At 41.3% G+C, this 131,027-nt stretch overlaps 2 protein-coding genes and 1 pseudogene across 4 annotated transcripts; 2 read left to right on the top strand and 1 right to left on the bottom strand.

Annotated features, from left to right (window-relative positions):
* Positions 1–9,524: 9,524 nt before the first annotated feature.
* On the top strand, positions 9,525–84,403 carry sh3bp5b (SH3-domain binding protein 5b (BTK-associated)). 2 transcript variants are annotated; one of them, XM_078539385.1, is made up of 10 exons: positions 9,525–9,586; positions 9,919–9,997; positions 39,081–39,143; positions 51,426–51,554; positions 63,926–64,090; positions 68,972–69,102; positions 69,543–69,585; positions 71,706–71,925; positions 81,622–81,873; positions 83,016–84,403. In XM_078539385.1, exons 2-10 carry the CDS (start codon positions 9,926–9,928, stop codon positions 83,189–83,191), a joined length of 1,251 nt encoding a protein of 416 aa, XP_078395511.1. In that variant the 5' UTR covers positions 9,525–9,586; positions 9,919–9,925; the 3' UTR covers positions 83,192–84,403. The 2 variants fall into 2 exon arrangements, with proteins under 2 accessions (XP_078395511.1, XP_078395512.1); XM_078539386.1 differs by lacking the exon at positions 9,919–9,997.
* A 3,540-nt stretch (positions 84,404–87,943) lies between these two features.
* capn7 (calpain 7) lies at positions 87,944–128,653 on the bottom strand. The gene is made up of 21 exons (XM_078539384.1): positions 128,427–128,653; positions 125,565–125,673; positions 125,166–125,329; positions 124,962–125,029; positions 120,057–120,260; positions 119,493–119,579; positions 117,638–117,764; positions 116,915–117,000; positions 116,126–116,219; positions 114,518–114,664; positions 112,159–112,265; positions 111,943–112,063; positions 109,798–109,942; positions 109,219–109,318; positions 106,879–107,014; positions 101,026–101,101; positions 96,386–96,531; positions 95,015–95,077; positions 92,994–93,124; positions 90,171–90,254; positions 87,944–88,822 (listed from the first exon to the last, which is right to left on the bottom strand). Exons 1-21 carry the CDS (start codon positions 128,526–128,528, stop codon positions 88,678–88,680), a joined length of 2,442 nt encoding a protein of 813 aa, XP_078395510.1. The 5' UTR covers positions 128,529–128,653; the 3' UTR covers positions 87,944–88,677.
* Positions 97,366–98,855, top strand: LOC144679093 (H/ACA ribonucleoprotein complex subunit 2-like protein pseudogene; annotated as a pseudogene). Its single transcript, XR_013576244.1, has one exon. The product of XR_013576244.1 is annotated as an H/ACA ribonucleoprotein complex subunit 2-like protein pseudogene (transcript).
* Positions 128,654–131,027: the final 2,374 nt, after the last annotated feature.

Here is a 131,027-nt window from a genome sequence, read left to right as displayed (position 1 = left end):
TGTTATCCTTTATTGGAAGGGGAATTGAATACAAAAGTAGGGAGGTTATGCTTCAGTTACAGGGCATTGGTGAGACCGCACTTGAACTATTGTGTACAACTTTGGTCTCCTTATTTAAGGAAGGATCTAAATGCGTTGGAAGCAGTTTAGATTGGGCCGGTTGTCTTATGAGGAAAGGTTGGACAGGCTAGGCTTGTAGCCACTGAAGTTTAGAAGAGTAAGAGGCAACTTGATTGAAATATATAAGATCCTGAGGGGTCTTGACAGGGTCAATGTGGAGAGGATGTTTCCTTTTGTGGGAGAATCTAGGGGCCCCTGTTTAAAAATAAGGGGTTGCCCATTTAGGACAGAGATGAGGGGAAACTTTTTCTCTCAGAAGGTTGTGAGTCTTTGGAACTCTCTTCCTCAAAAGAAGGTGGAAGTAGAGTCTTTGAATATTTTTAAGGCAGAGGTAGATAGATTTTTGATAAGCAAGGGGTGAAAGGCCATCTGGGGTAGATGGGAATGTGGATTTGAGGCTACAATCAGATCAGCCATGATGTTATTGAATGGTGGAGCAGACTTGAAGGGCCAAGTGGCCTACTCCTGCTCCTAACTTTTATGTTTGTAAATAGGAGCTAAGGTAAAGAGTTAATGAATTATTTGGTGCCTTTAATAAACATTCTTGACAGGAAACTCAACACAGTGTTCTGACATTCACCTTCCTGCCACCCCCAAACTATCAGAAGAACTCAAACAAGAACTTCTTGTTTTGTACCTTACTCTCAATGTCTTATTCATTTCCAAGGTTTAGCCTAAATTTAGCCTACAGTTATGAGTTTAATAGCATTTGTCAAATGCACTTGGAATACCTTTAGGAATCCAGGTTCATTACAAGATCAACAATTCCTAACATAATAAAAAGTCCCAAGGTGCTTCACATGGGCATTATAAAGCAACACAATGCTACTTCATGGGGCTTTTCACTCTCTTGAGCTGTTTACAGTGGCTACATGATTCTATATGTTGTTCCCTTGTATCTTTAAATATAAGTCAAGGCTCAACAGTAGCACTCTTGCATCTTAGTCAGAAGATTATGGGTTCAAGCTACACTGGAGATTTAAGTACATAATCCAGACTGAATCAAGAGTACTGGGGTGTGCTATCTTTCTAACTAAGGAGATGTTAAACTGAAGCTCCATCTGCCCTCTAATGTAGACATAAAAGTTCCAATGACACTGTTCAAGGAAGAGGGGGGAATTCTCCCTAGTGTCCTGGCCAATATTTATCCCTCAGTCAATGTCACTTAGAAACAATTTATCTAGTCATTATTACATGTCATTATTACATTGTTCTTTATGGAGCCTTGCTATATTCAGATGCTATATTTTCATACATTGCAGCAGTGACTACACTTGAAAAAGTATCATTGACTGTAAGGCATTATACAAATCAAGTCTTTTCTTTCCTTTTTTAAAAATGCAATATGCTTCAATACACAGTGCAATAGAAGAGATGAATCATTTAAGGATGGATTCGATCATGCCAATGTTGTGGGGCTTCTAGTACCATTCCAGATTTTATCTGTATGATAACAAAAACAGAATTACCTGGAAAAACTCAGCAGGTCTGGCAGCATCGGCGGAGAAGAAAAGAGTTGACGTTTCGAGTCCTCATGACCCTTCAACAGAACTGAGTAATGTTAGGAGAGGGGTGAAATATAAGCTGGTTTAAGGTTGTGGGGGTGGGGGGGGGGAGAGAGAAGTTGGGGAGGTGGTGGTTGTAGGGACAAGCAAGCAGTGATAGGAGCAGATAATCTAAAGATGTCACAGACAAAGGAACAAAAAGGTGTTGAAGGTGGTGATATTATCTAAACGAATGTGCTAATTTTTTTGTTTTTATTATCAGTATGATGCCAGTTCATGGGTATTTCCGCATGACTGTTTTAGAAGAAAGATTCACTTTCCTGATTTTGAATGTCCTGAGGCATGCAGATGACCTGTTGCCAGTGCTACTCTGGAGATTTGTAAGAACAGAATGAACTGATCGATCTACTGATTGCCATTCGTCCTCTCCCTCTGAGTGGAGAGTTATTTAACCTTTGCTTTATCCGGCCCTCAGCTAGCTTAAAAGAATACAGAAACTAATTGTAATCAGTGATACTGAAGCACTGAATTGGCACATCAATACACTAAGGCACCTGGAAAGAATTTTGTTAAAAACATAATTTTGACACAGCCTAAAAAACTGATCCGATATGTGGATGATTCGGGACAAAGCATTTTAGTTGTCCTTGTGTTTCAGTATTTTCAGCAATCAAATATACTTTGCATTAATATGCTTATCAGGCATATAAATGCATCAATGCATTTGACTACCAATTATTCTATACAGGAGATTGAGGCACCCTCAAACCCAATCCAACTTTACACCTGATTCCTGCACATGAACACTCCAGGTCAGCAAATTTAATGTTTTTGCTGCTGCAGTATACAGTATGCGGGATCCATGAGAGAACAATTCTAACTCAAGCGATTGCACAGGATGCACTGCTGCAACTTGCCAAGGTTTCTTCAACAGCACCTCCAAAACAACAACCTCCAGCACCTAGAAGGACAATGGCAGTAGGTGCATGGGCACACCATCACTTCAAAATTCCCTTCTGAGTCACATACTATGCAAATTTGGATAATCATTGGTCCCTCATTGGCACTGGGGCACAATGCTGGCAGTCATGTTGAACACATAAAACACTGGTTTGGCCTGAACTGGAATATGTGTTCAGTTCTGGCAATACACTTTAGGAAGGATGTGAAAGCTATAAAAAGATGCAGAAAAGATTTATGAGAATAGTTTCAGGGACTAGGGACTTTAGCTATGTGGATAAATGGGAAAAGCTGTGGAACTTGTCTTTGGAGAAGAGGATGTTGAGAAGAGATTTAATAGAGATGTTTAAAATCATGAGAGGTCTAGATGGAGTAGATAAATAGAGAGAAAATGTTTTCAATGGCAGAATGGTCAAGAACTAGAGGACCCAGATTTAAGGTGATTGGTAAAAGACCCAAAGACGACATGAGAAAACAGCGAGTGGTCACGATCTGGAATCGCTGAATGAAAGAATGGTGGAGGCAGAATAATTATGACTTTCAAAGGTGATTGGATAAGCTCCTAAAGGAAAAAAATTGCTGGGCTAAGTGGAAAGGGTAGGGGAGCCCGACTAATGAATGGCTCATGAAGAGGGCCGGCATAAGCTTGATTGGCCAAAAGGCCTCCTTCTGTGCTGTACCATTTTATGAACTATGAACTTATGATTCTATGAAGTCCCTACCTTCACCACATGGACTGCAGTTTTACAAGAAGGCCACTGCTACCTTTTCAAACATCTTCAGCTGCTTCATCAATGATCTTTCTTCCATCATAAGGTCAGAAGTGGGGATGTCCACTGATGATTGTACAATATTCAGCACCATTTGTGACTCCTCAGATACTGAAGCAGTCCATGTCCAAATGCAGCAAGATGTGGACAATATCCAGGCTTGGACTGACAAGTGGCAAGTACAATTTGTGCCACACCAGTGTTTTATAAGGGTTCAGCATGACTTCCAGTATTGTGCCCCAGCCCCAATGAAGGACAACTAGGGGTGGCTAATAAATGCTGCCCTTGCCAGAGGTAGTTATTTTTTTTTTTAAATGGCACTTTGAAATTCTGTTTCATCTGCTCAGTTTTTATTATTTTCTTTTAAGTTTCTTGGCCTAGTCAATTTCCCATTGAGATACAATGAAAGGATTGGCACAATGAACAAAATGACATGAGGTATTTATATATAAAAAACAATTTTTTTTCTGCATTGCCAGAATCCATGTGCCAGGCAAATGAGTACAGAATTGTTGGAGCTGCAACTATCCGGGCAAGTGGAGAGCACTCTATCACACTTCTGACTTGTGTCTTGTAAGAGAGGCTTTGGGTGGTTAGGAGATAAGCCACTTGCCGCAGAATTCTCTTCCCCGATCTGCTCAAGTAGCCATGGCATTGATATGGAAAGTCCAATTCAGTTCTGTTCAATGGCAACCCCAGGAATGTTTACAGAAATGAAACTGTTCCCTGATGTTTGCATGGTATCTGACTTCATTCATAACCCCTCAGAAAATAACGCAGTCCATATACACATGCAACAAAATCTAGACAACATTCAGTATTGGGTTGGTAAGTGGCTGCTAATAGCCCTTTACTTTTTTTTATTCATTCATGGGATGTGGGAATCATTGGCTGGGCCAGCATTTATTGCCCATCCTTAATAGCCCTTGAGAAGGTGGCGGTGAGCTGCCTTCTTGAACTGCTGCAGTCCATGTGGCGTAGGTACACTCACAGTGCTGCTAGGGAGGGAGTTCCAGGATTTTGACCCAGCGACAGTGATGGAACGGTGAAGTATTTCCAAGTCAGGAAGGTGAGTGGCTTGGAGGGGAACTTGCAGGTTGTGGTGTTCCCATGCATCTGCTGTCCTTGTCCTTCTAGATGGTAGAGGTCATGGGTTTGGAAGGTGCTGTCTAAGGAGCCTTGGTGAGTTCCTGCAGTGCATTATGTAGATAGTACACACTGCTCTCACTGTGCGTCAGTGGTGGAGGGAGTGAATGTTCGTGGATGGGGTGCCAATCAAGTGAGCTGCTTTGTCCTGAATGGTGTTGAGCTTCTTGAGTGTTGTTGGAGCTGCACTCATCCAGGCAAGTGGAGAGCATTCCATCACACTCCTGACTTGTGCCTTGTAGATGTTGCACAGGCTTTGAGGGGTCAGGAGGTGAGTTACTCACCGTAGGATTCCTAGCTTCTGATATGCTCTTGTAGCCATAGTGTTTATATGGCTAGTCCAGTTCAATTTCTGGTCAATTGTAACACCCAGGATGTTGATAGTGGGAGATTCAACAATGTTAAGGCCATTGAATGTCGAGGGGTTGGATTCTCTCTTGTTGGAGATGGTAATTATTTGGCACCTGTGTGGTGCAAATGTTACTTGCCACTTGTCAGCCCAAGCCTGGATATTGTCCACGTCTTGCTGCATTTGGACATGGACTGCTTCAGTATCTGAGGAGTCACGAATGGCGCTGAACATTGTGTAATCATTAGCGAACATCCCCACTTCTGACCTTATGATGGAAGAAAGGTCATTGATGAAGCAGCTGAAGATGGTTGGTCCTAGGACCCTGAGGAACTCCTGCAGTGCTGTCCTGGAGCTGAGATGATTGACCTCCAACAACCACAACCATCTTTCTTTGTGCTCAGTATGATTCTGGACAGCAGAGAGTTTTCCCCCTGATTCCCATTGACTCCTGTTTTGCTGGGGCTCCTAGATACCATACTTGGTAAAATGCAGCCTTGATGTCAAGGGCAATCACTCTCACCTCACCTCTGGAATTCAGCTCTTTTGTCCATGTTTTAACCAAAGCTGTAATGAGGTCAAGAACTGCGTGATGTTAGCGGAATCCAAACTGAACGTCAGTGAGTAGGTTATTGCTAAGTAAGTGCCACTTTTTGATAGAACTGTTGCTGAGCCCTTCCATCACTTTACTGATGATCAAAAGTAGACCAATGGGGTGATAATTGGCCAGGTTGGATTTGTCCTGCTTTTTGTGTACAGGATATACCTGGGCAATTTTCCATATTGCCGGGTGGATGTTGTAGCTGTACTAGAAAGGCTTGGCTAGGGGCACGGCCCGTTCTGGGGCACAAATCTTCAGTACTATTGCCGGAATATAGTCGGGGCCCAGAGCCTTTACAGTATCCAGTGCCATCAGCCATTTCTTGATATCACATGGAGTGAATCAAATTAGTTGAAGACTGGCGTCTGTTATGTTGGGGATCTCCGGAGGAGGCTGAAATGGATCATCCACTCAGCACTTCTGGCTGAAGATTGTTGCAAATGCTTCAGCCTTATCTTTTGCACTGATGTGCTGGGCTCCCCCATCATTGAGGATGGGGATATTTGTGCAGCCTCCTCTTCCAGTGAGTTGTTTAATTGTCCACCACCATTCACGACTGGATGTGGCAGGACTGCAGAGCTTACATTTGATCCGTTGGTTGTGGGACTTGTCACTTGCTGCTTGCGCTCTTTGGCACGCAAGTAGTCCTGTGTCGTAGCTTCACCAGGTTGACACCACATTTTAGGAATGCCTGATGCTGCTCCTCGCATGCCCTTCTGCACTCTTCATTGAACTGGGGCTCATCCCCTGGCTTGATGGTAATGGTAGAGTGGGGGATATGCCGGACCATGAGGTTACAGATTGTGGTTGAGTACAATTCTGCTGCTGCTGATGGCCCACAGCGCCTCATGGATGCCCAGTTTTCAGCTGCTAGATCTGTTCAAAATCTATCCCATTTAGCATGGTGGTAGTGCCACGCAACACGATAGAGGGTATCCTCAATGTGAAGACATGATTTAATCGTCACAAGAACTGTGCAGTGGTCACTCCTACTAATACTGTCATGGACAGATGCATTTGTGACAGGCAGATTGGTGAAGATGAGGTCAAGTATGTTTTTCCCTCTTTTTGTTCCTTCACCACCTGCGCATACCCAGTCTAGCAGCTATGTCCTTTAGGACTGAGCCAACTTGGTCTGTGGTGGTGCTACAGAGCCACTCTTGGTGATGGACATTGAAGACCCTGCCTAGAGTACATTCTGACATTCTGCGCCCTTGTGCTTCCTCCCTTCCTCCAACTGGTGTTCCACATAGAGGAGTGCTGATTCATCAGCTGAGCGGGGCGGAGAGGGTGGGGGGGGTGGGTGGGGTGCTGCAGATGGGGGGCGGGTGCTCTATGTGGTAATCAGCAGGAGATTTCCTCGCCCATGTTTGACCTGATGTCATGACATTTCATGCGGGTCCAGAGTTGATGTTGAGGACTCCAAGTGCAAGTCCCTCCTGACTGTATGCCACTGTACTGCCACCTTTGCTGGTTCTGTCCTGCCAGTGGGACTGGACATACCCAGGGATGGTGATGGTGATGTCTGGGACATTATCGAGTAAGGTATGATTCCTTGAATATGATTATGTCATGCTGTTGCTTGACTAGTCAGTGGGACAGCTCTCCCAATTTAGGCACAAACCTCCAGATGTTAATAAGTTTGCTATTGTGGTTTCCATTGCCTAAGTCGATGTTGAGTGGTCTGTAGGGTTTCATTCAACTTGTTGGCCATTTCAGAGGGCATTTAAGAATCAACCACATTGCTGTGCACCTAGAGTCACATGTAGGCCACACCAGCAGATTTCCCACCCTAAAGGGTATTAATGAATCAGATGATTCCAGACAATCAACAATAGTCATCATTAGAATTTTAATTCCAAATTTTTATTGAATTCAAACTCCACCATCTGCCATGGTGGGATTCAAACCCAGATGCCCAGAGCATTACCCTGGGTCTCTGGATTACTAGTCCAGTGACAATACCACTATGTCAACTCAGACTATGTTTCTCTCCTTTCAAAGTTACTACAATTCTCGTCCCTTGCAAAGCTCACACTGAATCCCATTACTGCTCCACATACACCCAAATGTTAACCTTCTCTGCCTCTATGGTCCTCAGTAACACAATTGCCATTTGACTCTGCCATCTCTCCCATCATTCATCACTGGATCCATTCAGTCTGATTTCTGTCCCACCCACAACACCAAGAGATTCCTGGACATTTTTTTATTGTGGACTATTGTCGTTTGCCTCTACCTTACACCAGTAGTCAAGAGAAACAACTGACTCCTCAGTCTAGGCTGCTTTTGAAGTCAGGTCACACAGCTAAATTGACCTGCTAACGAACTATGCTACTGAGTCCCTCTGTTTTTATTCAAATTTCATAAAGTTTTATTGTTAACTGAATAGAATAATAAATCAAGTGCACCAGGTATTTCTCTCACTGCCAGTGAGATTTACCAATATTTTGACAGGTTAAATCTGCTGAAGTAGAATTAAGATGAGACAGTGAACCACTCTCCTTTAAGATGTTCCTTAAAACCCACCTCTTTGACTAAACCTTTGCCTATCTGTCTCAATATCCCCTGATGTGAGCTCCTGTGACCTTGGGATATTTTATTATTTTAAAGAGGCCATATAAATGCAAATTGCTGTTGTTGAATGTGATGGAAGCTAATGAACTGAGGAAAAGATTTGGTCAAAGTACTTTGAAATTGTTTATTGCCAGTTTTTCAGTACCTTGTATTGATTAATGGTGACATTTTCCACACACATCATAAAATCTTGACTTTCTGCAATTTTGCGCGTGTAATTTTCATGTGTAATTTTCAGCATGTATAATTTTAATATTGACAACTTAAGAGGATTTCCACAAAGGTTTAAAGGAAGCTGAAACTAAAAATCAGTCTGTAGACATCTCCACTGGCAATTTCACTCCCATTGTATAATGTACAGTAATCTGTAAACTCCACTACAAACCATGTTACTATTGAAGTTCAGATAATGACTTGAATGTTGTCACCACAAGCAACAGACTTTGAGCTGACTGTGCACTTTGAACTCTTCTTCAGACATTCTGTTCTGTGCATTGGTGAGGCATTCTGACCTGCCACAGTAAGATTTTTTTTTTAAAAAATCCTACATTTTCATTAATATAATGAATCCACGGAGGAACTGATACAGTGAATACTAATTGCTTTTCTACTTCAGCACTGTGTTTCATCGCAGCCTGGAATGATGAGACTACTCTCCCTGCAAAATAGAGCTCAATGGAGTCTGCTTCATTTCAAGCAGCTCTCAAAGGGCACGGATCCAACTTGCATTTACATAGCACCTTTCATGATCGCAGGCTACCCCAAACTGCTTCACAGCCAATGAAATACTTTTGAAATGCAATGTGATAATGACCGGATAAAATGTTTTTCTTTCGTAATGTTGTTTGAGGGATAAATATTGGCCAGGACAAAATTCTCTAAATAGTGCCAGGCAATCTTTAATATCCACCTGATTTAACATCCCATCCAAAAGACGGCACACTCCCTCAGTGGTGTCAGCCTGGAATTTATGCTCGAGTATCTGGAATGGAATTTGCTCCCACAACCTTCTGACTCAGTGTTACCAAGGCTTGAGAGCGAGAGCCAGCTGTCCCGCATCAATACCTGACCTAGCAAGATCGATCCTTACACCGGGTTGCAAAAGCAGAGAAATATTCCGTTCCCCGGCACGCAAAACTCTCCTCTGAATCAGCACAGTTTGTAATACATTAAGGAAACGAGTAGTGGCAGCCATGATCGGTGATGCAATCTCAGCCCGTTATTTCTAAAGCAAATAAGGGACTTTTTTTTAATATTAAAAAATACGCCCTAGATTAAAAAAAAAAGGATGCTATTTGTAAAAGGTTGGACACGAATTGGTGGCTGCATCCCTCCAAACAGTTGCAGCAAGTGAGTTTGAGAGGAAGGGGGTGGATTTTAATGGTTTATCACGCTTGTGTCTCGCTGTAACAAAGCGATCGTAACAAGAGCGGAGCCAGAGGAAGGGGCGGAGCAGCAGCGCAGTGAGGAATTCAAGTGACAGGAATAGCAGCAGTTTAACCTCCCTATTGTGTGAGAGCGGAACCTCCTTTAATATCTCCCAGTAATGTGCAGATAGGTATATTTAGAATTATTTTTCCTCCTCCGAGTCATTGTTGAGGACTCTTGAACGTTGGGGCTGAAACCGACAGGGCCATTTTAAAATGTTGAATGATTGCAGAGGTTTCAATGTCTGAGTTTTGCTCCTTCGTTAGCTGGAGCCTGTTGTAGTTGAAGAATGAATTCCAGATGTTTCGGGAGGAGAGAGCGGCGTTGAGTCCGAGTCGGTCTTAATTGACAATCGGGCCAATCCTTTTGACTTTGACTCTTTTTCTCTCTCTTTCTTTCCATTTCGGTCCACGGTGGATTTAAAAAATATATATATATTTCTGTCAAATATAAATAATTAAGCAGCAAAATGGACGGGTTGTCGAAAAAGAATGAGAAGTTAGAAGTGCCAGAGGAGGAAGAAGTCGATCCCAGAATTCAGGTAATTATTTTGCAAAATGTTTGTTTAAATATTCGGTTTTGTGACTTGCAGCCCCATGGATAGGTTTCATTGTAACGCTTTACTGCATAACTGAAAAAAAATATTAATTACCAAGTTGGATAGGAATCAGTGTTAGATTCTGTTTATGTAAATTACAGAAGACATGTATTATAATCTACAGTAAGGCAGCCGTACAGTAATCCACAGTATAATATATGCAGTATTACAATAACCCTGGTATAATTATCCAGTATCAGAAATAGGGGTTTGACTCTGTCAAGGAGATTTAACAGTTTTCCAGGAATTGAACCCTCTCTATTTTATCCAAGGCGAAAGGGTGTCCTTTTCTTGCAGAAAAATATGTGGGATTTAAATGCTATTTTATTCATAAATATCTCAAATACACTGTCACATTTAAATAATTTAACAGCCTGTGGTGTGCGTAACTGGTATGAGCTGTGCCATTGCTAACTGCAGTTTTGAAATAGTCTGGCCCTCTTTCTGACACCACCCCACCACCTTCCCCCTCTCAGTAATTAAATTTGAACTTATTTTTATGTTCTATTAGCTATTCACCTATCAAATTGTATAAGATCTTTCTACAGAACCACACTGCAGCAAAGAAATTTGGCGATGCAATGCCATGGCATATAATTTTGCTTTGTTCTGGGCTGACCGTGGAGTATAGTAACTCTAGTCAAAATTATCAGTAATTGTGGGCAGGACAGCCACTGCTTCCTGGGCCTAATTGCACAATTGTCGATCTTTAAAAACTTCTTTTTTTTTTGTAAACAACATGCATTTTGCAATTTGGGTAGGCCTTCTGTCATTTATCAGTGGTGCTGTGCTTTCAAGGTTTGAAGTTTTCCTGGTAACTTTGCTCAGTGCTCTCCATTCAGAGCCCAAAGTTGTCCTGATTTCCAAATCCGAAATGAAAAAGCTGCTGTTAGTGATAGTAAGCATGAAGCTGTCAGATTATCTTTTTAAAAACTCATCTGCCTTCCCTTTAGGGAAGGAAACTTGCTCTTCCTTACCTGATCTGCTCTGTAATGTGACTCCGGTGTCACACGAAGATGGCTACCTCTTAATTTCTCTCTGAGGTGGCCTAGCAAGCTCGATTGTATCACCACCTTAGGGGTGAGCACTAAATACCAGCTTTGCTAATCCATTTCCTGCAAATGAATTAAAAATACTGTAACTTCTCATTCTGGTGAGTCTCCTTCCCATTGGTTTAACATCCTTCCTGTCATGGGCTGCCCAAGATACTTTGTTATCTTCCAAATGCAGCCTAACAAAGGTCAAGTACTAGTTCAACATTTCCTCTGAGGATTTGGTTTATTTTGTTTGGTGGCAGTGCAAGATAATGTCTTTAGGAATAATTTCTGCAACTGCACACCATGGCCCACACTCCATTTCAAAGTCTTAGAGTTTCCCTACTATTCTTTCCTCCAAAAGACAGTACTTCACGTTTTACAAATAACGGTAATTGACTCCCACCTCTCACCTCCCACCCTGCTACATTAACTGCAGTCAATTCTAATTTATGGTTATAATTTGTTAACCACCTTGCCTCAGTTTAGTATTAACTGTCTAGTCACTATAGGAGTATGCTAATCAAACAGTGATCTTGTTGCTTGCTGTTCCCATTGGGTTCATTATATTCTTCAATAAAAGAAAGAACCTGCATTTATATACAACCTCTCATGACCTCAGGACCTTCCAAAGTACTTCAAGCCGGTTAAATACTTTTGAAGTATAGCCACTTTTGTAATGTAGGAAATTTGCACATAGCAAGGTCCCACAAACAGCAATGAGATAATGACCAGATAATCTGTTTAGTGATGTTATTTGAGGGATAAATATTGGTCAGGCCACCAGAAAGAGTGTGGAACAATAACAAACTGACCGGGAACACTAGAGCAAAAGTCTACGGAGCCTGCATCCTCAGCACAGAGATGTGGGGCTTGTCTTATGAGGAGAGATTGAGCAGTTTAGGCCTATACTCGCTACAGTTTAGAAGGATGAGAGGAGATCTAATTGAGCTATATAAGATGCTAAAGGGGATGTTTCCCCTTGTGGGGCATTCTAGAATGAGAGGCCATAGTTTTAGGCTAAGGGGTGGTAGATTTAAATCACAGACGAGGAGGAATTACTTTTCTCAAAGGGTCGTGAATCTGTGGAATTCACTACCTCAGAATGCAGTGGATGCCGGGACGCTGAATAAATTTAAGGAGGAGATAGAGAGATTTTTAATTAGTAACGAATTGAAAGGTTATGGGGAGAGGGCGGGAAATTGGAGTTGAGGCCAAAATGAGATCAACCATGATCGTAATGAATGGCGGGGCAGGCTTGAGGGGCTGAATTGCCAACTCCTGCTCCTAGTTCTTATGTTCTTATGTACAATAATGAAACGTGGACAACATCTGTTAGACAGGAGAAAAGGCTGAATGGTTTCCATCTATGTTGTCTCAGGTGTATCCTCAGCACCTCTTGGCAGGCCAAGGTCATCAACTTGTAGATACTGGAGTGTGCTAATTTCACCACCATACACTCATTGCTAAACCAACGACATCTGCGCTGGTTCAGCCATGTTCATTGGGGGATGACGTCTGTATACCCAAAGACCTTCTTTACGGTGAACTAGCCACTGGCTCACAACCTACTGATGTCCATATCTCCGCTACAAGGACACTTGCAAGCGAGATATGAAAATGGCAGCCATTGACGCAAGCAACTGGGAGAATGTTGCCAATGACTGTGACCTCTGGAGGCTGACTGGAGGGGCATTGGAAGAGGCGAGGTGAAATGGAAAGCTTAGCTGACTGAGGAGAGAGCCCAGGAAAAACAAGAGGTCAGGAAATCCTGCACCTTCTCAGCCCACTGTCTTCATCTGCAGCAGGGACAGCCTTGCTGGAGTGGGGCTCCTGAGCCACAGGAGGCAATGTTTAACACTGAATCGACGACCACGGCGTAAGCCATCCTCTTGTGAGATGGAGGGCTGTCAAAACATCTGTTTTATTGAAGTTAGTTGAAGGATAAATATTGGCCAGGACACCAGAGAGAACTCTCTGATTTTCTTTGAAATAGTGTCATGGGATCCTTTTCATCCCTCTGAGGGGACAAGCAAATCCTCAGTTTAACATCTCACCCAAAAGACGACACCTCTTTCTGTTTAGCACTCACTTGTTACTGTACTGGAGTGTCAATTTAGATTTTGTCCTTGAGTCTCAGGAACGGGACTTCAACCTTCTGACTCAAGAGGCAAGAGTGCTATCAAGTGAGCCAGGGCTGACATGTAAATGGATTAATGGGGATTCAAAATAAATAATGACATTAGGGGAAAAATCCAGCTTCCAAGGCATCATAAGCAGTGAGACTATTGGGGGGTAGACGATGCTCAGATAGATGGAGATGGCATTATTACTTGTTTACAAGATATTCTCCATGATATTTAAAAGATTAACTTAAATCACTGCTACGTTACCAATTTTCTTTTTTAAAAAAAGCACAATTGAAAGAAGTTTTTTAAAAAATTGTGACCCCCTCAAATGCATGCAATTAAATTAACATTTTCCTTTCAGAATATGTAGGTACTATTTCAAAAAGTATAAATGCAGTTTAATGCTTGATATTTTCTTGACAGAGTTAAGTGCTTTTTAATTATGGAATGTGTTGCCTTTTTGTGCAGATGCTGAGTGGTGGGATTACATAACATACTGCAAACAAGACATTATAAATTTTGGTTGGGAACATAGGAATAGGAGTAGGCCAGATAGCCCTTTGAGTCTGTTATGCCGCCATTCAATTAGATCATGGTTGATCTACAGCCATGATCTCAACTCAACTCCCTAGGCCCGCCTTTTCCCATATCCCTAAATTACTTTGGTAAACAAAAGCAATCGATCTGAGATTTAAAATTAACAAGTGACTCAGCATCAACTACCATTTACTGAAGAGAGTTCCAAACTTTCACCGTCCTTTGCATGTAGAAATGTTTCCTAACTTCACTCCTGAAAGGCCGGGCTCAGAATCAAAGGCTACACCCTCCTAGTCTTAGATTCCTCAATCAGTGGAAATAGTTCCTCTCTACCTACCCCATCTATTCCCCTTAATGTCTTGAAAACTTTGATCAAATTGCTTACTAACCCTTTAAATTGCAAGGAATACAATCCTAGTTTGTGTAATTTCTCTTCATTATTTAACTCCTGAAATCCAGGAATCATTCTGGCAAATCTATGCTGCTTTGTCCCCAAGGCCAATGTATGTGCTTCCTAAAGCAGGGTGCTCAGAACTGAACACCATACTCCACGTGGGGTCTATCTAGCACTTTACATAGCTGTAGCATGACTACTAATCCCTTGTATTCTAACACTCCTAGATATAAAGGCCAGCATTCCATTAGCCTTTTTGTATCTGTGCATGACATTAGCATCTTAAAAAATCTGAACATTTTCAAAGTCTTACTGGATAATTATAGACTCTCTAGTATTTTTTAGGCAACAGATTTTAGGCTAACTGGTCTATCAATCCCTGGTTTCCCCCTCTCTCCTTTCCTTTCTTAAAGAGTAGAATGACATGCAAAATTTTCCAATTTAGCAATGGTTGCTGAATCAAGAGAGCCTTGGAAGGTCCATTCAAAGCCTGAGATGAAAGCCTTCTGGTCCTTGGGATTTGTCACTCTTTAGTGCACCTTCATTAGTGTTAATTTGCTTATGTTAATATTGCTGAGTCCACATCTCTGATTCAATACTAATTTCCTTGGGACATTCGGCATGTTATTCTCTTCCCCTACTATAAATACAGATGCAAAGTAATCATTTAACATGTCCACAGTTTCCTTGTTTTCATTTATAATATCTCCATTATCAGTTTTTAAGGAGCTCTCATTGCTCCTGACCACTCTCATTGTTTTCCCCTATATAATTGTAGATTTTTAAAAATATTGATTTGTTCCTCATCAGCTATAGAGTTAATGTTGGGTATTTTTAAATATGGATTTGTGTAAGGTGACTGCTGTGGTCGTGTATGAGGAGCAAGGTTGGGGTTATCTTTTTGATTTTTGAATGAGGTTAACATTTGTACCATATGCGGAATTGAATCCAGAGAACCATACAGCATAGAAAGCCAATTGGTCCATTGTACTTGTCCCAGCTCTTTGAGCTCTCCAATTAGTCCCAGCCCCCTGCTCTTTCACATAAATGTAGGAACAGGAGTAAGTCATTCAGCCCCTTAAGCCCCATTTAAATCATGAATGGCTCGCATCTTAACTCTATATGTCCACCTTAATTCTGTAATCGTTAAATGCGTTCATTGAACAAAAATCTATCAATCTTGTGTTTTGAAATTTTCTAATGACCCTCTCAGCATCCACAGCGTTTTTGGGGGAGGAGAGAGTTTTCAGCATTGCCTGAATTGTTCAGTTAGAAACTGGACTAAATAGAATTGAGTGACAAGGTCCTTTTTCAAACTTAAATTTTGATATTTAAAACAAGCAAAGGTGAACAGATGGTGCTGACTCTAAAAGGCTGCCCCGTTTTATACTAAAACTGGATACAGTGTAGATCATCATAGGGTTGTTGCAGAGGTGATACCGCAGGACCCACCCGGAAAAAAATGCTGCCACCTTTCCATAACTCTTAATACCCTTGCCTAACAAAAATCGATCAATTTCAGTTTTAAAATTTTCAATTAACTGAGCCTCAACGTACTTTTTGGGCAGTTTTCCAGATTTCCATTACCCTTTGGATAAAGGAGTGCTTTTTGACATTGCCCATGAATGGCCTAGCTCCAATTTCAATGTTATACTTCCTTGTGCTGGATTCGCCACCAGAGAAAATAATTTCCCTTCATCCACCCTAAGCTGGTTAATTCAGTTGGGTAGATAGCTAGTGTGTTGTTCAGCCAACAGCGTGGGTTCAGCCAACAGCGTGGGTTCAATTCCCGTTCTAGCTGAGGTAGACTTGGAACCTGCCTCCTTGCTCTGCCCCTGAAAGCGGAGGGCAATGACAAACCACCACTGACAAAAACTCTGAAGAAAACAGTTCAGAATGAAACATCAGACAATGAGCCAAGGACCTGCCTTCAGGAAGAGCACACATGGAATAGAACCCTATCAAATCCTTTAATCATCTCGAACACCTCCATTAGATCATCCATTAATCTTCAGTAGGCAAAGGCCTAGTCCAAGCCACCTGTCTTCATAATCTAACCCTTTTAGCCCTGGCATTCTGATGAATCACTGCTTCATCTCAATTACGCTGTACATCCTTCCTAAAGTTTGGTGTCCAGAACTCGACAAAACACTCCAGCTAAAGCGATAAACAGAGATGATATCAGGTCATCAAACTGAAACATTAACTCTATTTCTCTATCCACAGATGCTGTCTGAGTATTTCCAGAATTGTCTGTTTTTACTTCAGTTTCCAGCATCTGCTGTATTTAGCTCCAGATGAGGCCTAACTTAGTTTATAAAGCTGAGGAAGCAGAATCACAGAATTGTTATGGTACAGAAGGAGGCCATTTGGCCCATTGTGTCTGCACTGACTCTCCAAGTGAGCATTGTGACTCAGTGCCATTCTCCTGCCTTTTCCCCGTAACTCTGCACATTGTTTCTATTTAAGCAATCACCTAATGCCCTCTTGAATGCCTCGATCAAACCTGCCTCCACCACAATTCCAGGCAGTGCATTCCAGACCCGATCCACTCATTGAGTGAAGAAGTTTTTTCTCACAACACATATGCTTTTTTTGTAAATTACTTTAAACCTGTGTCCCCTCATTCTCGATCATTTAATGAACGGGAACAGCTTCTCCCTACCTACTCTGTCCAGCCCTCTCATTATTTTGAACACCTCTATCTCCTCTTTGCCTTCTCCTCTCCAAGAAGAACAGTCCCAACTTCTCCAATCTATCTTCATAACTGAAGTTTCTCATCCATGGAACCATTTTTGTAAACCTCTTCTGCACTCTCTGCAATGCGTTCACATCCTTCCTAAAGTGTGGTGCCCAGAACTGTACACAATACCCCAGCTGAGGTCTCATTAGTGTCCTACACAAGTTCAGCATAACCTCCTTGCTCTTGTACTCTATGCCCCTATTAATAAAGCCTAGGATATTGTATAACTGCTGTCTCCACCTGTCCTGCCACCTTTAATGACTTATGTACATATACAGTCAGGTCCCTCTGCTCTTGCACTCCCTTGAGAGTTGCACCCCTTATTTGATATTGTCTCTCTATGTTCCCCCTCCCAAAATGAATCACCCCACACCTCTCAGCATTGAACTTCATCTGCCACCTATCTGCCCACTCCACCAACTTGTCTATGTCCTTTTGAAGTTCTACACTGTCCTCCTCACAATTTGCAATGTTTCCAAGTTTTGTATCATCTGCAAACTTTGAAATTGTCTCTGCACACAAAGACCTAGATCATTAATATATATCAGGAGAAGCAAGGGTCCCAATACCGATCCCTGGGGAACTGTACTCCAAACCGTCCTTCAGCCCGAAAAATATCCATTAACCATTATTCGCCGTTTCCTATTACTCAGGCAATTTTGTATCTATGTTGCTATCTTAACGTCCAACCTGCTGCAGTTCATATTGTGTGGATCTTTCAGTGCCTATCTGTATAATCCGAAAGTAGGTCCTTTCTCATGGAAGTACTCAGAATTATCCAGAGGCATGTTTTAATAACTTTCATTGTATTCTGACCAAAATCTGGTAAAGATGTAATTGAAAAAATTCATCAATGTGTCTTATCTTAACCTCACACTGAGTATTCCATTCCCTTTAACTACTACTCCATTTGTTTAGTGTGGTGATTTTAATTCCAAGGTAAATTGTCCTTGATCTTCAGTCACTGGACTTTTGCCTGTGCTGTTGAGAGGGATGAGTAAGTTGATTGCTCCAAAACTCTGCCAACGGTCCAACCACTAAAAAGTCTAAGAAACCACTTGGGCTGGGTTAGCCTGTGCTATTTTTGCTTTCCTTCCAGAAAATGCCACAGCTGCCATTTATTTTCCAATTGTTCTGCAGGGTGATGTTGCCAACCCACTTTCCCGATTCTTAAGGATTGTTTGGACAACTGAGTAGATTTCAGTGCCACTTCAGGGGCCTTCAAGAGTCAGTTGCATTACCATTCTGCACTATATGTATGTAGATCCACCTGGCAAGGAGTGGCAGTTACTCTACCTCGAAGGATGTTAGTGAAGCAGTTGAGTATTTAGAACAACCCAGAAGCTTTCATTGACCTTTTTGTTTTGGAGCTAGCTGATTTTTTTCTTTCAATTCATTCAGAGGATATGGGCATCACTGGCTAGGCCAGCATGTATTGCCCATCCCTACCTGCCCTTCAAAAGATGGTGGTGAGCTGCCTTCTTGAACCTCTGCAGTCAATATGGTGTAGGTACACCCACAATGCTGTTGGGAGGGGAGTTCCAGGATTTTAACCCAGACAGTGAAGGAATGATGATATATTTCCAAGTCAGAATAGTGAGTGGCTTGGAGGGGAACTTCCACGTGTTGGTGTTCCCACGTGTCTGCTGCCCTTGTCTTTCTAGATGGTGGTGGTCGTGGGTTTGGAAGATGCTGTCTGATGAGGTTTGATGAGTTCCTGCAGTGCACCTTGTAGACGGTACACGCTGCTGCTACTGTGCGTCGGTGGTGGAGGGAGTGAATGTTTGTGGCTGGGGTGCCAATCAAGTGGACTACTTTGTCCTGGATGGTGTCAAGCTTCTTGAGTGTTGTTGGAGCTACACTCATCCAAAGTGGAGAGTATTTCATCACACTCCTGGCTTGTGCTTTGTAGATGGTGGACAGGCTTTGGGAAGTCAGGAGGTGAGTTACTCGCCACAGGATTCCTGGCCTCTGACCTGCTCTTGTAGCCACAGTATTTATATGGCTTATCCAGTTCAGTTGCTGGTCAATGGTAACCCTCAGGATGTTGATCGTGGGGGATTCAGCGGTGATAATGCCATTGAATGTCAAGGGGTGATGACCATAGGAAGGAGCTTCATTTGTTCCCTCACATTGTCTTTGTTCTCCCTAATTGCTATTTGGTGTAAATCTGCTGGTGCTACTACATTGAGTCAGGCAGTTGTTTTTGTAAGCTGCCAAGATAAGGAAGGGTTATGTGCTGTACGCAATGCACTCTACAGACTGAATTTTATTCCCATCTCTGTGATGCTGTAGCCGATTAAATTTAACACAAGTTGTTGGTCTCTCACCTAGACCTGATCGAGTGCTTTAAAGCCTTAAACACTGAAAGATGACAGACAAGTGTAGAATCCCCTCTCTCAGGCTGGCATCTTTGGTTATATGGTTGATCAGAATGATCTTGTTTCTTCTTGAGTCGTGAGAGCCTTACCTTTGTTTTAACATTTGTGAAGTTTGAAATACAGTGCTAATTGCTTTAAAATCTAGTGTAATCTAAATTGCTAAGTTATTTTAAGAATACCCATATTAAATGTGGTGTATTAAAAACAATAAGTTTAGTAAAAGTCATTCACTCTGCATTTTATATATGTTAAGTCACTGTTTATCACTGTTTACATCTTCTGTATTTATAGACTCTATTTTTAAACAATATTTTGGCAGCATGTCATGTTTTCTGTGAGATTGCAGGAATGACGTTCCAATCACGAGTGTTATGGTTGGAGTGCATGTCCACAGGCCCCTGAAGGTGGCAGGACAGGTGGATAAGGTGGTAAAGAAAACATATGGAATGCTTTCCTTTATTGGACCAAGTATAGAATACAAAAGCAGGGATGTAATGTTGGAACTGTATAAAACATTGGTTAGGCCACAGCTGGAATTTTGTGTACAGTTCTGGTCACCACATTACAGGGAGGACATAATTGCTCTGGAGACAGTACAGAGAGATTTACCAGAATGTTGTTAGGGCTTGAAAATTGCAGCTATGAAGAAATATTGAATAGGCTAGGGTTGTTTTCCTAAATGATGTGTACAAAATTGAGGGGCCTAGATAGGGTAGACTGGAAAAATCTGTTTCTCTAGCTAAGGTGTCAAGTACCAGGGAGCATTTAAAAGATACATGGGTCTGCATCTGAAGTGCTGTAACCTGCAAGGCTATGAACCAGGTGCTGGAAAGTGGGGTAAAAATGAGTGGCTAGTTTCTTTTTTTCCCTCTTTTTTTTGGCTGGGTTGAATGGATTGAAAGCCGTAACTTTTCTATGGTTCTATCACCTCTTCTTTCAATTTCTCCCATTTTACTTGGTACCGCCACAATGCTGGTTGACCACCCTTCTTCATTTTCTCCTTGTTAGTCATCCATTCCATTTCCAATTCACTGTGTTTAAGTCTCTTGCCACCGCATCTTTCCATCTGGTCTCAGGCCTGCCTCTTCTCCTTCTTCACGGCAGTCCCATCTACATCACTCGCCTCACTAAATTCCCTCTCTCTGCAAAATGCAAACATGCCATTTCAATCTCTTGTTGGTTACTTTCTTCGACTCTCCCACAATCTTCACTGACCTCCTGATGTACCGGTTCCCAATATTGTCCTTTCTCATCACTCCACACATGCATCTCAGTATCTGCACCTCATTAGTATCCAGTCATTTGTCCTCTCTTCTTGCTATTGCCCAAGTTTCTGCATTATAACAAGGTTGGTCTCACAACTGCCTTGTAGTTTCTTCCTTTCAGTTTCAGTGATACACTGCACTTCTTCCAATCACTCCAACCAGAGATAATCTGTCATTCATTTTTATCCTTCCATCTTCTGCCACCACCAACCATGGGTACTTGAGGCTACTCACTTTCTCCAAGTCTTCACCCGCTTTTGCTCTGATCCTCTTCCCTAGGCTCAAACTGACAGTCTATATATTAAGTCTTTTGCGTCTACAGATCTTCATGCCCCTGTCATTCAGTGCTTTTCTCCTGATACTCAGGTCATGTAAACATCATCCCCACCACTTAGCTCAATGTCATCTGCAAACATCATTGACCATGGCCCCTTCCTGTCTCGCTTGCTCAGAACACCCATAGCAATCAGGAAGAGGAAGGGACTCAGTGCTGATCCTTGGTGCAATCCAATTTTGGCTTTGAAGCCCTTTCTCTTTTTGTGCTACCCGCCTTACCCAACTACAGTTGTCTGGCACTCCTTGTCCATGTCCTGTTATAGTATAATTGTACGTACTTGTCAAGGAATTGATAAATTATAGCACATCTCCTGACTTCTTCCTGAGACACCCTGGTCATAGGTCTTTTCTAGCTCGATGAATGAATACAATCTTCATGTTGCATTGGCCATCCTGATATTTCTCCATCACTGGTCTCAAAACGAAAATGTCATCAGTGTTGCTTCTTCTGGGCATGAGTCCAAACCGACCATCATAGGTTTATGTTATTTCTCTCAGTCTCTGGCCCATGACTCTCTCCCTTATCTTGAAGGTATGTGATAGGAGTTTAATTCCTCGGCAGTTTTTGCAATCTTAAATGTCTCCCTTGCCTTTGAATATTGATACCAAAGTGCTTCGCCTCTACTCCCTTGAGATTTTCTCTCATCATAACACAACTGAGTAGCTCGTTCAGGAACTGGGCAGATCCATATATTCACCTGGACAGATCCATACAGGTACAGTGTCTCAAAACCAGCCATCTCGGGACCATGTCTCTGTCGGATTTTGGATCGTGCTGGTTTTCAGGTCGGCTGGTTCGGTTCGGGTCGTGTCCGGCGGATGGGGCTGAGCCGGGTCTGGTGGGGTCAAGGGTTGCTCTGACCACTTGGAGCGTGGGGAAGGACTGGTGTGCAAAGCCAGTAACTAGTCTGACACACCACTGTGCCAATGTAGCAGCTAGCTGAACAAGCCGGTAACTTATTTTACTCATTTAATGAGAAAAATTCATGCATGGCTGCTTATAAAAATGTCCGGGTTTCAGACATCTCCAGTTTTCAGATAACCAGCTTTGAGATACTGTACCTGTATCTCTGCTGGTATCTTAGCCATGCTATCGCTTTGCCATTTGGATTTCCTCCAGATTGATGCTCGCTGTCATTCCTTGGTTTGCAGCTTTCTCTTCTGTCTTTATTCTTGGGCTTCCTTCGTTCATAAGCCAGTTGAAGCATAGGACCCACCTCTTCATCCTCTTTCATTAAGGTTACGCCTTGATTGTACGTATATTCCTCACATCCTTTGTTAACCTATCTCTAGCAGCTGCTATTCTCGAGGTATCTTTTTGTCCCTCATTACTATCCAGACTTCTTTATATTTCTTCCAAGGCCAGGGACCTTTCTTTAGCAGTCACTTACTTTGCATGCTATTTTGTACTGTGCTTTATCTTTGAGCCCTGACTGTTCCACTTCTTTAACAGTTTCTTCTTTTTTTACTGCACTTTCTGTGCTACCGAGTTCTCCGCTACCAAGTTTCTTTTCCAGACTTTCTCCTCCCTGCTAATCTTTCACACACTTCGTCAGTTTTCCTAACCAAGACTGCCGCCAAATTCCATCAGTCGTCATGGTGTCTGTCATAACTTCTTCTATTTTTCTTGGCTGTCTCTCCATTTTCTCTCTGAATTCCCTCTTCACTTGTGGGTCTTTGAGCTCCCACCACCTGATCCTCTTGTCTGCTGCTGTTTTGTTTTCTTTTCAATCAGCTCTGCCACCAGCATCCATGTTGGGTGGTCAGCACCTTGCTTCAGAAGACTTTGCAATTTCTATGCTTCCTTTGCATGTTTTTTTCTAATCATGATGTGGTCTATTTGTGTTTCTCTACCACCACTGTTGTAGGTTATAAGGTGGTTTCTGCGATTTAAAAAAAAAATCATATTTCTTTTCGCTCCCAGGTTTAATATTACGAATTGGTATGACACGGCAAACTCCGGGATCATGGCTCCTTCTTTATTTGTTTCTCCAAAACCAAGTCCGCCATGGATAAATTAGTATCCCACTCTTTCTCCCCCCACGTGTCCATTTAGGTCACCTGCCACAACTAGCCTGTCACTGCCTGGTATTTGAATTGTATTGTCCATCTGTTCCCAGAGTTCTTCCTTCCTCTCTGGTCCACACCTGCTGTGTGGCGTATGACAACTCACTTATGTTCCACATTTCGCCCACTGATTTCTAGCTTTACTGTGATTCTGTCACTAATTACACAACTGTACAAATTAAGAGCAAGAGCAGGCCATTCGGCTCGTCGAATCTGCTCTACCGTTCAATAAGATCATGGCTGATCTGATTGTGGCCTCAGCTCCAAGTTCCGGCTACCCCTGATAACCTCTCACTCCCTTGTTAGTCAAGAATCTATCTAACTCTGCCTTAAAAATATTCAGTGACCCTGCCTCCACTGATCTATGGGGAAGAGAGGTCCAAAGATTTGCGACCCTGCGAGAGAAACAATTCTGGAAGATTTGAAGAACTGGAAGATTCTGCCCAATGCCAGCACCTTGTCCTTCATTTCCTCGCTTGGAACTATTCCATGTTCTTCTCTCAACCTGTCCAAGGTAATGAAGTACCAATTTCTCTGGCTTTGTTGCTCTTCCACTTTGTTTCCTGGGGACCCATAATTTTTAACCCTTTTCTCTCCATCAGTTCGGTTACTTCACCACTTCTCCCTGCCAGGCTATGACTTAGTATTTTGAGTTTGATCATCTTTTCACCTCTCCTCTGGGCTTTCTTCTTCAGCCATCCTTGTCGATTGGATGGTAACCCTCGCCCATTCGCCACATGGATTGGGCAGGGACCCTGGGGGTCGCTTGACATTTGCATTCACATGAATCATCATTTAGATTTGGTGGGTGGTTTTACAGCCAGATGCCCTTCCTGCCGCTAGCCCTCTCCATTTATCTAGGCTTGGAGTCGGCGGCGATACATGCACCAGTGGCTGGGTTGAGTAATGGATGGTAGAAACATTGCCTACACCTTAGAAAAGAAAAAACTGAAAGGGGCAGAAGAGCAAAGGAATCCAGGGATACAGATGAACATGTCACGAAAAGCAACATTGTATGTTGGCAAAGCGAGTGAAATGCTAACAAAGTACTGAGATTTTATTCTAGGATTATAAAATTCAAAATTAATGCGTTTATGTTAAACTAGTATTGGACTCTGATCAGGGCACGTTTGGAGTACTCCATACTATAAAAAGATATGGAAGCACTGGAGAAGGTGCAAAAAAAGATGTGCAAGAATGGTAGAAGAACTAACATTTGACTGCCATCAAAAAAGATTGAACAAATTGGGGTTCCTTCTTCAGAAAAGAGACAGAGAGAAGGTCTTATAGAGGTCTTTAAAGTAATGAATTATGAGAATGGATGTTACGTCTTCTAATATTTTTGGGGAATATTGTGTTATTCTGGAAAGGTGTGTGTGTTTTAATAAGCTGGCAAAGGTTGCTAGAGACAGGCTGTCTGAGGGGTTTAAAACATGAAAAGGATAGAGGTGTTAGGTTTGAGGTACAAGTGAATAGGTTAGCTTTAACATTTGTGTTTTTAGATAAGTTGAGAGTTTGAATATCAGGGAAGTCAGAGGTAACAAGAAACATGTTTGTATCTTGTAGGAGTTCCATAGGTAATTAGAAGAGGGGGTGTTATATTTTATTGGCCAGAAAGCAAAGACAAAATGGAGACATGAAAGATTTTATATTTAGAAGGATTTGAGTTTCAAAGAGATGTGAGAACAGTGGAACCTGAGATGAAAGGGGAAAAAGCTATTTTAGAGTAGTTCTGAGATGTAGCTATTAACTGGAGCTGAGCTGGGGGCAGTTAGCTGTTGGCTGTATGAGAAAGATCTCCTGGAAACAGCTTTAGGCTGGGAGAAGATGCAGTTTGAATCTGCCATCCAGTCAATTCAGAAAAGTCTTGGGCTGCAACAAGCTGTCTGTCCTAAAGCCTTGGATTTCCACAGCAGAGTGGAAGAGAGCTAGAGGTCGTGTGGTATGCCTCTATTAAAGCTACAGCAGTTTGCCTTGGGTAATATTACTGGATTTTATAGTTAAACACCTATAAGGGAGTGTTGCCTGGAAGTTGTTTACTTGTGGGTCTGACCAAGAAGGGAGTCTTTTTGGGGGAATGTTTTGTAAGACTAACTTTAATTGTGCAACTGTAACCTTGTGTACTTAAGTTTTCTTGTTAATAAAATTTTTACTTTTAATTTTTAAAATCCCAAAAGTATTACTGGATTTCTTGCTGCTGTGATCAGTCAGCCTTCTTCCCATTTTCAGAATACAGAAAAAAGGCTGTGGCTCGTAAGTCAAGTTTTCCCCTGGGATTTGGTTTGTGCAGCAATTAACATCGGCTGTGGTCATAACAGAATGGATTGGAGAGCGTGGATGTTAAGAGAATGTTTCCAGCTCTGGGAGAATCCTAAACTAGGAGTGATAAATAAATATAGTTACCAATAAATCCAATAAAGTGAAATGTCTCTACTCAACGTGATTGGGATGTGGAACATGCTACCGCAGGAAATGCTTGAGGCAAATCGCTTAGATGCTTTCAAAAGGAGACTAGATGAGCACATGAGAGAAAAGGGAATATAAAGATATCCTGAAGGATAAAATATAGTAGATGGAATGAGAGACTTGTGTGGAGTATAAACATCAAACTAATTGGCAGAATGGTCTGTTTCTGTTTCTGTGCTTTACGTTCTATGTAATTCATCACAGGTTTGTGCTTATTTTTGTTCTCTTCTCCTTCCTCCCCACAAACCCTATTGTTCACCTCATGCGGTGTTCTTGTCAGCTCAGTACCTTTTGTGTTCAGTTAGTGGCCTATAGTTTTTAATAAGACCCTGCTATGTTACGGATTTGTTAGATTGTTCCTGCACTGCTGATGTATCTGTTGCGGCATTGCAAATGACTGCAAATTAATCATCAAAACCCACTGCACAGACTTGAGCACAGAATCTAGACTGGAACTTCATTGCACTACTGCACGGTTGAAGATGCTGTCTTTTTGGTTGAGATGTTAGACCAAGCCCTTGTCTGACTTTTTGGGTGGTTGTAAAAGATTCCATGCACTATTTGAAGAAAGGCAGAGGAGTTCTCAGAGTCTTGGCCAATATTTATCCCTCGACCAACACTGCAAAAACAGATTATCTGATCATTTATCTCAATGCTGTTTGTGGGGCCTGGCTGTTTGCAAATTGTCTTCTCTGCATTAACCTTGACTATCCTTTTGTCTGTAAAGCAACAATATGCTGAAATTGCAAAAGGTCCTATATAAATGCAGGTTATTTTTAAATTTTCAAAATGCTGAAGCAAAATAATATAACTGCATTTGAAAGTTCAGGGGTAGAGTTTTGGCCTTTGGGTCAGGACCCTGGTATTAGACTCAAATGGGGGTCAGAACCCTGCACTGTATGGGAAACAGCCATCCAGCAGCCAATTATCCCTGAATTAACCAATTAATGGCCAGAGGCCAGGCTTGCTGTAAGGACAGCAGACAGGCTCTCGAAGCTGGAGGGAGCTGCTGTTTTCAGGTAAGAGGAAGAGGGTGCCTCAAACTCGAGGCACCCTCTCAGCCACTTTTAAAACTTTTAAATTAAAGCATGGTCACAGCAGCCAGTTCATCATTGTGGCCGGGCACATCCGTGGCCAGGCAGGTCGGGAGGGCCTCAAAGCCTGCCCGGAGTATTGGCCTCCTGGCTTGCCACTGGTAGGCCACCTCCCGCAGGCAGTTGGCCTCGTCCTAGGGGGCCTGTCTCTATAAATGACCAATTATTTGTAATTAATTTACTTTAACTAGCAACCTGCTGCGTGTGGGTGGGCAGTCCTTCCGCTGCTGATCCTGCCTCCGGGAAAATAGCCAGTGTGCTGGTTGGCAGCATGAATTTTTGTGCCCGTCTGCCAAAATTCTGCCTCTCTTGCTAAGATTATTATCCATCCAGTTAGCATTTATTATCAGAACTCTAGAAAGAATGTAATGAGCAGAAGGCACAGACGCTGTATACCAAAACACCATCTGACTTGATTAATCAGGACCAATAACTAATTATCATCTGATTTTTATGTGAACCTTGTCAAATGTAGCAAAACCTGGTTCCATATGAGAGAAAGTAGCTGTTAGTCAATATTTTCCTGTTTTCACTTCTTTAAAGGTTTGTGATTGAGCAAAGTTAGGCTGAGGAAAATTATTCATGGGCTTTATAAAGAAATTGCAGAATGTAATTCCAAACTTTATTTATTATCTCTTATTTGTGAAAAGACTTGGTTAGCTCATGTGTTTTGAAGTATATTTCTGCTGATAAATTTTAATTCCAGTCCCCAATGAGTCTTCTAGACCTCCTTGTTTTTAATTTAATAAAATCTCCTCTTTGTCTCATTACCACCTGGTTGCTGCTGCAGTTTGGCGAATGCTGCAGTATTGAGATTGTGATACCAAACGCTACTGGTGTGGGTATCCCAGTTACAAAATACCATTAATAGATTACTGCACGGTGAGTAAAGGGCAGTTTGTAGACTTTTAGTGCAAAGTTCAGTGTGCTCCAATTTTGTTCAGTTATCCTGTACAGTAAAAACACGAACCCTCCCTTGTAATTGTGGAACCAGAACATTTCATATTGTTGCACAGAGTACAGCAGGGATTGATCTTGTTTCAGTCATGCTGTATAAATCTTGATGTGTTCTGCATTTGATTTGCTATCTCTAAAAGAAAATGGTGCACATTTCCAAAAGGAAATTAAATAGTTTAATTATTTATCAACCTCTGTTTCTACAGTGGAGGGATTGTTACCCCAAAGATTGCATGGCTGGGATTTACCAGTTTATTTAATTACCTAGGCTGAGACATTTATTGTCTCAAATCTTTGCAAAATGCAAAGATATTGAGCTAAGCTGGTTGAACGATTAAACAGTCTAATTAAATAGGACAAATCTAACTCTATTGTCTTTGGTGGAAAGGATGCCTTTCTTCTAGTGGAAAAGCATGAAAGCACATTCACAGATATGCAGATCTCATTCCGTTTGCTTCTTGTTCCTTTGGTATTCCGATTTGGAAGCCATAGGGATGGACACCGCCTTTAGGAAGAATGTGACGGCTTTAGAGACGGTCCAGAACAGATTTAGGTGAATGGTTCCAGGGATGAGGCTCTGTAATTATGAAGGTAGATTGAAAAAGCTGGGGTTATTCTCCTTAGAGAAGAGAAAGCTGAGAGGCAATATAATAGAGGTGTTCAAAATCATAAGGGGTTTTGACAGAGCGGATAGAGAGAAGCTGTTCCTTTTGGCAGAGGGGTCAAAGAACCAGAGGATACAGATTTAAGGTGGTCAGCCAAAGAACCAAAGTGTGAGAAAACCTTTTTTTTAATGCAGTGAGTGGTTAGGATCTGGAATGCACTATCTGAGAGTATGGTGTCAGCAAATTCAATTGTGCCTTTCAAAAGGGATTGGATAAGGATAGAAGATTAAAAAAAATGCAGGGTTATGGAAAAAGGATTGGGGGTGCAGGTGGGAGTGCTTTGATTGTTCTTGCAGAGTGCCAGTATGGACACAACAAGCCAAACAGCCATTGCCTGTGCTTGTAACCATTGAAGATATTCTCTGAATTTATATCACATGAGCCAGTGCACCTTATGAGCAAGAATGTCAAAATTACAGAACGTGCGCTTTCTATTTCAGTTCTACCAAACTGAAATGTCTGGTTGTACTGAAAAAACCGTGAGAATTGGAGGCGAAATCTTGAACAGGAACCAGCTGAAGATTGTCTCCTATTTCTTACTTCTGTTTTAATGTTGCAAAGTCAGTTATAACTTTGCACTTGCATAGGATAGGGAAGAGTTCTGTAATGTGAATAAATGGGACAGACTACATAGGGGAGTTTTACCACCTCCTTCCCTACAATGGGCGAAAGAGGATCAGGGGTGGGGTTAAATCACTAATTATGTGACACCCAATTGTAGCGGCCATGAATGTGCCAACTTTGGGTTTAATTGTGATAGATTTGGCCATTCTGAGTAATCTGCTCTGGAGAGTCGGGTCAGTGATTTATGAATGAAGGTCCATCCTTCAGATTTTGAAAGCTGTATGAATTTAATCGTTACAGACTTGCTTTTCCAGGACACAGGAAATCCAACATCTAAAGGGAGGCAAGAGCTGAATAATTCAGCAGTTAAATGATTTTAGAGCAGATCTGGTGGGTCTGAAGGAACAGGAGTGCTTCCAATAGCAAATCTGCGCAATCTGATCTCCCTCCTACTGCCTGCACCCCCATGTGATCTTCCCATACCCCTGCACTCTGCCGACCCCCACCAACATGCCCAATCTCCCCCCACCCCCTCCCCACCCTCTCACCATACTCCAAGCCACCCACAACTACGTCCCACCCAGATCTTGTCCAGCCTTATTCTAATTGGTTGCTGAGTGGGAAACAGATTTAAAGAAAATATTACTTCCACGTTCCTGACATTTCCAGGTTTTTTCCGGCCACAAACACACTCCCTTGCCCTCCCTGTAAAAAGCGGGGCCCATGTGGTAATCACAAGGCATACAAAGTTTAACAGACTATGGTTTCAGTATTAACCACCAACTGATGGTTGCCGTAACCACCAAGCAAGGTTCCTTCCTTTTTTTTTTTCTTTACAAGTTTGAAACTTCTGGTCCTCTGGTTTGATTTGCAGCTTAAGCAGAAACAGAACTTGAAATTCCGTTGCAGCAGGTTGGCTTTCACAGCACAATGGGACAGAGATTGTATCTACCCCATTACAATAGGATCGAGGGGCCAGTGAAAAAGACAAGGCTGAAGCATCTTCAGCCAGGAATTCCGAGTGGATGATCCATCTCGCTCTCCTCCTTAGATCCTTAGCATCACAGTTGCCAGTCTTCAGGCAATTCAATTCACTTCATGTGATATCAAGAAACAGATGACATTGCAAAGGCCCCTATAATATCTTGGCTGTGGTGTTGAAGGTTTGTGGTCCAGAGCCAGCAGCACCCCTAACCGGAGCTGTTCCAGTACAACTACAACATAGATGCTACAGCATCTATCCGACAATGTGGAAAATTGACCAGGTACGTCCTGTTTGCAAAAAGCAGGCCAAATCTAATTTGGCCAATTAGTGTCCCGTTAGTCTACTCTTAATCATCAGCAAATTGATGGAAGGTGGTGTCGACAGTGCTATCAAGCAACACCTACTCAGCAACAACCTGCTCACCGCTGCTCAGTTTAGGTTCCACCAGAACCATTACAGCTTTGGTCCAAACATCAACAAAGGGTTAAATTCCAGAGATGTGGTGAGATTGACTGCCCTTAACCTTAAAGCAGCATTTGACCAGTGTGGCATCAATGAGCCCAAGCAAATTGAAGTTAATGGGAATCGGGGGAACTCTCTCTCTCTACTGGTTGGAGTCATACTTGGCATGACCAAAGATGCTTATGGTTGTTGGAGGCCAGTCATCTCAACCTCAGGGCTTCGCTGCCGGAGTTCCTCAGCATAGTGTCCTAGGCCCAACCATCTTCAGTTGCTTCATCAATGACCTTCCCCTCCCCATCATAACGTAAGTGAGGATTTTTGACTGTTTGGGGCTGAACATTATATTTGTACCTCCTCAGATAATGAAATAGTCCATGCTCACATACAAGAACACCTAGAAATAATTAGGCTTGGGCTGGTGGGTGGCAAGTAACATTCATGCCACAGAAGTGCCTAGCAATGACCATCATCTAACTGACCAGTTATAGAAATACTGTAGCTACAAGAGCAGGTCAGAGGCTGAGAATTCTGCAGAGAGTAACACAATTCCTGACTGAATGAAGCTTGTCCACCATCTACAAGGCACAAGTCAGGAGGTGATGGAATACTACAGGGGTGCCTGGATGAGTGCAACTACAACAAAACTCAAGCGCGACATCATCCAGGACAAAGCACCCTATCCACCACCTTAAAAATTCAGTCCTGCCACCTCAGGGGAACAGTGGCAGCAGTATGTACCATCTACAAGATGCACTGTAGCACTATGGCTCCTTCGACAGCACCTTCCAAGCCTGCGACCTCTCCCATCTTGAAGGATAAGGGAACACCGCCACTTGCAAGTTCTCCTCCAAGCCACACACCGTCCTGACTTGGAACTATCTTGCCGTTCCTGCAATGTTGCTAGATCAAAATCCTGGAATTCCCCTCCTAACAGCACTATGGGTGTACCTGCACCACACTGGCAATGATTCGAGAAGATGGCTCACTACCACTTTCCAAGGGTAATTAGGGATGGGCGATAAATGATGGTCTTGCCAGCAATGCTCACCTCCTTTGAACTAGTTTTTAAAAAAAATGTCTCTCTGCTGAATGTGAGGGTGTGACAGGAAACACTTTTTTCAGTCCAAGCTCAGCTTCCTGTGGACATAGGTTCACAGAGTAAAATGTTCACAATTTGGCATATATTTGGTAGTCATTTGGTAACTGATCACTGCTGGTGTTTACTCAACTCCCTCACAGCCTCTTTAGCTCCTAAGAAGAGTGAGTTTTTTTTTCCCTGAGGTCACAGCTGGTTATTAGAAGATGAGTTGGAGAGTGGTAAATCACGAAAAGAAAGACCTGATGTACACCACAAACCTCGTGTCACAAATTAATCACTTCATCTGTGGCATGACAATTACTACCTGTTTAAAACAAAAGGGTCTTGGGTTCAGGTCCCACTTCAGAGACTTGGGCACATTGCTTAGACTGGCACTTTCAGTGCAGTACTGAAGGGAGGGCATTGTACCTGAGAGTGAAGAAGGGAAAGGAGACATGACTACATAGGAAAAGGGAATAGAAGGACTAATGAGAAATGAAGTTAAGAAGAGTATTGCTGAAAATAAACATTTTTTCAAAAGCTTCAACAAAATGTATTTTTTCAGCAATATTCAGTTCTGTACTACCAAATGACTATAAGTTTGAAAAGAAGAGCAACAGCGGAAATAGGTTGAATGAGCTCGGGTCTGGAGCAGCAACCAGAATACAGTCACGAAATGGACACAAGGAGAGCTCAAGTTGCGTAGGTCTAGTTACATAGAAATTAGAGTACATAAAAACATGATAGTAAATGGGAAAAGGAAATAGATGGTGATAATAGAAAGGAGTCCAGAGCTGAAATTAGAGGACCAGGGGTGGAATAATGATGACTTAGGTAGGATGGAAACAACATGAAGCATCAGTGAACTGTTGTCTGAGTTTTGATACAGGTGACGTCAGTGAAGTCCAGAAGCTGTTCGATGGTGTAGTATTGGCGGATGCACTGATGTGTGGATACAGGAGGTGTATAGAGTCAGTTGCAGGACAGAAAGATGATGATGAAGTTGGAGGATGTCATAAAATCCAAAAGCAGCAGAGGGTTGTTAAAGATCCCATGGCATTGTTTTGAAGAGGAACAGGGGAGGCCTTCCAATAAACTGGCCAATAATTATCCTTCAACCTGCATGTGAAAACAGATGATCGGGCCTTTATTTCATTTCTGTTTGCAGGACCTAGTTATGTACGAATTGGTTGCCGTTTTCCCTACATTGCAAAGGTCAATTGGCTATAAAGTACTTTAGGAGATCATGAGGCCATGAAAGGCATTACATCAATCTTTCTTTCCTTTTATGGAAGCAAAGCTGCAATTATTGTTTCTAAAACTGTATGCTAGTCTGTTGGAAAACTGAGTCCTCTAAAACATCTGCCAGGCAGTTTTATGGGAATATTTGCTGTGTGATTTTAAAATGCACTAGTACTGGTGATAGTATTAAATTTGTGATACTCTCCTTTTCCTTGCAGTTACTAACCCTATTTCCCTAGAATTTTCCCAATCCAGAGGTGGTCTTTCATTCCCTACTTGTAATGTCATGCTCGTGATTTCTTTATAGGGCATAAATGGAACAGGATTCCCAAATCCATCATTCTGTGTTTTGCTTCATATTGCAGCCAGTTTTATATATTAGTATCTGAATTTAGAAGTACAGTATTTGAAACAATGCACTTAATTCAAAGTCACCTAATACAAATTATCCAATAATTCAATGTTTTTTGCACTGGATTCTCACTTTGTGTTATTTACATTGCTTAATTTAAATTCTTTTTATTGCAAACTTGGATGGGGCTACATTTTTCTATTCAATATAGCCATCATTTCGTTAGCAGTACTTTGTATAATCTAAAACTACCCATGGTTGAATTGCAGCAAAAACAACTGTTCGGTTGAAGGAATTTTCATTTTTAAATGAGATTAAGGAAATGATACCTTTGCAGCTCATCTCCTGTAATCACTTCTTTGTTTCAGTGTGGTTTTAGAATTTGTAGTGACCAAAAGAATTCTCCTTCCCCTGTGAGTTACTGAGTAACAATGCCCTGTGGTAAAATATCCTTAGGGTTCAATGAGTTGCAATGGATGGGTGCCCATTGCCACCTCTCCTGATTTTACTTTACCTTCAAAGCAAATAGAGAAGAAAATGAGGAAAGGTATAAGATAGGAACCATCTGGTTGTGTATCTCCCACTTTACAGTGTGGGCAAGTGGGCTGAACCTTCAGCTTTAGGGTTGGAGGAAAGGGTGTAAAATGGGTGATGATGGATTGGTCACTGCATATTCTGCCTCATTCCTGCCTTCCCACCCCTTCCAAGGTTGGAAGTTCCAGTCAAAGTCAAGCTGTGTGCAAAGTAAAACGGGCCACAATTTAATATGGCTGCTGATTTGCTGTGGGCCCATTTTGTACTTCAGCCAAAGACCATTTTTACGCCTAATAACTTTTTTTATTCTTTGCCATGCAATGCTCTAATATTAGATGAGTGATCATGGCATCATTATTGTCAGTTGATTAGTGTCAAACTTTGTTTTGTGTAATGCAAGTCTACTGATTTTTGCAAATTATCCTAAGGATAGTTGCATATTAATTCCAAATGTTCATTTCAGCAGTAGAAAATTCAACTGATCTGTTGTATATTGCACTGAGTAAGACTAGCACATGCTCAGCTGCAGGCAGCCATTATTGAACTAAATATTCACTCCTCCTCAACAGAGAGGGCAGCAGAGAGGGTAATATAATAAAAAGCTTAGAGCTTGCTATATTCTACACTCCTTCCCCATCAGAGACTCAGTGTAGTGTTCTGGGGACGCGGGTTTGAATCCCACCACGGCAGATGGTGAAATTTGAATTCAATAAAAATCTGGAATTAAAAGTCTGATGATGACTACTAAACCATTGCCAAATGTCGTAAAGACTCATCTGGTTCACTAACATCCTTTTAGGGAAGGAAATCTGCTGTCTTTACCTGATCTAGCCTACATGTGACTTCAGACCCATGGCACTGTGGTTGACTCTTAACTGCCCTCTGAGCAAGGGGAATTAGGGATGGCAATAAATGCTGGTCTAGCCAATGATGCCCACACCCCATGAACTAATAAAAAAGCCTTCAAAAACAACTTGTACATTAAAATGTAAAATGGTACATGTACATAAGTTCCCAGAATACAGTATTACTAAACCAACATCAACAATACCTGAAAACTGAACAGGTTAGGTTGCATACTTGTTTTTACTGTAATCACAACCAAAACACACATTCGATACTTTCCAGAGTGATTTACATGTTTTTTTTTTAAAAAAAGGTTTCTTTAACACCAGTATGTGTTTCATAAAATATCATCTTTTGACAGGAAATAACAAAAATAACAACTTAGTCATCCTCCTTCCTACATACTTTCAATTAATGTATCGGGTTTCTTTCTCTTTCTAGCTGGGTATCTCTTTCAATTTGCGTTAGCTTGGCTCTACTCTCTCAACATCTCTGACTGTGTCAGACCTGAACTTTAACTTTGACAACAACTCCGCTTAAAGGTTGGGTCTGTGACTTGATTGATTATCCTTAATCAAAGACCCTAACTCACTTTGCTCTACTGGTGGTATCTGTAGCACTGGAAAACTTCCACATTCTTTGTGACTTTCACTTTGGGCTGTAGGGGAAATTTGGATGGTAGAAAGTTTCTCATGCATTTCCTTTGTTAAATTTCCTCTTTCGAGCAAATTATCCACAGCAGACTAACGGAGTCTCTCTCCAATCTTCGATAGCTATGTGAATGCGCCTAATCTCTTTACAACAACTCCAATCTCGTGCTGCTCCTTATCACCTTTGGTGGTTTTTCACCATGACCTTCTGACCAGCACCAAACTCTTAAGTTTCATGCCTGGTGTATCATGACTCATCTTCACTTTGCCTTGCTTTTCTCTTTCTTTACTGTTGAATTCAGGCTTAAGCAAACTAAATCCTGTTTTTAGGAGCAAGTTGATACACTGGCTCATAAGGTGAGCAATCTTTTGTAGACTGTGATTATTGTTGTGTGGCTGCAGTTGCTGCTGCTCCTACCAGGAGACCTGCAGTCATGGTATGTCATGCTCATCTGTCTTGTGCCAACCTCTCACATCTGCTGTAGCTCGTCTGTAACCACTCTGTGATGTCTGTCATTCACGTTATCCTCTAGAAGAGATCTCTGTGTAGCTTTTCAGTTCTGATCAAATGATCAAAATGCTGACATTTTCTTTTCTAGATGTCACTTTCAATGGCTCATGTACATATACACGAGGTCTCTCTGTTCCTGCACTTCCTTTAGAGTTTCTCCCTTTATTTTATGCCGTCTCTCCATGCTCTTCCTGCCAAAATGAATCACTTCTCTGCATTGAACTTCAACTGCCACTTGTCTGCCCAAACCATCAACATGTCTATGTAATTTTGAAGTTCCTCATCACTGTTGACACCGATTCCAAGCTTCGTACCACCTGCAAATTTTGAAACCATGCCCTGAACACCACAATCTAGGTTATTAATATATATGAGGAAGAGCAAAGGCCCCAAACTCTGACACCTGGAGAACTCCATTACAAACCTTCCTCTAATCTGAAAAACAACCATTAAGTACTACTCTTTGTTTCCTGTCACTCAGCCAATTTCTTATCCAAGTGCCCACTCTCCATTTTGTTCTATGAGCTAGAATTTTGCTCACAAGTCTGACGTGTGGCACTGTATCAAATGCCTTTTGAAAATCCATATACACCACATCAACAGCCCTTATCAACCTTCTTTCTTATCTCCTCAAAAAACTCTGGCAAGTTAGGTAAACATGATTTTCCCTAAATGATTTCCATGCTGACTTTCCTTAGCTATCCTGCACTTGTCTAAGTGACTATTGATTTTCTCCCGAACTATAGTTTCCAGAAGTTTCCCTACCACTGAAGTTAAACTGACTGGTCTGTAGTTGCTGGCTTTATCCTTACACCATTTTTTGAACAAGAGTGTAATATTTGCAATTCTCCAGTCCTCTGGCACCACCCCTGTGTCTAAGGAAGACTGGAAGATTATCACTAGTGCCTCTGCAATCTCCACTCTCACTTCCCTCAGTACCCTTGGATGCAGCTCATCCGGTCCTGGTACCTTATCAATTTTAAGCAAAGGTAGCCTTTCTAAAACCTCCTCCTTCTTGATTGTAAATTCCTGGAGTGTACCAGTTACCTGTTCTCTCACCTCAACTTGGGTAGCATCTTCTTCCTTTGTAAAGGCAGATGCAAATTACTTGTTTAATACCTCCGCTATTTCTCCTGACTCCATGTGCAAGTCCCCTTTTTTATCCCTAATCGTCCCTACTCTTTCTTTTACAACGCTTTTATTATTTATATGCTTATAGAAGACCTTGGGATTCCTCTTTATAGTAGTTGCCTGTCTCGTTTCATGCTCTCTCCTTGCTTTTCTTATTAGCTTTTTCACTTCCCCTCTGGTCCTTCTATATTCAGCCTGACTCTCCATTGTATTTTCTACCTGATGTCTGTCGTATGTGCACTTCTTCCTTTTCATCTTCACCTCTATCTCTCTCATTATCTAGGGCACTCTGGATTTATTTGTCCTACCTCTCCCCTTCAAGGGAATATACTTTGACATTGCCTGCAATACTTTTTCTTTGAAGGTAGCCCATTGTTCAGTCACCATCTTTTCTGCTAACATTTAATTTCAACTCTCATGTTGAATGCATTCTCATCCCATTGAAGCTGGCTTTCCCCCAATTAATTATCCATGCTCTGGATGGTTCCTTGTCCTTTTCCACGGTCAACCTGAACCTCATGATACAATGGTCACTGTCCCCTAAATGCTCTTCCACTGATATTTGATCCACCTGGGCCAACTCATTTCTCAGAACCAGGTCCAACAGTCTTCTGCAAAGACCTCTTCACAATCTTCCTGCAGCACCATTCGATGCTGGTTGATATGGTGATGATAGAGTGTATTTGACTCCATTATTACTCAGAAACATTTCAAATCCTTCTGACGTAAACTGTGGACCGTTATGCAACACCAAAACCTCTGGCAACCCATAAATTGCAAACCAACTTCTCAAGATCTCAATAGTTTTAGCTTTTGTGGTATTGGGCTCAACATTTATCCACTTGCCCTAGCTATCAACAAAAACAAAGTACTCTTTCCTTTCCATTTCAAGGAAGTCGGCATATACTCGTTTCCACTGTTTTCTTGTGTTTGACCATAGAATGAAAGGAACCATGGTTGGATCATTTCTCATTCTGAGACACACTTAACTTTTCACCAACTCTTCAATATCTCTACCTACCCTTAGATACCAAAAATAGTTTCTTGTTACTGCTTTCATATGGACTTACCCTGTCCGCTCTTGAAGAAGTTCCTCTAACAATCTCTCTCCAAACCTTGGTGGAAAAATTACTCAAACCCCATTGGAGACAGCCTTGATCTACACTCAGTTTATTTCTATGTGTGAAATACCCCTGCAATTTCTCATCATCACACTCTTTAGGCCAGCCAGACAAGACATAATGAGCACTTTACTGAGCATGACATCCTTGTGAGTTTCTTCACTAATTTCTCTAAGAGACGCTGGCATGTTATTTGTGTGTATGTAAAGTGATTCACAGGTAGCTTGATGGCTAGAAATGAATCGGTCCTCACGGGAAATCGTGAAAGAACATCTGACTTATGTTAATCAATAACATACTGATGGCTAATTTTATAATTTGGCCCTCTTTGCTCTGTGCTCTCTTAGCACTTCCTGAATGACAGATGTACTCTTATTGAGCCCTACTGTAAATAACTTGGTCCAGTTCAAATGTATCTTTTAAGTCAATTTCTTCTTTGTTCCGTCCCACTACTACTAATGGCAAGTAATAAGATGTATCATCATATTCCACCCTAAAATTAAATTTGCCTAACACTAATATTGTTACTGAAATAACTCGTCAGTTTCACACCAGTTTTGCTTAAGGGAATGTGGCTTAGAGATTTCTTGTACTCTCTTTCCGAGATAACCGACACTGCTGCAGCTGTATCAATGATGAAAGTAAGTTCGACTTACAATTCCAGCGCCCACAGTAGAAATGAATCTTCAGCCCTTATCTTCCACATGCTATTTCTCTTGCTCGCTGAGACTTGACCTTCCCACTTGATAATATTCTGTTTCCATATCTATTGTATGTGCATTCAAGGATTTCCAGACTCCTGAACTAGCTTTAGACCTACCATGAACTCAACCTCATGCATGTCCGCAACTTCAAGCTTTATTGTTTCCTCTACTCCTGCATGCTGCCTGGATATGACTCATGTTCCCGCAGGCATGGCACTTTGATTGGAAAACCAGGGCATTTAAACGTTGGTGGCTGCCATAGCAACAGTAGCATTTAAATTTCTGATTCTGAGATTGTGAACTTGACTGCCATGGCCTGAATATCGCTGAAATCCGGTGGGCCTCCCCTGCTGGCTCGAGAAAAGAGCTGCTTTGTAATTTGCAACCATCTCGTTCTGCCATTTCCATGGCTGTGGCCTCATCACAAGCTGCCTGTGGCCTGGATTTTATTGCTCTTTAGGCCCCTGATAAACGTGCTTTTAAGGTTGATTCCTAGGATTACATTCTCGGAATAGTTTCATTTGGCAGCTGCTTCCTTTCACGGAATGCAACTTTTAATGGAATCCCATTCTCCGTCTTGTCATAAGATGAGTACAGAATCTCATAAATTTCAGAATAATTCATAGTACTCAGGTTTCACAGGCAACATTGGATAAACATTGGGGGTGCTGGAGTTGCAGTGTGATTGCAAAGTGTTTGTAAATGTGGGCAGTTACATTTTTAACTCTCTGACTTTGTCTGTTTCGAACCTTAATCCATCTCCCTATTTATTTTCTAGGGAGAACTTGAGAAGCTGAACCAGTCGACAGATGCTATTAATCGTCAAGAAACTGAACTAGAGGTAAAATTGTTGTTGTTGGGTACCTGTTCTCTGTGCATTGGGACTGGTTTACACTGCGTGTGATTATTTCTTGTAACATTTGAACAACATTACCCTGAGCGTTGCTATTTTTGTAGACTTAGCAGATCACAGTTCATCCAGTGGAATTCCTGATAAAACTGCAGCTGTGTACATTTTTCCCTCGTGTACATTCTACCCTTTAATTTACTTTATAATGTGGTGGCTTTCTCTTTCAGGTTGTGGCTTTTACTTGAGATATTTGTTACCCAGACATTCAGGGCAGCTTTCACAAGATTCATCATCCTGAACAAAGGAATTCTAAAACCTCAAGCCCCAAAACATAAAAATTATGCTTCACTATAATTGTTTTTCCTTTTTGGTTTCCTGCTAACATGCCGTGTTAAAATACCTTTTGATTTAGCTTTATGCATGTGATGATTAAAACTGTTTACCACTGCATTGATGTGGGCTGTGTGAAAAATGATGGGCTGAATTTTCCTGGTGGAATTTTCCAGCAGTCCCACCACTGGGCCTGGAACCACTTTGGCGGGCGGCGGGACCCTGAAGCAATGTTTTGTGGCCACTGGCCAGTTAACAGGCACCCCCTAAAGCTGCCGGTCCAATCAGAGGGCCAGCAGTTCAGCAACCAGCTGAGCCACCACCGACTTGACATGACTTGTTCTGGGAAAGCTGGGGCCAGGCAGGCAGACAGACCCCAGCATTTGGAGGAGAGTTGGAGACGGGTGGAGGTGGGGCGGGGGTGGTGAGGAGATTTTAGGGTGATGGTGTCTTGGGCCCAAGAGCGGCCATTGCTGCCAGGGGGGGACCTGTCTGTGAGCCATTGAGCACCCATTAAGGGAACCCACTGGGAGGCTGCCAGGGTTTACCTGGTGTCTCCCCATGAGGCCGCAAGCCCTCCTGACACGGGCAAAATGCCTGTGGGTGGCAAGTGACCCTTATTTTTACCATTAACTGGTTCAATTCACTGCCTGGTGGGCTGTCATGCCATAGAAGTTCCTGCTGCTGGTCATGAGCCATGGTGAGGGGAAGACATCAGGCTCTTCTCCTGACACCTTCCCCCAGCCATATTGCCAGCCCTTCTGCCTCCCAGCTCATCTCCATTAGGCCAGGAAAATTCAGCCCTGCAAGGAAGTCATAAAATAACTTTAAAAGAAGGATGTTAGATCCCAAATTAGGTTAAATTTATAAAATAACAAATCCCAGCTGAATAACTTTTGAAAGAAAAGACCTTCTATTTGTTTAAAAAAAAATGAGCCCCAGTTATTTTCTGAAAGTTTCTCTTGATCTTAATAATCTGATTTATCTCCTAAGGGGAGTAGCGTCGGATTTATAAGCAGTTGACAATCTAATTATAAAGTTCCTTCGCAACTGTAACTATCCTCTAATTGATCTAAGGATGTGCCTGTTGAGTGTGCGTCATCATGAAGCAGATGTAGCTGGAGGATTAGGTTTCTACAATGCTGTTATTACCGTTTTTATGCTCAAAAGGATGGGATAAATTAGTTCTGCCTTAGCACACCACTTTCCTCAAGGTGGTTCCATAGTTTCTAAAGGGCTAGCAGTTCAAAAACTTCCCTTTCTAATTATACAATAAAACACTGCATGTTATGTGGTTCAAAACTCCTGTTATCATCACTTAGCAGATACTCTTACTCAGCATAAGCAAAGCCACTGAAGATTGAATAGAATTGCTTTGGTTGAGAGTGATAATCTGAGTGTTGACTGGGACCATATTCTTAATCATCTAACTTTGTGGGCAACTGACGCCAAATATGACAAAATCTGATATTGTTACACTTCTGTAAATGAAGCGAAATTGGAAAGCTTCAAGTTGGAACTATTTTTTGGGACACTGGGAAGAACTACCTTACTCTTCTTCAAATATGCAATGGAATCTTTTAAGTTCACCTGAGGGCCTCAATTTAACATCTCATCCCAAAGAACTTGCCCCAGGCAATGCAGCATTATCTGCATTGAAATGTCAGTCTGGGTGCTCAACCCATAACCTTGTGTCTCAAAACAAGAGTTCTACCACTGAGTCAAGGCTAACTCCATGTATTTTTTTGTAAATGAAAGGGATCAAAGACAAACTGCCCTCAATTTGTAAGAGTTATATTGGGAAGCTCTTTATGCGAGACAGTTTCATGGGAGCAGAGTATCTAATTAGGACACGATACTTTGAAGATTAATTATAAAAGTTATTGAGGAAATGTACCACTTGCTTCAGATGCACAGATGGTCATAAATTTAATGCACTTAACAAAAAGCTTTCTAAAAACCCTTCAGAGGCTGGGCATTGGCCTGGGGAAAGGCAGTCAAAGCAACCATCAAAGTAAAATTCACAATTGCTGATGGGGGAATCATTATTACTGCAGATATCATCATTTCCAGTCTGGGAATCTAGAAGAAATACAGAATCTAGAAGAAATGAAGCAAGATTTAAAAATATAAAAAATGTAGTTGACTACCTGGACTTAGAATTCAGAGCCTCATTTGTGGGTTCAAGCCCCATGCCTGCAATTGAGCACATAATCCAAGCTGACCTCTCATTGCAGTACTAAGGGAGTGCTGCATTGTCTGAGATGCTGTTTTTCAAATGACAAGTTAAAGTTAAGTTCCATCTCCCACTCGGGTGCTTGTCAAAGAGAGGAGTGGAGTTGTCCCCAGTGCCTTTGCCAATCTGTACTAACTGCACTAAAACAGATGATCTGGTCATTTATCCCATTGCTACTTGCAGCATCATTCAGTGAGTGAGCAAGTTTGTTCGCCTTTTTCATTTTCAGGGCCTTCTTTAGTCTTTTCACTATATTAGCTACTTGTACGTTTTTTTTTCCCCCTTCTCTAATGTTTTTCCCTTGTTTCTTTGGGAATCTTTTATCAACTGCTTTTACCAGCAGTTTACAGGCCATTCATCACCTTGATTATCTCTCATTTTTCTGTAATCTTACAAAGTAATGTGCTTATCATTGGGTTATATCCTGAACATTAACACCTCGTCCCCTCCAACAAGGGTGCAAAGGAGCCTGCACTAATGGAAGTGTTAATCTCTGATTATTGGAGGCGGGAGCATCTGTAGATGGTTTTTGTTTTAAAGCATCAGTGTATTGGTTTGTGAGACCAGCTACAGTTAACCTTTGCAGAAGGCTCAGAAAAATATACAGACTCGAAACGTTAACTCTATTTCTCTCTCCACAGATGCTGCCCGACCAGCATTTTCTGTTTTTATTAGGGTTAACCTTTGGTTTGTTTACTCAATATTCTGTTACATTCTGCTTTAAAATTTAGCTTCTAAAGAGTTAGGCTGCTGTATACTAAAATCTATACTATGTTTTTGATTTGGAAAATTAGCTTTCTCATAATTATAGTTAAATGGGCTCTGCTTTGTTTCATCAAATAGAAAAAAAATTTCCCAGAGCAGGAACAGCTGATTTGTACTAAGGCCCCACTACTGCAGCTTTATATATTAACTTTGGGATGGATATACTGGTATTGGAGGGGTTGCAGCTAAGATTCAACAGATTGTTATCGGTTCAAATAACAAAGATGGGTTGCATAAACTTGGTTTGGATTCCCTACAGCATACAAAATTAACGAGTAATCTAATAGAGATGTTTAAAACGTTAAAATAATTGCATGGGATGGATATGAAGAAACCAACTGATAGGGGACCAAGAACATAGTCTTAAAATTAGAGCTAGACTGCTTAGAAGGTAAATCAGGGAGCACCTTTTCACACAAAGGATAGTAGAAATCTGGAAGTTTCTCTCCCAAAAGACTGTGTGTATGCTAGGTCCATTGGAGCTCAAGGCTGAGATGTATAGTTTTTCTGTTTGGTAAGGTTATGTCGGGATATAGAGCGACGCTTGGTAAATGGAGTTGAGGTGCCATTAGGGTGGCCTTTCATCTGGTTTTATTCTGGACAGTTCAGTTGTTAGCCGGTTTGGCCACTGTCTGGTACCCGATAGCTTTATGTTCAGTATTTTGTACGTTAGTATACTCCGTGAAAGCATTGGCAGGGGCCTGTGCACAATTCTTTCCCCATCCCAAACCAACTGGGACACGGAAAGCAGACATTGCTATTCATGTGCCCCTACTCCCAATTGTGTCTCACTTACTTGCATTTGGGCGATTTTCATCTCTAACCTCGATACATGATGACGTTGCCCCCACCCCCGCATTGCATCAATGTCTGGTATTAGTGGTCTCTGGCAGTGGCTACCCTAGGTGCAGTTTTGTGATTGAATGGCAGAGCAGCTGTAGGTACTGAATGTTCTACTCCTGTTCCTAAATGACAATTGTATTTTCATTGACAATACCTGTAGCATCTGAAGTTAAGCAGCTGGCCTAACAACAACCTACTGAGGTAGCACTTCCACTGTGAGATTTTCTATTTGCTCTCTGAAAAAGAACCAGTCTTAAAATAGTGTTCTAACTGCAGATGATTATGGGAAGTTAGATAAGGTGATGTGCAAATGAATAGGGCAAATGGTTAGATGTGTGCCAGGTGGATCAAATCCACAAGAGAAATTGATCGCGCTATCACAACAGTTTTGCAATTTGCGTTTATTACGAGATGTGTGCACTGAATTCGGAAGTAATAAGTCTGCCAAGGCCTTTAGAGATTTTTAAAATTAAATTAAAATATTTATTAACAAAATATAAAAGATTTCAAACACATATATAAGACTACAAATTACTTACTACTTTAGTAACTCCTAACATTCCTAATTAACCTGACCCCAGTTACACCCTCTTTAAGGCAGTGGTCCAAAATAGATTTTAGATTTAAAACATACTCAGCAAGTTACCACAATACTCTGGACAGTGGAATTCCAAATGACTTTTCCCCAACTTCAGTTCCGTTGCATAGCAGACACATGCACAAATGCTGGAGGCTTCATTAAGGCTATTTCCCACACTCCTGTTAGATCTTACATGGCTTTCTGACACAACATTTCCTTCTCTTTTATATATGTTTCTCTCTTTTTATTATGTAAATTCTATTGTTCCATATGTGTTTGAAACTGTGTCTTCCTCATAATATAAAAAGTTTCATTGTTGCCACTATATATTGTCAATAACCTTTGGGAAAAATAAACATATTTCTTAGCCTTGCTTATCTGGCTAGTTGTAAGCAAACTAAGATCCTTTTGGAATCCAAATATCCCTTTATTTATCTTAAAATGCAAATTCCCTTCACACCTTACATGCTAAGCCAGGATCCATGTTTATTCATTAGCATATCAAGCACTAGCGTTTTTTGATGATTTAAAGCTTGCAGTCTACTTGACTACAAATGTAATTAAATCACACACAGACCCAATTATACTGACCCCCATAAACCTACTTCATAATAAACCAGGGGCAGAATTTTCTGCTTGTCGGGCGGGCTGGCCCGACCCAATCTCCGGCGGGTGGGGAGCCGATCCTCCCCGGAGAAGCAGGCCGCACTGCCATTTTACATTTTAATTGGCCCGCCCAGCGTGATGTCAGGCGGGAAGCGTTATGCGCTTCCTGTGTGGGTGGGGGGATTCCCTAAAAGCGAGCGTGTTCTCTTTCGCGCATGCGCATGAAAGAGCGCACATCTCCCTGAGGCAAAGTGCTGCCTCAGGGAGATTGCTTCCACTTTGAAAAAGATTAAAAATAGAAAAAAAAAAATTCATGAGATGGGACATGTTCATAATTTACACTATAACTTTAATAAACTTTTAAAAACCCTGCATGAAACCTCATCCCGCCATTGGGTGAGGTTTCATGTTTATTCTATTTGCCGCTGGGGCTCCTGGCCTGCCCGCTAACCTTAAGGTTGGACGGGCAGGTCCTTTAATTGTTTAAATGATCCTGTCCATGGCCGCAATTGGCCATTGACAGGTCGGCGGGCCCGCAGCTGATTTTGCTGCGCCCCCGCCTTCCTGAAAATTTAAATGGGGCGGCATGACGTCGGGGGTTCCGCCCGGCATCATTTTACGTGTCGGCGAGCAGGCCCCGCCCCCTGCTCACCTACGGCAAAATTCTGCCCCAGAAAAATATTATGAAAATGATTATACTTTCATTACACTGAGTTTAAACAGGAAGTGGCCATAGTACACATTCTTTTAAAATTTGCAATGCAAGACACAATACGGATTTTAGACTGTACTTTCCGGAACTTCAAGTCAAAGTTATGAAATTAGCATAAATTTAACTTTAATGATATTGGATGTAGTCCTTTTTTTTGAAAAAAAAGATTTTAAATTTTCTTCAATATCTTCAACAACCATCTACAGTTTTACGATCATTTTTGAGAGCCCATTACTGTTTTGAACAGTTTTTCAACATATACATGCATATAGGGGATTTGCTGGGCTTGCTCTGTGCTTGAAAACTAGGTGTGATGCTACACAGCGTTTACACTTGGCTTTGTAAAAGCAAAACAAAGTGAGAGTCCCTGCTCCAGCAAGACAAATTTGCAACTGTCCAAATTGACTGAGATGGTTTAGTTCATTTGTTGGAGAGACAAACTAGATTCCTGGCATTCTTAAGAGTGCAAGTAAAGGCATTCCTTAATCTCCAGAGGTTCAAGAATGTTTTAGAGAGGCAATCTCAATTATTTCAGTCCGTGAAGCTTGACATCTATATGGGCCAATCTGTGATGGAGCAGGGCCAATAAATTTTCATCATCCCTTAGATGGACTGCTCTGTGGCCAGCAGTTTCTGATAGTTGGCTTGTATGTTGCCGTTAAGACTCAGCTTGTTAATAAATCAAAAGGCAGCCGGGAGCCTGCGCTAAATCTGGCTTCGTGACATTGCGATGTGTAAGTACTGAATGACCGTATGACAGATGTTCAACATTAGCTGGAGGTCACACAGGAAAAATGCCTTTGCTGTTTTGATATTTCAAGGAGAATAGTGGTTTATTACTGTTGGTATATTACCATTAATATCCAGTTTATATTGAATGCTGCTTGTTTACCTGTTCAATCGATAACTTTGCTGTTGGTTTGTGGTCTGATAATGTGCACGTAGACTAGTTACGAGAATAATACCAGAACTGAGAGATTGTAAATATCGTGAAAGACTGAACAGGCTGGGGCATTTTGTTTTTAGAACATGGAAGACTGAGCTGACCTAATAGAGATCTTTAAAATTATGAAGAAGTTTTATAGGGTAGACATAGGAGAAATGTTTTTGCTTGTGGTGGAATCAAAAACTAAGGATCATGAATACAAGACAAGTCACCAGTTAATCAAAAAGATAATTCGGGAGGAACCTCTGCGCCCAGCAAATTTAGAATGTAATACTTGCTACCATGTTGAGTAGTTGAGATAAATGACATTGATGCATTAAATGGAAGATAGATATGTTAATGAGGGAGAGTAATAAAAAGTTATGCTGATAGGGTGTAGAGATCTTGTGGCACAGTGGTAGTGGTAAGGCCAAAAGCTCCAGGTTCAAGTCCCACTTCAGGACTTGATGGCCATGGAAGGTGCGTTCTTAGCATAACCAAACCGCTTGTAAATCCTTCCAATACACCTGATGGCAGGTGGTAAGAGCAGGAGAGTTTCCTGGTCAGTCATACCGCCGAAGTCAACGGCAAACTGCTGCAGTATTTTACCAAGCATAATCATGCACCCATCCCATGGAAACCCATGGTCGTCAACGCCCTCTTAAGGCATGGTATTTGAAGGAGCAGGATGCTGATAGGAATAGATGAAGTAGGATGGGAGAATGGGGAGCACGAACACTGGCATAGACCAGTTAGGACATTTGCTTCTGTGTTGTAAATCTATGCAGTATATATAACACCTTTTGTAATTTTCAACCTTGAAAGTGAAAGCTGTGTTCTAATCTTTTATAAATTAAAAGGCAGCAGCTCCTTCTGTAATCAAAAATAAACAAAGTGACAGAATAGTTATTCTTGAATCTGAGGGTGTTTTATTATTTACTGAACTGGGGCCTTGGAGTTTAATCAGCAGTTTCTCTGGAGTGGTTAGAATGTGGAGCTGTACTCTCACGGGTTCCAAGGTCATGTGGGGTAGTTGAGGTGATTGATGTACTTAAGAGGAATCTTGGCAAACACCAAACTAAATCTGGCTCCATGGTATTGAGGTGCTTTGTAAGAAGTGACCGACCGTGTCAAAAATCACTGTAACCTTGAGAGGTCCCACAGGAAAAGCATCTTTGTTATTTTAATATTTGAAGGAGAATGGTAAAGTTTTCCATCTAGTTTGTACAGAATGCTGTTCTTTAACCTGTTTATTTAGTTGTACAAGGTTAAATAATTTTATGTTGGTTTATAGTTTGTACCTCGGTTTGATAGTTTGCCTTTAAGTAGGTGGATGTCTATATCCACAGAGGCATTTGAAGCAGCATGTGATATATTCCAGTAAACTGCAATACAATGGGGAATGGTACTTTATTCCACCCCTGGATTCATTACCTCCAGACTTGATTATTCCAATGCTCTCCTGGCTATCCTCCCACCTTGCACCCTCCATAAGCCTGAGCTGTTCAAATTTCTGCTGGCTTCATCCTAATTCGCACTGTCCCATTCACGCACCGCCTCTACATTTGCTGAATTACATTAGTTCTGATCTGGCAATGACTCAATTCTAAAATTCTCATCCTAGCTTTCTGATTCCACCCTCCCCCAGCCTCACCCCTCCTTATGTCTATAACCTCCTGCATCTCCGCAACCCTCCGACCTCTACATTCCTCCAATTCTGGCCATTTGAACATCCCAATTTTCATTGCTCCACGCTTGGTGACCATGCTCTCATCTGTCTAGGCCCTAAGATCTGGAATTCTCTCCTGAAATCTCTCCCTTCTTAATCTCTCTCTCCTTCAAAATGCTCCTGAAAGTCTACCTCTTTGAACAAACACTTGGCCATCAGATGTAATACCTCCTTATGCAGCTCAGTGTCAAATTTTCTTTGATAACCTCCCTGGAAAGTGCCTTGGGATGTTTGCCAGTGCCAGAGGTACTATATAAATGCATAATGTTGTTATTGAACATTTACCTCAACGTTGGCCAAATACAGAGATATGGAGTCTGCTTACAGGAATTACCATTTAGCTGCTGATGCTAAATCTAGCGAGTAAAAATTTAATAAGAGGTGACCAGCACATGCACTCTAGCTTCAGTAAATGTCTTTTGGCAGTTTTGTGTGGCATCTTATGCTTGCTTTTGGGCATTGGATATGCTTGTGTCTTAAAGCTGCGTGTTCAATTATCACAATCATAGCAGAGCAACACAATTTTATCATTAAAGTATCGGAGGTTAGGCACCTGGTGTTTGGATTTACTTAAATGGCTAGAATTTGTTGTGCCTTGTTACTTCCCTTTCTTTTCGGCTCTTGAGTATTTGTATGATTTCCAATCTTGGGCGTACAGTACACCCTGTCTCTCCCATCTCTTGCTTAGACTGGGATCAGGTATTGTCATCTGACTCAGCAAGTGGAATCTATAAAGGTGGATTTGCAGAATTGAGTTTCATTCTGCTATACAGGTTCCAAGGCCATTCCATTTCCAAATTTTAAGATTTTAAAGCAGGTTACCGCCTTTATGCTGGCAAGCGGCTGATCCCTTTTGAGAACTGATTTCCATTGTCACTTGACATTCTTGTGAATTGTATCAGGAAATAGCAATTGTTAAACAAAACAAATCCCAAATTCCATCTAGTTTATCTTCTACCATCCAGTACACAACTTATTAAAATGCGTTTGTCCTTGGGATTTAGGTGTTGCTGGCTGGGCCAGCATTTATTGACTATCCCTAATTGCCACACCTTGAACTGCTGCAGTCCATGTGATGTATGTTCACCCACAGTGATGTTAGGAAGGCAGTTCCAGGATTAAGTACAATGATAATGGAGTTGTTGCATCATGGTATTCAATCAATTAGTTTATAACAGACCCAGACAGGAAAAAGGAAAAACCACAGCGGTGGAGAATCCTTTGAACTAAAGGTTCAAACACATTTGTTCCTCCCAATCATATGACCATTCCCACGTGTCGTGTCCCCAATACTGTATCTCAAAATGTTCTTTTCTGAACGAAATGTATTTAAATTGCATTTGAATGCATCAACACAACTGTTCCTGCTGTTTTGCTAGGATGGCTGATCCATAAATTGACCAATCGTTCACTGAAATTCAAGGCTGTGATTTGTGCTTTTCATGGAACTATTAGCATTATAGGACAATCGACAAAACAATGCTGCACATCCTGTAATACCCTGATCTGGTGATGCAGGCATTGTGCACCATTTTATAAACTGGCAGAGTGTGAACCTTTATAATACCAGTAAATGTCTTCAAATAAAATGTAATTTAGTTTATTGAGTCACCTGAAAGCAGAGGCCCTGTTCACATTGCCTGTAGGGCAATGCTTGCTGCTCATTTTTGAGTGGACCCAACCTTTGTGTGCTATTCTAACAAGAACATTAATTTAATCATTTGAATCTTAGCTTTGTTCTCAGGAAACATATTCTATTGAGATATGAATACTGAGGCATTGTGTCTACTTTTGGTTGTTCATCTTGTTCCTATAACTAAATGGCCAATCAGCTGGCCTCACTCGGCATTGGAGATCTCTGGGAGTTAGATGTCTGATGACAGTGGTGTTCATTGATGAATTCCTTCACAGCTGGGTGCTTTGCATATTGCTGTGAATGCAATAATTCATCAATGGACATCATTGTATTTGTCAAAGGATTGTTCTCAGTTGAACACTTACTTCACTGGTCACACATAGCAATGAATATGATTCAATTCTCACTGAAAATTTTGAAGTTAGGCTGATTTTCTGTTGGTACTTAAATATTAGACGGAATTCAGAATTTGGAAAGCACTTTAGTTATCTGTCTCTGTGTTGCAGGTTTTCTCCCTGTCTGCTGTTCTCATTTGGTTCTCTCTCCCTTTTTGTTCTCATCTATTTCTGTGCTCTTTTTAATTGTCAGCCTTGTCTCAGTTGGTAGCATTCTTGTCTCTGAATCAGAAGGTTATGTGTTTAAGGCCCATTCCAGAGACCTGAGCACACAATCCAGGCTGGTACTTCAGTGCAGCACTGCGGGCATGCTGCACTGAAAGAGGCACCGTGACATTAAACTGGGGTCCCGCCTGTCCTCTCAGGTGGACATAAAAGATCCTTTGGCCCCCTTTTGAAGTAGAGGAGCTTTCCCCAGTGTTCTGGCCAATATTTATTCCTTGGCCAACATCACAAAAACATCTTATCTGGTCATTACCTCACCGCTGTTTGTGGAATTTTGTTATGTGCCAATTGGCTGCCGTGTTTCTCCCATTACTACAGTTACTACACTTAAAAAATGCTTGGAACAGCTTTGGGTTATGACTGGTGCTATAAAAATGCAAGTCCTTTTCTTTCAGTATCATTCCTTAATTTTTCTATCCCTCCTTCCATCTTCCCCTGTTTCAAGCAGTTGTCCAACATCAACCATCCAACAATTTGTGGCAGGGAGTTCTACACTCTGACAACTCTAGCGAAACCGATAACATGAATTGACATGAATTTTGATGGTTAACTTTCGTCAATATCTTTCTAACGTCAATAACCTAGGATAAGAGATGGATAAACTCCAATGTGTTACACAATGGGACAGTTCCTTTTATTGACAGTAGCTGTAATTTGTAGAGAGATGTCAGGATGAATTATAGTGAACTAAATTCTCCACCACTTCATATTTCTCCTCACTTATTACAAGCAGCCACCTATATCAGGCAAATTACAGCTTTCCATCACCATAGGAGGTAAACAAAGGTGCCGCATGTAATGTGTTACACAATGCTGACTATTTTGGGCAGTTCAGTAAGTTCTTGCCTCATAAGTAAGTCCTTACTGATTTTAATGGCTGTGCTGATTTTGGGTGAAATCAGGATCCTTCAGTACTTTCAAACAGCTGTTTGCATCTGGTTACCTTACTGATGAGATTCTGGATGTAACTGTTAACCAGTAGGAGAGGCAGTTACTAAGTAAAGATTACCTGATTTTAGCAAACCTGTTGGTGGTTATCTTTTTGGTTTTACCAACCATCATATATGGTGGAAAAATAGTGTTAACGCCATTGCGCCCGCTGTAAATGGGGGTGGGAGCTGTACTCCTGATGTAAATTGAAGTAGGAATTAGGACTGCCCTGTTCTTGTCTCATGTTATTTTTCATTGTTTACTGCAGACTGAAGCTTGTACCTCTCTTTTTAAGTATTAAAACTGTTTGCTGCTGCTGGGTTTTTTTTGTGCTTGACTAGTTCTGTTATTTGTCTTGCAGGAAGCTCGGCAGAAGTTTCGAACTGTTTTAGTTGAAGCTACTGTGAAGCTCGATGAAGCCAGTAAGAAGGTGGGAAAAGCTGTAGATGATTCCAAGCCTTACTGGGAAGCCAGGCGAGTTACACGACTGGTAAGGGGGATGAACTTTTTTAAATTATTTTCCCTATTCAATAAGGGTGTTTCTCCAGAGATACTCTTGGATAGTGAGAAGGAACAATAAATTTGCCTAGTCAGAATAAAGGATTACTTAAGAGTCATTGTGACACTGAAGTAGGCCATTTGGCCCATCCTAGTCCATGCCAACTCCCTGTGGGGCAATCCAGTCAGTCCTATTTACCCTTTCCCCCAATCTCTAAGTTTGATGTAACATCGCACTTCAGACTGTTTAATCCAAAGATCACTTGAAGAAGAACAGCGGAGATTTCCATCGTGTTCTGGCCAATATTTATTCTTCAATAAATATCACTAAGCCAATTTATCTAGTCATTATCTATTTTCTGTTTGTGAGATCCTGCTGTGCGTAAGTTGGCTGCCACGCTTCTGACATTACAACAGTCACTGCATTTGTAAAGCTCTTAATTGGTCGAAAAGCACTTTGTGCATCCTTAGGTTGTGTAATGAGCTATATAAATGCAAGTTCTTTCAAAATCCAAATCTTTCAATCAGAAGTTAAAGTCTGCTTGAAATTCAAATCTCCTGCTGAATAAATTCATACTAGTGCCTTTTGTGTTAATGGCTTCTTCCAGCCTTGAATAGCATAAGGTTGTTAGTTCATTTCTCTTTCAGTTTGCAGGTTTGCCCAATCCCTGCCCAATGTCACCTGCAGGAATCCTGAATCATATTCATGGTTACTTTTCACTTTAATTTGAATAGCAGGCTTCCAGTGCTCTTTCTTCACCTGACCTCACAAAAATCCGTGCCATGGGTTTTTGTTGGTGTTTTACGGGTTCGCTGTGTCATTCTCTTTAAAAGCCATTGGTTCAGGCATTTAATGTTCAGTTGTGTTTTGGGGCCCTACAAATCGCATAGGACCCTATTTATTTTTAAGGCCTTCACTCATTTCCATTGGTGTTGTAAAATGCTTTAGGCTGTCCTGACATCATGAAAGGCGCTTTATAAATACAAGGTTTTAATTTCATAGTTAGCCTTGATTCATGTTTGTAATGCAACAGGAGGTCAGCTAGTATTTTGCATAAATAAAAGATTAAGGCTATCACTCCAGTGCAATATTGAGGGAGTGCTGCACTGTCAGAGGTGCCATCTTTCTGATGAGATGTTCAAGCGAGGTTCCATCTCCCTACTTGAGTGGAGATAAAGGATCCCAAGGCATTATTTTGAAGAGCAGGTGAGTTATCCTCAGTGTCCTGGTCAATATTTATCCCACAATCAACATCACAAAAAACGATTGTCTGGTTGTTATAATGTTGCTGCTTTTCAGGGTTTGCTGTGCGCAAATTGGCTGCTGCATTTCCTACATTACAACAATGAGTACATATCATATTCCATTGGCTGTAAGGCACTTTGAGATACCTGGTGGTCATGAAAAGCACTATATAAATGTAGGTCTTTTTATTAGAGTAGAAAGTGAACTTGGACATCTATATAGTTCTAATCTACAAAATGCCAGCAAGTTACAATTTCATTAACAAATAAATGGAATTGAATCCAAAAAAAAGCATTGTTTGATATTAAGTTATTCTTCTTTGTTCTATTCAAGAAATGCTTTCCAAAAAATTGAGCACAGAATCCCATTTCAATTAGTCACCTAGTTGTGGTATAATTTTTTCTGAAGTTTTTGATTAAAGAGTGACCTATATTCTCCCATTGTTTCCTTTTATAATTTGAAGAATTAAAATGAGGTATCTGGAATGTGGGAGCTGTGACCTGATTTAGCATTTCATTCTAATGCACACTGTGGAGCACTTTGTAAACTCTTTCATTTGAAATCCGGCAGGGCAAGGATGTGTGATGGCGATGTTCGATATTCCAACTATGCTGACAATGAGCATTTTATAAATTCATTCATCATGAGAAGTAAAAAAAAAGTATTATGAAAGCTTGATTGTAGGACAGAAATTGTTTTCTAGAGATTAGTTTTCTAACAAACTCTAATTTTTAGGGGGGGAATAAATACCATATTAAGGAGTTGTCCATTTGTATTACGTAGATGTCCGCATCATCAGAGCGAGGGGAGAAGCGTTCTAGAGGGGCCAAACCAGCCCACAGATTCAGTGAAGCCGCTCTTGGTGCCCTCTTGCGTGCAGTGTATGATTGATGTGACCTGCTCATGCCAACCACTGGCAAGAGTAGAAAGCCCAGCCAGAGTCATGCTGTGTGGGAGGTGGCGGCCGAAGCGGTCAGCAGTGTGGGCGTGGTAAGAAGGACTTGGTCCCGGTGCCACAGAAGGCTCAATGACGACATGAGGTCAGCCAGGGTGGGTAAGGCATCAGAATGAGCTATCTTGGCCCAGTGTGCTACAGGTCTTGCTAGCAAATGCAGGAGGTAATGAGGTTTGCTTGCTCATCAGAGCTAGCATGGTTTCACAAGGACATGTGGTCTGGGACAGCTGCCATTGTGTATTTCAAGCAATTGGTCTAGTTACACTGTAGGTGGTTGGCAGGATCACCTTATGACGCATGAGCATAGGCTATATCCATTTGACTGTGGACATCCTGTGTGAAGGAGATGTAATTCACAGCTCTTTGGAACATTGCATCATGGTGTTCACGGATGCAATAGTGTGCAGCAGGCTGTGTTATCCCACTAAGGTCTCCACAGGTTGCCTAGAATGAGCCTGTGACCTTCAATGTGACAGGCATCAGGTGGTCCCCAATGCAATTGGATGAGATCTCCCCTGCGAACATCTCACAAAGTGATGTTGCAATGGCTCTTGAAAGCCTCAATCTTCTCCTGCACTGAGTCCCTTAGTTGCAGGTAACTAAACTGCTGCCTGTATACTCATGGGGCAGCATAAGATTGTCTCTGCCACCTCCGAGGGTCTCTGAGTTCATTCTGACCCTCAGGGTCTCATGCTTCTGTCTGCTTCCTGTAAAACCACAGCATTCTGAGCCTCCCTGTGTTCCCTTCTTCATCTCACCCTTCTCCTCCTCCCCCCTAATCCTTCTCTACTCCTCACTGGAGATTGTGTCTCCAATGATACCACAATGCCCATCTGTCCCAGAGACTTTACACCCCTGGGTAATGGACAGGAAAAAAATTAATCACAAAAGCCCTCTGAGTCAGAGGAGAGTCCTCCTGATGAAACAATCTCCAAAAGATTCCTCTGCTCATTCACATGAGCAGTCCCTGCAGTCAATGGAGTTGCAAACTGGCGTGATGACTTCAGAAATGACGCGCTATATCATCATGCCCCATATTACACACTGTGAAGTGGCAAATTCAGTCCCTTGTGTGTCACAATACCTACAAACTCCACACCACCCCAAAACAGGTGGTCTCCTGGGAGAGGTGTAAAAACAGATCAAAAACCCAGGCCAATTTGGGGAAATAAATCTAGGAAATTCCTCTCCAACATCCCCAGCAGGTGATCATAACTAGCCTTGGAGAGCACACTGTTCCTCAATTCCTTGCTTACCATTTGTTAGAGGTGATCTCCCCCTATCCAGAAACAGGCCCAGTTCACGATTGAAAGAATTCAGTAAATCAGTATCCACCACATAAGCCATAATTGTTTCCAGTGGTCCACTATTTGTTGAGAAAAGAGCCACCTCCATACATCTAACCTAGATATGGCCTTACACAACTTAGGGCAGAATTTTGCCCTTGGTGGGTGGGCGGGCAGCCGAACTCCGCCGCCGAAACGGGGCCTGCCGCCATTTTGAGTGGGCGGGCCAATTAAGGCCTGCCCAGTGGCCTGCCTGATGGGAAACGCTATGCGCTTCCTGTGCAGGGGTGGGGGGATGGAATCCCCAACTATCAAAGTGCGCTCTTTCGCGCATGCTCGCGAAAGAGCGCACTGCTCCCTGAGTGCTGTCTTGGAGATTACTGACAGGTAAAAAAACTCCAAAAATAAAAAAATACTAAAATTATTAACATGTCCCCCTCATGTGACAATGTCATACGAGCTGGGACATGTTAATAAGAAACACATAAACTTTATGAAACATTTTAAAAACGGACATGAAACCTCATCCCGCCAGTGGATGGAGTTTCATGTATAATCAGGAGCCCGCTGGGGCTCCTGGCCTGCCCGCCAGCCTTAAGGTTGGATGGGCAGGTCTTTAACAATCTTAATTAGCCTGTCAATGGCCCCAATTGGCCATTGACAGGTTGGCGGGTGAACAGCTGATTTCGCTGTCAGCCCGCCTTCCTGGAAATTTAAAGGGACCAGGATGACATCGGGGGTTCCTCCCGACGTCATCCTGTGTCATTTTCCCGTCAGCGAGCGGGCCCCGCCCCCAGATCGCTTACAGGAAAATCCTGGCCTTAAAATTGGACCTCCCTAAACTATTTAATCAGAAGAACTGTCAATTTGAAGGCAATCTATCCCCTTCATTGTCTTATAACCTTAATCAGATCAGCTATAAGCAAAGTGCCTCTAAATTTTTTGGACCGCGCAGTCCCTTTGAATTTAATTTGTGTATATGCACACTCACGGCAAGTTAAAGGGGCTGATGTGTACAGTCTGCACAGGGACTTCCAGGTTGTTGTATGGCTGTGCAGTTTAGAGGGAATATTTCCCTTAAATCTATGCTTCCCCACAGTGCAGGGTCCCAACTTTGATTTGAGTGCAAGAGTATGGCAGTACTGAGTGCTGTGCAGAAGAATGGTATTTAACATTGTGAGTTCAGATATTTGGCTATTTCTTGGGGTGGGGTGGGTTGCTGAACAGCCTCGAATATGGTGGACAGGAAGCATACTCTCATTATGAGCAGCAATTGTGTCACCTGCTGTATTGGGAATGGAGAATGGACAAAAAAATCGTGCAGCTCCCAAAGCCTGTTCAGGGGACTGTGCATACTTAAGGTCCATCACTTCAGGATTGGTTTTCTTGGAGGCAGCCGATGCCAAGAAAACCAGACTTACTTGCGGCCTTACTGGGTGTAAGTTACTACTGTTCGACAAGGTAGTCTTTGTTGTTCAGGCACTTGTGCCCTTCCAGTCGGAGGGTCAATAGAGTGTGACACAGGTTCCTTATCGACTTGTTTTTGTTCTTCCTGTGGTAGCTCTTTCAGGGTGTAAATTGTTCTGAAGGAAATTCTTCGCTGCTCTCAGTTTTGTTTTTAGAATGAAGATTGCAAAGATAGAATATCCAATAGTTTAATTTTAAACCACATAGAGGTAGGATTTCCTCAAGCTTTGTGTAACAAAATGGTGAATCTTTTTATAGCTTTAATTAAGAGAGTTTGAAGGAAACCTTCAATCTGAATACGTTGAGAGGCTAATTTTAATAGTTCCAGCCAAGGTTACAGACAGGTGACTAGGGATTAGCATCCCATTTAACTCCCTGCCCCATTCTCACACTCCATCCCATTTTCTGCTTTATTGAAGGAAAACTAGGCCAGTGTAAAACTGGCAAATAACCTACTGCTGTCTGGTGATAGAATTTCCCCTTTAAGGGCTACTTTTAATGCAACCAACTGGTGGGCAGTTAAATTGGGTGAGTGATGTTACCTGAATCAGTTGTGGCTCAATGATAATTCCCTTGCCTCTGAGGCAAAAGGTTGTGGGCTCAGGTCCCACTCCAAAGACTTGCGTGTATAACCTTAGCTGACACTGGGTGTTCTGAGGGAGTGCTGTCCTGACAAAGGTGTGTCCTTTGGATGAGTGTCATATTCAGTACAAGCAGGATATTGAATATTATGGACTGTAAGATCATGTATCGTGAAAATGGCCACAAAACCTGTTAAGATGGCTGCATTTTAACATGTGACTATGGGCATTTAAACTGTGGACAGTTTTCGATTCTACGGCCAATACTTGGTTAAATATGGACCTGAAAATGGGAACATTGCAGCCATCTGTGAAGTTTACATATCTCATTGTTTAAAGATGAACCAGCGTTTGAGGGATATGGGACCTTTAGACTTTTGGTCTCTAAGTGCATATTGAGCAAAGGAGAATATTTGAACTCGAGTTGGGGCAGAGATAAGAGCGAATGCCCAGTGTTAACCCTGCAGTTATATGACTGAACCTAACTTTCAGGGACTGAACAAAACAAACCCAGCAGAAAAATATCTGAAACAGCTGGACCGTCTCAGCTAAAAGTTTTCTAATGCAGCCAAAGTAATGTATTTGTTCCAGCTTCCAAGTACATCTGAGAATAAATCTCCTGACTATTTGTCTGCAACAGACTTTGCAGCTTCATGAGAACCCTTTGTTTCAAAAAATCCGTCACTCCAACTAAAGTATCAACTCAGCTGAGAAGACATCAGGCCTGAATCGACATAGAGACTGAGTTATAAATCCCGTTTTTATAATTACAGCTTTAAATTCATCTGTAACTAATCTTTGTGTGTGTGAGTGAGACAGGTGATTGAGACGTTGCATTTAAACATCCAGGACAAGTGTGTGAAAAGAAATAATCTTTATTTTTAAAATCAGCCAAAAACCTGCTGCTGGGATGTATTTTAAATTAGGAAAAATCACTCTTCAGAGTAAGGAAACACACCCACATTACATACAAACATCCCGATTACGGACAGGAAGGGTCCACACAAATTCTGTCCGTAGCATGAGACATTAAACCGACGGCCTGTCTGGGTGGATGGACAGGAAAGTTGAGTTGAGGCAGAAGAACAGCAATGTTTGTATTGAATGGTGGAGAAGGCTCAAGGAGCTGTAAGGTCTATTCCTGCTCCTATTTCTTATGTGCCTGTTGATGTCCTGCCCAAATTCCTCCAGATAGCAATTTAAGCCCGCTCCCCTGAGCAGGTGATAAAGGCATCAAAAGGATAGTTGATGCCTCCCCTGCTCAGCGTTCCTCTTTATACACTCCCCACCACCTCAACCCTGTCACTTGTGTTCGCGCTAGCAAGAATCCCTTTAGTGCCTCTGACTGATGAACCTCTGCTCCCACTAGTTGCCTGGTCAACAGCTTCTTGCCTGCGCAGATGAGGCCCAGGTGTTAAAATGTTAAAGTTACCTGGGCCTTGCTTTGCCAAGGTCTTGGAAGGTTTGACACTTGTCCCACAACCCCCTCACCTGCCGGAATCCTGCTTTGTTCAAATTTCCTCTTTTGTTGTCTTTGGACATGGATTTCCCAAACTTGCTCAGGGTGATGGTTGGGGTTACTTGTCCTGTGTTTCCGTGAAGTGTTTAGTAGCATTAAGATAAGTGTAAATTTAATGGCCGTGTTTACATGTACCAAGTCTCTGCCGGCTGAGAGAGTAGTGGTTGCATCTGGGCATGAGCCAAATCCTCTGAGACTGGAATTGATTCGAGAGATAATGGTCTCTGACTAGTAGCTGTGGTGTAATCCCAGCCAGCTGAGTGTGAATCTAATAGCAAGCCTGTGGCCTTATATTGATGGAGTTGGTTTTATGAGCAAGCTGGGGTGGGTTAGAAGAGGCGCAAGTGTGTTTTTGTTCCCAGCGTAGGCTTGGTGGGCTGGGAGAAAGCACCCCTGCTCCCCTTGGCCCAGAAGCTGTGCCATAAAGACGCTTCCCTTTTCTGGGAAGCTGTCCTTACCTCTTTTCAACTGCTGTGCAGACACGGGTTAAACCTGGAAGGCAGGTTGCATATGAGGCATGCAGCCTCAATATAGTATTTAAGTAGTCAAAACCCACCTCCTGTGTGTGGGTTTGTTGCCTGCCCAATTCCCACCACCATCAAAACTGGAAGTGGGTGGAGTGGGGCATTGTGCTTCAGATTTTAAAAATTTTAACACCCCACCTGACTCCAACACACTCATTTTTTGGTGGTTAAAATTGCCCCATGTATGTCTATCCAGCACCTTGAATCAGCAGCCAGTATTGCTGAATGGTAAAACGTGTGAACCAACGAAAGCTGAGAGTCTCGGTGCTCAGGGTTGCTATGTAGGATTAATTCTGAGGATCAAGGGAAGGAAATTCTTGTTATGGATAATCTTCATACTGCGTGAGAATCTAGCTGGAGAAACAGAATGTGGAGAGGAGGAAAAATAAAATAAAATTAACAGAAACTAAGAATAACAAAATCCAATGGGTGACCATGCCAAGGAAAATGTATTACCCAATTGCATATCAACAGAGAGGGAAGCGAGCAGAAAAGAGAAAATAATCCAAAAGAACACAACAATTTTGTTTGTAAAAGACCCTGGCTCTCTGTTTGCTAATTCTGTACATTTATCTTTGAACCCTGCACCCTAATACAGTATAAGTTCCATTTATAATGTAGATCTGTTGTGTTTGACCCTTATGATCTATGGGAATGTTTAGTGTTTTTTAAAAAGTGTGTACAGATGCTGCAGTACCAGTGGAAAGAGTTTCTCTATCTGCTCTATCAAACCCCCGCATAATTTTCAGCGCCTTTATTTATTTTATGTGTTTATGCAAAATGAATCTAACATTGCTAGGGCATTTGAACCATATGTAGAGCATCTGGTGGCTTTAAGGTTGAGAGCCTAGGTTTCTGACAGGAAGTGGTTGCTAGGTTACTAGCCTATTTTAGAAAAAGCCACTTCTGTTCTTGTCTTAATTTTTGTGTTTCTGAAGGCTTTGACTGCTTGGTCTACTGGGGAAATTCCTTCTGAAATAATGTGGTTTTTTTAAAAATTAAAAACTTATCTGGCCTTTTAACCATGGAGTCCTACCCTTGGAGTGCCATTCACTAGTGGACATTTCACACTGCCATAACCTCAGAAGCTAATCAATCCTCTCGTTTCCTCCCCCTATTAATTGTTACATTGCTTTTATGGGTCGATTGGGTATGTTGACGTTTAGTTTGTGGGAGCATTTTTTCCCTCAATCAATATGGGTTTGTGGAGGGTAAATGCTAGAAAATGGGCTGAATGGCCCATTTCTTGTGTTGTACCTTCTATGCTGTGATAACTCTTACACTGATATTGCACCTCACCACATCAAAGCCCTTCACGCAATGCATTACCTTTTTGAAGTGCAGAGTGTGTTATGTGGTGAAATGAGAAGAGATGTGGAATATCACCAGGGAAGGCACAAAGAGCGATGTCATGATTTGCATTTCCTACTGAGCTGTTTTGGAATGTTGTCTTGCTGTTCGCAAATGGTACTTGCCAAACCATTTAAAGAAGGCTTCAGGCTCCTTTGCAGGATTCATTGTTCCCATTGTGGACAGAGCCTGCTCAACTGGCCAACAATGCAGGCTATTTGCTAATTCATTCAGAAGACTATGACGTGACTCATTGTGAAACGAATTGAGTTTATCAGTCAAGCCATTCATTCTAACCACTCATAATTCACGATGACTTGTGGGGACCGAGGAACAGTCACACTGCTTCTGGCAATCGTTGCCAATCTTTTTATTCAGAACACATTCCTCTGCTGTGAGAGAAGTTAGCAGAACTTCAGCAACAACTAAATTCTTTAACCATTCAGTGTGATCATTGCTACATCGATAGTTTGTTTGGAACACTCAGGAGGGCTTGAGATCTAGCAAAATATGCTTAGGCCAAGAAACAAATGTGAGCAAAGGTCAGATAGAGGATTGGTTAGCTAATAGGAAACAGAAAGTAGGCATAAATGAGTCATTTTCTGGTCAGCAAGATGTGACGACTGGAGTACCATAGGGATCAGTGCTGGGGCCTCAACTATTTACAATTTATATCAATGAATTGGATGAAGGAACCAAATGTATGGCTGCTAAATTTACTGATGATACAAAGATAGGTAGGAAAGTAAGTTGTGAAGAGGATGTAAGGAATCTGCAAAAGGACATAGAAAGGTTAAGTGAGCGGGCAAAAATTTGGCAGATAGAGTATAATGTGGGAAAATATGAACTTGTCCACTTTGGCAGGACAAATAGAAGAGCAGCATATTATTTAATTGGAGGGAGATTACAGAACTCTGAAGCACAGAGGAATTTGGGTGTCCTGGTGCATGAATCACAAAAAGTCAGTATGCAAGTACAGCAAGTGATTAGGAAGGCAAATGGAATGTTGTTGTTTATTGCAAAGGGAATGGAATATATAAGTAGGGATGTTTTGCCACAGTTGTATAGGGCATTGGCGAGACCACATCTGGAATACTGTGTACAGTTTTAGTCTCCTTATTAAGAAAGGATATAAATGCATTAGAAATGGTTCAAAGAAGGTTCACTCAACTGATACCTGGGATAAAGAGGTTATCTTATAAGGAAAAGGTGGACAAGTTGGGCCTGTATCCATTGGAGTTAGAAGAATGAGAGATGATCTTATTGTAACATACAAGATTCTGAGGGAACTTGACAGGATGGATGCTGAAAGGGTGTTTCCCCTAATGGGGGAGACTGGAACTAGGCGACAGCTTAAAAATAAGGGGTCTCCTATTTAAGACGAGATCAGAAAATTTTTCTGAGGGTTGAGAGCCCCTGGAACTCTCTTCCCCAGAGAGTGACGGAGGCTGTCATTGAATAATTTTAAGGCAAAGGTAGATAGGTTCTTGACTAACAAGGGAGTCAAAGGTTATTGGGGATAGGTGGGAATGTGTAGTTGAGACCAAAATCAAATAAGCCATGATTTTTTTAGAATGGTGGAGTAGGTTTGAGGGGCTGAGTGGCCTACTCCTGCTCATAATTCATACATTTGTATGAGCACATTCTTACTATACTGTGCTATAGGATCTGCTAGATGGGTTTGTATTGTACAAAATGAGGGTCTCAGAAGGTCTTGGTCTTGTAAATTGTCCTGCATCATAAATTATGATCTTGCACTAATGATTGCATGCAAGTTTGACATGGTATTTCAGTTATTGGAATTTTGAAGAGAGGCCTTGTGGCACAGTGGGTCTTATTCCTGCCCCTGAGTCAGAAGTTTCGGGTTCAAGTGCCACTCCAGGATTTGATGGCCACAGAAGGTATGTTCATAATGCAGCCAAACAGTTTGATTATCTACTTGTAAATCCTTCCAACACATGCCAATGGTAGGTGGTAAGAGTGGGAGAGGTTCTTGGTCAACCATATGATGGAAAGAAAACTGGAGCCTCTTCCATCACTATTCATAGCTCTGCACTACAACATGTATGTAAAAGTGTATGTTGCCACAGCAGCTCGGGGGCTAGTTGGCTGGATGACTTTGTGGCTCAGATTGGTGCCAATAGCATGATATTTGATCCCCATTTCATCTGGGGGATTCAGGACCTGTCACATGCACCGAACCTGCTTCCCCTTGTCCTTTTTAAAGTTCCCTCCTATGCATTCTTTTTAATTAATGTTTAACTGATCTACATTTGTTGGTCATACCGTGGGACTGATAAATGTGAGCACTTGCACTGATTAGTGTCTTAATATAGTGCCCTCGATTTAAAAAAAAGACTTGCATTTATATAGTGCCTTTCATAACATCAACATTCCAGAGTGCAGCCAATTAAGTAATCTTGAAGTATCGTCACTTCACTGTTGAATGTAGGAAATGTCACAACTCAGCAAGCTCCCACAAGCAGCAGCTAGATTGTTTGTTTTACAGGTTGGCTGATGGATAAATGTTGGTTAGGAAACTGGGAAATCTCCCTAACTCTTCTTCAAATATGATCTTTTAATTCCACCTGAGAGGGAAGATGGGGCTTCAGTTTAATATCCCATCGAAAAGACAGTATGAAGGGAGTGCATCACTGCATTGGAGTGGCAGCCTAGATGTTGTGCTCAAGTCTTGGGTGTGGGACTTAAACCCATGACCTTTGGATCAAGTCATTGGTGCCTTTTTCCTCATATTCATCTGAAAATTGTTATACAGTTTAAAAGGAATTTAAAAATAATCCCCACAATGTGCTAATGCTTTGTCCAGTGCCCTTGTCTTCAATTCAAAGACTAGGCATAAAAACTAGAGTGGACCATTGTTTAGTCACGGTTCCTGGTGACTCTCTCTACCCTCCTCCCGCTGCCATGTTTTGCTTAATGTCTCTCACATTCTTGCTTCATTCTTTTTAAATATATTTGTTCTTGGAATATGGGTATCGCCAGGAAGGCTAACCTTCATTGCTTATCGCTAGTTTCCTTGAGAAGGTGGGTAACTTCATGAGCTGCTGCTATCCTTGTGATGATGGTGTTCCCAGGGTTTGGTGGGGAAATCCAAGATTTTGACTCAGTGACAATGAAGGAAAGTGATATATGTCCAAGCCAGGATGATGTGTGACTTGGAGGAAAATTTGCAGGTGATGACGTTACTTTTCTTGACATTCTTGGTGGTAGAGTTCGTGGACTTGGTAGAGACAGTTGAAGTAACCTTAGTGAGCTACTGCAGTGTATCCTAGAAATTGCATACACAGTGCACCAGTGATGGAAGGAATGGACATTGAATCCATTAATTGTCCTGAATCAAACTTTGTCAAAAGACTTTTGATTTCGCATATTCTCATAAGAAATAAGTTTCCTGTTTATTTTGTTTCCCCACAGGCACAGTTGGAGGCCCAGAAGGCTACTCAGGATTTTCAAAGAGCCACTGAGGTGTTGCGGGCAGCCAAAGAGACCATTTCTCTGGCTGAACAGAGGTTGCTGGAAGATGAGGAACGGCAGTTTGATTCAGCATGGCAAGAGATGCTTAATCACGCAACACAGCGGGTATGTTGAACCCTAATCTAACAGTCAGATCCCACAGGTTACAAATCCTGTACCGTGTTCTTGGGGCCAATTCATAGGATGGTTTTCTGAGGTTCTGGACTCCGATGAATGTACCAAGACTAGGGTGATGTACAAAAAAAATGCTTGGAATGTTCACCTGGTTTGGCCCCCATGTTTCCCTCCTGATCCCAGCTTCTGCCCTGAGTTAATATCAAGCCTTGCATTATTCAAGGTTCAGAGTGAACCTTTGAGTGCTTGTCCAGAGATCACTGAAGGTAGTGCTACGGACAGGAGTTGGGGGTTAAATTTAAACAGCCCTGATTTCTCATCTCACTACCCATCCATAAACAGAATGGTGTTTTTGAGCTTTGGTTTTCCCCTTTTGTAAGCAGTGATTTATCTACCCCAACCCTTCAGTTTTGGAGTGATCCAATCCTATATCAATAACTCCACAGCAAACTCGAGATAGGGTAAAAAACCAGAGGTTTAATTTATTTCACACACACTAAATGCAGGAAGGGGGTTCGCAATATCCACCCGTTTTTGCATTCACATAATAAAAGAGGGATAAGGGAAAGAAAGGGGTTCAGGACAAAGACCACTGACAAAATAAGAATAATGGTTTCATGTGAATCCAGAATCAAAAAGTCCCTTTAGAGGTTAACAGGCTGAAACTATTGCAGGATGATCCGCTTCTCCAGAAGCGATGACTTCCATGATGGAAGAAGGCACATAAAGGTGAATTGGTCTTGTAGGCACAGATACAGAAGTTCAGATGTTCCAGTGGTACACAGTGTAGAAGAAGGCCAGGTAATTTAAAACCTGGCTCCGTTGCTGCTCTGTTGATGGAAAATGGCAGACTGCCTGGGTTCAGTTCTACATGGCAATATTACAGGATCTAGCAGCTTGGGGGAGGTCATGTGACATACCTCCCACTACTTCTCCTGGGTTTTGGACAAAGGATGTATTTTCCGGGTCTGAAATCTTGACATGTTTAACAGAGGTGTTCAGAGTCCCTTTGTCCTCTCAGACACCCCATTTCCAGTGGTCAGAATTCTGCTTTGGAAATGTAAAGAGCCTTTGTGCAGTTCTGGGGGTAAGGGGTGGGCATTAGTGCCTTTTTAGAGATAACGAGCCTCTGCTGTAGACTGAAGGCTAGAAATTCCTCTAGTATGAGCCATGGCTAGTCAGGCATGTCAGGGTAAAGCTTTGCCATTTAAAAATAATTTTATAAAGTAGCCAGGCTGATGTCTATAAATATATATATATATCTTCTGGACGGGACAGTAACAAGACAGGTAGATAAGGTGCTTGAGAAGGCATATGGTATACTTCCTTTTATTGGCTGAACCATAGAGTCTCTCATAGAGCATAAGAACTGGGACATTATGCTAGAACTGTACAGAACACTAGTTAGATGGCAACTAGAATACTGCGCACAGTTCTGGTCACTGCATCACAAAAAGGGTGTGATTGCACTGGAGAGGGTACAGAGTAGATTTATGAGGATGTTACCATGCAGAAATGGAGAATTATAGACATGAGGAAAGATTGGGTAGCCTGAGGTGTTTACTTTGTAAAAGAGGAGGCTGAGGGAAGATTTAATTGAGATGTTTAAAATTATGAGGGGCCTAGATAAACAGGATAGGAAGGATCTATTTCCATTAGCAAAGAGGTTAATAACAAGGGGGCATAGGAACTCACTGCCTGGAAGTCTGGTAGAGGCAGAAACCGTCATCATATTTTTAAAAAACCACTTGGACATACACTTGAGGCGCTGTAGCCTCCAGGGTGAGAGACGAAGGAGCTGGATAACCCTCTTTCAGCCAGCATGGATAATATGGACCAAATGGCCTCTTTCTGTGCTGTAAATATTTCTATGTAGTACATTTTGATAAAGATCCTGTAAGCTGGTTGCCACCAGCACTGGCTCTGTGAAATATAACACTTCCTCAGTTGAGCCCAGAGTTATTGCTGTCTTCAGTGTAAAAGCAACTGCTGCTGAAACACCCTTGTGTTACTATTGGTAGAATGAGAGCTGGACCACCCGATCACTGGTCCAACTCTAGGACTGCTGCTCAACTTCAATTATCTTAAAGCATAGAACATGGCCGTTCAGCCCATCATGCCTATACCTTCTCTTTACAAGAGCTATCCAATGAGTTCCCCTGCTCTTTCCTCATAGCCCTGCGGATCCTTCCTTTTCAAGTATTTACCCAATTCCTTTTTGAAAGTTGCTATTGAATCTGCCTCCTCCGCCCTTTCAGTTAAAGCATTTCGGATTGTAGCAACTTGCTGCATTAAAAAAATACTCCTCTTCTGATTGTTCTGCTAATTATCTTAAATCATTGTCCTCTGACTAATGACTTTTCTGCCTCTGGAAACAGTTTCTCCTTATCTACTCTATCAAAACCCTTAATAAATTTGAACAAATCTGTTAAATGTCCTCATAGCCTTCTTTGTGCTAAAGAGAACAAGCTCTGCTGTGCTAGGTTCCTTACTCTCTCTTACCACCACACTTCCTCATTTAGAGCTGCAGATTGCTACAGTCTGAGCTGAAAACCTCTCATTGGCTGCAGCTGTTGTCAGGAAGTTACATGTTTATTCCCTGCAAACTGATGATCTGGAATTCCCATTTGCCCAATCTATTCCTGTAACTTTCTGGAAATCTTTGCACTGTGAGGCAAGGATGAGAAATCCTGCAGTCAGTGCCAGGGAGGTGGCAATCTGTGGCATCTACCCCCATATAATTGTAAAAAAAAAAGCATTTTGTGATGTTCTTAAATCCCTCTGGGTATTGTAGTGTTTTATTTGTTACTGGGCTTGACTATAAAATAGGAAATCCCCATTTTGTAATTATAATGACTCCAACTACAGTTACTGGGGAGCAATTTCACCCTTTTAGTTTTGTTTTGCCACCTTCCACGTAAATAGTCGTCACTTGTGGACATTTGGCTTCTTGTGCCAAGTGATAGACTATTGAAGTTCTGAGCATTATAATTTAAAAGTAGATTGTTGTGTCTGCACTTTAGACAATTCATTTCCTACCAATGTGGAATGGAAAAGCAGAAACTAGTTGCACATCTTGAGTGAGTCGCTTTAGTTATTCCTTATTATTGCCGTTGAATTCTGATTCAATCTTACGCTTTTTAAAAGTGCTATTATGGCAGTCCACACAGTGTAGCATGGCGGATGAATTTGTTTCTCCCCAAATTTAGCTACAAATTCAAGTGGGGCAGTGTTCTATCCATGACTTTGTGCAATCCCAAATGGTGTCTGGTGTTGATGGAGCTACCTATAGGTCAAGTCCCTTGTCAGATCTTTAATCACTGACTGGTTTAAAAAAAACACATTTGCAGATACGTATGACTTGAAAATGTAAACCAATTAAAAGAAATAGTGACTGTTGGTGCCTACATGTGTTTTCAAAATCCAATCTAAGGGCTGAATTTTAACATCCAGGGGAGACAGGTTCAGGTGTGGGTGGTGGGGAGAGGTTGGTTAAAGACTCAAAGAGGCATCAGGTTGGGAATCTGACAAGACCCTGCCCGCTTCTGGGTTTAACCTGGACACCTTTGCCAGTGACTGGGGAGCTGTTGAGGAAGTGATTCCATTTTAAAAGAGGGAATTAACTGTAAAATTAACCCAGCTTTCTGGCTTTAACAGCCAGCGCACAGGTTTCTTAAGCTGTGTGGAGCTTGCCGAGATGATGGAGGTGAGGGCACAGTGGGAGTTCTTCAGTGAAACTGACGGGCTGAAAAGCCTTCAAACAGTGAAACTGAAGAGCTGCAGTCATGGCCAGGTGAGAGGCTGGGGCTCACAGAACGTGTGCTTTCACTGCTCGAGAGGTAAATCCCAACTTCTTGGAAGTCAGTTCACCTGTCATGTGTTCACTATGAACTTCACTTCTCTGCTGTCATCCTTCACCACGGCATGGGGAGCAGCTCTGCCTTGCACCTCTGAGGAACAAGAGGAGCAACACCAACTCCTTTCTAACCCACATACTGCTCCACAGGGCAGAGGGGATGGACGTAGATTTTCAGCTCCAAGGAAGCGATACCCAATCACAGATTCTGCAGGCGGAGGATCAGCTCTCCTGATGTGTGAGCACTGGTGCCTCATGAGGCTTAGGCTTTCAGGTAAAGTCATTGGTGATATCTGCAGCCTCCTGGCGCAAGACCCCCTTCCCACTGGTGCAGGTGGGCACCCATTGCCTGTGGCAAGGTGGCTATCGCTGGAACCCCCTCCCGCCCCCACCAGCACCCCAGTTCATTGCCTCTCCCTGCATTTCTTTGCTTTCTCCTCCTGCAAAGAGAGAAAGCAGGGAGTTGAGAGTGTGAGAAATGACTTGTGTGGAGAGGAGGGAAAAACAACACTTGTGAAGGGTGACTGAGGCATGTGTGTGCTGTTCAGCAACTCTGCCCCCTGCCAGGGTCCCTTGAACTAGACACCCTTCCTTTGACAGATTTGGCCCATCATCCTGCCCACCCTTCTGGTCAGGAAACCAGGTGGTAATCCTGTGGCTGAGTTGAAGAGTCACTGCAAAGCTTGCTACTGAATGAAAACCATTACCAGTCTCCCTCAACGTGTGAATCTGTAAGAATGAAATCTCACCTTAATTATTCAGAATTAAATAGATTTCACAGGGCAGGGTGTGAGATGTGTGACTGAGCAGTTGGACAATGAAAGCTGTGAGATTTCTGCAGTTATAAGGCAATAAAATTGAAACAAACTATGAATAGTAGATTAAGGTCAGGTGGACCTCCTGATGCTGAACCTCGCAAAGTGTGCTTTATTGTAAACCGTTTTTTTTAAAGGCCATCATTACATGTTCATGACGTTTGAGTAGAGCTGACACCTATCATTATTTCCCTGTCCCAGGTCATGGAAGCAGAACAGACCAAGACGAGGAGTGAACTGTTACATAAAGACACAGCTATGAAGTACAACGCAGCAATGAGCAGGATGAAGCAATTGGAGAAGAAACTGAAACGAGCCATAAATAAATCCAAGTGAGTGATTTCCACCCAAACTGTGCACCCTGCTCCCCACCCTTCACACCCTCACCTGCTTTGAGATGCCCCGAGGTTGTGATAGGCACTGCATCAATGCCAGTTCTTTCTTTTGTATCTCTTGTGAAGAAAAGTTAGCAGCTCATCTAAAAAGAAAGTATTGTCTTTGGTTTTGACCTTGTGTTACACTCCTGATAGCCAGTTGGTGAAGGATAAAACCATAGCTGATCTTTACTCGGTTTAGATTCGTTCACAATGTGAGACATTACACAAGCATATACTTCTTAACTCAGCACACCAGAGAGTCACAGAGTGTTTCTTCATATGTGCTCAAGTAACAACCCAAGTCAATAACCTCCACCTTTATATAGTTAACCATAAATGATATAGAATTGAATTTTACAGCCATTCATAATATGTGTATTTTCTCTTTTGTTTAGACCTTATTTTGAACTCAAAGGAAAATATTACCTGCAGCTGGAGGTGAGCATTTTCTTGAAATTCTCTGTGCTATAGATGGGATCCAGTGCTTGTATTACTGTGGATATGGGAGAAACCCAGTATGAATTGTTGACCAACCATAAGTGTTACAATGGCCTTACACATGTGCATTTTAGTCGAGAATGCCTTACACATACCCAATACAGGTAAACGTGTTTCACACATGTATATTCAGTAGCCAAGGAAGCAGCGATGGCGATCAAAAAACACTCGTACACTCTGATTTTCTTGTAATTTAATCACTAACTGCACCAAAAAGGCAAAGTTCACATGAACAGGCCATGCAAATATAAATATTGAAATCACATGGCCAATAATCATACCTATTATCATTTCTTCTTTACCAATCAGAAATGCGGTTAGCTACACCTGGATTCCCAGCTGTCCTTGTGGCCAGTAGCTAATATATTGGACAACACTGGTCTAGCCTAATGCTAATGAAAAGTTGGTTATTTTATTACACTGATCGTTAGTTTATGGAGTTATTTATCACCGTCAGTCCCTCTGCGAGCAGGCTAGATAATGGTGAGAAAGTAAGTGAGAGTTGAGGTGCTGAGGCTAGTGCTGACTGAGCAGTCATGGGTCCTTGGCAGTGTGTCCAGACGCTGTAATCAGGGGCTTTTTTTGGGGCGGGGATGTTGGTGGGGATAGGTTTCTCTCCTGAACCCCACTCTCTGTATTTATATTTTTTGTGCTCTCCAGGGTTCCCTTTCTGCTCAGTAGCTAACTATCCCTCCGGGAAGTGGGCGCTAGGTGAGGATGCGGCCTGGTGGTGATGCGTCTATTAAAGGGCACCTGGAGTCCTAGAACTGGATCTGAGCAAGTAGTCAATAGCAGCAAGGAGACAAAGGGAAGGGAATTAGTGGAAAGGGAAAAATAAGTTGCCCTATAATGCGTCTCCCTCATCTGTTCCAACGTGTTTGCTGTTGGTGATTCCTAACACTGATCTGAGGTTACAGTTTTAAGTACATCATCCTTACTTCTACACTATAGTTCCTCAGGAAATAACAACTCAAATCCCAGCCTATAAGCTACTTGCAGTTAAAGCAATGGTCAAACCTACAGAATTATTAATGTAGAATGGGTTTCTGGTACACTTGGAATAACATGATAATTTGATATTCTATTTAATTTTGTTTACAATTTAAATTAGTTGTTATTGATTTGCCAAATACTGAAGTGCTTGTTGTATAATTCCACGGTTGTGTTGCAAGCGTGCTAAATGCTTTGATTCGTATTAGCTGCTGAGTTTTGTTATAGAGGTTCACCTCTCAGTTAATGCAGCCATTGAGGAGTGATAGTGGGAAGCACTTCTTCATAAAAAGGATAGTGAAAATCTGGAACACTCTCCCCCAAAAAGGCTGTGGAGGCCTGGAGTCAATTTGACCTTTCGAGACTTGAGTTAGATAGATTTATCTTTGGTAAGGGTATTGAGGGATATGAAGCAAAGGTGGGAAAATGAAGCTGAGATGGGGATCAGCCATGATCTGATTGAAAGGCAGAACAAAGCTTGAGGAGCTGGGTGGCCTACTCCTGATTCTACGTAAAATTAGTATCTGCAATTCCTCTATCAGAGATGGATATTAAAAAAAAAACTGGGTTAGTGCAGTGACAAGTTAAAACCCTCAAATGTTAGAATTCCTTCTTGAGCGCAGGGTGATGAGAAGGTAGAACTCGTTGCCACATGGGAATGGCTGAAGCAGATAGTATTGATACACTTAAAGAGAGAATTGATGCATATGTGAGGAAGAAAGGAATAGAGGGATAAGATATCTGGTGGGAACAGATAATTAGAGCAGGAGAAGGTTTGTAAGGAGTATAAATACTGACAGAGACCAGTTGAGTTGAATGGCCTGTTTCTGCGCTGTAAGTTGTATGTTATGTGAATATTAAAATTTAGTCCTTGAAATAAATTTTGTTCATTTACCTCCAATACTGTGGTCTAAGAGATTGGGAGATTTTGACAGAAAGTGAACCTAGCCCCGTAACTGTTCGATAATCAGGATCTGATGCTGATGCAGGATTTAATTAAACCTTTATCAAATTGTACACATTTTGGAAAATATGATTACATTTTAAGTCCTCTGCTTTTGATTTGATAGCAACTAAAGAAAAATGTAGATGAGCTACAGGCCAAGCTGTCAGCAGCCAAAGGGCAGTACAAAGCTGCCTTGAAGAACCTAGAGATGATCTCTGATGAGATTCATGAAAGGAGACGCTCCAATATGATGGGACCCAGGGGTAGAGGAGTTGGTGCTGAAGGAAATGAAAACTCTCTGGAAGATCTATCTAGTTTGAAGACTGAACCTGATGAATTGTCTAGTGAGTACTCCTTGTGCTAATAACATTGTACCATTACTTATTTGGAGTCTTTTTTATTAGTGACTTGTCATGTTTACCCACATGTCTGTTCCTCTTACGCAATCCCTGCCTTTCAGGTTGCCAATATGGAAATTTCTAACCAACTTTTTATTTTGGTTTCTCTTGACCTTTATCCTTGTTCAATTTTATATGCTAATAACAATCTAGGAGCTGCAGCTTCCTTCCTGTTACTATATTAGTTTAACTGGGCACTGGACAAACAAAATGCATACAGTGTGCACTCAACTTTATTGGCCACGTTTTTTCTTGAAAGATTCCAAGAGTGTCTGAGTGTATTTTGCGGTTTGTTTAAGACAGTTAGCATTTTTCCAATACCCTACTTGTCAGTTTGGTTAATTATAGAACTACAGAGATTTTCCAGATATTAACAGAGATTGCAACAAACCACAACTACCATAGATTTACTAAATGGGCCTGCAGGCATAATCATAATACTGAACTCCTTATGAACATACGAATTAGGAGCAAGAGTAGGCCCCTCAAGCCTGCTCTGCCTTTCAGTAAGATCATGGCTGATCTGACTGTGGCCTCAACGCCACCTTATGAGTTGCATTCTTCTTAACTGATGATCATCAGTGATGCCATTAGTTCTCATATTAACAGCGCAGGGCCAGTTGCAGAGTAGTCATTTAGCTGAGGAGACAGATATAAGGGAAGCTAAGACAGTCTGAAGTGTTAACCATGGCTCAGCACTATCAGTCTCACTGCTGTGTATTCAAGACCCACTCCAAAGAAAAGCACATAATCTAGGCTGACACTTTGGTGCAGTTCTGAGGGAGTGTCACACTGTCAGAGGCTGGGTATTTTGGATCAGATGGGATACTGAGGCCCCTTCTGCTCTCCAAGTGGATGGAAAAGACCCTGTGATGCTCTTTGAAATATCCTGGACAACATTTGTCCCTCAACCAATATTTCTGAATCAGATTATCTGGTTATTTAACTCATTGATGTTTGTGGGACCTTGCTGTGCACAAATTAGCTACAGAGCAATGTAAATATAGTTCGGAACTACTTCTCTGGCTATAAAGCATTTTTGGATGTCTGAAGATTGAGAGATGGGAATATTTTACATCTGTGAGAAGATAAATGGGGCCTCAGTTTAACATCTTGTCTGAAAGATAGCATCTCTGACAATGCAGCATTCCCAAAATTAGTGTTCTTTTTAAACACTGATGCTGAGATTCTAATAAAGGTTCTTAAAGTTTATTCCAATTATCAGTTTTTAAAAATCTGCCATTTTTACAGGTTCAGGGTTTAACTTCAATGTGAAAGAAGGGAGAAAATTTTAAAATAAATTGAATCTCAAAATACTCAGGAAATCCAGAGAAAATCATATATTTTAAAGATCTGTTTTTACGTTGAATGTCACTAAAACACCAACAAAGCAGAGGATTTACCAAAACAAAATGAGGACAATGTAATGGACACCCTTTAATAATTTAGAGTTCATGGACACCATTTTATGGGGCTCACCAACAGATCATATTAACCCCTTGATCCCTGTACTTAAAATAAGTTTTGAGCACTTGTTCAATCCCACACACTCACCTGCCACTGTGGTAGAGGATAATAAAAATATTTGGGGATTATACACAGGGAAAGAGTGGTAAACAAAGTGTTGGTGTGGGACATGAGTCAGAGTTTAAATATTCAAGAGACTATCAGAGTGGTAACTAAGTGCACTACTGATCTTGATCTGTAAAACAAGTGCATACTTATATGGTCTTTAATTCCAATGGGATGATTTTCTACTTTAATAGAGTGCGCACTGAGCCACAGGAGATATGGGGAGATGGTGGCATAGTGGTAATGTCACTGGGCTAGTAATCCAGAAGCGCAGGCTAATGTTCTGGGGACAAGGGTTCAAATTCCACCACAGCTGGTGGTATTTGAATTTGAGTAATAATGTGGAATTGAAAAGTTAATCTTAGTAATGGTGGCCATGAAACCTTTGTCCATTGTTGTAAAAACCCACCTTGGTCATTAATGTCCTTTTTAGGGAAGGAAATCTGCCATCCTCACCTGGTCTGGCCTACCAGACCCGCAGTAATGTGGTTGACTCTTGACTGCCCTCTGCAATGGAGTGGCAAGCCACTCAGTTCAAGGATGGGCAACAAATGCTGGCCCTGCCCATGATAGAATAAAGAAAAGATATTATGAGGGGTGACTAATTGGATACAATGATTAGTTTAAATTTGAAAGAATAACAATGTGCTTTTAATCTGAATGTTAGACACAGAGGGCCACTTGTGACTTCACTCATCTGACTTCAGATAAATGCAGAGTATTGTGACTTGCTTTGAATTAGCTTCTGTAATATCAGATTGCTAAACACAGCTTCACAAATCATCTTTATCCATGCTTTCACTTCTCATTTGTCTAAATGAAATGGCACCGATCATCATTCCCTTGTAAATTGCAATATTCATTTAAAGATCTTAAAGAAGGTACTTTAATAAAGATAATAATGTGCTCTTTTGCATGAGGCTATATTGCATGAGGAATCTTGAAGGGTAATAAATTCAGCTTTGTCTCAAATACAGAGCAATGGCTTGTTAGTTGTTGCACACTCCCCCTCTGAATTAGAAGCCTTGCTCTGAGAATTGAGTACCTAATCTATGCTGACACTCAATGCAGTACTGAGGGAGAAGAGGCATTAAACCTAGGCCTCGTCTGCTTTTTTGGGTGGATGTAATGGATTTTAGCATAATCCAGGAAAGATCAGGGTATTACTTCCTGGTGTTCTGGACAATATTTATCCCTCAACCAATATCATTTTGAAGACAAACACATTATCTGGTTACAGCTGAGACCAACAGAGAAGTTTGTAGATTGCCCAGAGAATATTTTGAGGTAAATCGATGGTAGCAGCATTTCCCACTTTGAAAACTTTTGACTGGCCTATAAAGACAAGATAACCAATGTTATTCCACTGGTTTCCACCTGTGTTTCCTGCAGACTGTAGACCAGAGTTCCATATTCATCACTGAATATTTTAAGTGGCCAGCACGATAGGAGAGATTTTGATCCCAGTGCTCTGCTGGATAATCTATATTTAGTGCACTGTCTTATAGCTACATGAGAGCTGGTAAATTCAATCACCTCAGCAGGAGAAGGAAATTATTTTAACACGGTTTTTGATTAAATCATTTAGTTGGACTAGTGATCATGTTTGATTTATGTACTTCAACTCAATTGTAAAGCTCTTTGTCTCCTTTTACTCGTGCTTTGTGAGTTTGTTCAATCATTTGGAGAGAAAAATCCATTAGTTTTGCATTTTATCCAAAAGGTTATTTCCTATTAAGTATACTGTTAAAGCTAACGAATTGGTCTCCCCCAAAATAGATCTCTGGCAAATTCTAGTTAGTTATTTTAATTTGAAGGTTAGCGCACAGTTTATTTGTTGACAATGTCTCTCGAGTAACTGACGGATGTAATAAACTATGGTCCTGTGATTTTCTTTCAAAGTCTAACGAGCAGGTTGCAATAGACTAAAAAGACAACGTGATCAGGATAAAATGGTTAGTCAGCCTATTTTAAATCGTAAGCTTTGCAGCATTTGAGAACTTGGGGAATATTTGTCCTACTTCCAAGACTGCTTCTTGTGCAAAATATATCATGGAAACTTCCTTAAAACTTAAGCCAACTTAAGTAGGACCTCCTGTTTACTGGGTTCTGTCTGAAAATGCCATTTATTTCAACACTCTTATGCATGTCATCAAATTTATCCTGTATTACGTGAGAAACTTTGGCTCCATGAATCAGGTCTGCTTTATAATATGAGGCTTGATGACTCGAAAAAGCTGTTTGCAAATTACCTCACCATCTTGTGATGATAGCCACTCCCCAAGTGGAAGGCACCCTTAGGGAGGCGTATCAACTGAATGATGATTTCTGTTTTCCCTACTCTTTTCCTGCCCTTCACAGATCAATGAATCATTCAAAAAAGCTTTTCCCATCTCGAAAGGATCTAGGCTTATACTCTCGTCTCTTCAAAATCATGTGCAGAAAGCGTTGTCAGTCGAAGGAGCCTCTGGCTTTCGGAGCTTGAGCAACAGCTGGCGTCACTGCAGTGCATCTGTAAAGTTGAAAACAATGCAGTTAGCACATTTTGAGAGGTGGTCACCTTGTAGTTTGAGTGTGCAGGCAGAGGGGCAATGGCTTATCATCAGAGAGAGGAGGAGGGCAAGGCAATTAGCGCAAGTGTCCCCTGAATGCATCCTGCACTCTAACTTGGAGGGAAATGATTCCTAGGAAAGAAATACATCAGCAAGATGTCAAAGGTAGTCATCTCTGGATTACTCCCAGTGACACACGCTAATGAGAAATAGGAGGATAGTGTAGATGAATGGCTGGTGAGCTGGGGTAGAGGGAGCGCTTTAGATTCCTGGAACATTGTGACCAATTCTGGGGGAGAGGGACCCGTGCAAGCTGGTCAAGTTGCAAGTCAACAGGGCTGCAACCGGTATTCTCATTGGGAGGTTTGCTAGTGCTGCAGGGGAGGTTTTAAGCTAGTTTGACAAAGGGATGGAAACCTTGGTGTAGATTCAGAAGAGATAGAAGCAAAGTTGGAAATGGAAGGCAAAAATTTAGTCAACTAATGTGGAAAGTAAGGGAAGCAAAGACTAGACAATAGACAACAAAGGAGTTTGGCTTATATGAGCAAGGAGCAGGAGTAGGCCATTCAGTCCCCCCGAGCCTGCTCTGCCATTTAATAAGATCATGGCTGATCTGATAGTAACCTTAAATCTGCATCCCACCTACTGCTGATAACCTATCACCCACTTGCTTACCAAGAATCTATCCACCTCTGCCTTAAAAATATTCAAAGACTCTGCTTCCACTACCTTTTCAGGAAGAGAGTTCCAAAGACCCATGACCCTCCGAATGAAAAAAATTAGCCTCACCTCTGTTTTAAATGGGTGACCCCTTATTTTTAAACAGTGAACCCTAGTTCTAGATTCTTCCACAAGAGGAAACATCCTCTTCACATCCACCCTGTCAAGACCCCTCAGCATCATATATGTTTCAATCAAGCCACCTTTAATACGAAACGCTTAATGGTGTATATTTCAAAGCAGAATCTATTAAATAAGCCAGATGAGCTGAAGGGCATGGATAGACATTTGGAAGTATGATCTCATAGCTATTACTGAAACGTCTTAAAGGAGGATAGGAATGGCAGTTCAACATTCCTACTTTTCAGGTGTGATAGACAGGGGGCATTGCAATATTAGTTAAAGGCATGATTACAATTCTAAGGAGGGATGTTATGTGAGAAGGATCATCAAATGAATCCATATGGATTGAACTGAAGAACAAAAAAAAAGCAGTCACAGTGCTGGGGATATACTTTGGACCCCCTGAGGGGCAGTTCTGGACTTAGTTTCAGGGAATGAAACTGGGTAGGTGGGGAAAGTAGGGGATTGCAATTCAATTAGATTTAACATAGTTATGAAAAAGGATAGAGATAGACCAGAAATAAAAGTTCTCAGTTGGGGAAAGGTCTATTTTGCTGAGCTGAGATGTGATTTTGCAAAAGTAGACAGGGAACAACTTTGAGGTAAATCAGTGTCTGAGCAGTGGGGGGCATTCAAGGAGAAAATATGCTCTCAAAGGGAAGGAAATTGTAAATCCTAGAACCGCCTGGATATCCAGAAGCATACAGGGTAGGATAAAGCAAAATAAGAAAGCTTATTTTAGATACCAAGTGCTAAATACTACAAAAAGCCTGGAGGTGTCAGTGCAGACACGATGGGCCAAAGGGCCTCTTCTGCACTGTGAGATTCTGAGTATAGAAAGTGTAGGGGTAAAATTAGATAGAAAATTAGAAAAGCAAAGAGAGGGCATGAAAAGTATTGGCAAGTAAAATGAAGGAAAACCCAAAGATGTTTTATAAATACATAAAAAGTGAGAGGATAACTAAAGAAAGAGTAGGGCCTATAAGAGGCAAAAAAGCTAACCGTAGAGTGGATGCGGATGGCATTGGCATATTGTTAATGAATACTTTGTGTCTATCTTCATAACAGTGATGATGCAGACATTGTAGTTAAGGAGCAGGCATATCAAATATCGGATGAGATAAACAGAGTGCGAGAGGAAATACTATGAAGTTTAACATCTTTGCAAGTGGATAGATAGCCAGGTCCGATTTAAATTTATTCAAGGCTGTTAAGAGATGCAAGGGAGAAAATAGCGGAGGCACTGACCATCATTTTCTAATACGGTCTGGTTACAGGCATAATGCTGGAAGGCTGCTAACGCTGTGCCATTGTTTAAAAAGTGGGAAGGAGATAGATCAAGTAGCTATAGGCCTGACAACCTAACCTCAGTGGTGGGAAAATTACTGGAGAAGATTGAGGGTCAATATAAATTATCAGTTAGTAAGGCAGAAGTTAATCAAGGACCGTCAGCATGGATTTAAGGGAAGATCGTTTGACTAACGATTTAATTTTTGAAGAGGTAGCAAGAAAGGTCAATGTGGGTAATGCATTTGATGTCATATATATGGATTTTAGCAAGACTCATAGCAGACTGTCAGAAGGTATAATAATTTTCATAATATTTTGCTGGTTTACTGTAAAGTAGGTTTATGGGGGGGTTGTGGTGTTCTGTCTGTGTGAGATTTAATTACATTTTGTAGCAAGCAGACTACAAGTTGAAGTTATCAAAAGAAGTAAGGTGCAGATGTGTCTTTGATATGCTAATGAGTAAACATGGTTGGGGTCTTAGCATGTAAGGTGTGACAGGAATTTGCATTTTTAGATGCATGAAAGGAGGTTTGAATTTCAGAGAGGTTAATAAGAATATTGGCAACATGAAAAGATTTATATTGTAAGAAAGTAAAGTTCCAAAGACATATGGAAACAATGGAATTTACATATTAAAAAAGGAGAAACATGTATAAAGGAGAATGAGGCTATATGTCAGGGGCAGGCATTGTAAGATCTAACAGAAGTGTGTGAAGCCTCCACTATTTGCGTATATGTCTGCTGTCTACAGAAACCGAAGCTGGAGAGAGCCATTTTGAATTCCACTGTCCAGCATATTGTGTTAATTTGCCGAATCTGTTTAAAATCTATTTTTTTGACCATTGCGTTAAAGGAGGTGTAACTGGGAACCAGGTTAATTTGGGGTTTTAGAAGCTATTATAGTAATAATTTGTAGACCTATGTATGTGCTTGAAATCTGTTCTTTTGTTAAAAATATTTTAACTTTAGGTTTTAAAAAAATCCCTAAAGTCTTGGTGGACTTACTACTTCCGAATTCAGGGCACACATCTCAAAATAAATACAAATTGCAAAACTGTTGTGATAGCGCGGTCAGGTTTCCCTCGTGGATTTGATCCGCCTGGAACACACCATCTGCCGTGTCATAACACAGACTGTTCAGCAAAATAAAAGTCCAAGGAAAAGTGGCAAGTTGGATCCAAAATTGGCTCAGTGGCAAGAAGCAAAGGATTATGGTCAACAAATGTTTTTGTGACAGCAGGATGTTTCCAGTAGAGTTCCACAGGGCAGTAGTAAGTTCCTTGCTTTTTGTGGTATGTATCAATCATTTAGACTTGGACGCAGTGAGCATGATTCACAAGTTTGCCGTTGATACAAAAGTTGATTGTGAGATTGATAATGAGGAAGAAAGCTGGAGACTGGAAAAATATACCAATAAACTGGTCAGGTGAGCAGAGAAGTGGCAAATGAAATTCAATCCAGAAAATATGGGATAATGCATTTGGTGATGTCAGACAAGGCAAGAGAATATACATAAATGGCAGTTACTGAGAGATGCAGAGGATCAAGGGACCTGGATGTGCATGCCCACATAATACCAGAAGGTTGCAGGACAGGTAGATAAGGCGGTTAAGAAGGTGTACGGGATACTTTATTTTGTTAACCGAGGCGGAGAATATAAAAGCAAGGTTATGCTAAACTGTATTAAACACCAGTATGGGCGCAGCTAGAGTACTGTGTACATTTCTGGTCACTGTTACAGGAAGGATATCATCATACTAGAGAGGACTTAGAGGAGATGTATGAGGATGCTGCCAGGAATGGAATTTGAGCTATGAAGAAAGATTGGATAGGTTGGAGTTATTTTCTCTGGAACCTGAGGCTGAGGGATGATTTAATTGCGGTGTATATAATTTTGAAGGGCCTAGATAGGGTGGATAGGAAAGACCTGTTTCGCTTAGCTGGGAGATCAATAACCCAGATAGATTTAAAGTAATCGGTAGAAGGATTAGTGTGGAGTTGAGGAGAAATATTTTCACCCAGAGGGCGTTGGGGAGGGCGGGGGTCTGGAATTTGCTGCAGAAAAGGCAGTAGAGGCAGAAACCCTCATTGCATTTGTTCTGACCTGGCAGATGATGTGTGCCAGGTAGATCAAATCCGAGGGAAACTTGATCGCGCTATCACAACTGTTTTGCAATTTGTATTTATTTTGAGATGTGTACCCTGAATTCAGAAGTAATAAGTCCACCAAGACTTGAGATTTTAGAAAACTAAATTAAAATATTTATTAACAAAAGAAGAGGTTTCAAGCACATACACAGGTCTACAAATTACTACTATAATTCCTAAAATTCCTAATTAACCTGGTTCCCAGTTACACCCCCTTTAAGGCAACGGTCCAAGAATAGATTTTAGATTTTAAACAGATCTAGCAAATTAACACACTACCATGGACAGTGGAATTCAAAATAGCTCTCTCTTGCTTTGGTTCCTGTAAACAGCGGACATATACACAAATGCTGGAGGCTTCACACACTTCAGTTAGGTCTTACAGTGCCTTCCCCTGACATATAGCCTCATTATCCTTTATACACATTTCTCCCTTTTTAATATGCAAATTCCATTGTTTTTATGTCTTTGGAACTTTACCTTTCTTATAATATAAATCTTTTCATGTTGCCAATATTCTCATTAACCTCTTTGAAATTCATCCCTTCATCTATCTAAAAATGCAAATTCCTGTCACACCTTACATGCCAGGACCCCAACCATGTTTATTCATTAGCATATTAAAGACACTTCTACACCTTACTTTTGATAACTTCATCTTGTAGTCTGCTTAGCTACAAAATGTAACTAAATCACACAGACAGAGCAACACAACCCCCCATAAATCTACTTTACTTTTCACAATATTTTTTCTGGTTTATTGTAAAATGCCTTTATGAAGCTTTAAAAAAAGAATATGCACTTAAGGTACAGTGAACTACAGGGCTACAGACCAAAAGCTGGGAAGCAGATTAGGCTAGATAGATTTTTTTCAGCTGTTACAGATACGATGGGTCAAAAGACCATACAAGAACACTATTTCAGAAGATTTGCATGTTAAATAGTTCAAATGGCATTTGAGAACACCTAATGAAATAATTATTTTGGAATGAATGTCTAGTGATAACATACTACAAACTGAAGCAGTGATGCAGACATCAAACCTACTGAAGGTCTTTATGCACTGCCTCTGAAATTGCTGAGTGCACAATGTTGTCATTTTAAATTAGAAATGCCTGTTTAATTTTGTTGAATAAATTAAGTTGTCTAAGCTAATGAGCTGAACACAGCTTGATGATGGATTTCTTAATCAACTCCAGTTGATTATTTTTCAGTAACATCTCTTTCTCATTTGCAGTGACATCTGAAATATTTGAAGATGATAACTGCGGCAGCCCTATCTCTGAAGATTCGGAGAGCCAGTCTGAGTTTAGTTTGAGCTCCAGTCCAACCAGTCCCTTAGACCTCCCAACTGTTTTCCCTCCAGGAAATCGTCCCCCCAGCTTGGAACTGTCGAGTCCTGTGTCTGAATGTGCCATGGGCTCTCCCATTCTGGGGCCTCGCAGCGAATGCAGTGGAGCCTCATCTCCTGAATGTGATGCTGAGAAAGGTCAGTGATGTTTCCGGGTAACCTTGGAAGGAAAATATTATAGCAGATGAGATCTAAAGAGCTGCTGTTTCAATCCAAAATCACCTTTATTAAATGTGATAGGAGGGTGAGAGGGATGACTAATTTAGAGGAGAGTCACCAATAGACCATTGGCCCTGAGATTCCTGCGGTCCTGCTGTGCCAATGTAAGTGCGATAGAGTTGAATCTATTTGTCTATGCCACTTAGGCAGACCCAATCCTAATTTGCGGCATTTGGGTCATTTACATGGCTGGTGTGGGCTTATTGTATGTTCAAGAGCTCCTTTGTCCCACCTGCCATTCTGATGTCGCAGGCCTTCCGAAGGACTCAAATGAATTCCCCGTTTTACATCATCTACGCCCAATGGAGCAAGCAGGCCTCTTGAGGAAGGTGTCATTCCCTAGTTAAGGTTCAGACTGTTCTACTCACTTTAGTCGAACTCATGCTACATAGGAACATAGGACTTAGGAACAGGAGTAGGCTATTTGGCCCTTTGAGCCTGCTCCGACATTTGATAAGATCACAATTGGATCAGCCATGATCTTCACTCCACCTTCCTGTCTTCCCACCATTACCCTCGACTCCCTTGTCTATCAAAAATCTATCTCACTCAGCCTTGAATAAATTCAGTGACCTAGTGTGAATTCTGCAGAGGCCTACCAAGGGCTTAAAAGGCAGCATTTCTAAGAGTAGCCAGGGAATTCTTCGTGAAAAGGAGGGGGTCAGTGGAGGGGAGACATCAACCCATAGTTTTCTTTCCCTCTGCCCCCATCCCATATTGTAATTTTAAGGGCCAGGGAAAATGGGACAAAATCCTGACTTAGGTTCCACCCAAAGCTCAGACCATCTCCACGCCCAAGAATTCTGAGGTCAGTGTATCAATGTACAGAAGCCAAGAAAAATACATTTTAGAGCAACCACTTCAATCTGATATTCATCATGCTTGGGAGAGAGTGTGAGGGTGTCAGTAGGCCAATTGTAATAGGCTGTGTTCTCTTTCCCAATAATCTATTGGTTTTTGTTTTGTCCAGTGAACTGAAAATGGTTTTGTAGGCTGTGCAATGCTCATCTAAGTGGACAGAGTTATCAATATTTATCAGTTTCGTTTTGTTGTTTGGACAGGGGACAGGGCTGAAGGTGTTGAAAATGAAAAGGACAAACTGATTACTCAACAGTCCATTGATGAAGCAACCCTGGAGATCAGAGTAACTCAAATTTCAGTCAAGTGCACAGAGCCAAAGGAGAAGAGAATTTCAGAAATAAAGATCTGTGAATTGGCTGAGTCACCGACCTGTTAAATGTTGTGAAGCGACATCCTAAATGTGCCAGGAAACATTGCGTTACCGACTTATTCACTCGCAGACACAGTCTTGGCCTTTTAATTGCTGTCTAACTGCTGCGCTGAAAGGTTCCTCTAAAGAGTGGCTGGTGTTCATAACTGGAAAAAGGAAACTACGGGAGTAGTTCTGGGTTAAAATTAATGGGATATCTGCAAAGTCTGTAGTTAGCGGTCTGATTCCAGACTGGAGGCAAAGTAGCAGTAACCAATTTTGTGCTGTTGAACTGGATGTTAAGTAAGATCCTTGTCTGCTTTGTTCCCCAACTGATGACCTGCTTACATGTGGCAGAGGTGGAGCTCAAATCAGCAGAAAGTCCTGCTTTGCTCCACTTATACTCTGTGCTGTATCCATGTGCACCACTTCATTGTGTCCTCTTCAGTGTTGATGCCTGCCATATCCCCATGTGCCACGATATGCTCGCTGCATCGAGTGTTCGATCTCTCTTTGTGGCAGTCTTGGTTGTCATGTCCTGTTGAAAATCAGACCTTAAGGACCTTTCCATGTTTCCTGTTGTTCAGAAGGACTTGCAACAAAAAAACAAAGGAAATTGCCAAGGGTGCTTCACTTCCTGCACTGTTACTAATAGTGAAACAACACAGTTTAGTAGCTTGAAAGGTTGGATTCCACCTCTGTTCCTTCACATCCTCCTGACTACACAGAAGGAAACAGACTATTTGGGAAGACATGCAGCCAGCCTTTGCTATGGAGTGGAATGTTGGCTCATGAGGCGGATGAATTTTCAGTGTCACGTTCTGCTTCTTTTTACAGCCAACCATTCGTGCCAATCTAAATGCACTACATGCATGAACAGGTTTTGCTGCTGTGCAGGCAACTGAATAGGGTCCTGAACTGGGGGGAATCCAAATTGTAAAATCAGTTCCTGTATCTTAGCACAGGAAACACCCAACCCAGTTTGCCCAAGCCTCTGTTTCTGACTTCAGAGGCATGCAAATAGTGACTAATGGCAAAGCCTGCATGCCTTATGTTTTAAACATTATCAATCACCTATGTTGTAGTCTTTAGACATTGTTTTCAGTGTTACATTTTGTACATTTTTTTGTTCCAGTGTTGTAATAAGAGTTGTCTATGCATTTAACTATTTTATAGATTTTGTCATTTATGAACTTGGCTTGTAAGTCTGTACATTCTGAATACATATACAGCTCCTCATTTTGACTGTGATTTTGTATATGTGGGTACACAATTATATTGAACAACACCGATCAATCTGTCTAAAGGACAACTTCAAACCAAACCGATTATGGTTACAAATGAACATCTTACAAAAGCAAAATGCTCAGCAGATATGGCAGCATAAGAAATAGGAGCAGGAGTAGGCCATTCAGCTCCTCAAGCCTGCCCTGCCATTCAATGAGGTAATGGCTGATCTGCCCCAAGCCTTAACTCCTCTTTCATGCCAGCTCATAACCCTCAACTCCCCATTATTTCAAAAATCTATCTACCACCTCCTTTAAATACTTTGTGATCTAGCCTCCACAACTGAGGTAGAGAATTCTAGACATTCACTACCCTCTGAAAATTCCTTCGCATCTCAGTTTTAAATGAATGTCCCCTTATTCTGTAACTATGTCCCCTAGTTTGAGATTACCCCACTAGTGGAAACATCTTCTCAACATCTACCCTGTCAAGCCCCCTATGAATCTTGTACGTTTCAGTAAGATCACCCCTCATTCTTCTAAACTCTAATGAATAAAGGCCTAACCTGTTTAGCTGTTCTTGATAAGTCAACCCCTTCATCCCAGGAATCAGCCTAGTGAATCTCTTTTGAACTGCCTCCAATGCCAGTCTATCCTCCCTTAAATACAGGGACCAAAACTCTACACAGTACTCCAGGTATGGCCTCACCAACACCCTGTTCAGTTGTAACAAGATTTCCCTATGTTTAAACTCTAACCTCTAGCAATACAGGCCAAAATTCAATTTTCCTTTTTAATTACTTGCTGCACCTGTATGCTAACCTTTTTTGTTTCATGCACAAGAACACTCAATTCAATCTTATTGGAATCCCGCTCCATTTAAATAATAGTCTGCCTTTTGATTTTTCCTACCAAAGTGCATGACCTCACACTTTCCTACGTTAAACTCCATCTGCCAAGTTTTTGACCAGTCAACCTATCTCTAACCTCTTGCAGGTTCCTTACGTCTTCATCACAACATGCCCTCCCATCTATTTTTGTATCAGCAGCACGTTCGTTTACATTACTCTGCCCCCTCCAAGGCCCTAGGACTGATCCTTGTGGCACTCCACTAGTTACGTCTTTCCAACCTGAAAAAGACCCATTAATCCGTACTCTGACTTCTGTGTGTTAACCAATCCTCAATCCATGCTAATACATTACCCCCAATACCGTGAGTTATCACCTTGTGCAATAACCTTTTATGTGGCACCTTATCGAATGCCTTCTGGAAATCCAAATACACATTTACCAGTTCCCCTTTATCAAATCTGCTTGTTATATCCTCAAACAACTCTTGCAAATTTGTCAAACATAATTTCCCTTTCACAAAACCATGTTGACTCTGATTGCGTTAAGCTTTTCCAAATGTCCTATTTCTTCCTTAATGATGGACTCTAGCATTTTCCCAACAACAGATGTTAGGCTGACTGGCCTTTAGTTGCCTTTTTGTCTGTCTCCCTTCTTGAACAGGGGCATTAATGGTTTTCTAATACACTGGGACCGTCCAGAATCCAGAGAGTTCTGGAAAATTTTGACCAATGCCTCCATTATCTCTGCCTTTAAAATCCTTGGATGCAGGCCATCAGTTCCTGGCAACTTGTCTGCTTTTAATCCCATTAGTTTCTCAAATACCTTGTCCTTTGTGATAGAGACTGTTAAAAGATCTTTCCTCCTATTAGCCCCTTGCTGATCTGATATCTTTGGAATGTCTACAGTATTCACCACCGTGAAGACCGATGCAAAATATTGATTAAATTATCTGCCATTTTCCTGTTCCTCTTATCAATTCTCCAGTTGCAGCCTCCAAGGGTCCCACATTCACTTTAGCTACTCTCCTTTTTACTTACCTGTAGAAGCTCCTGCTGTTTTTATATTTCTTGCCAATTTACTTCATCAATTTTCTCTAGCTTTTTAGTTATCCGCTGCTGGTTCCTAAAAAATTCCCAATCGTCTGGCCAGCCACTAGTTTCACTGCTTTGTAAGCCTTAATTTTTTTGATTGGATACTCTCCTTGACCACCTTTGTTAACCACAGGTGGTTCATCCTTCTCAGAGTCCTTTTTGACCAGGATAAATTTTTGCTGAGTGTTATGAAATATCTGCTTAACTGTCTGCCACTGCTCATCCTGACTTTCCCCGTAATCTATTTTCCCAGCCCGCTTTAGACAACTTCTTCTTCATACCTCTGTAATTGCCCTTATTTAAGTTGAGGACACTGATTTGAGATCTGAGTTGCTCACCCTCAAACTGAATTTGAAATTCTACCATGTTGTGATCGCATGTGGAGAGAGAGAGAAATAAATCAATAACTTTTGTTCTGCCAGAGGGGTCATCAACCTAAAATGTTAATTTTGTTTCTCTCTCCAAAGATGCTGCCTAGCCTCTGAATATTTCCAGAATTCTAAGTTTCTTCTTATTCAGCTGATTCTTCATATTAGGAATGTAAAAGCATGTGGCTCATTAAGAAGGGATAAGCACAAAAAAAAAGAGGCATTTCCTAATAATCAGTAAAATCTTCCAAACAGGATTCAGAGGAAATGCAGTTTACTTTTGCTGACTGAAGATGTTCTATTTTCAGCCCTTAAGTGTAGCCAGAGTTCAGCCAGTTCTAAGATGACAGGTTACTTCACACTAATCCCAACCTCTTTCACTCAACAGCATGACTTTTTCCTTCATATAAAAAGAGCAGATTAAATGTTAAATTTTAATCTGCACTTGATAAGATAAACGTTTCTTGAATTTGATTGCATGTCTTCACTTAGTTTATCTGGTACTTCAAACACTTGTATTTAGTTCTGGAGCTGAATGGATAGTAATGCAATGGAGTAAATAATTATAGACAGATTTAATTGTGTTTAGTGTATGCAGAACTATTTAATAAGTTGATTTTAAGCAGCAGTTCAGTAGGTTGCACTCACTTCTCAGAAGATTGTGCTTTCAACTTCCATTTTGTAGATTTGAATCCATAATCTAGATTTAATACATCTGTGCAGTATTGAAGGAATGCTGTTTGAGGTGCTATTAATCGAACAAGATGTTAAACCAAGGTCCTGCTAACCTTATGGTATTATTCTGAAGAGTGGAGGAGTTCTACCTTTCTGGCCAATAGTTTTCCCTCAACCAACATCACACATGACCAGATAATCTGTATTTAATCACATTGCTGGATGTGGGATTTGCTGTGTATAAATTGGTTGTTCCTATATTAAAACAGTGACTACACTTAAAGTGCTTTGGCATGTCCTAAAGCTGTGAATGGACCACATGGGGTAGAAAAATAAGCTCCGACTATGGAGTCAGCCGATGTCTGGGTGAGTGTGTCTAATTGAGCTGTGGAAAAGATTGTCTAGATCATAAGACATATGGACTGAAAAGGCCAATTAAATCCTGAACTCTATAAACTTTACACACATTATTTTTAAAATTCATATTCCAAGATGTTAGGAACTCATCTGTTCAGGTATGTGCATAAGTTTCCTGTCTTGAAATAAGTGATTTAATATCTTCCATAGTGTAAATTCAGCTTTCCCACAAACAATGTGTGGATGCATAACTTTAATTCTTATGCATGCTAGATACCAAAAAATGGATAAAAATATATAATCTGTAATAGAAATACATAGCTAAATTCAGAGTTACCAGACCAGTATCCACCCTTTAAAAAATTGATTTATGATTACAAATATTGACTGGTCTTTACAACGTACATTGCACATGTCCCTAAATTGCAGAGTTAATCCAGTAAACATCAGCAGCTGCGTTTCATGTAGATTGAAGGTTCTTGAAAAACATTTCTACTCCTTTATCACGTAAAGGGTCGGCAACACAGTTTGCAACTCAGCACGCGTGAAAGTAATCCAATCTAGTTCTAGCCTGAACCTAGTTAATTGATTGCAACACTGGAGAACAGCCACAAATTAAATTGCAGAAGATTCCCAGCTATATTCTACATTAGAAATATGTACATTTACTTCTGTAAGGATTATATAAAAATTAACATAGTTCCTTCATTTTTTAATAAGTATGTGAACCAAGCAAGTTTAGTTCCTTTCTTATTGAACTAACTTTGCTTAATATGAATTACAGTGGAACCAGTAACCACCTTCTTTGGAGTCTCTCAAAGAAATTCTGTACGAGTAAATTCCAACTGATGCCTGAGAAAATGTCCCCTTTTTAATTAAAAAAAATCCCTTAACAGGCAATGCATATGATTCAAGGGTAAAGGCGCTCATTATAGTTCCTCGGGTCATTGTAACTGAGTAATCCTGAGTGGTGTGCCACTGTGCAAGTCTAAGAAGAACGGGCCTTCCTGAGCAGGGAGGAAGGTTGTGGGGATGATATTGTAAACTCCTGCAGGGACCCGCTCAACTTCCAAATAGCAGAATCCACATCTGCAACAGAAGAAATACACATATTAACTGCCAAATGTCTATATATAATTAGGTCAGACACTGACTGTACAAATCAGGAAACAGCACATTAGGTGGTCAGTGAAGATTATGGAAGCATCAAAGAAAGCCAACAGGAGACTGAAATGGTATGTTCATCTGTTGCGAAGAGAGAAAAATGTGGTCAGGTGAGTGATGGGGATGGGACTGCCAGGAAGCGGAGGAAGGCCAACCAGGTGGTAACCTGGAGTAAAATGGGAGTAGCTGGAAGGCTGTGCAAATTGAAGATCACGAGAAGAAATAAAAGACTTGAATTTATATAGCACCTTTCATGACCTCATGACATGCCAATGCACTTTGCAGTCAATAAAGTACTTTTGAAGTGTAGACACTTCTTGTAATGTAGAAAACACAGAGGCCAATTTACATACAACAAAGTCCCACGACCAGCAGTGTGATAATGACCGATTAACCTGTTTTCAGGATGTTGAGGGATAAATATCGGCCAGGGTATCAGGCACAATTCCCCTGCTCTTCAGAAAAAATAGTGCCTTGGAATCTTTTACAACCACTCGAGAGATGGGAATGACATGTCCAACTGTACAGCACTCTCTCAGTACTGCAATGGGAATGTCTGCCTGGATTATGGGCTCAAGTCTCAGGAGTGGAGTTGAAGCCACAACCCTTTAAAAGGACAAAATTAAAATGGGGGAAAAATAAGTAGACAAGTTCCTCATATGAAAATCTGCTAGATGTTTTCTTGCTCTCTTTTAAAGATTTTTTGCTGTTACAGGTCTTAGACATGACTAAAAAAAGAAATTTTATACAAAGCTGTGACAGCAGGAGGACAAATGCTGCATTTCTGTAGTGCTCCTGATACAAAGAGACACGTCCCAGAGCACATTACTGGACTGGGGTGAATATTGAACAAAATGAAGCAAAGTCAAAAAGGAACTTTAAGAAGCTGTGAGGGAAGAAACTGAGTGGTTTGAAATAACTTCAGAGGCTGATTAAACTGGCTACTGTTGGTGCAGACAGGGAGCCAGGAGGGCACTGAGGCCAGAGGTGCAGAGAGGATGACACTAGCACCAAGAGAGTGGAGGGCACATACATGAGTGTGTGAGGCAGGTGAAGCCTGTGGTTCTTGACAAGGATGGGATGGACTAAGGCCACAGATGAGCTGGCACAACAGAAAGCGACAGCCACAAGAGTGAATATTCTTTTTACTCCCAAGTATTTCAGGAGCTTGCAACATTTATGGCGACAGCTTTATTTTTTTAAAAACATATTTGTAGCATCAATGAGGACAAATTCCATCAATGGGGACCACACAAAAAGAACAAAGCAATACCTGTAATCTCCACTGGGCTTTTTATGGAATTCAGTGTCTCCCGCTGTTGAGACAGTTACCATTTCAAATCCAACACTGTATTGCCTTTAAAGAGAAGGAAAGTGGGTAAATAACATAAGCTTCAAGAAAATAATGCATTTGATTATTTGTAATCTCAGTTAGTACCTGATGCAGTGTTCCATTAGAGTATCGTAACTCGCACCAAGTCCTATTCACCCATTACTCTTGTGCTTGCTGAACTACAGTTACTCCTGGTCCACCTAACACCTTGACTTAAAAATTCTCATCCTTGTTTCAAATGCATTCATTGCTTCATCCCTTTCTATCACTGTAAACTCCTCTAACCCTACAAGATCTTCCAGAACTTCTAAATTCCTCCAATTCTGGATTTTTGTGCATCCATCACTTCCTTTACCCCACAATTGGCAGCTGTGTCTTTAGCTGGCTAATCTCTAAACTCCAATTCCTTCCCTAAACCTCTCTGTCTCTTCACCTTCCCCATCTCTATTAAGATGCTCCTTTCAAATCTACCTTTGATCAAGCTTTTTGGTCATTTGTTATAATATCTCCTTATTTGGCTTGGTGTTTAATAGTCCGATAACGCTCCTCTGAAGCACTGTGGGACATCTTACTATTTTAAAGGTGTAATATAAATACAAGTTGTTGCTGTCATTACACAGGTTCAACTTCCCAGCACAGTAAGCTCCTCATTCAGCCACTACTACTTGGGACTGGGAGGGAGGGACTTCCACAAACATGGTTAGAGGGGAAAAAAAGTTACCCAATATATAGTGTTAGGACATTGAGGAATATAAGATGGTTAAGGGAATGGAAAAGGTTAAACCAGGATAATTTTTTACAGTGGGATAATTCAGGAAATTGCATAATTTTAAGACTGATAAGAAATTCCTCCTCATGCAGACAAGAGTGAACATTTGGAATGGACTCCCAGATACAGCAGCAGAGGCAAAAACTATGGAATCATTCAAGAAATAATGAGATAGGGCAATGGGAGGCTTTAGGTTCTTTCTGGATTCCTTAAGGTTGGTCAAAATGATCATCCTCATTGATTTGCTACTTTTGATCTTGTAACATATCTATAACACATAATGTCTTGCACATGGGGTATACCTTCCCAGCTTCCCAAATTGCACTTACACAGCATTAGGAGACCCATGTACCTGACAGAACATGATCCTCTCCTAACTTTATTTATATTTCATTACTTTTTGTTTTGAAATTAAAGAAGTATTACCGTTTTGATAAGAGGTTTATAGAGAGCAGAGAGATAACATACTGAGGAAAACAAGCACAGTCACGCCTCAAAGTGTTTTCCACGTTCTGAGTCGCAAGGTTTATAAAGTGCAGCCAGGAAACATTGTGAGATGAAAATATGCTAAGCTTCACTACAACAAAGAATTTTCTTAGAAAAGGTGCGGGGATATCGAGGAAAGTGCCAGATTTACGTTTACACAGCAAAAAAATCATAAAGACCGAACAGAACAGGGATCTTTTCTAGAAAACACTGAAGGATAACCTAATAAAGATATTTAAAATTATGAGGCTTGATACGGTAGATGGAGACAATAACCCGACCGTTCCAAGCAGTGGTGGCCATGATGAACGGATTGCTGCTGCACTCAAAGATTCCTGACTCAACACTGCTGCGCATTTCATCCGGGATCTCCGATCTTGGCTGTTACAGGAATGTGTAGTGCAGCGTCCCTCAGGGAACTCCGTCGGAACAGAGTAGAGTCACAAGACAGGAGACATCCTCTTTTTATGGCACTAGCTGCTGTATGGCAAGTTTAAAGGTCCAGTATTTGAATGTTAGTGAATGGATGAGTGAATGAGCAGGTGGGTAGCCTGGTCAGATTGAGGGGATAGTTGGGTGGTTGGGGGGGTGGTATTCGGGTCAGTTGTGGAATTGCCCAGCTGTTAGGCTAGGTTTTAAAGTGTCTAATGTTTCCTGGGTAAGTTCAGTCCTGTGGAACCATCCCAAGTCTCCGACTCTAGGTCAGTGTTGGGAAATTTGTGGATGGTCCCTGGAAGCAGGGGAATTGCCCATTGGAAGTTTAAACTTCTTGGGCAATTCCCATATAGGTCTGCATGGCAGGGCTCCTGCAGGATCCTGATGTACTTCTTCAGTCGTACTCTAGTCTCTGGGAGATTCGGCCAAATGTTTCTACTCATGGGAGAATCCAAAACTAGGTGTCATAAATAAAAGATAGTCACTCTCTCCCACTAATAAATATATATGTCACTAATAAATTCAATAAAGCATTCGGGAGAAACAACACAGAATGGTCAGAATGTGAATCTGCTACCACGTAGACTTCAGCAGTTCAAGAAGACAGCTCACCACAACCTTCTCAAGACCAATTAAGGATGGGCAATAAATGCTGGACTAGCCAGTGACCCCCACATACCATGAGCAAATAAAACAAAACATGGCATAGTTGAGGCGAATAGCATAGATGTATTTAAGAGGAAGCTTGATAAGTACATCAGGGAAAAAGGGGATAGAAGGATATGCTGACAAGAGTTAGATGAAGTAGGGTGGAAGGAGGCTCATGTGAAGGATAAACACCGGTATAGATCAGTTGGTTTGAATGGTCCATCTCTGGGCTGCAATTTCTATGTAGTATATGTTGCAATATTTGATATTTTCAACCTTGAAAATAAAAGCAGAGTGTCTCAATATATATATATATATATATATATATATATATAAAAAAGGTGCAGCTCCTACTGTGATCAAAAATAAACAAAGAAACCAAATAGTTATTCCTGAATCCAAGGTTATTTTGATTCTTTACCGACCTGGGCCCACGCAGTTCGATCAGCAATGGCCCAATTTTCTCGACAGTGATTTGATACACTGGATTCTTCTTGTAGCTGTCTCTGTAATTCCCACATCCTCCTGCACTCTGACCTTTCCACTGACCATTTACCTGGCACAATCACACACACAGAAAAGCTTTGATAATGCAAGCCATGGAAATTCCAGAACAGACATTTCAGCATTTGCCACTCTTGTAACAGGTAATGAAAATCAAATCAACAAAACTCTTTCATCCCTGATGGTTCTGCTATATCAAGGGCTCTTCCATTTTTAAACTGCGGGACTGAGTGAACAGACAGAAACATCACCTGAAATTATTTGAGTATCAGCAGTGAACCATCTGTAATAGCTGCACGTAATGTTGCAGCCGAAAATACAGCAGTTTCGAAATGCACAGAACCTTGCATCAATAATGAAATACATAGAAGTTACAATACGGAAACATGCCATTCGCTCAACCCATCTGTGTTGGCATTTACTCTCTATCCATGCTTATAGTTCCAATCACATTTACCCACCCTGTTCCCATATCCCTTCATCCCCTTTTACATCCACCTATACAATCTAATCTTGAATGTTGACAATTTTTGCCTCAAACATCAACCCTGTAAAGTAAATTGCATAGCCTCAATTTCTCATGTGAAAAGTTTCTCTTTCATTCTGTTCTAAATCTTCTATTTATGGACTTTTGTTCTACTGGAAATAGCCTGCTTCTCTCTACCATCTCCCATCTTGTCACAATCTTAAATACTTCTATTAGACAACCCATAATCTGCATTCTAACAAAAAATATAGAAGTGTGTCCAATTATTAAGAAGTCAATCTTATGTGACTTAAGTGATTCAAGGTGACTGCCATTAATGATAAAGAACAGAATTACATTCCTGATATATCAGTTGTGCTGTAAACACACTTGGAATACGTAGAATAGGCAGGATGTTATTTTGAGGATAAAGTTCCATGAAAACATTTACCCCATGAAATTTAGGGGCAACTAGATTGAACAGTCAATTCCTAATATTATGATTGCCAAGTGCAGTAGCCAACTCCCAGTGCAGTAACTGGAAAAATGCAACCAGGCGAGCAAACTCATCCACAGCACATTAAGCGTCAGGGTGGTGATGTGACAAGGATGGTTATTTACTGAGAAATAATATGCTGCCTTTCACAGACTTAATGAGAGTAGTTGTGTTTGAACAAAGCATTATACCCAAAAGAGTCATCTATCTTCATCTTCTGGGCTTTGGTGAACTGCTAAAATTCTAAGGGGGGACAGGACTAAGTTGAAAAGCTCCTTCAAAGAGCTGGCACAGGCACCATGGGCTGAATGGCCTCCTCCTGTTTGGCAAGAAGTTTCTATGCTGTGGAATCCAAGTGTTTTCATGGAATCATAGAAATGTTCTCATTTTAATTATGGACAGCAGTGCCACTCTATTACAAAAACAGAAAATGCTGGAAAAACTCAGCAGGTCTAGCAGCTTCTGTGCAGAGAGAAACAGAGTTAACATATTGAGTCTGTATGACTCTTCTTAAGAGCTGCCCTCTATTCCCTTTCGATAAGCAAGAACTGCCTTTACTGGCTTAACTTAATGAAGGTTCTTCATCAACTTTGAAGGAAAATTATCAAATGGAAAAAGTCAGCCAATGGAAAACATCCATCTCTGTTTGGGAAGACACACTGCAACTTGCAACGACACCATGAATTCATGGGACCCTTCACAAGCCTGAAGATTGAGTGCCAGGCTGCATTGTGTGTTAGATCGGTGACTTTGGGTTAAACTGACAGCTCTTATTGCTGCGCCTCAGATCTCCTTTAGCTGATTGGAGATTTATGGAGTTAACTTTTTTTGACAACTATCTTGCACCATTCCAAACCATACCAGGACACACACTATTTAAAAAATATTACAGCTCTACTCCTAATCCCAGCAACCACATGAAAATATCAACAGATACACATACAATTTTAATCTGACATTTGTAAGCCAGAAAGACTCACCCTCTTATAGTGCGTGTATGGAAATGGGATTTTTGAAAATGTGTATTTGCACATAGCGTATACCTGTTAGAAAGAAAAAAAAAATCCCATGACTGATCAACATATTTTCTGTTAATTTGTGCCAGTAGATCAGAGTTGAGGAAAATAAACTACACAGCTTAGAGATACTCAATATCCCACAGAAGTGACAGACTAACAAATCATAATTTATAAGGAAACTATTCAGCAGCATTTTTTCAATTTTAGTCACGGTTTATTGTTTTTAAATCATATTTTTCTTCAATTTGTTTTTCTTCTCTCCAGAACGCATTGATTTCCTGTTAGGGTCCATTCACTACCTGGTCCCTTACATTAATGACATGTGAGTCCTGACAGCGAGTGGGAATGGGCTATGCAACCCTTTTCTCAAGCAACCCTTTCACCCTCTCCCCTTTCTTTGATGCAGGGTTACCTCATATCCACTGGCTGCTGTTCCAAACCACAACTTACTACCTTGGCACTAACAGTTGTAACTCTGTGCCTGGATAGCACTTTTGACTCAGGTTGTGCGTTCAGGTACCATTCCAGTGACTTGAGCACATAAATCTAGTCTGACAGTTCAAATCACTACTGAGGGAGAGTTGCACCGTTGGCGGTGCTGTCTTTCAGGTGAGACATTGAAACAAGTGCCGGTCTGTCTTCTCAGGTGGACTTAAAAGTTCTTGCTATTTTGAAGAAAAGCAGGGAGCTTTTCCAGGTGCCCTAAGCATTATCTGGTGACCAAAACCAATAAAATAGATTATCTGCTCATTACCGCATTGCTGTTTACTAATTGGCTGTTGTGATTGCTACATTATAACAGTGACTACACTTCAGAAGTAGTTAATTGGCTGTAAAGCACCTTGGGATGTCTTGAGGTTGTGAATGATGCTACAAATATGCAAGTATTCTTTTCCTGGTTTCCTACTACACTACTGCCCCTCGTCTCTAGCCCTGCCAGTTTCTTCCAGTCACACGTATTTTTCTCACCACTCCCCCTCCCTACAACACCCACCTGATTCCAATGACTCAGTGTACAGATCTCATGCTTCCACCTTTGACTCAACTCATTCCTACCAGGGCCTAGAATCAGTCAGCTATATAGCAAGGGCCAAATGACAAACCTGTTAGGCAGATAGGTAGGAAGGAAGGAAGAAATTGCATTGTTTAGTATTTCATTATGTCTTTCAGAAATCCTGAAAAAAAAACTTCACACAGAAGAGCTTTGAAGCGCAGCCACTTGGGTAGGAACCAGTCTGGACACATTGGGCAGAGTATATAATTTGACTGAAATAATAGTTTTAACCTACAGTTAGTAGTGACAAAGCGAAAGCGATGCAATACCCTACGTACCCTGAGCGTGTAATGGATGGTGTTCTGCTTCTCATATTGAGACACCACTAAGGTAAACGTATTTGTGCCTGGCGTGGTCAACTTGATCTTTGTCAGGTAATGAGGGCTGTTTATTCGAATTCCATCAATGTATGGTGCAGGATCGCCTATAATTAAATATAATATTTGAAATTAAATCTACCTAACTAGGCTAAGAATTCAGCATATGCAACCCAAGAATAGCTCTGAATTTATCTGGTACAGACTCATAACTGACAGCAATTATAGTTTTAATCTTTAATTAGTAATACCATAGTCTTAATCTTCATTTAGTAACACCATTCATAAAACAACAGTCTTACATGCTTGGAGTATGTAGGGCATTGTAATTAGGTAGCAATCTGGCTCTAATACAGAGACACTTTAATGCAAATATGTATCCCTGGGGCAGTCATATTGAAGGAGATCTAGAGAGACAGAATGAAGGACAAATTTAATGTGCAATCAGGAAAGGAGGTGACAAGGAGGCGGCAACCTCTCACTACCTAATTGTTACTTCTATAGTTAGCCCAGAATATTAAAATCTCATTATATTTTTAATACTGACAGCAGTGTGATGCAGATTTATTACAAAAATTAACATGTGTGCAGATCAAAGATTTTCACATCCCAGCACTTATGGTTCAAACATACACTTGCTCCGTTACTGTAGGATTTCTGGCACATGTACAGCTCTCAGATACCTCTAAGCCATTGCTAATCATTTCATTGCCTTTCTTCAGCTACATAACAGGAGGCCTGACCATATTTTTAACACCAGCAGCAGAATGTTGAGAACAAATTGACCACAACACTAAATGCAGTTGCTTTGCACCAAAATTGGTTTCCTGCAAAATCTTTGACTTTCACCAGTCCAAAAACATTGTTGAATAACAGACTATTTATTTATGTGACTGCTCTATATACAAGAAAATATGCCCGTGCCCGCCCGCCCGCCTTGCTGCCATGCGGTGATTGTGCTCGGTGCTGCCACAGAGCCAGAGGGACTGGGAGAGAATGAAATCCCCCAAGATAAAGGAGGAGAAGACGGACAGGGTGGAGTATGAGGAGTCGGAGAAAACCTACGAGGAGCTGGTGGCGAACGTCAATGCGATTGCCCAGCCGCTGGCCTCCAGGAAACTGAGCAAGAAGCTGTACAAATGCGTGAAGAAAGCTGCAAAAGTGAAGCAGATACGCCGTGGAGTGAAGGAAGTTCAGAAATTCATCAACAAAGGGGAGAAGGGGATTGTCATACTGGCTGGTGATACTCTGCCGATTGATGTTTACAGCCACCTATCAATCTTGTGTGAAGATAGCAGCCTTCCTTATGCTTATATCCCTTCCAAAATGGATCTGGGAGCTGCTGCAGGATCCAAAAGGCCAACGTGTGTGATACTGATCAAACCTCATGAAGAGTACCAGGAAGCTTACACTGAGTGCTTAGATGAGGTGCAGTCACTAAACCTTCCTGTATGAAGAAAGACTCCAACAAGACTCTTAACCATCTGCGATGGACATTGAATGTGTTGTCACAATATGCTGCACTGGATGAATGATATCTGTGAAATGGATAGTTTCTTCCTGCCAGTTGCAGAATTAGTTATTTTCAATGCTTATTAAGTTTTTTTTTTATCTGAAAAAGAAAGTTGCCTGTTTTCTTTGCGTTCCGAGGGTTGTTCACTTGGCTTAGGACAATGTCAATGAAACTAAAAATCCTGGGGCTAATATTTTGGGTTGGGTGAACATTGGATGGGTGAAGATGATTGTGTTGTTTGTCTGATAGCATCAACAAGAGCCACAAACCATTTCAGTGATTCGGTCTCGCCTAGTAATTTTAGCGAGTTACTAGTGCTTCAACAAGGCTGATCTGCAGCTCAGCTTTCTTGAGGTGGGGGAAATTTGCAGAGCCACACTATCAGTATTCCTTTAAAGGGGAAACAATCCTGAGAGTTGGAAAACTCTGAGCAACCAGCAGCAGGCAAGAGGAGTTGCATTACTCCTGGCCTATCCCCCTTATAAAGAGTGACACTTTTTTTTTGTTGCTGTTTTTGGAACCGCCTTCACTGGTTCCTTTAAGGAGACTGCTCTATATTCAGTGCCATTGGAGTTCAACAAATGGTTTGGAATCCCCAGCAACTGTTTATTGTTCTTGTATATCACAAAAGAATCTCTCTTTTTTTGTGAGATAACATAAAATACCATTCAGATTAATGTGTTCACTTTAAAACGAGTGAGGGTGTTTCAATATGTGTCATGGCCTAGTGGCAAGAATCATAAATATTTCCAATTCATCTGTCCAGCTTGTCAGGTTTATGTAAAATGCACTTGGAAATTTCTCTTGTACAAGTTAGATCAAGAGTCTCACTTTTGTACCAGCTACAGCAATTTGGTAAATATTTTTATCTTTTGTACAAAGTTTGCAAAAGTCTTTAATAAAAGAAAGTGATTAATATTTGTTTTTTTTCAAACACTGTAAGCAAATGAAAAAAAAAAAATAAAAGGTCTGAAATCACCCATTTACCAAACCCTGAACTGACTAGTAGTTCAACGATAAGGTCCATATAACAGTCAGGAAATTACAATAACATTAAATGGTACCACAAACATTTCACAATATCTGATTAATTTGTTAGCTAACATGGTAAAGAGACATAATTCTGGAGGTAGAGGTTTGTGGGACCTCCCACAAAGTCTGTTTCCTAGCCACTGTTTCCATCCTCCTCCCTGGCCATTATCTCAGGTAAAGGATGACTGCTCCCAAACTTGCCGTGATTTGACCCTTAACAGATCCCGAACCCATATTCCCTCCATCAAAAAGACTGTCTACTTTCACCTCCGTAGCAGCTTCTGTCTCCAGCCTGCTTTTGTTACCTCTAGACTCAACTATCCCAATGCCCACCTGACCGGCTTACCATCTTGTACCCTCCATAAAGCTAAACTCATCCAAAAGTCTACAGCAAATATTTGAACTTGTATCAAGTCCCATTCATCCATAATCTCTATGCTTGCTGATCTACACTGGGTCCTGAACCACAACTTCCATTCCAAAATTTTCATTCGTCTTCATATTCCTCCATAATCTCACTCCCTTATAATTCTGTAACCTCTTCCATTCCTACAAAGATCGGATAAATCCGGTCTCTTGTGCATCCTGGATTTCCTTTGCATCATTAACGGTGGTCATTCCTTCAGCAGCTTAGCCTTCAAACTCTGGAATTCCTCCGCTAAGCCAATTTGTCTCTTTACTCTCCTTTAAGATGCTCCTTAAAAACCTATCTTTTTGACCAAGTTTTTAATCACTTGCCCTAATACCTTCTCTGGCTTGGTGTCAAATTTTGTTTGATAATGCTCCTGTTTAACCCTTTGAGGCATTTTACTATGTTAAAAGTTGTTATATAAATACGGGTTGTTGCAGTAGAGATTTAAATTCAGATTATCTGGTCGTTTATGGAACTTGGCCGTGCACAAATTGGCTGTGACATTTGCCTACAAAACTGTGATCAACTCTAAATCCATTTCTAATCCCAGCCTTTAATTTAATTCCTAACCCAAAAGGACAATTTAAAAAAAATAAAATTAATTAGCTGATCTACCATAAATGGATTTATCAAAAATTCCATTTCACATTTCTACAAACCTGTGGAATGACATTTTTTTAAATCTCAAATTTGCTCGAGGCTTGTGGATTTCATATTTGTGTCCTATAAATCTATGCTCACAGTGCAAGTTAAATGAACCTGATTGGATTTCCACTATTCATTTTTAATCCCGCTTGCTCAGACTACACTTGGTCTTTGATCTGGTATGGCACCATGAGAGATCAACAAGTACAAAAATCCTTTGGGATCCTTTTCACTCTTTATAGTCCATAATTCTATCAGGTCTCCTTGTTCATCATTCACTGAACTTCTCCACTCACTTCTGTACAAATCACATTCCTTATAGTGTCCAATTTAATATAGTCAGTCAGGCTTGCGGTTTGGTGCATTTGCGTGTACTGGAAGCTACATATATTAATACACAGGGCTCTGTTCTTTGCAGACAGAAAGGACAAGTACACACACTGCATCTATTGCAGCTAACCAAAATAGGTGACATCCATTTGCTGGTTCATTCCCCATGGCAATATCTTGACCAGTGTCAAGCTGTCTGGTTTAAATTTCAACCAATACTTAGCAGCAGTTAACTGTCAGTCATAATCAATTGATGCATTCTCCATGGCAATGCCTCTACCAATCAGAGTCCACTTGCCAACCAATCAGCACTCTCTTCTCATACAGTATAAATATGTTGTTTCCCCGGACATCGGTATTTTCTTGTGAATTATCCTGATGAGTGCAAGATGAAAAGCTTCGACAAAAAAGTCTCTATTTTTTCAGTAATACAGTTTATTATGCTGGACTTTAAAATATTTCTGCTTTGGTTTTAAGTTACTTTAGAATTCCTTGTTCTTGGGCTTGCTATATTACTTTTTGTAGTGATTTATTCCCTTTCTATATGCAATCAGAATGGTTTAAAAAAAAAACATTATTCTTAAGTTTTATGCACTGGCTTCACTTTATCCTTCCCAGAGCTCCTCTAAAATCCTATAGGTCTGCCATTTCCATAAAGGTCATACTTACTTGGATAGTAAACCTTCTTTCCTCCAGTCTGGTAAACTACCAATGTTATAAATTCTCGATTGTGGGCAAAATCATCCTGTAATAAGAATATAAACTTAGCAATTAGGTTAAAGTGTGAAAAAGTTTCATAGAATTCTTATAAACCTTACAGCATAGGTAAAAGCCTTCTGCCCAATGCACCTGTGCCAGGTCTCTGAAAGAGCTATCTACTCAGTCTCATGCCCTTTAAAGAAATTCAATTATATGTTTGCTTGCCTTTTAAAAGCTATTATCAATTGTATTTCCATCATCATTTCTAGTAGAGCATTCCATGCCCCAATAACCATCTGGACAAAAAAAAAACTGCACTCCCTTTATTCTTTTGATGATCTTAAATCTATTCCTTCCAGTTAATGACAAGTGGAAACAATTATTTTTCAATAAGCTCATCAAAACCTTTCTGGATTTTGAATATCTCTATCAGATTGCTCTGCAACCTTCCATGTTACATTGAAAAGAGTTCCAATTTTTCTGGAATCTCCTCATAACCTAACAGTCTCATGCGCGCTATTATCTTAGAAGATATTTTCTGTACCCTCTCCAATGCCTTAACATTCCTCCTAAATTTATATAAAGGCAGAACCATGAAAATTTCATACAAACATAAAAAGATTTACAGTGCAAAAGGAGGTCATTCAGCCCATTGGGACTGTGCTGGTTGAAAGAGAGTTATAGAAAGAGAGTCCAGTCTAATTCCATCTTCCAGCACTTGGTCCGCAGCCCTGCAGGTTATAGCACCACAAATGCATATCCATTTTTAAAAAATATGATAAGAGTTTCTGCCTCTGCCACCCTTTCAGGCAGTGAGTTCCAGATCCCCCACCACCATCTGGGTGAAAACATTTCTCAATTCGTCTCTAGCTCTTCTACCAATTGCTTTAAATCTATATCGCCTAGACATTGACTTTTCTACTAACAGATAGAGGTCCCCTCTATCCACTCTATCTAGACCCCTCAATGTTATACACTTCAATTAAATCCCCTCAACCTCCTCTGTTCCAAAGAAAACAAATCCAGCCTATTTAATCTTTCTTCATTGCTAAAATTCTCCATCCTGGCTATTCTTCATAAATCTCCTTTGTAATGCAACCATATCCTTCATGTGATGCTATGACGAGTTCTCTAGTTGCACTCTAATTAGTGTTTTATACAGTTCTAGCATAACCACCCTGCTTTACATTCTAGGCTTCAGCTAATAAAGGAAAGCATTCTGTATGCTTTTTTGATCACCTTATTCATGTCAGTCTTGCTACCATCTAGGATCAAAGGACATACACTCCAAGGTCCCTTTGTTCCTCTATGCTTTGCAGAAACCTACCATTTATTATATATCCCTTGCCTTGTGTGTCCTCCCCAAAATGCCTTATCTCACATTTCTCTGGATTGAATCCCATTTACCACATTTCTGCCCATCTGACCAGTCCACTGATGACTTCCTGCAGCCTAGTTTCCTTCCTCACTATGTCACGAAGAGATTAACGTCTATAATATTATTGGAAATTATTTTTAAAAATACTGTATGGGTGTCTTGTCTGTGTGTGTGTCTTAATTGGATTAAAGCCATCTATTCTGGGTGCTTTGATGTATAGAAAGGAGGAGGTTTGAAATGGTAATTAGATAAACATGGGGAAGTTTAGAAACATAGATGTCGGGTACATTTGCATTTGTTGAATAAACCATTCAAGGCTGGGGGTGAAATCTTGCACCTAGCTAGAAGACGCCAAGCAACGTGTTTATTTTTTTCAGCTTACTAATAAAATTGGTGGAATCAAAGGGTGTTATTGTTAGAAGAGGTGAAATTAAAAAACCTAGTAATAAAATGGAAAATTTACATTCAAAGGGGAAGCTAGGTATAAACAGAAAGGAGTTTGTGTGTGTAAGAGGAAGCATTTAAGATCTAACCAGCTTGTATGCCTGCAACTGTGTCTGCAAGGAACCTCATTTTGAATTTGTAAGGTCAAATGTCTGTTTAAAGTCTATAGGTTATTGTTGCCTTGGTGAAGATTTATCTGGGAGTGAATTATTTGGCGATTTGGAGTTTAAAGGTTATTAGGGTAGCAATTTGTGGACCTGTATGTGTTTGTTATTAAATTAAATGTTTAAGTTTTATATAAAAAATCTCGAGGCCTGATGGTACTACTACTGAATTCAAAGCCTGCATCTCGAAACATACAAATTGCAAAAATAGATTATGACAATTGTTTCAAGTTTCCCTCTGGGAAAACCCTTACCATCAGCTGTGTCATAACAACTATCAAACACATGACAAATTTTCTTATCAAGAAACTTCTTAATCATGCACCCAATATGGAGAGAAACTTCAGAATGCTTCAGCGTAGAGGGATCTGTGTATCCTTGTGCATGAATCGCTGAAAGCTAGTATGCAGGTACAGCAGGTAATAAGGAAGGCAAATGGAATTTTGGCATTTGTTGCTAAAGGAATAGAGTATAAAAATAGGGAAGTGTTGTTGCAACTGTACAAGGCATTGGTGAGACTGCATCTGTACAAAGCATTGGTGAGACCGCAACTGGAGTACTATGCACAGTTTTGGTCCCCTTACTTGAGGAAGTTTGTAGTTGCATTGGAGGCAGTTCAGAGGAGGTTCACTACATTGATTCCAGAGATGTGGGGCTTGTCCTATGAGGAGAGATTGAGCAGTTTAGGCCTATACTCGCTACAGTTTAGAAGGATGAGAGGAGATCTAATTGAGATATATAAGATGCTAAAGGGGGTAGACAAAGTAGACGTGGAGCGGATGTTTCTCCTTGTGGAGCATTCTATAACGAGAGGCCATAGTTTTAGGCTAAGGGGTGGTAGATTTAAATCAGAGATGAGGAGGGATTACTTTTCTCAAAGGATGGTGAATCTGTGGAATTCACTACCTCAGAGTGCAGTGGATGTCGGGATGCTGAATAAATTTGAGGAGGTAGACAGATTTTTAATTAGTAATGGGTTGAAAGGTTATGGGGAGAGGGCAGGAAATTGGAGTTGAGGCCAAAATGAGATCAGCCAAGGTCGTATTGAATGGCAGGGCAGGCTCGAGGGGCTGAATTGCTTACTCCTGCTCCTAGTTCCTAAGTTCAATATCTGTGTTGAAATCACTAATATATAACACACAGCAAGGGATAGTACTGAGCCCCGAGGAACCCCTCGGAGACAGTCTTCCAGTCACAAAAACACCAGTCTGCTATATCTCTTTGTTCAGTGTAACTGAGCCAATTTTGAATCAAACTCGCCACTTTTTCTTTGATCCCATGAGTTTTTAATTTTCTGATCAGTCTGCCATGTGGGACCTTGTCAAAAACATTGCTAAAATCCATGCAGACTACATCAAATGGACTACCCTCATTGACATCCCCCCACCCCACCATTACCTCCTCAAAAATTAGATCATGTTAGTCAGACATGATCTTCCCTTGGCAAATCCATGCTGACTGTCCTTGATTAATCCATGCCTTTGTAAAATACGATACATATGTTCAGAATGTTTTCCAATAATTTGCCCACTGTTGAAATTAAGCTGACTGACCTGTAATTCCTCCTTTTTTAAACAACGACATAATGTCAGTGGTCCTCCAGTACCATGCCTGCAGCCAGAGAGGATTGTAAAATGGTGGTCAGAACTTCCACTATTTCTTCCCTTAGCAGCCTGGGATACAATTTCTTCCAAGCCTAGTAATTTATCCACTTTCAAGGATGCTAGACACCTTAATATTTCTTCCCTCACTATGTTTATTAATCCAATATTTCACATTCCTTGTCTCAACTACAATGTTCGCTTCGCTCCCCTTCTTTTGTGAAAACAGATGCAAAGTATTTATTAAGAACCATACTCATGTCTTTGCCTCCACAGACAAGTTACCTTTTTGGTCTCTAATTGGCCCTACTCTTTATGTATTTATAAAACGTCTTTGGGTTATCCACGATTTTATTTGCAATTATGTTTTGATGCCCTCTCTGCTTCCCCAATTTCCTTTTTAATTGCACCACTTCACTTGTGATGCTTCTCTAGGTTTTCTGCAGTACTGAGCTTTTGGCATCTGACATAAGCTTTTTTTTTGCTTTAGCTTACTCTGTATGCTCTTTGCCATCTAGGGGATGTCTAGATTTGAGAGTCCCATGGACAATGGCCTCCCTCCCACCTCAGGTTGTTCTGCAGCTTCTCAACGACATCCTTGACCCTGCACCAGGAAGGTAACGTGCCACCCTGGAGTCATGTTTTCAGCTGCAGAAATGCCTGCCTCTTTTGCTAACAATCGACTTTTCTACCATTACTTCCTTCACTCCTTTCTTCGCAGCCCGTGGAACAACAAACCTTTCACATACTGCAACTTTTAGGGAGACGAAGAGAAGGATGAGGATTAGCTAATTTCTCTCAATACGCATTATGAATTGCATTGTCAAGGGGCCCCATGCTACAGTCAAGTCTATAATTCTAGCCTTTTATTTTACACAAGAGCTCACGGACATGACAAATTACAATAATGCAACATACTTTATTTCAGCCTTCTGCATATGTTGCTCTCAAGCTCATTATTAAATGCGCAAGTGCAGCATGGATGGATTTGGCCTCTTAAATTCTCTGTGCCCCCAGACAGCCTCCAGCCACAATATCCCAGTTGAAACCAGAGCCTTACCACGTGGAAAATCACAGACACAATTCCTGACTATTTTGTGCCACAGTGATTTAGAAGACCAGGAACACAAGCTGCCACAGGAGTTTACCTTCTTTCTAAAATAGATTACTTCCCCTTTCCTTCCCTGTACAGCATTTAAAGCTTTGCTGCATCAGTCCACAGCTTGGGGGAAAAATACATTTTAGAGGTACTCTTGGTAATCAGTGGAAAAAACGATTGTATATTATTGAAGGGTTGGTAATCCAGGCTGAACGCAAAAGAAAGGTTCCTTCACATAAGATTGATGGCCATTGTGACAAAATGTTTTCTGTATCACAGAATTCAACATAAATATCCCTCTTGCCAATCTCCTCTCAGAAAACATTTTACAATGTGTCCTTGAGGGCGTGCTGAGCAGATTTACCAGAATGGTTCCAGGGATAAGGAATTTTAGCTACAAGTTTAGGTTGTAGAAGCTGGGTTGTTCTCGTTGGAGCAAAGGAGATTGAAGGGAGATTCGATAGGGGTGCAGAAGACTATGACAGGTTAAGATAAGGTAGTCAAATTCCCATTAGATGATGCAAAGACTAAGGGAGACAGATTTAAGGTATTGAGTGATCATGATGGCAAAGGAGACCGCTCAGCCCACTGAATCCATGCCAGCTCTCTGTAGAGCAGTCCAGTCACTTCCATTCCTCGACTCAATCCCCATAACCCTGCAAGTTTAGGTTCCTCAAGTGCCCGTCCAATTTCCTTTTGAAATCGTTCATTGTCTCTGCTTCCACTAGCATTGATAGCAGCGGGTTCCAGGTTCTTTACCATAGGACCTGCACGTAAATATTAATGTACAGAACAAAAGTGGAAATTGCTGAGCTTTCCACCAGACTAGATGCACTACATCACCAGCATAGACACAACAGACTGAATGGCCTCTTTCTGGGTTTGTCATCATTCTTTGATTAAAGATAAAGGCTTGCAAATTGCAAAAGCATTCTAATGTGGCAGTAAAGAGATAGATCAAGACAGATACGTAATGTATACAGAGCGCATATTGCTCGTATCGTCAGAGTGACTGCAAAGGCATGGATTCCAGGGATTCAATTAGCATTTGAATTAAGGTGGTGCAAAAGATGTTAGGGTTGTAGCTAAACCAGGCCAGCCAAGTAAATGCCTCAACAGCCTCTACTACCTGCTTACCTTGTCAATGATGTGTCTCGTCAGTAGAACCCAAACTACAGCACCACCTTGTGGACACTGCACCTCCAGTTTGTACTGTGGGTTGTTAGCCAGGCTGTACACATCTTTCACAGGCCCTTGCTTTGCATCCCAAGTACTGTGGAAAAATTGTTATTTTGTGATTCAAGGTGAAATAATATGAAAGAATTAAGCAGCTGATTTAAATCTGTTTTGTTGGTGATAAATAATACCCACAGCAAAGAATGCTGAAATGCAAGTTATTCATGGATTATTACCTGATAGGCAACATTGATCTCTTTTGACTTCATCCATTGTAATGCAGGGTGTGGGCTAGGCAGAGGAACAATTGAGTGAGGAAAGGAAAATGAGGCAGGCAAAATGCAGCAGTCAGATAAAGTGAAGAAGCAGAGGAGGCTCTGGAACTTCAACAGCACACTCGAAAGGTCAAAGAAACTGGGTTGGTGGTTGGGGGTAGGTGGAGGGGATTCAGGTCAGCTGGGAGAAGTCATTTGTATCACGTACAGAATTAAAAGTAGGAAAGAACGGTCAAAATAATTTTTGAAATAGGAAGTTAAAATTAAAAGTAGAAAACAAAAAAAAAGCTTCCTTAGATCTGACTGGTGTATGGGAGTCACAAAACAACACTGCTCAATCAGCAAGATTTTAGGATCACTACAATATTAACTAATTATATGGATAGAAAATATCTCCTAAATAGGAAACTTTACTCTGGCAGAGCGAGGAGGAATTTTTAAAAAATTTTATTTGCCAGATTGTCATTGATATGCTTTTAAATGTCATATTAAATATAATATAAAAAACAAATTTATAAGTTAGAAAAATGTAATGCTGGAATCTGAAGAATCTCTCAGCAAATATACTTCATTATAAAGCCAGGAATAGGGAAATAACTTGTTTAGATGGAGACCACCCTTACAAAGCAAATACAGATTGTTAAGAGGAAATGACTTTGCCTGAATAGAGCAGTCATAATGTAAAGGACACATTAGTGGCTGACAAGTCAGTGAAGATGATACAGGTGATGTCAATAAGAAAATAAACTGTAATTTATATCATGGTTTATCGTGTCTCAAATAAAAAACATGACTATGAAGCTGTCATATTGTAGTTAGACCCCAACTGATTCACTAACGTCATTTGAGGGAAGCAACCTAGCATCCCCACCCAGTCTGGCCTACATGTGGCTCCAATCATAGAGCAACATTGCTGACTCAAACTGCCTTCTCAAGCAGTCTAGCAAGGCACTCAGTTGTATCAAATCATTACACAGATCATCACAAATCCTTACATGGACTGTAATGGCTCAAGATGGCCCACCACCTTCTCAGCACAACTAGAGACAGGCAACAAATGCTGGCCTTGCCAACAACACTCACATCCTGAAAGTCTCAAAGCACTTCAACAAATTACTTTTTAAACATACCCACTTTTATGTGGACAAAAATAACCACTAAAACTTGCATACAGCAATGTACAGGAGCAGGAATGTCTTGCAGCAATTATACAGGGCCTTGGTGAGACCACACATGGAATACTGTGTGCAGTTTTGGTCTCCTTATCTGAGGAAGGATGTTCTTGTTATAGAGGGAGTGCAGCGAAGGCTTACCAGACTGATTCCTGAGATAGTGGGACTGACATACGAGGAGAGATTGAGTCGTTTAGGATTATATTCGCTGGAGTTCAGAAGAGTGAGGTGGGATCTCATAGAAACCTATAAAATTCTAACAGGACTAGACAGGGTAGATGCAGAAAGGATGTTACTGATGGTGGGGGAAGTCCAGAACCAGGGGTCACAGTCTGAGGATACGGGGCAGGCCATTTAGGACTGAGATGAGGAGAAATTTCTTCACCCAGAGAGTGGTGAGCCTATGGAATTCGCTACCACAGAAAGTAGTTGAGGCCAAAACATTGTATGTTTTCAAGAAGGAGTTAGATATAGCTCTTGGGGTGAAAGGAATCAAAGGATATGGGGAGAAAGCGGGAGCAGGCTATTGAGTTGGATGATCAGCCAGGATCATAATGAATGGTGGAGCAGGCTCGAAGGGCTGAATGGCTTACTCCTGCTCCTATTTTCTATTTCCTATATCCCACAATCAGCAAGTGAGGGGAAATGGCCATTCAGATTTGATGGAGTTGGGATGAATGTTGGCCAGGCTGCTGAGAGGACTCTTACAGCAACTCTAAGAGTTGCTATAAACAACACTGATATCTTTGATGCCCACCTGCATCCTCTGACAGTGCAGGATTCAGTCTATGCAAGGTCACACTACCCTCAGAAACGAAAGAAATTAAGTACTGCAAGGCACAGTGTTAACTAACCTGTGAATATAGGTTGACTCTTTGAACAGTGCAGGATTCCAACTCAAATAAATTACATCATAGTGCCGGCAAAGATCCTCCCAGTTAATCCAGAAAATTCCTTAAAGGCGCAAGAGTTTACAAAATTAAAATGTGTAACAAAGAGTGCCTCTGCAACTTTCAACTTGACACACTGAGCAAAACAACTTTTTAATACATTGTTGGCAGCTTGCAAAACTTCAAGTCCTTGGACTCAGTAAAGCTACTAGGGTATAAAGGATGGTCTTGTAGGAGCAGTAGGAGGAAAGTAAGGCAAGGATACAAATAACCATACAAAGCCTGTCTCAAATTTCTGTCCACTGAGGTTAATGGGCAGAAAATTGGGACAACCTTTTTTAGGCATATGTGGTCCTTGCATGATTTTCCTCTACACTCTTCATCCAGGAAATCCTTAATGTCCCAGTGCTACAAGTGGAAATCTGCACTATTTAAGACACATGTGGAGGCCCAAAGATACAATACAGCTGTTGTGTTAGTACTAAAAACAAGAGGAAACCACTGTATGAAAATTGCCCCTCTCCCTGTACTACAAGAGCTTACCATTGTCTATTTTCTGTGCCGTTTTGGGATCAAAGTTCAAATATTTCTGCAGAGCTGAGGTCCAGCTTTTCTCATCCTTGTCACTGTACCGCCCTTTCCATCTCAAATGACTCCATGGATTTTTAAGCTGAAGAAATTTAAGACCCTAAAAGATAGCAAAAACAAAAAAAAATTCAAAAATCCAAACACTTAAGAAGCAACACAGCAAATTCTGAGAACTACTTAAAATATAGACACCCTCCTAAAGGGATGTGAACAACCCAAGGAAGGCTTCTGGAGAAACACAAGTGTTAACAATAAACTTGTGTGTTTTTTAAACAGTTTTCAATACTTCAGCAACTTAGACTTTGGTTACAGGCCTTACCTTGAGATCAGATCTAGAATTTACGAAAGTTAAATTATATTTAAATATAGTTAGCATCTTTTTGCGCAGTACACGGGAGGAAGTAAATCTATAATATCTGGTACTTCGCATGTGCTTTTCTCAAATCTTATTTCCTGAAACGCAAACCTAATAGAAACCACTGAGAACAACTTAAAGAAAAGGTTTCCTTGTGACACTACACATCGGTAATCAAGATCGAGTGTAGCTTTCCGACTAAAATAAAGGAGGAAGAGGACCAGGTCATGCAGACATAATTCACTTCCTATTTTAAAGAACTAATTCTATCCTTATTTTTAAATTCCAGAGAACTGAACACAAAAATCTAGGATGGGATCCCAGTGCAGCAGAGGGAAAACTGCATTGGCAATGGTGCTGTCTTTCGGATGAGGTGTTAAACCTATTCTCTCAGGAGGACGTAGACGTTCCCCTGGACAACATTATCCCCCAATCAAGCATCACTTAAGAAAATACCTAGTCATTATCACATTGCTGTTTGGGGGAAACCTACATAAAACAGCTGCTGCATTTTCTACATTATAATAGTGACTACTGTTCAAAAAATACTTCATTGGCTGTAAAGCGTTTTGGGATGCCCTGAGTTCGTGAAAGACACTACATAAATGCAAGTGTTTCTTTTTTATATTTCTATTATAAATTCCTATGTGCACAGCTGGGTGGGAATTTGCCTACCTAAACCTGTCATGCTGTAATTACACCCTCCCAGCAGTGATCGTACTCCAGCACCTTCATGGAGGGCTGGGGGGAAAGAGGGAAAGAGTGTAATGCTCTATGGCAAGTTCCCACTGGCAATTTCCATGATAAAATCAATCACAGGAATCAATAATGAAAAAAGTTAGCAGGAAATGTTCATGAATACAATATATTAATTGATTAATAGATATAGATGCATTAAGATCAGATGCTATTATTAACTGTGAAGCAATGCAAGACTGATACCAACCTACTCACCTGCACATGCATTTAGCTATGGTAATGGAACTACAAAGACCCAAAGGCTTCAGTCCCTTGTATCAGACTACCACAGCAGCAAAAACCAATACCACATACTGGAATCACTTTCTTTCACCATTCAAGCCACTGTCCAGGGTTCACACCTCCCTAGTCATTGCTGATGGGTACTAAGCTACATACAGTGTTTACTTCACCCCTAAACTATAAATCTAACACCTTTTCCTCTGTGTAACATTTAAAAATATCTGTTTAACTAAGCAACCATTAAACAATAAAAGATGAATTAAACATTTTCTCTTGATCTTGCATATTGAGGTTAATTTACCCAGTGTTGTAACTAAGTGCAGCTATACCTGTTCATTCATGGCAACTCAAAAAGAAAAAGAAAATGCCTCAATAATTAGTTAATTTCAATGTAAAGTCAAGAGTTGATGCTATATTCATTACAGGTATGAAATCTCCATTGTGGGATTTAACTGTGGACAATTAGCTTAGAAGGTAAACCATATGTTCTCAGTGTCCTCTATAATAAAGTGGGTGAGGCATAGCTGAAACTCCGATGGCATAAACATCACTTACCCACATGGATTCATTCCAGTGACCCCATTATGTACTGAGTTAGAAGGGATAAAGAGTGTATTTTAAACTGCTCATCAAGTTGGGCAGTGATACCGACAACAGATCAAATCGGATACCAAATCTGCTGTTAGGACTCCCATTAAGGATCTAATTGTACCTGGAAATGGGCTGGCCCATTCTGTCTGCTGCATGTGGAAACATTTTGTTACCTTGTATTCCCGGATGTCGAGAACAGCATATGCGTGTGTCGGTACGAGCCCCCATTGCTCTCCCTCTTCCTCACTCATAATGCCGGTCGCTGTGGTAATTAGAACATCTCCCTTATGAAACCTGTTGAATTTGGACATATTAAAAAATATTCTCAAAGCACTGACTGAAGCCCTTTGAAAGCCTTTACTGATGCTTCAACAGTGGTCTAAGGTTACCTTTGATACAGCATTCTGAAAGTGCCCTCGTAATCAAACTTCTGATTGTCCGAATGCATCGCAATTCGCTCTGGTATCCAGCCAGTCAAAGCATGAAGATCAATGTTCTGCAGTGTTAAACAAAATGCACAATTTTATAGACTACGTTATATGGCCAGAATTGGAAGCCAAATGCACCGAGCTTCAAAGATTTGAAACCTGATGCCTTTGATTTGGTCACATGTGGTTCAAAATACAATTATGCTTTTATCTGAACACTCAAATTACATCACACCTGGATATGAAATAAAATATTACAGGCACCAAAAACATCCGAACCTCTTTGCAGCTAGAAATGTACAGGAGGTACAAATTATTGACCTAAACTTTTGGGGTCCACTAAAGTCAAGGCTGCTGACAGACTTATTAGAAGCGAACTTGGGGTTCTGTTTAAAACAACTTCCATTACTGGAAGGGTGATGGAAGGCTGCTTATAGCACCAAGAGTCCTGGGTGGCACAGCAAAAGCATCTCCAAAGCATTCTACTGGCAAACTAGAGAAAATTGCTTATAAAATAAAACCAGAAGGTGATGGGAAAACTCAGCAGGTCGGGCAGCATTTGTGGAGAAAGAGTGAATGTCGAGTCCAATATGACTCTTCTTCAGAACTCGAAGTTAAATTATATTTAAATATACTTAGCATCTTTTTGCGCAGTACAAGGGGAAACCAAGTAAATCTATAATATCTGGTGCTTCACACCTGCTTTTTTCAAAGCTTATTTCCAGAAATGCAAACTTAATAGAAACCACTAAGAAAAGCTTAAAGAAAAGGTTCCCTTGTTGCAATGCACATCGGGAATTGAGTGTCGCTTTCCGACTAAACAGGATTGGAAGGCAAAGGAGAATTGGACCAGGTCATGCAGACATAATTCAGTTCCCATTTTAAAGAGCTAATTCTATCCTAATTTATAAATTCCAGAGAATTGAACACAAAAATCTAGGGTGGTACTCCAGTGCAGCACTGAGGGAAAACTGCACTGTCAGTTTTGGATAAGATGTTAAACAGAGGCCCCGTCTGTTCTCTGAGGTGGACGTAGACGGTCCCACAGATGAAGAATCATATTGGACTTGAAACATTAACTTTATTTCTCTCCCCACAGATGCGGCCAAACCTGCTGAGTTTTTCCAACACTTTGCAATTTTATTTCAGACTGCCAGCATCTGCAGTATTTTGCTTTTATTATGGAAAATTGGTTATTTGCTTTCACAATTAAAAGTCTAATAGGCAGAACCGGTTGTAGAAGTAGTATTGACAGCCTTGAGTTTTAAATTTTTAATGACATAATAAGTGGGTTTAATCAGTCTCACGAGCAATTGAGAAAGACTAGCAAATGTGATTATTCTAATCGTTAACAAATTACAGCCTTATAAATTAACTGAGAAGTTATAGAATAAATTAAAGTTATACTTAATGATCTTCTGCCATGCTGTTACTGCCAGTTATTCCAATAACAATCTTCATTCTTAGATAAAAATAAGCTATTTCTCTCCTTTTCATTAGTGTCTAGCTGCTTGACTCCGATTCTCCAACTCTTTGTCATTGATATATGTCTCCTCTCCCTTTCTCTGGCTTTTGCACTCAGTTTGTCGCCCTCTTTCCGCAAATCTACCTTCATCATTGCTTCTTCTCCAATCTCGGTGTATGCTTTCCAGCCAATTCCCTATCTCAACCCCCTTTCTTTCCGCAGACCTCACACAGATTCTTAATGTCTTTCTCTGTAGGAATCTTGCACACTCCATTTCCACTGACTTTCAGCAAAGTCCTTGTTCCACAGCCTAAGTGTGAAGCAAGTTACTGGGCAGCCTCATGTTCAATGCACTCCTAGCTCCATTTACAGGCACCATGTCAAATCTGAGTCTCAATTCAAGTATCCTTGAGTGTAAAGAACAAAATTCTGCTGGTTGCAGCATCAACTGCTCCCTTTTGCCACATTCAGCAGGTTTTGTTCCCTACATTACAACAGCGTCTATGCTTTAAAAGCACTGTTTTGTTTGTGAAGTGCTGATGGACATCCTGAAGTCATGAAAGGTTCTATATAAATGGAAGTTCTTTCTTCCCTTAAAAACAAACCACCAGCACCCTCACACCGATTGGTGATTAAAACAGAAATATTGGGATGAGCTGGGAAAGGTAACATACAACACAAAAATGGATGATATTTACAATCATTTTTTCTCAATTCACATGTGTGGGCATTTGAAATTAGTTTGTCTATTTTGCAGCATCACTTCAGTAATAAAGACATCAATCATTTGCAACAGTGCCAATAGTTATATCAGAGGAGAATGAAATCAAGGTAGAAATCACGATTAATACTTACAGAGTTGGAGCCTGGAAAATCATATCCTCCCATAACCTTCATGTAGGCCTTTTCGATCAAAGAGACCCAAAGTTCATTCTTGTTATTGGAGTATGAACACAGCAGCTCACCATTGTGATCCACGGGCAAGTAGTCATCAATGACCACCTGTTTGGAAGCATAATTGGGAAAAAGAAACAATTAAACTTCAGTGCAATATTTGTGACAGGTCAAACATTTTAAATCATTCTACAGTCAACAGGCCACGCAATGGTTGTAGACAGGTGGAAGAAATGCATAAGGAAATATTTGGCCACATAAAAAGGACCACCTCCTAACTCACTGACTGCAATGTAGGAACAAAAACCAGTGAACTAGCAATCTCCAATATAAAATAGATCCATTGATGACTAAACCCAGATACAGAAGATATATGAATTACCTTTAATGGATAATCTACTTAATGCAGAGAAACTGACCAGGCTACAAGATTGACAGCACCGCACTGCTGTTGATTAATTCTAGCATCTTTGGTTAGCACTATAATTTAGATAAATCCAATAAATCCATAAGGCATTCAGGAGAAATTTTTATACCTAGAGTGGTCAGAATGTAGAACTTGCTAGCACATTGCGTAATTGAAGTGAATAGCATAAACATTTACGGGAAAGTTAGATAAGTACATGAGGGGAAAAGAAAGCGAATGGTATGCTGATAAGGTTAGACAAAAAGAGGTACAGAGCAAAAACACCAGCATGGACCAGTTGGGCTGATGGCCTGTTTCTCTGGTGTAAATTCTTCATGATGGGCAATGGGTTCCAGCTGATGCCAAAGTCTTTTCTCTGGATGTATTTCTGAGCACAATATCCAAGGACATTTTTTTTAGCAATCTCAAGTCTCAAGAGTTGTGGATGATGGACAGGAGAGAATAAAGAGTGACATAAAATCAAAGAAAATATGGATCACAAAACCAGATTAGGGTAAAATACTGAGTAAAAAGACAAATAAAACAAAATAGCAAGGCAAAAAGAGAAGAACTATTCTTATCAACTAGAAATAATTTTTACATTGAGAATTGCCGAACCTTTACTAGCAAATTAATTGATATTTTGCTTTTAAACCTTTAATGATTTTTAAATTGATTAAACAGTAGTTATAAACTATATCCACAGGTTAACGTGTCTATTACCAATACGTATTCACTACATATAAACACAAAATGTCTAGTCCCCTCAGTGTCTTGGCTTGTTAAGCTGGAAAATTATTAAGTCATACAGAGAAAGGAAAATCTCAGGTTTGATCCCTGGTCCATGTTGAGCTAGCTGGTTTTAACTGACAGTGCACAGCTATTAAGGTGCGGAGCTGGGGAGAAATAGCTAAGCTTCTAATTCCTAATCACTAACCAATGACTCAGAGTCAAACAGTCTGAGTCTAGGCTCATATAAAAGTGGACTGGATATTTGTTCAATGTACTGAAGCAAGCAAGTGGAACCAGAGTCGATACCTTCTAATTACGAGAAAGGGAGGGAAGCAAACTGACAGAGAAAGGGAGGGAAGCAAACTGACAAGAGAGAAAACAATTGATTACATCATTTGGCTTAATGGTCAAGAGTGTGGAGATAGGCTTACCTTTCTGGGAACACCATTGATATGGAGCTTTACCATGTATTTCCCACAGGGATTATACTCCGGCTCACCTTTCCTATTCTGAGGATAAATAATACTGCCGATCGAAATATAAAGAAAGGTAAACAGATATTGAACGTACGATGTCAAGGTTACATGCACTCAGCTCTACTATCTTCTCCTTTTTACTTTGTGCAAGGTCTTTTTATGCCATGTACAATCCTCTGCCTGGGAGCAGGGTAAGCGTTTCCCAGGCATCTACTAATGACGTTCTCCTACTAGCTGCTCATGGGTGTTTGGGAGCAGTCTGGAATCATTCCTACTGAGCTTTCCTCCCACTAAGGATATGCCCAACTTCTGCTCAGCACTCCTGTTAAATCCCAGAGCTTAAATCAAGAACTAGGTAAGTGTAGAACAAAAGATACAAATCTACACCATAACCCCGCGCGGCACCATTGGCTGCTGTATCATCACGTCACTAATATCCTACAAATCATTACGTTTTCCACCTTGGTCTGTCATGCACAAGTGTTGCTGTGCAGAGAGCAAGAGATAAAGTTCAAAATATCCTTGCTTCTCTATGTATACAATTACAACAACAATTTGCATTGTATAGCACCTTTATTATAGTAGAACTTCCTAAAGTGTTTAATAGGAAAGTTAACAGACAAAATTTGACAGTGAGGCGGATTAGGAGATACCCAGGGGACCACTTACGAGAGATCTATATGAGTTATGGTCTGTTATAAGCATTTGAAAATAAAATCGTGCAAAGAAACAAAGGTTAACTACCTTGTGATTAACTTTTTATTGTAACGTCTTTCATATGCGGCACCGATGGCTAGGGAGGCCACAAAAGAACAGTCTGATACCACTGTCTGAAAATGAGAGTGTTTAAAAGATTAATCAATATCCATATACATTTTGGATTGGTAAATAGCCAGCCAGCTGCTTCCTCATTTAAACCCAACACATCAAGATAGGAACTATTCTTACAGCTGCAGGGCATGCTTTCCCAAACATCTCCTGCAGGGGGCAGTCATTGAATGCTGTGATATGTGAATTCTGGCATCTACCATTGCAGAAATGTTATAAGTACAAAAGACAATTAGACCAGAGGAACTGACCTTACATAACACATCATTTATGAAGGCAAGCAGGCAAAACTACATTGGCATTTTTCAAAAACCGTTGGGAACAAGAGCGAGACAGTCTGTCCTGCCATCCAATTAGATCATGGATGATCTTTATCTTAAATCTATTTCCCCGCCTCAGCTCCATACCCCTTGACATGTTTATTTGCCAAAGGTTTATCAATCGTAGATTTGAAAATTTCCATTGACACCCCCCCCTCCAACATCCATAGCTTTTTGGGAGGAGGTACTTTCTAGCATTGCTAGAATTGCTCAGTTAGAAACAGAACAAAATGGAATTGGGCAACAAGGTCCTTATGAACTTAACTGACATTTAAAACAAGTAAAAGTGAACAGATGAAAATGACCTTAAAAGACTGACCTGCTTTATACTAAAACTAGACACAGTATAGATCATTGTAGGGTTGTTGCAGAGGTCATCTGGTCGGACCCATCGGGAAAATAATGCTTTCTGCTTTGGTGACAATACCAGTTTGCCAGCTCTGTCCCTGGAAAAACAAGAGATGACTTCGTAAAGCAGATCTCCCTAACCGGCGACTGGAGTGGAGAGGAGCTCTTCTTGTGGGGAGACAGTTCAGAGTGGAGGTAAAGGCCCATGACTCAGGGTGAAAGTTGATATCTAGCTGAGACTTTGCAGACACTAAGGCTGGATGTGGAGCTGGTGGCTTGATTTACAAAAGAAAGTCAAATTTTTAAAAAAAGGTTAAACAAGGACTGGCCTGGGACAGGGATGCAGGCAAAGATGAATGTAAGCTTCCTAAATTGAGTTTAAGACTTGTGGAAGCTTGTGCCTGTTCACATATGTTTAGTGAAAAGCAATGTTCAGAGTTTTGCAAATAATCACCACCACTGGTTTTCCTAAACATCTGATTACCTCAACATTGTTGTTAAATAGGTAAAGCCTTAGGTCAATAAATTTGATGGTTTGATGAGGGAGCTGTGCTGTTTGAAAAATCCTGGTTGCAGACTGCTGCTTAAGTGACTGGCTTTATATCTCTTTAAACAAAAACTTGTTTTGCAGCTGTAACAAAGTCTGGTACCTGGAGGGAGACAGAATAAACACTCCCTCATTTTCTATAAATAACAATCTCCCTTGACATTACTTATGGTAAGTCAGATAATATTGTTTTGAAGCACAGAAGTTCTACAAAGTGCCAGCCTTGGCTCAGTGATAGCACTCTCACCCGAGTCAGTATTGTAGGTTCAAGCCCTACTCCAGAGACTTTAGTACATACCCTAAATTGACACTTCAGTACAGTACTGAGGGAGTGATGCAATGTCAGAGGTGAGAAGTTAAACTCTCGATTGGATGTAAACAATTCCATGGCATTATTCAAATAAGAGCAGGAGCAATCAATGTTTATCCCTTAACCAACATCATGAACGGATTACCTGGTCATTATTCTCACTGCTGTTGTGGGATCTTGCCGTGTGTAAATTGGCTGTTGTGTTTCTTACATTACAATAGTGATTATATTGAAAAAGTATTTAGCTGGTTGTGGGGTGTCCTATGGTTGCAAAAGGTGCTATGTAAATGCAAGTATTTCCTTTGCAAAACGTAATATACAATGTATTATTTCTGCTAAGGTCGAGTGCATACTGCCCACGGCAAGAATGCAAATTAGAATAAATATTCAGCAGCTCTCAGATTCTGAAGAAAGCCCAGGTTTCTTCTTTGTTTTGCATCAAGGAAATGAAAAAAAAATCAATTATATCTGAAATGCAATTTTTTTGCCACTCGCCTGCCAAACACTTCATCGTCTGTGACAAGCTGCTGGAACATCTTACATCTCCAGTTACTCATTAAAACAATACAAAATTTCAGTTACCTCCTCTGATTTTTTTCTTTAAATAAACTACTTTCCCAGTTAATCTTCAAAGGATTGGGGGACTTCTTGACAAGTCGGTGGATTCCAAAACTTCCAACACTAAATCTTCATGTCAAAGTTGAAGGGCCCAACAAAGTTGGCCCAACAAACATACTGTCTGATATATTTAATTAGGCATGTGTACACAGCGTCACAAAGAGAAAAGATGAGCCTTGTATTTAGATGACAAAAATAGCCTTCCTTATCTCGTTACGGTACGGCAAGAAATAAAAAAAAAATAATTAATTCCCTTATATGCACCGAATGCTGCAAAATTCAAAAGCTGATGCATTAAGAGCTCTTGGGTTTTGACATGCAAGTTTTACATCAGAAACACAAACAGCTTACGAGAATGGTATCGGAAATGCAAATCGCTCTTTGAGATCCACGCTCATGAAAGGCACATATTCAATTCTATTGATCTTAGACGTTTTCCTGAAAGACAAAATGAACTGATTTAACCATAAAATGAAAAGGTAAGGTTTAAATAATACATAGGTTCAACATTACCTTCTCTTCAAAAGTTACATTAATAAGTGCATCCGAAAAAGAATTCACTTCCCAAAATTAAAGATCAATGCAATCAGTAAAATGAGTTACAACATTTTACTGCAAGAGCAAGTATAACTAAATTTAATACGTTGTGAATCAAGACATTCAATTTGTGAGTGCCTACACCCATTCAAAGCAGAAAGACTTAAAAGACAACGCAGCTAGGGACAAATTGGTTGGTATGTTTCCTAAATTACAACAGTGGGTACATTTCAAAAGTTCTTCAGTGCTTCTCCAGTGTTTTGGGATGCCCTGAGACTATGAAAGGCACTACGTAAATGCAAACTTCTTCATTCTAATCACCATTTGTGCGAAGTGTTTCCCGATATCAGTACCCAGCTGATTTTAAGGTATTCTCACCGTAGCACCTCAATTTCCTCTGTGGAGTAAAGCTGGCCATGAGTCGAATGTTCACTACCCTGAACTCTAGATAACTGTGGTTTATCGTTCAGCGAAAAGTCTGGTCCCAGGGGCTGGAAAGTTCGAACCGGCTGACTCTGTTTCCCTGTACTGTGTTTCCTTTCTGCAGGTATTTTGGACACAGAGTCTTTTAATGCTTCAGCTCTATATGAGAAATAAATGTAAAGAACAGCAGACAAAGTTATAAAAAAAAGTTAAAAGCAGCTTCCAAATCCATGGCCTCTACCTCCTAAGAGGTGGCTTGGGAGGGGCAGGACACATAGGCATGGGAACACCATCACCATCAAGGGCAATTTGGGATGGGTAATAATAGACAGCAATGCCAATATTCCAAGAATTAATAAGCGTATCAGCAGTGGCTCAGTTGGTAGCAGTCATGTTTCTCAGTCAGAAAGTTGTGGGTTTAAGTTCTACTCCAGGACTTGACACAAAAATCTAGGCTGACACTCTGAGGGGGTGCTATACTGGTGGCAGAGGTGCTGACTTTCTGATGAGACATTAAACTGAGGCCCCGTTACCCTATCGGGTAAAAGATTCCACAGCACTGATCTTGGGCTTCAACTCTACTTTTCCGCTTGCTCCCGCGATCCCTCAATGCCGAGACCCAAAAATCTGTCCATCCCAGCCTTAAATGTATTCAGCGTTGGAGCATCCATGGTCCTTTGGGGTAGAGAATTCCAAAGATTTACAACCCTTTGAGTGAAGTAATTTCTCCTCATCTCAGTCCTAAATGATCAGCCCCACATTTTAGACGTCCTGACCAGCAGAAACAATCTCTCAGCATCTACATAAACTAGGAGCAGGAGTAGGCCATTCGGCCCTTCGAGCCTGCTTTGCCATTCAATATGATCATGGCTGATTTTCTATCCCAACGCCATATTCCCGCTTTCTCTCTAGGCCCCTTGATGCCCCTAATATCCAAAAATGTATCAATTTCTTTCTTGAATATACTCAGTAATCTGGCCTCCATAGCTTTCTGTGGTAGAGAATTCCACAGGTTGACCACCCTCTGAATGAAGAAATTTTTCATCTCAGTCCTAAATGGCCTGCCCCATATTTTGAGACTGTGGCCCCTGGTTCTAGGCTCTCCAACCAGGGGAAACATCCTCCCTACATCTAGTCTGTCTAGCCCTGTTTGAATTTTATACTTTTCAATCAGGTACCCTCTCATTCTTCTAAACTCTAGTGAATACAGGCCCAGTCGAACCAATCTCTTCTCAGACAACAGTCCTGCCATCCCCGGTATCAGCCTAGTGAACCTTTGCTGCACTCCCTCTTTGGCAAGTGTATCCTTTCTTAGGCAGGGAGACCAAAACTACACGCATTACTCCAGGTGTGGTCTCACCAAGGCCCTGCATAACTGCAGTAAGACATCCCTACTTCTGAACTCAAGCCCTCTTGCAATGAAAGCCAACACACCATTTGCCTTCCTAATTGCTTGCTGCACCTTTCATTGACTGGCATACAAGGACACCCAGATCCCTTTGTACATCCACATTTCCCAATATATCACCATTTAAATAATACTCTGCCTTTCTGTTTTTCACACTGAAGCATATCATTTCACATTTATCTATGCTATACTGTCTCTGCCATGTGTTTGCCCACACACACAACTTGTCTATATCGCCCTGGAGCCTCCTTGCATCCTCCTCACAACCCCATCCAGTTTTGTGTCATCAGCAAACTTGGAAATATTGTATTTGGTTCCCTCATCCAAGTCATTTATGTATACCGTGAATAGCTGGGGCCCAAGCACTGACCCCTGTGGTGCACCATTAGTCACCGCCTGCAGCACTCTCGGTCTGTCAACCAATTCTCAATCCATGCTAGTATATTACCCCCAATCCCATGTGCTTTAATTTTGCCCACTAGCCTCTTATGTGGGACCTTATCAAAAGCCTTCTTGAAATCCAAATACACATCCACTAGTTCTCCCTTATCTATTCGAAGAGTTACATCCTCAAAAAACTCCAGTAGATTAGTTAAGCATGATTTCCTTTTCATAAACCCTAGCTGACTTTGTCTAATCCTGTTAATGCTTTTCAAGTGTTCTGTTATCACGTGTTTTATAACAGACTCGAGCATTTTCCCCATTACTAATGTTAGGTTAACTGGTCTGTAATTCTGTGTTTTCCCTCCCTCCTTTTTTAAACAGTGGGGTTACATTTGCTACCCTCCAATCTGTAGGAACGGCTCCAGAGTCTATAGAATTTTGGAAGATGACCACCAATGCATCCAATATTTCCAGGGCAACTTCCTTTAGTACTCTGGGATGTAGATTATTAGGCTCTGGAGATTTTTCAGCCTTTAACCCCATTAATTTCTCTAGCGCCATCTTTTTACTAATACTGATTTCTTCAATTCCTCCCTCTCACTAGACCCTTGGTTCCCTAACATTTCTGGGAAATCGTATCCTCTTCTGTGAAGACAGAACCAAAATACGTGTTCAATTCTTCTGCCATCTCTTTGTTCCCCATTATAATTTTCTGTAAGGGACCGACATTTGTCTTCACTAATCTTTTTCTCTTAACATATTTGTAGAAATTTTTACAGTCAGTTTTTATGTTCCTTGCAAGTTTATTCTCATACTCCATTTTCCCCTTCTTGATCAATCTTTTTGTCCACTTTTGCTGAATTCTAAACTGCTCCCAATCCTCAGGCTTGCTGCCTTTTCTGGCAATTTTATGTGTCTCGTCTTTGGATCTAATACTATTCCTAATTTCTTTTGTAAACCATGGTTGAGCCACCTTCCCTGTTTTATTTTTGCGCCAGACAGGAATGAATAACTGTTGTAATTCATGCGTACGTTCCTTAGATATTAGCCATTGCCTATGCATTGTCAACCCTTTTAGGAAGGTTCCCCAATCCATCATTGCCAATTCGTGCCTCAGACCCTCATAGTTCCCTTTATTTGGATTCAGGACCCTAGTTTCGGATTCAACTTCTTCACTCTCCATCCTAATGAACAATTCTATAATTTTATGGTCGCTCTCCCCCAAGGGACCCCTTGGCACAACAAGATTGTTAATTAATCCTTTCTCATTGCACAATACACAGACTAGGATAGCCTGCTCTTTTGTTCGTTCCTCAATGTATTGGTCTAAAATACCATCATGTACACACTCCAAGACATCCTCCTCCACAGTATTATTGCTAGTTTGGTTTGTCCAATCTATATGTAGATTGAAGTCATCCATGATTACAGTTGTACCCTTATTGCATGTGCCTCTAATTTCCTGAATAATGCCTTTGCTTACATCTCTATTACTGTTTGGGGGTTTATATACAACCCCTACCAACATTTTCTGCCCCTTGGTGTTTTTTTATCTCCACTCAAACAAGATTCCATATCATGATTCTCTGAGCCAATATCCTTCCTCACTATTGCATTTATTTCCTCCTTTACTAACAATGCTACCTCACCTCCTTTCCCTATTTGTCTGTCCTTCCTAAATATTGAATACCCCTGGATGTTCAGTTGCCACCCTTGGTCACCCTGCACCCTATCAAGCCCCCTCAAAATCTTGTAAGTTTCGATGAAACTGCCTCTCATTCTTCCAAACTTCAAGAATATAGACTCAATTTACACAGACTCTCAGTGAAAATCTTCAACTACAATATTCAGATAACACCTTATAAAAGGGAAAAAGTCTCACTTACTAAAGCCTCTCCTCGCAGAAACTTGAATTCCAAATTTTTCACTCAGATACTAGGGCCATTTTATAAATAGAGAAGTTCGATTTGTAATAAGACAGCTAGAAATCTAATAGATTGATCTGCAAAACTTATTGAAACCAAAATGAAACAATACAGCTTAACAGGCTGGGGGAAATGGTGGCTTAGTGGTAATGTTATGATTGGTAATCCAGACGTCCAGGCTAATGGTCAGGGGACATGGATTCAAATCCCACCCTGCAGCTGGTGGAATTTAACTTCAATTAATTAAATGTGGAATTGAAAGCAGGTTTTGGTGATGGTAACGTGAAATTATAATCAATTGTTGTAAAAACCCATCTGGTTCACTAATGTCCTTTATGGAAGTTCCCTTTACCTGGTCCGGCCTACATTTGACTCCAGACCCCCAGCGATGTAGCTGAATCAAGGGCAATTAAGGAATGAGCAACAAACACTGGCCTCGCCAGTGACATCCACATCCCATGAATGAATAGAAAAAAATGATTTCTTCAAACAAGGAACCTCTTTCCCTGCAGGAAAGCATCGCAATAAGTTACTTCTCAACTATTTTAAATTAAGTGCATTGTAACTGTAGAAGCTAAAGCATCACTAGCTGACTTCAAGTCACCATCTCTGGTAGTCAAAATACATCACTTACAAGAGTATGGCACACAAGGGCACTTGTTCACATCAGTAAAGAATGAAGAACCAAACCGGATGCTCTCCTGAGTAAGGAAGAAGGGTGCTACAGGGGCTCAGTAGATCAGCGCATTGTATTTTCACTTCTAGGTTTACATCTAGACAAAAACAACAACTAAGGCATCGACAGAGTTGACTGTGGCAGTCCTAGCTGAAATGAACTTACGTTGTACAAGCCCAGTCCCTGTCAAAACAATAGCACAAATTGCAGCAATAATTCAGCAGCAAATACCATCTCGCTCAGAATTAGGATAGCAAATGCAATAGAGGTATGCTTTTTTGAGAGTTTGGAATTAAGGTACATCATTAGAATAAAGCGGAGGGAATTTTGTTCCACAGCTGGTCATGCTGTAGCTGACATGGCACTGTATGCAAGATGCACAAACATGCCTGAAAGGGAAATGCTCTTTGTCTTGACATGTAAAATAGTTCAGAAGTAGGTCTGCCAGAGAGCAAAATGTGACTCACCTGTCCAGTGCTTGTCGAGCTAACTGTTTCAATTTACCCTGCAGTGTTTGATCAGAGGTTTCATTAGCCTAGGATGAAAAATACAGCATATAAGCTTAGTTCTCTACTGTGTTTAGTCCTTCAAATTAAATTTGGTCACATGCATACATAACAACATGATGTATTTGTGTTCCAATTTGTTTTATGATTCTACCGTTTACTCACTGTTTTCAAGCACAATTCAACACCTTCAGTGTACAATTCTACAGCCTCATCTGCATTGCCCTTCTCATCTTCGTCAAATGCTTGTGTGACCAGGAAGTGAGCACGCTCCAGATCCATCTGCTGCTTTGTCTTCAGAGGGGCTCCTGTGTTGCTCTGTGCTTGAACTTAAAATTTGCAAAGATATCAACATTTAGAGTTGTCAGCATTCTTTCAAATTTTTAGAATACATATATGTTCAAACCACAAAACACTGCAAATGGGTGATCAGAAGTAAAATGCTAAAACAATTTTTAAGCTTCACTGCGCATGATTCTACTTATTTTGGTTAGCAGTGCTGTGATACAGGTGGGGTATAAGTGGTCATGAGTTATTCATACTTTCAATGTGAATTGTACAAACCTGCAGAGTAAAGAGCTTGTACTCGGTCCAGGTACTCATTTATTTTCTCCTGAATACCATCCAACTTCGATCCAGCCGTACTAGCGCATATTAATGCTTGGGCAGCTTCCTACAAAATAAATACTTGTTTCAGTAGACACAGACACGGAGATTAACTCTTTTTAGGCACATACTTCCAAAAGAATACAAAAGGAGGACTTGCAAATGTACAGGGCCTTCCACAACGGTAACATGCCTCAAAGTACTAACAATGGAGTATTTTGAGGTGTAAATGTAGGAAATGCAGCAGCCAATGTTCACACAGCAAGTTCCCTCAAACAGCAAAGAGATATGATCAGATAAACTGTTTTAGTGAATAGTGGCCAGGGAACCTGGGTGAACTCTTTTGCTCTGCTTCAAATAGTGTCATGATACCTTTTATATCTCATCTGAAAGACAGTATTGAATTTATTTTTAAATTTGTTCATGGGATGTGGGCATCTCTGGCAAGGCCAGCAATTATTACCCATTCCCAATTATCTTCAACAAGGTGGTGGTCAACTGCCTTCTTGAATTGCTGGAGTCCATGTGTTTTTTTTATTCATTCGCAGGATGTGGGCTTCGCTGGCTGGGCCAGCATTTATTACCCATCCCTAGAGAAGGTGGTGGTAAGCTGCCTTCTTGAACCGCTGCAGTCCATGTGGTGTAGGTACATCCACAGTGCTGTTAGAAAGGAAGTTCCAGGATTTTGACCCAGCGACTGATGGAGTGGCGATATATTTCCAAGTCAGGCTGGTGAGTGAGTTGGAGGGGAACTTCCAGGTGGTGGTTCCGCTGCTCTTGTCCTTCTAGATGGTAGTGGTCGTGGGTTTGGAAGATGCTGTCTAAGAAACCTTGGTGAATTCTTGTGCATCTTGTAGATGGCATATACTGCTGCTACTGTGCGTTGGTGGTGGAAGGAGTGAATGTTTGTGGATGTGGCGCCAATCAAGCGGGCTGCTTTGTCCTGGACGGTGTCAAGCTTCATGAGTGTTGTGGGGGCTGCACTCATCCAGGAAAGTGGGGGAGTATTCCATCACATTCCTGACTTGTGCCTCATGGGATGGTTGCTAGGCTTTGGGGAGTCAAGCGGTGAGCTACTCATAGCAGGATTCCTAGCCTCTGACCTGCTGTTGCAGCCACAGAATTTATATGGCTAGTCCAGTTCAGTTTCTGGTCAATAGTAACCCCATGGATATTGATAGTGGATAATTCAGTGATGGTAATGCCATTAAATGTCAAGGGGCAATGGTTGGGTTCTCTCTTGTTGGAGATGGTCATTGCCTGGCACTTGTGTGGCACGAATATTACTTGCTACTTTAATTGTCCAGGTCTTGCTGCATTTGGACACGGACTGCTTCAGTATCTGAGGAGTCGCGAATGGTGCTGGACATTGTGCAATCAGCTGCGAACATCCCCACTTCTGACCTTATGATGGACGGAAGGTCATTGATGAAGCAGCTGAAGATCATTGGGCGAAGGACACTATCCTGAGGAACTCCTGCAGAGATGTCCCGGAGCTGAGATGACTGACCTCCAACTACCACAACCATCTTCCTTTGTGCTAGGTATGGCTCCAAATAGCGGAGAGTTTTCCCCGATTTCCATTGACTCCAGTTTTGCTAGGGCTCCTTGATGCCACACTTGGTCAAATGCGGCCTTGATGACAAGGGAAGTCACTCTCACCTCACCAGTTCAGCTCTTTTGTCCATGTTTGAACCAAGGCTATAATTAGGTCAGGAGCTGAGTGGCCCTGGCGGAATCCAAACTGGCTTCAGTGATCAACTTATTGCTAAGCAAGTGCCGCTTGACAGCACTGTTAATGAACTCTTCCATTACTTTACTGATGATCGAGAGTAGACTGATGGGGCGGTAATTGTCCACGTTGGATTTGTCCTGCGTTGCGTGTACACGACAGGCCTGGGCAATTTTCCATATAGCCGGGTAGATGCCAGTGTTGTAGCTGTACTGGAACAGCTTGGCTTGGGCCGCGGCAAGTTCTGTAGCAAGTAGTATTGCCAGAACGTTGTCAGGGCCCATAGCCTTTTCAGTATCCAGTGCCTTCAGCCATTTCTTGATACCACTTGGAAGGAATCAAATTGGCTGAAGACTGGCACCTGTGATGCTGGGGACCTCCGGAGGGGGCCGAGATGGATCATCCACTCCCACAGGGGTTAGATAGGGCGTTCCAGCATTTTGACCCAGTGACGAAGGAATGGCTACATATTTCCAAGTCAGAATGGTGTGCGACATGGAAGGAAACTTACAGGTGGTGGTGTTCCCATTTGCCTGCTGCCCCAAGTGGTAGAAGTCCCAACAGGACTCTCACAGGCACACCCCTCCAAAGGGAGCCTCACACACACACACATTGGCAGCAGAATCCCTGTATTGCCAACTCTCTGGCCAATCTGGCCCGGAGTCCATCAGTACACAACAGTCCCGAAGCCATCCACCCCACCCCAAGCCACCCATGGTCCCTTAGTCCCAGGTCAACCCCTAGACCTCCACCGGTGTTCCCGGATCATCCATTCCCCACTGGCTCGCCAAGCATCCACTGCCCCCCCGCCCCCCCTCCCTTCCCCTTCTAGCCCCCCCGCCCCCCCTCCCTTCCCCTTCTAGCCCCCCCGCCCCCCCTCCCTTCCCCTTCTAGCCCCCCCGCCCCCCCTCCCTTCCCCTTCTAGCCCCCCCGCCCCCCCTCCCTTCCAGCCCCCCCGCCCCCCCTCCCTTCCCCTTCTAGCCCCCCCGCCCCCACTTCCCCTTCTAGCCCCAGCCCCAGGACCCCGGCCGGCCCCTAGCACTCCTCCGGCCCGCCTCCCACCAGCACCGCCACCCCGGCGGGCTCACCTTGTAATAAAACACGGCCTCAGTGAAGCGGCCGCCCTGGTCGCTTCTCACCGCCACCTGGGCGAATTTGACGGCGTCCTGCTCCAAGGCGCTCGGGTCCATGGTGCTGCCTTCACCCCCGCCCCGGGGCACCACTCTCTTCCTGAGTGAAAACACAGAGCCCACCGCCCTCTTCCTCCAGAGCTCTGGATCAACCGGGATCACGGCAACTACTTCCGCTTCCGGCTGACCCCGGCCCAGGGCGGGGGGGGGCGGGGCAGAGTCAAACCTTTTTCTGATTGGATGAATGAAGATGTCAATAGAAGCGGCCAGGTTGCTTCCAAAAGTTGGAAATAAAAAGTATCCATCAGTGTGTAAATGTTGGTTTATCTAATGTTAGTCTTGGCTCTGAGTCAGAAGGTTGTGGATTCAAATCCTACTCTAAAGACATAATCATATAATCAAGGCCTATACCAGTGCAGTACTGTAGGATTGCTGCATTGTCAGAGGTGCCATTGTATAAGACTTTAAACCAAAGCCCTGCCCATCCTATAATTACTAAACAAAAACAGAATTACCTGGAAAAACTCAGCAGGTCCGGCAGCATCGGTGGAGAACAAAAGAGTCGATGTTTCGGGTCCACATGACCCTTCAAACTCTGGTTGGAGTCATTCTGGAGGTTTGATTGTATGACATTTGTCCATGTGGTGCATGATTGTGTCAGTTTGTCACATGATTTCTTCAGATGTTATTGTATTTACCTGACAACAGTTGGGTCCCCTGCTGTGGTTTTGCTCATGCAGCTATTGTAAAAGGACTTCTGAGAACAGGAACTCATGGGAAAATGAGGGAGGCACGGGAAGAGATGTCAGGGGCCCTGACAGTGATTTTCCAATCCTCTCTGGTCACAGATGGGGTGCCAGAGAACTGGAGCACTGCTAACCTTATCCCATTATTAAAAAAGGGAAGAAGGGTTAGACCAGGAAATTACAGACCAGTCAGTCTAACCTCGGTGGTGGGGAAGTTACTATAAAGAATTCTGAGGAACAGAATATATCTGCGCTTGGAGAGACATGGATTAATCAGGGATAGTCAGCATGGATTTGTTAAGGGAAAGTTGTGTTTGACAAATTTGATCGAATTTTTTGAGGAGGTAACCAGGAATGCTGATGAGGGTAATGCATTGATGTGGTCTACATGGACTTTAGCAAGGCTTTTGATAAGGTTCCTCATGGCAGACTGGTCAAGAAAGTAAGAGCCTATGGGATCCAAGGCAAAGTGGCATATTGGATCCAAAATTGGCTGAGAGGCAGGAAGCAGAGGGTGATGATAGAGGGATTTTTCTGTGACTGGAAGTCTGTTTCCAGTGGGGTACCAAGGGCTTGGTGCTGGAGCCCTTGCTGTGGCATACATAAATGATTTGGACTTAAATGTAGGGGGTATGATCAAGTTGAAATAAAAATTGGTAGGATGGTAAATAGTGAGGAGGATAGCTGTAAACTGCAGGAGGACATCAATGGACTGGTCAGGTGGGCAGTGCAGTGGCAAATGGAATTTAACCCAGCAAAGTGTGAAGTAATGCACTTGGGGAGAGCTAACAAGGCAAGGGATTACACAATGAGTGATAGGACCCTGGAAAGTACTGAAGATCAAAGCGACCTTCGTGCGCATATCCACAGATCCTTGAAGGTAGCAGGGCAGGTAGATAGAGTGGTTAAGAAAGCATATGGGATACTTGCCTTTATTAGCTTAGGTATAGAAGACAAGAGCAGGGAGGTTATGCTGGAACTGTATAACACACTGGTTAGGCCACAACTGGAGTACTTGGGGTTTCTCACAGTAGTTCTGGTCACCAAATTATAGGAAGGATGTGGTTGCACTGGAGATGGTGCAGAGGAGATTTACCAAGATACTGCCTGGCTGGAGGGTCAGAGTCAAGAGGAAAGATTGGATAGGCTGGGGTTGTTTTTCTTGGAGCAGTGAAGATTGAGAGGGGACCTGATAGAGGTGTATAGATTCTGAGGGGCATAGATAGGGTGGATAGGAAGGCACTTTTTCCATTAGTAGAGGGTTCAATAACCAGGGGGCATAGATTTAAGGTAAGAGGTAGAAGGTAAAGAGGGGAGTTGAGGAGAAATCTTTTCACCCAGAGGGTGATGGGAGTCTGGAAGTCACTAACTGGAAGGGTGGTTCAGTCAGAAATTATCATAACATTTAAAAAGTACTTCAATATTCACTTGCGTTGCCATAACCTCCAGGGCTATGTGCCAAGTGCTGGAAAATGGGATTAGTGTAGCCAGATCTTTGTTGACTGGTGCGGACATGATTGGCTGAATGGTCTCCTTTTGTGCTGTAAAAGTCTATGAGTCTATGATGAAAGGAAGCTGAGTGTGGAAAGCCAGAGGTGCAGCAAACTTTAATTTCACAAGTAACTAATGTTAACTGGCTGAAACCAATTGTAATACAAATATCTCATAATCAACAGTAATACAATAACTAGGTGATAGTCTATATGTAATACATGTAATGTCCTGATATCCTACCTGTAACTAATCCATAACCTCCTGAAACCACAGCTGAAAATCCCCTCCAATGCATAAGGTGTAGTCAGTCTCTCCAGTT

The sequence above is a fragment of the Cetorhinus maximus genome, chromosome 3, assembly GCF_964194155.1.
Source record: "Cetorhinus maximus chromosome 3, sCetMax3.hap1.1, whole genome shotgun sequence".
Lineage (NCBI taxonomy): Eukaryota > Metazoa > Chordata > Chondrichthyes > Lamniformes > Cetorhinidae > Cetorhinus > Cetorhinus maximus.
Note: the sequence above shows the minus strand (reverse complement) of the source record. Positions and strands in the feature narration are given on the sequence as shown.

What these genes read in the sequence shown, in the direction of transcription:
- sh3bp5b (XM_078539385.1), top strand. Translation starts at nt 9,926, where the DNA reads ATGGACGGGTTGTCGAAAAAGAATGAGAAGTTAGAAGTGCCAGAGGAG. An exon ending in GTCAAGAAACTGAACTAGAG is followed by an intron (nt 39,144 to 51,425) that starts GTAAAATTGTTG and finishes TTTGTCTTGCAG; the next exon opens with GAAGCTCGGCAGAAGTTTCG. An exon ending in TTAATCACGCAACACAGCGG is followed by an intron (nt 64,091 to 68,971) that starts GTATGTTGAACC and finishes TCCCTGTCCCAG; the next exon opens with GTCATGGAAGCAGAACAGAC.
- capn7 (XM_078539384.1), bottom strand. Translation starts at nt 128,528, where the DNA reads ATGGACCCGAGCGCCTTGGAGCAGGACGCCGTCAAATTCGCCCAGGTG. An exon ending in ATTTTCCAGGCTCCAACTCT is followed by an intron (nt 112,266 to 114,517) that starts GTAAGTATTAAT and finishes TTAACACTGCAG; the next exon opens with AACATTGATCTTCATGCTTT. An exon ending in CGAGACACATCATTGACAAG is followed by an intron (nt 101,102 to 106,878) that starts GTAAGCAGGTAG and finishes TTCTTATTACAG; the next exon opens with GATGATTTTGCCCACAATCG.